Raw genomic sequence first — 121,896 nt, forward strand, 5'->3', positions numbered from 1 at the left:
TAATTGTGAGAAAGAATCCCGTTGAGGGAAAACAACTTAAAATCTGCTCAAACAATGTTGGGTGTAATTTTCAGACTTATATTTGAATAAACTCTGTATCTCTGTATTTTGTTCTTCCCTGGCCGGGATTCGAACTCATGCTTCTGAGATATCGTGGCACCTAGTCGCCTTGAACTATGCTCGACCACCTAGACTCTACAATTATAAAGCTTTTGGTGGCCAGGTGTTACCTTTCCTCGTCAGTTTTTATCTAGCGCCGTATCACAGTGCATGATATATAAGACATGAAGATGGAATTGTTACAGATCAGCTGAACTATCTATCGTATAGGATCTTGCAAGTTAATGTAGGATGCAGTCACATAAATTATTATATTATTAGTACGCCTGAACCAGTGACAACTCTACGACAGATTTTTATCCATCGGATCGCCAAGGCTGAAAACACATTCTGTATATATAATTCGTCTAAATATCATTCAGTTCAAAACAAAAAATGCAGACAAAAGTTTGTCAAGTGCTTATATTAAAGCCAACTCTGACAACGAACTTTGACTTATCGTATCAACGCTAAGTTTTTGTAAGAGAAATATCTGTAATTCTGTTTTCACTTTCTTTCTTTCTTCGTATTCCATTTTAACCTTTAGTGTTCTTTTTCTCCTGGGTCAACTCATTCTGCACCATCATATTTCATCTTGAATGATTTTTTTTAGGCATTTCCCGCAGCTTCTGCATTGACTTGTGCTTTTGTAACTGCAGTGTTTTTCTCGTGCGTGAAGTTTGTCTGTAAATATTTTCTTATTGGCTTCATGATTTTTTTTATTAGTTGTTAGTGGCTTTGAACTAGCTGTCAGATAACTGCGAGTAGTCTCAGATCTGTTCATTGTGTCTTTTTGTTGTCGGGATGTACAAGTACCCAGCCACGTCCACTTGTATTTTTGTCCATCTGATGAGTTGAGCCTTTTTCTACTGATTTTTATAGTTCGTTCTTATGTTGTACTGTTATACCACTGTTCCAGGTTAGGGGGATGGTTGGGATCCCGCTAAAATGTTTAACCCCGCCACATTATTTAGGTATGTGCCTGTCCCAAGTCAGGAGCCTGTAATTCAGTGGTTGTCGTTTGTTTATGTGTTACATATTTGTTTTTCGTTCATTTTTTTTTTATATATAAATAAGGCCGTTAGTTTTCTCGTTTGAATTGTTTATCATGGTCATATGGGGGCCTTTTTTAGCTGACTATGCGGTATGGGCTTTGCTCTTTGTTGAGGGCCGTACGGTGACCTATAGTTGTTAATGTCTGTGTCATTTTGGTCTCTTGTGGACAGTTGTCTCATTGGCAATCATACCACATCTTTTTTATATTGTTGGAAACGCATAGGCAAAATGTGTTCAAAATTAATCATATTTGAATGTGTGCTGTTTTTTGTTGTAAAATCACATAATTGCATCAATTTTACCTTGTATCTATGATGAGTTTGTTTATGCTTTCAATGGTTGATTTAGATAAACAAATATGGTATTAAGTGATTTTTTTTCAATCTGGCAATATGCATTGTTCTGGAGTTATAGGAACTGGCCATTAAATAAAGAAGGGGAAAAGAGGTGCTCAGTTTTGTCTTAAAACAAAAATAATATGGCTTGAACAAAAATTGTAGATCCAGCATTTCATATTTGTAATAAGGGTTATATTTTTAGAGATATGTTGATGCCAGGCTCTATTGACAACCCCAAAACACTTAGACTTTTGGATGCAATACATAGTCCCCCTTCAAAAAGTAAACGAATGGTATGTACGGAAATGTGTTGACAGCATAAAAAAGATTGCAAGCTTTAGGCCTTCATGTTTCTGACAATTTAGTTCACACAGGTTTCACAGTTTTGTTATATTAAATATTGTTTGAAAGATAGAGAATAACAGCCCTCCTAATCTTAAAGGAGCTTCCTCATTGCATGCTAGCGAAAACAGATTTAAAAGAAGAGCGAAAGGTACCAGAGGGACAGTCAAACTCATAGCTTCAAAATAAACTGACAACGCCATGGCTAAAAACTAAAAAAGACAAACAGACAAATAATAGTACACAAGACACAACATAGAAAACTAAAGACTAAGCAACAAGTACCCCACCAAAACCAAAGGGTGATCTCAAGTGCTCCGGAAAGGTAAGCATCATATTTATAATGTTACACTCCTCCTTCATCGCTCATAGATATATATAGATGAAGATGTGGTGTGAGTGCCAATGAGACAACTCTCCATCCAAATAACAATTTATAAAAGTCCGGTGTGTAGTTTTTTTTGTCCAGTGTTAGTTATTGTTTTTTCTACCATTTTCGTTCGTTCTTTAATGCTATTACTTCTAATTTATTAAACAACTGTTTAAACTGATGGTCTTCAACTAATTATGATTTATGGAACTTACGGATGGGTTTTAAAGGATGGTGTATACCATTTTGTTATCATGAAATATAAGTATAAACTTTGTACTTGAAAACTTTGGTATTAAATATTCATGATCCAATACAAAGTGTTGTCAAAAGCTGCCGAATTTTAATCATGTGAAGGAAATTGACTACATATATCTTTATTTACATCTTGATCTAGTCAATATTTTAAAGTATGTGTGTTGATGGTGTAAATAGTACTCCCAGACGTATGTGTGTTGATGGTGTACATACTAAGTCATTTCTCTTTGTACCAGTCGTTCAAGTTGAAGTTTAAGTAAAAGATATGTGTTAAGGATTATTTACACATATAATAAAAATAATTTTGTTATGGTGTATAAATATAATAGTTAAAATATTTGAGAAATTATGTTTTTTTAACTCCTGAATTGTTGTTAAACAGCTATCACGAATTTTTAAATATGTATCGTTAGAAGTTACCGTGTGTGCTATTATGAATATTTCACATAGTTTTATAGTAATATCTGATAAAACTTTTTAAATAATTCTGATTCCCTTTTTGTAACTTATTTTTTAATGTTTTAAAGGTTGACGGGGAACAGAAACAACAACACAATACACATATCACAGAAAACCTGACCGTACCAGCTTTGTTTCGTATGTTATTTGTTACAAGGGAGATAAGCGTTATAAGTGGAGAAAATTGCAGGATCATAAATTTAGGGCTATTGTAGACTTTGATATATTGTCATATGATCCTATTCTAAGTGATGTGCATAAACCTGTATGTTTAAAATTATGTTCAAATATTAGATCTGACTGTGTTCAGTGTGGCGTCACTGGTAGTTCTAGCTCTGACTGTGCTCAGTGTGCTGATACTACCAGTAGATCTGACTGTGTTCAGTGTGGAGAAAAAAGTGATAATGAATCACATATCAAACCTAAATGGTTTAGAGACCGGGCTGCAGTATTCCAAGACAACCTAGATGTTAACAAAATAGATGAACTTTCAGTTAGACTGGGAGACATTGATCCCAAAAATACAAACATTGTAACAATTAATGATATAGTTGAAAATTGTAATAGTATTATTAAGAATGCTGCTGAATGTGCTGATATGTTGATTAAAACTACTAGCAATGTCAAGAAACATGGTTGTAAAAAATATAATCATTGTAAAAAATATTTTAACAGTGAATGTTATACAAAACGCAAAGCTTATCGTAAAGCAAAAAAATACCATTATAGAGTACGTTCTGTTGTTAATCACAATGATTTGGTACGTAAAAGCAAGGAATATAAGAATATACTGAAAAAAAACAATTTTGTGAATTTCAAAAGGCGTTTATAGGTAAACTCAGAGGTCTGCGTACCTCAGATCCTAAATCATATTGGTCACTACTAAATAAAGGTTGTGAAAAAGGTAAAGCTACTCAGCAAAAAGTAGCTATGAATGTATTTTTTGATCATTTTAAAAATTTAAACAATGTTGTAAATGATATTGATATTGTTTTACCAGATAATGTTACAGAATATAATACTGTTATTAATGAGCCTATAAGTGAAAAAGATGTGTTAGATGCTATAAAAACATTAAAGAACGATAAAGCTTGTAGTAATGATATGATATTAAATGAATTTTTGAAACATGGAGCTGTCAAATTATTGCCTGTTTATGTCAAGATTTTTAATATTATTTTTGAAAGTGGTATTGTACCAGATTCTTGGTCTCAAGGTTTTATATGTCCAATATACAAAAGCAAAGGTGACCCCGCAAGTGCGGACAATTATAGAGGTATTACTATACTTAGTTGTTATGGAAAACTATTTACATGTATTCTTAATAACAGATTATTCAATTACCTTGAATGTTTGGGTTTATTATGTGAAGAGCAAGCTGGTTTTCGGAAAGGCTATGGTACTGTTGACCATATTTTTAACTTAAAATGTCTTATTGATATGTATTTATTTAGAAGGAAAAAACTGTACTGTGCTTTTGTAGATTATCGAAAAGCTTTTGATTCTGTAAACAGGGTATTATTATGGCAAAAACTGTTACGTAATGGTATTGACGGTAAAATGCTTATTATTGTACAAAACTTGTATAAAAATGCTAAGTCTTGTGTTAGATCTGGTAGCAACTTTTCAGAATTTTTTGCCTCCAATGTAGGAGTTAGACAAGGTGAGAATCTCTCACCTTTATTGTTCTCAATTTTTCTAAATGATTTGACAGATTTTTTGTCACATGCTTATAATGGTCTCTCTGATATATGTAATATGTCTCATTTATTATTTGATAATGATGATATTGAAGTTTTCTTTAAATTGTATTTGTTATTATATGCTGATGATACTGTTATATTTGCTGAGTCTGCTACTGAATTACAATCTGCATTAAATGCCATGTACTTGTATTGTGAAACATGGAAGCTTAGTGTTAATGTAGCCAAAACCAATATTGTGATATTTTCAAAAAACAGACAGGGTGAAAACACTCAATTTTTCTATAACAATGAACCAATAGCTGTGTTAGATGATTTTCTATATTTGGGTACAGTTTTTTCTAGAAAAGGTACTTTTCACAATAATAAGGCTAGACTTGTACAACAAGCTAGAAAAGCTATGTTCTATGTTTTATGTAAAGCGAGAAAGCTTAGTTTGCCAATAGATATTTTGTTACAATTATTTGATGCAATGGTGGCACCTATTTTGTTATATGGTGCAGAAGTATGGGGTTATGAAAATAATGACATTATTGAGTCTTTGCATTTAGAATTTTGCAAGTATATATTAAAGGTTAAAAAATGTACGCCAAATTATATTGTATATGGCGAACTTGGTAGAACACCCATGTCTATATGTATTAAAGCTAGAATGGTTGGTTTTTGGCAGCGAATTTTAAATGGCAAGAAAGAGAAAATATCTCGAACATTGTATGATATGTTGCATAAACTGAATGAAGGTGATGTGTACCATTCTAAATGGTTATTATATATAAAGGATATTTTAATTGAATGTGGTTATGGAAATTATTGGTATGACCAATCTGTATTAAGAAATATAAACCTGTCTAAAAATGTAAAGCAAGTTCTTCATGAAAAATTTGTAGAAGGTTGGAAATTACAAGTATATGACTCACCGAAGTGTATAAATTACCGTATTTATAAATCTGATTTTAAATTTGAGAATTATCTCACTGTACTTCCACCTGATTTAATGTATAATCTTACTAAGTTTAGATGCGGTAGCCACAAATTGCCAATTGAAGCTGGTAGATTTTTTAGTATCAATAGAGCTGAAAGAATTTGTGATCTTTGTAATAAGCAAGAACTGGGTGATGAATTTCATTATATATTTAATTGTAACTTTTTTACGCAAGAAAGACTAAAGTTTATACCTGATCATATATATAAAAACAAAAATACTGTAAGCTTGTCAAATTTAATGAGTAGTCAAGATAAATATGTACTTGTTGGATTGGCAAAATTTTGCAAAATTGTTATGTCTGTATTTAAATGATAATATATGGATATTACTCTTTCATCTGCATACACCTACTTCATATGTATATATGTTAGTTCATGCATTACTGTTGTTTGTTAAATTTATTGTTTGTTAAATTCATTGTACTATTATGCCTCATGTGAGGCCTTTAGTGAAAATAAAAGTTTCAAAAGTTTCAAGTTTCAACAAAAAAAAAGGGATTTCACACCTGTAAAATTGCTGAAATGGCATGACTTCTGGAGGTTGGACTCTCTATATCTTTTCTAATTAAATCAACAGCTTCCAATATCATAATTCTTGGCATTCTGTATCGCTCTATCAGCTCTATATCTGCCATAGATCTCTTTACGGATAAAACGCGCATAGCAGTTCGCGCATAACAAAGCGTTGCATTGTGGGATTGTTTGCGTCCTTAGTTTCCCGCTGTACAATACATTAAGAAAGATGACTTAGAATCCTACCAATACAAGAAACTCTTAATATGAATTCATTGTACAAATTTATTTTTGAATATATGACTGAAAATAAATTAAAAATATTTAGATGGAAATTATTACATTATATTGTTCCAACTAAAAAACTGTTATTGCAGTGGAAAGTAACTAAGACAGATAAATGTAATTTTTGTAAGCAAGAAGAAGATTATGCTCACTATTTTTTGAAGTGTAGATATTTGAATAAATTTTGGCAAAAAATCTATGAACTCTTTAGAAGAAGTAAAATAGATTTTGATATTAAATTGCAACATCTGGTATTTGGATATAAAATCACAGATAGTAATTATTATTTTCTGAATTATATACTAACAGTATTAAGTTTTTCTATATATAAGTCATACTATGTATCCGAGCAGAGAACAAAAACTGTTGATGTCTTTAGCATTTTTGAAAATGAATTTAATAAAAGAATAGATGCATATAAATCAAGATGTCCAATATTATTGTCAATTAGAAAGAATTTTTAGCATTGATAAATCTCTGCATAAGACAACTATACAACTTTATATTATTTTTTATAACTTAATAAGTTTGATCAGCTGTTTATTTCCCTGGATAATCAGTGGAGTGTAACAGGGTAAATCAAGAGAAGCTTGGACTCTTGGTGAAACTTGTAACAAGCAAGATTAGATGAATAAATATTATTATGTAGTTAAAAAAAAAAAAAAAGAATTTTGAAACAAAAATATCATTTCAGCGATACAGGCCTAATTTATATGTATGTTTATGTGCTTCGTGTCAACCTCATTTAAAAAGTTTTCAAATAATACACTTCCGCCCGCCATGATCCAGTAAATATATATTTTGTTATAAGTGTAGTTAATTAACTATTATATATGAGTATAACGTTGACTTGTCACTATATTGTATTTGTTATGTAACTTAATTTGTTAATGTTGTCAATGTAAAAAAAAACACACCATCAACATTTCCTGTTGTTAAAAGTAATCATGTTCATATAAAGTTAAATTGTGTTTGATAATGATAAGAAATATGAATAAGATCCATTTTCATTATGGTGTATGTGTAATAGGGTTCTTGGACAGAATAAAATGATTCGTCAAGTTTGTCATACGACATAAATAAATCAACCCTGAAAGTACACAAATAACAAAACGTAAATACATAGACAGTACAGTGTACAAAGGGATATAACTCTAAATCATAAAACGGAAAGTACATGTATAAAATACTATAAACTAGCTCTTTTCTGTAAGAAAACAATCAATACTGTTTAAATGTATATATTATAAATATATGAATTCAATCAAACTTAATTATAAACCAAGTCAGGATTAATTACTACATATGTCCAATTATATTACGCTACTCATTCATAGATTTATGAATGAACTACAATTTCTTACTATAATGTTTACATGTAATAATTGACATACAGGTAACTACTATTCACAAGACACAAACAATACATATACTGAACTAAAATTAAATAGACAAACACAGACAATACAGTAAACTAAAAATACATGTAACACTGATATTACCATGTATATGGTACAAAGGTCTATCTCCTGTTTGGAAACATCACCAGATTAATATAATATGAAGATATTCTGGTCCTGTTAAAATACAAATATAACCTACATAAGTCTAATGAACTAACTATATCAGCTAGCATTTATATAAACAATAAGTTTAATGTTCAGCAAACATTACTTTGGACCTTTTATAATAATAAAATAACTGTACCAATACATGTATCATTAATATATCTATGATTTATTATTGCTCTGAGTTCATGAAAATACTTCTTTAAAATAAAATATATATCATCCATGCACAATCAAAAAAAAAAAAAAAAAAAGAAAGATGAGTGAGAATAAAAACGTTAAAGATTTAAAACGGGACGAGTTGGGAGTTTTTTTGCGGGACCGCAGAATTCCATACGCAAGTAGGAACAAGGAGGACAGACTGGTGTTGGCATCAATTGCTGAAAAGAGAAATGTACCCCTGAAAACTTCTGTTGATGACGACCTCAAGACAATCATTGAGGAACGGAAGAAGAAGATGGTATTAGAAGATGGGCTCATAAAGCTTCCCGATCCTGTGAAGATGTTAGCTGGGTGGGAGAAAACATTTATCAACTTCCCGAATACATCAGCGACAGATGTGGAAGACTACATAAAGTTGTGTAAGAACAATATTATAAAACTATACCCCCCCCCCCCTATATTCACTTATAAATATAAAGACATATAAAAGGCACGGACATTTTTTTTCTAATGGGCAAAACTTGATGTAGGTGCTGTCAAGATTGTTTTTTAACAACAATGAGAGCCAGAATAAAACCTAGTTTTCCCCAGAAAATCAAATGGTATATGCCAAAGTGTCAAAGTCATTTAAAAAAAAATAATAAAAAAATACACCATCAATTTCCTATTATATCTTATATATATATAAGGCTTATATTTTTTTCTACATCAGATGCGCATTTTGTCTATACAAGACTCATCAGTGATGACCAAATCACAATGATTATAAGGTCTAATAAAGTGAAAAGTTGAAGAAATAAAGAAAAAAAAATCCTACAAAATGGAGTTGAAATACACTGTTAATTATTTGATTTTCTTATTAGATAAGTGGTGCCCCTAAATCACTATAACTGTAAATTCCAGTAAATTCCAGAAAGTAAATTATCACTATAGTAAAAGAATCTTCGACTTGTTGAAGGAGGCTATTATTCGGCAGATGCAGATGCAGAATGGTGCCAAAAAAAATCCTGTTACCATACTAAGGGAGCTACCATTTGATTTTTATGGGTGTAAGGGCTCTTAGAGATGAAATTAAAAAAAAAAAAACAGGACAAACTTGTAAAAAAAAATTCATCCTAGCCCCCCCCCCCCCCCTCCCCATTAAAATCAAATGGTAGCTCCCTAATGTTGGAGCAGACAATTTTATGTTGGTATCATATGAAGGAATTTTTCCTTTACCAAATAAAGTTTAGGCTGTCTTTGGGTAATATTTGGTAATTTATATCATATTAATGTGAGACTTCATTCCTCCAGAGTTCAAATGACAAAGAGACATTAATACCGGTAAGCAAAAGGTCTCTATACAACCTTCAACAATGAAAAAAAACATACCACATAATCAGGTATAATTTTCATTCTCAATTTTATAAAAATGTGTGACATGACAAATCCAAAACAAGAAAATAAACAACTAAATTAATAACAATACAGTTTCTTTATGAATAAATCTGAGAGACTTGAACAAATGACAATAAGTGAATTACAGGATCCTGACGTACAATATAAGACAGTCAAACTGTTTTATTCGTATAAAAATGTGCATTAAGTTAAATCAGAACAAGGCACTGGGTAACTTGTTTGTTTACATGTACTTTGATTACAACATCCTACAAAAATGAGAAGAAAACTACATGTATTTATGTAACAAGTATATGTGTAATAATTTTTACAGGTGCTGAGAACCATAATGTTCAAACAAAAGGAATTAAATCAACAAAAGAAGGAGAAAGTCTATACTTGTCTGGACACGTCACTGGAGTTGAATACCACCGCATCAGTCCTAATATTTCTTACTGCTACATAAAGGCTATTGTTGCAAGGCAAAAGGCACAGACACAAGCGCCATATAGTGTTTGGATTATCCTGCATAAGAGAACAGGTAAAGTCGAAAATGCATATTGCAATTGCCCTGCAGGTTTGCGAGGACATTGTAAACATTGTGATTCTTTGTTTCATTTTATAGTTCGGCAAATAGAGGCAGGATGCAACAAAGCATGTACATCCAAACAACAGGAGTGGAACAAACCGCATGCTCAAGGGAAAAGGGTTACTCAACCTGACTTCGTACGCAATCTTGTTGTGAAAAAAGTAACTGGTAGATTTGATACTACTCCAGAAGATTTGAAAAAAAAGGGAAATAAATCAAGATTGGCATTTGACCCTAGAGCAGTTTGCTACAGAAAAGAAAAAACATTGTTAGATTTTGATTTGAAAAAGCTAGAAGACATTACAAATGGAAATGGTGGTGTTCTACTTTATTCACCAAGAAGTAATATTGAAAAAAATGCTGGGCATCCTGATATCGAAAATATACAAATTGAAGAGGAAGTAGAAACTATTTCAAAAACAATACCTGTTCTTGCTAACGAAATTATTGAAGCAAAACAAAACATTAATCAATGTGACTTTGGGGAGGAACTCCTGTTAAATCTTGATAATTCAATAACAGATGAAACGGTTGACTATGTTGTCCGCAAAACCTGCAAACAAAGCAGTTCAAAAATATGGTTTGATCACAGGATTGGACGCATAACTGCATCAGTGGCAAATAAATGTTCAAAAAAAGTTAATGAAAAAGATGAAGTATCAGAAAAAAATAACTCTGTTGTTGCGAAAATTTTCAATTATAAAAGTGCACCGGCTTATGTTAAATCCTTGAAATGGGGAAGAGAAAGAGAATTACCAGCAATAAAAGAATATGAAAAAAATGCAAAAGGCAAACACAAAGATTTCAATGTACAAAGCACAGGGCTTCACATTTGCAAAGAAAATCCTTGGTTGGCAGCCACACCAGACAGTTTAATAATATGTGATTGTTGTGGTCTTGGATGTTTAGAAATTAAAAATCCTGAAAAATATAAAAATGACACAATTCAACAAATGGCAACCTCAGACCAATCTTATTTAAATTATTCTGACAATAAACAAATCAGTCTTGACAAAAAACATCAATATTATACTCAAGTACAAATTCAGATGTATGCTACAAATACTAAATATGCTGATTTTGTGGTAAAAACAGTTGCAGCAGATGACAACATTTTTATTCAAAGGATTGCCTATGATGAAATTTTTACCATGAATGTAATACATAAATGCCAAGTTTTTTTCACCAAAGTTATCGTTCAGGAATTGTTAACACATAAAGTAAAATTGTACTATGAAAAACTTCAAAATAATGAACAAAACAGCGATCAAGTTTTCACAAATTCTAATTTAGAAATTAATGAAGTTTTCCAAGAAGTTGACACTGGCAGTGCTACTACATGTATGAATGAAGATAATACTGACATACATGTACCTTCTTCTAATCCAGCTGTTGTACAAAATGTATGTCCAATCTGCAGCTGTGAATGTAAAGACGAGCCTTTGACTTTAAATGAAGAAAGTATTTGTTGCTCAAAATGTGACTTTTGGTTTCATTACCCATGTGTTGGAATAAAAGGGAATGAAAATGTTGTGAGGTCAAAATATAGAAATTGGTTTTGTAAGAGTTGCAAAGGCAAAAAATGATTTTTCTAAATATAAAGAATTTATATATTTAATTATATATATTAATTTGTTACAGGTTTACTGTACATTGTACACACTTTAATAATACAATGTAACACATGCAGGACTTTCAACAATATTTTTAGAAGGTAAAATGATAGGTGTACAAGTCAAAATACAAACAATTATATACAACTTCATGTATTTCTATCAATACATCATCCTTGTAAATTGTGTTAGTATTGAAAAAATAATTGAAAATGTGGGGAAAGGGAGATAATCTGAATTCACAATAAAAGTCATATTACTTCACACAGATTTTTTCAACTGGCTTTTCCAAACTTCTGTAAATTTGATTTTTTTTTAAATTTAAGACTTTTATTTTGTCTTGAAAAAATGTTCATTTCATTGAATATTTTCAAATTAAAAATTTGTGAAAGAACAATATGCTTTAAAAAAAATTGATCATTGTTTTGTATTTCTTATTTTACACATTAAATTAGACATGTATTTGTTGCTGTCATATATAAACTGTACAGTGAATTAATAAAATTTTGCAGTAGTACATGAGCATGAATGCAAATTATGGATAAAAATAACATGTGGTATGAGTGCCAAAGGCAATGAGACAACATCAAAGTCAAAATGCATTTAAATTTAGCAATTATAGCTCACAGTACGGCCTTCAACACAGAGCATTGGGCTGGCATGACTGATCATATAGATGTACTTCATAGCTATTCATTACTCTGACTTATTATTTGTGTGTAGTGGTACCAACACACCAGACAGGTTTACCAGACAACCACATACAAAAACAATATTGTCAACTACATCACTTAAAATCAATAGAATTGGTCCTTGCAAGATTTTAAAATCTTTCATTCGTCCAATAACACGCTCAACATGAATCCGAGCATTTGAAATTTCAGTATTGCTGATATTTTTGGATTCCCTAAACTGAATTTTTTTTCTTGCAAATGCTGGAATTATTAGTTCAACATCTCCTAGTAGAAAGTCATCTTTATTATTAAAGCCCTTATCTGCCATAACTTTATCACCTTCTTCAAATAAATCTAAAATGCCACATCTTTTAACAAGTTCAACATCTGACATGTCACCACCTGTTGCATGAGATACAAATGAGACTGTACCCCCTGGAGTACATGCAACTAAAACTTTGTATGTGTGTCTGGACTTGTAGTTAGAATATAAAGCAGAATTAGTGCTGTCCAAGGATGGCCTCTCTGTCTGTACCTCTGTGCAATCAATAATTGCCGTTACTTTTCCGTATTTAGAATAACAATCAGGATAATATTGATCCAATTGATCCCGTGTTGGCCAATGAATAAGCGGTCTTAACTCTAGGGCAAGAAGAGAAATCCAAGTAGTGATAATTGATGAAACTAGAAACATTAAACAAAGAGGCCATAAATTCCTGGTTCAAATTTAACCTTAATTTCATAAGAGTCATCAACAGTTCATCTTCTAAGGATAATTTGCGCTTTGGTCCAGGCTTTTTAGCATTATTTTCTTGGTAACTTGTTGTCTCATGAGAATCCTCACCTTTGTAATACTTCATATTTGAAGCTGGTACACTAACTTCATCAAGTAACCAACAAAATAAAGAATATGACACTAATCCTGTATGTAGCCTTATAAGATTATCCGAATGTTTAATGCTGATTATACCAAATGAATTTTTTTTTTCAAGATCCTTAATTTTTTCTTTTGCACTGGAAAGCTAATGGTCTTTTTCAGCCAGCTGGATTTTCAGGAATTGTATTTCTGCACTCAGACTTTCTTTTGATATTTCATTCTCATCAATTATATCATCAGATATATTACATGTACTTGAATCCGTACATATATGTGTTGTCAGACTAACATTTTCCGAGTCTACAAGTTCTGAAAGTTTTTTCCTGCTTTTTGAAGCCACAGGTTTTGAATGCACTTCAGTGTTTCTCATTAAAAGCCGTCTAGGAGTTGTCATTTCATACCCTTTCATATGAAGTTTGGGATGTGGTGCTAACTCACGTGGCTGACCATATTCAAAATGATTTGAACACACTCGTGTATTTTTGTTCACTTCATAGTTGTCCCTGTTAAGTAATTTTTTCCACTTTTTGTACCATTCTTCTTTTGGACATTTGTGTAGCTTTAATTTTATTGATGCGTTTGAACCGAGATGTTCTTTCACATGGGGCATTACCAAAAACCTGAAAAAAGAAGGCTAAGTCAGGGTGGGGCCACTAAGCAATCTGCCCTCTTTGCAACCAGCTGATATTGATTAAAGCCTAGAGAAGGAATCGAACCTTCGTACCCTGACCAAGCCCTCTTATTTTTCAGAAATTGACAAATAATTTTAGATACAAATGTAAATATAGTTTATTTTTAAGGAAGAAACATGGGGATCCACGGTAACACATATAAAGAAACACTGAAATAAGTAAAAAAACGTTAGTTTTGATGAATCTGTAAAATAATTTTCAGTCTGTGATTCCTTTACTAGCCACCGAAAAAGAACTATCAGCCAGAGTTATTCAGATCTATAGAAAACACAACCTCGAATCACACTGTTGAATTTCTTCTCATTTTTAAATGAAATTAAGTGTAATTTGCAACTCAATCTATCTCTAAATGTTTAATTACTTGAAATTAAAATATCATGCTTTATTATATTACCTGTCCTGCTGATCGTAATCATTATTGCATCCGTAAACTGCACACCTATGCGACATAGTTTTAGGCAAAATGGCGCTAAAGTAAACAACGCAAACTGTCCCACAATGCATTTCGGCGTCAGCCATCAATGATCCGTGAAGAGATCTATATTATAGTCAATTGGGTTGTTCCGATCACGGAAAATACGCGGCATCCTCTCTTTCCTCTCTTCTTGTTCCAGTAAAACCATGAACGCAGCCATAATTGCTAAAAATGACACGTATTATTTCCCGTTTTATTAAATTTACCGATCTACGACTGCTTAGACCCAGTCGGGAATTTGCGACCAATATTTCTCGCAAGTCGTAAATCGTTAATCTTTGTGAAACGGTCGCATATCGTCAAGATGGTCGTACGACCTTTTTCACGATTTTCGACCTTTTGTGAAACGGTGGCCTGCTCCACATAATATAGCGATATTTATTTCTATGCCAACCATTCATTTTCTCTACATCTGTTACATTTTGTGTGGGGTCCTATTGATTTGGCATTGTCGTTCCATGAGCTATTCAAATGCATCCTTCCTTGGTTCAGGCGTGTCAGTTTCATCGTTTTTGTTTTAGCAACGATTGATTGTAAAACCTACATACTTCAGACTGCTATCAAATTGTTTGACAACCTATATTGGTTCATTTAAGTCGGTTTCAAAACACTCTGCACCAGATTTGTTCGAAACTGACACGGTTATCCCCAGTTTTTGGTGGAGTTCGTGTTGCTTATTCTTTAGTTTTATATTTTGTGTAATGTATACTATTGTTTATCTGTTTGTCTTTTACATTTTTAGCCATGGCTTTGTCGGTTTATTTTCGATTTATGAGTTTGACTGTCCCTCTGGTGTTTGACATATGGTTTCTTTAAAAATATCATTTGCTTGATTATTAGTAATGATAATTCATTAAATAATACAAATAAACAATTAAATTCAATGGACATCATGTACATTAATATTTTTTTCTACTTTAAAAAAAAATTAATTAAAGTCTGATGCCCTTCAAATGCTAGTCAATAACTTTATCTTTGACATTTTTGTCTTTTTGCGTCTCAAGATTCTCACTAAGAAGACATTAAAAGAAAAAGAAACACAATCATACAAAAATGAATATAAAAAAATAAAAAAAATAAATTTGAATAAATTCAAAAGACAGAAAAATTAAAATTAATATTAATTAATAAAGACTAAAACAATGTCTTATTCTACATTTTCAAAAAAAGGTGAAATGTCAATTTTGAAAGAAACCTAACTTACCTATACAGGTAAATTTTAAAGAAACATACAAGTTCAAAACTTCAACCCTGATTGATTACAACAGGTAACCATATAAGATAAAACATCAATCTATGTTTTATGACCCCAATAAATGGCCAACATCTCAAGATTGAATACCCGAATAAATGGCCACCATTGGATGTTGACCATGCAAGAGGGTGGACATAATTAAGAGAATGTCACAGGCTGTACTGTACATCTCTATTTGTGGTATTTAACCTTTTTAATTGGATTTTAAACTTTTGATATAGAATCTGATTTTCGAAGGGACAAATCGGTATGATTCCATAGGTTAATAGTTGATGGTATAATAAACTCATCGTAGATACCAGGATTAAAATTTAATATGTACGCCAGACGCGCGTTTCTTTAAACGATAAAAGATTCTTTAGTAAGAGATAATCTACAAAAAGGAAGAATGATGTCATTGACATTTCTCAAGGGATATGCAGTTGTGCTCTGTACACTAGGTGGAACAAGTTTGCATAGATAATCCGGAGCTTGGTTATGTTGAATGTTATAAAACATTTGTAATGTTCGTCTTTTCCTCCTGTCAGCTAAAGTTTCCCACCCAATTTCTTCATACAGATTTTCAGATTTTGTAAATAAAGGCAAACCAGTAACTATTCTAGCAGCTTCTAGCTGCAAACTTTCAAGTTTATTAGCATATCCTATCCCGCATTTATCCCAAACTTCAGTTACATATTCAAAAATTGGTCTTATAAATACTAAATAGAGTTTTTCTAAGTTTTTCCTACAAAGTTGATACTTGAGCTTTCTCAGGATATTTAAATGTTTCGTAACACTGATAATCAGATTGTCTATATGACTATTCCACCGAGCATCAGAGCAAAACGTTACACCAAGGTGTTTGTGACATTTTGTTATAGGGATTTCTTTATCATTTAAGCAGAATTTTAGAACGGGAGCATCTTTATTTAAAAAAATCATTATTTCTGTTTTGTCTGGATTAAAAGACAAAAGCCACCTCCGTGACCATTCGTTTAAATTAGCTCTTTGAGGTCACGACCAATAACAGTTTTTATATGTTCTTGGTCGTTCCCCGAGTAATTAAACGAAGTGTCATCCGCATAGAGTCTAGTTAGAGGTGTGAGTTTATCTGCAATGTTATTTATATATATTATAAATAATAAGGGACCAAGTACTGAGCTTTGAGGTACTCCAGCTGAAAGATTGCAAAATGAGGATGATGATTTATTAATAACAACTTTTTGTTGCCTATCACTAAGATAACTCTCAAACCAGTTAAGTAAATTACCATGTAGTCCGTAAGCTTTCATTTTATGCAAGAGTCCTCTATGCCAAACCTTGTCAAAAACTCTCGAAAAATCACAAAAGACAAAACAATTTATTTCCTTCTTTTCTAGTGAGTTAAGAATACAATAATACATTTCTAGTAGCTGATGTACAGTTGAATTTTTTTGTAAAAATCCAGACTGATATTCATAAATTAGTTTATTCATATGTAAATGATTATATACATGTTTAAAAACAATTCGTTCAATGATTTTACCTACTCAGCTTATTAAAGAAATTGGTCTGATAGTTTGAAGGTAATGACGAATCACCTTTTTTAAAAATAGCAATAACATTTGCAATCTTCCAGCTAGAAGGATAATTACATTGTTGAAGAGATTTATTTAATATTATTTTTAAAGGAATCGCCACCTTTCTTAGTGCAAATTTTCAGCATTCTGTGACTTATCAAATCTGGTCCCGATGCCTTATTCGGATCAATAGTTTTGATAATATCAATTATTTCATTTTGATGTATGTATATATCTTGAATATAAGTATTAGTTTTTTCTTTAACACTGTGTCTAAACCACACCGGCAAAATTTGTTCGGACTCGATGGTATCTAACATCCGGCACAATGACGGAACATTAATAGACAGAAGAAAGCTAGGTTTCTCCTTATTTTCTTATTTGTTTTATGATATCGAAGAATATATATACATATACAACTATTTTCTATTGTGATATGCAATATTTTCTACAACCGTTCTATATTAACGAAGAAATAAGTCAAAATGCATGTCAAAATGACGAATTGAGTGAACCATGCCTCGAAATTGTTTAACAGGTCGGGACCACTACCTTATATGGAAATGCATAAATTAGCATACTTATGTTCCCGCACATGTAATTGTTTATTTACATGTGACGCAATTTATTTTTACCTAGGTTTTTGACCAATCCACTAAATTAGTCACAATGCATGATGGACTACTACGTGTTTACAATCAACCAAGAACACGTGTTATTTACTGAAATACAACACATTTTTTCGTGCAATGCGGGATTCACAATTTCGCTTAGTTTTTCATTTTGTGTATCCTCATTTATAGTTCGTGATATAAAGTATTACTTCCATGCTCAGATTAACGAAGAGTTAATTCTATGCGAAGAAAAAAGTGTTTGAATTACCCGATATATAGTCATTAACATGTTTGATGATGGCACAGAGATTTCATGTATTTGTCCACCAGAAGCTACGAAACAACAGCGAAAAAACACAATTACCCATGAGACAAACTTACTGGTGTAAAGTAAGCCGTCGATAACAGCCGGTGCTGATATTCAAGAGTACAGCAATGTTCGTATAGATATTTAAAGACAAATGTGGGATCATTGAATTTTGTGATCGTAAAAAAGGCGAAGAAATATTTACATACATGGCAGTGTTAACAAAATCTATAAGTATGTTTGTTGGTCACATTTCAGTATATGGGACTTTCAAACTGTTCCCTTTTTTATTAAGGTAGTGAAGTCAGCAACTGTAGTTTCAGTTTGTTCGTTTTTTAACGGACTCGGACATTTGCCAAACTGAATAAAATCATTACAGCTGATTTCTTAAACCTGCAAAGTAAAACTTTGGTTGGCTTGCTTGCTTTGTTTGTATAGTTATTTGTACAAGCTTTGAAAATAAGATTGACATCTTTAAATAATATATATATATAGTCAGTTTAACTTGTATATTTTATATTTTGTACAATATACAAACAAAGCAAGCAAGCTAACCAAAGTATGATATGTTTTGTGAAAATTGCAGCGTTGGATCTATAATAAAAAAAAAAAAAGAATATGCGGTATGATTGCCAATGAGACAGCTGTCCATAAGTGACCAACATGACACAGAAATTAACATTTATAGATCACCGTACGGCCTTCAACAATGAGCAAAGCCCATACCGCATAGTCAGCTATAAAAGTCCCCGATATGACAATGTTAAACAATTCAAACGAGAAAACTAACGGTCAACCACTGAAATACAGGCTCCTATACAACATATTTTTTTTTGATGGGATAGATTTCTTGTCCTTTTATATATTTAATTGGGCCGGGTTTTTTTGGTGTTTTTTTTTTGGATAGTTTTACACAAGTAATTTTTGGGTCATTAACAGCTTACCTTTCAGCATTGGACCTATGACTGCTTACTTTACTAAATTATGTCTTTGTTGGAAAGATGTCTCATTTGGCACTCATACCTCATCTTCTTATTTCTATATACAAAGCACGTTTTAGAAGAAAAAAAATAATAGGTAATGTGGCACCCACTATGATCCAGAGACTTTTAATATTGGAGATATTGGAGATATTTTACATATGTCAACAGGACATGTAGCAGCCGAACGATAAAAAAACCCTCTGAGGTATATGTTGTGATAAAATTAGCAACAAACGGATATTATCGATGGATGAAACTATAAAAAATGTATTGAGCTATATACCGTACCCGCTCAGTGGCGGATCCAGGGGGCGGGGTTCCGGGGGATGGACCCCCTTTTTTTGGACGATCAGTGCATTTGGATGGGGACATGTAGTTGGAACCCCCTCCCCTTTTGTCCAGGGTTAGGGCCCCCCTTTTTAAAATGGCTGGACCCGCCCCTGCCGCTTTCATAACACTTCTTTTTAGCATACTGAATATTATGATGTTCAGGTCCTGATAAAAAAAATACACATTCAGTACAGAAAGAAGTGTTTCAATGAAAGTTTCGTGTTTTTCTAGGCAGAAATGATTTTGCAATGACATTATACAGGTTTAAAAGAGCTCAAATGATTTTCTTACTGGACAGTGGTCACTTCATTGGATATTTCACTGTGTCATGTCGTGAAATTAATGCAGGTTCAATTCATAACAATGCACAAAACCGGTTCTCAACTACTTTTGCAAGGCGAAAAAGAAAGTCGAATCGTGAAGCCAATAAACAATATTTTTTTAATCTGAGCATGCAAATTGAAGATTACGTTATATATTTTACACTAAATATATTTGCAGAATAAAAACTTTGGTAATGGGAGTCCCAGACAATATATTAATTGACTGTTTTCCCACTAATTCCACGTGTTTTAAGTAGTAGTTTACTCGTAGTAGCCCACAATGCATTGTAGTTCATTGAGTCGATTGGTCAGTTTTTCAAGGCCATATTGGCCTTGTGTTTTGGAAATTACTATGCAAATATATTCTGACGTCAGAAAATCTAGAGTTCTCGACCTGTTTAATTTTTCGTTAAATTGTTCACATTGTACGGAAAGAAAGGTACGGGAAGATAGATACTGACACGGAGATTGCAAATTTAGTTATTATGAGCATCTCAATACTTGTATTTCTGTGTATGGAACGAAAGAAAAGGGTCATGTCAAATTAAAATAAACCGGTTTCGTCAATGTTGTTACTACACAATCACCCGGTTTCGTCGATATATATCACCCGGTTTTTTTGGGGTTTTTTTTAACAAACAATTTATGAAAAGAAACTTTGGCACAGATCTGAACATTGTCTTTCAAGAATTTAAATATATATTTATTGTAAAGTAAACTTGGCGTGTTAAAATCTATTTTAAACGGGCACTTTTGGACATAGTTAATTATGATAATACACATTTTCCTAATGAAAGGCGTATCCCTTATTTCACTTAACTTCAAACTAATTTTAAATGGAATATAAATACTGAATAGCAAACACTGGTAACTAACTATTTTGTAACATTATTATATTTTCTTTGTTTATAATATTATTATGTAAAGATGAAAAATAAAAGGATGTGTTTTGATTGTGCCATAATTTTAATTTACTATACTATATTAAATACACTTAGTTTACAATATTTACTATCAATTATTAATACATTTATGCATTCAATCATTGACGAACAGTCCCAAACCGACTATAGTCTATACTGTTCTGCACAAATTAATCATGCATGCAGTCCTGCCAGATTTTCTGGTACTATATATACTGTGTTACTTGCGCACTAAAGAGAGTTTTCACACTTAAGCATCCATAACATAGCAGTGAGATTTGTAACTTTCTCCCCGTTTCTGGTAGGCATGTTTTCCACATTATTTTTACAGTTCAAATTCATTTTTTGTACAGTTCAAATTCAATTGAAACTTCAAGATAACTTTCGAAAACAATATCTGACAGTTTTGTATTTTCAATGTGAATAAAAGTTGGTTTGCAGAAACACGACCGTCATTTATATCTAGGTCTTATTAAGAAGAAGTGATGGTAACCACTTATCCCATAGACATTGACAATGAGACAACTTTCTTTTAGACACAACAATTATGTTGAATTAATCAAGTTTAGGTCAGCGTATGCCTTAAACAATGAGAAAAACACACAAACTGCATGAAAGCAAGCTATAACAGGGCCCTAAATCATAAATGTAAAACAATTCAAACAAGAAAACAACCTGCCTATTTTATGTTCAAAACGCATATGGTATAAAGCAACCAAAGACAACCATGGAATTACAAGCGTCGGGTTGTTGTCGCTTGGAATTTGTATGAACTTTTCATGTTGATAGACATTTTTAAATAATCTGTTGTTTTTTTATTAAGATAAGCTGTCCTGAAGTTACGGTGCGACATGTTTATGCTGGACAGACGGATAGATAGACGGACAGACGGACGGACCGAATGACTGATAGATGGAAGAACGGACGGATGGAAGGACGGACGGACGGACAGACGGGTGTATACAATAATACGTCCTGTCAAAATTGGGCGTGTAAAAACGCAAAGAAATGAGAAAAAAAAACTCGTTATTAAAGGTCAATAAGTTTTATTAGGATATCGGCCAAGTCGATTTATTTGTATATTTGTCTGCCTTATTATTTTTGCTATATAACTTTTATATATATTTGAAAAAAAAATGTATAGAAATCGGTAAAAAGAACTTGATATTCGGCATTTATTATAATTAACATAATCCAACTCACATAATCCGATTTCCCGGGTGTCCCTGTTTTCTCATTTCTTACAATATTTTAATTCGGTATACACTTTATAAGATAAGTGGCGAATCTAGATGACGTATAGGTTGCACGCCTCGACCCCACCTTTGGTTGCCAAAACTATATTGATTCCTGTATTTAACGATTTTGTAAAGCAATAATATTGTTCGACTCGCTACGCTCGGCGGTATGTAAAAGTTGTTCGAATTACGTCCACTTTGAAATAAACTGAATCCGTCTGTCCATATATATAGTCAAAACATATTGACCAACGTCAGTGTACGATCATCATAACACAACGGCGACAGTACAGACTCGTTTTTTTTAGTAATGTTAACAAAATAATTATTGTTGAATTTTGTCGATGACCTGAGACTATTATACTAATTTGGACATAGCAGTATAGTTACAATAAGGGATAAAAAAAAATATTTTAATGCATGGTAGTTGTAATCCTACATTCATTTTCTATGTCGATTATGCATGCATATACAGTTGTCTTATTATCAACGTTTATCCTTATGCGCGCGTCACACTGTCCCGATTTCAATATACGATGGACACCCGAATGCGAAAATTGTAAGTTCGTACGAAGTTGGTCCCGATCTCGTTAAAATACCAAAAAGTGACCGAAGCAAGTACGATGAATAACGAAGTCTATACGATGGTGCCGAAATTATATACGATAGCAAAAGATGGACATACGAAGGTTAACCGAAGACGGGTATTTAAGCTTCATATCTCAGCCGAAGCCTACACGATGGATCACGAAGGCTACACGATGGATTACGAAGGCTACACGATGGTTTACGATGATGGCGCGATGGCCATACGATGTCTAAAAGATACGAACAGAATTTCGACAACATATCGTTTCTGTACAAGTCTGCCATGCATGGCGGGAAATCGATCTTTTTGTCTAATTCTTATAAAACTTAGTTTATTATCCCCTCGCCTACTACATGTAATTTGTGTGTAGATAAAATTGTTATGGACACTCTAGAACCAAAACTCAAAACTTGGTACGGTGTTACTCGTTAAGAATATCTTAAGCGCTATTGACTTTAAAGTTCAAAGGTCAAGGTCACAGTGGCAGTTGTAATACAAGGCAATATCACCCTTGTTGACACTCTAAAACCAATATGCTTCAAAAGATTTTAACTACATTTGGTATATTGTTCCTCCTTGTAATGATCTGACATTTTTTACGTTCAAGGCCAAAGGTCAAGGTCATGCAGATGGACTTGTTTTTTCTCCTTGAAATAGCATAATACACAGGAAATTGGTTGCTCATATTTTTACCTGCTGGTTCTATGAAGACAATATTAAAGGTATTTCCAGTTACTGAATGTTTTGGTTGATTTCTAAAAAAATAGTTAATGTATCAAATGTGCATATTCAATTTACCATTTTCTGCATGTGTCATTATATTACATATACAAATATAGTGTCCATATTTGTCCCCAATATGTTACATACGAGAGGATGCCACGCTCGGCATTGCCTTGTTTGAACTGTAAAAAGTGTGCACTAGTCTGAATAATCACCCATAATTATGCCCAAGTTTACTGATCTATCTTAAAGGTAAGGTAATGGGTTCGTTGATCCCTTTTATTCAAAAAGAGCTTTTTCCAGGAGAATATCATAACAATATATAGACAAAAGGAAGGATGTGGGGAAAGCAACAAATGCGTCAAAATATGACATATAGAAAACAAAATGGTTATGGAGTAAACATTCGTGTGACAACAACTCCGACGATACATAAAAAAATCAGAATAATGAAGAAAAAGTTGGTTTCCCTATATACGTGTACCTGCAGTGTTGGTGTACGAGGCGCGTTTATGATTTTCATTATGTTACTTGATATGAACAATTGACAAAAAATAATATTTTACTTGTAAAAGTAAATTCTGAGTCTGTAATAGCTGCTCTTCTTGTTCCATTTGAATTAATAGAAACAACGCTGTCGCCTTTCTTGTTTTCATAGAATCATATGATATGAGCTCCATGTTTTGTGAACGTCTTTCTTAACTGTCGTATTAGACTGACCAGTGCATATCGCGCATGGCACTTTAAATGTATTTTAGCGCGAAAATTAACTTACATTAAGCTGGATTTATTGCCGTCGTAGTTCCATCTTGTCGCCTTCGTACTTTTATTCGATGGCAACACGACGGGATTACGAGGTCTTCACGAAGTCGTGTTGCCATCGTAAGACTTTCGGGTATCTTCGTGATTCATTCGTGTAGACATCATAATGTCAAAACTGCCCGATGGAAACGATGGAAACACGAATGCAATACGATGTGCAAAGATGCATTCCCGGTGACATTACGATGGTGAGGATGGTGATACGAACTCAATACGAACCATCAACATCGGACGCACCTTCGGGGATTTTTTAACATGTTAAAAAATTTAGAACCCTTCCCGAAGTTGTCCCCGAAGGCTAAAAAAAGTGGCCGATGGTTCTACGATGGTTAAAGATGGCACTACGAATAGCCCGATCTGGATACGATCGGTCCCGATTTTGAAAATTTCCATTATCGTGTTGCCATCGGCGAAAAAATCGGGACAGTGTGACGCGGGCATTAAGAAGATTTATTTTTAACGATTGTAGAAAAGATTACATACATAGAATGATTAGATTACTTATAAAGGTGTCCATCCTTTTGTGCGAGAAAATCACATATCAATTGTGTGTTTCGATTTTTAAGACCGTAAACTTTAATTTCAAGTTTAAACATGTTCAACATATTTTCCCATAACTCATATAGAAAACGCATATTTAGAGAGCTTTAATCTCAATATGCTGTTAAAAAATTTCGGAATGCAAAGTAAATTAAAATATTTGTGTTCTATAAGAGTAGGAATTCAAGTTTTTGCTTATTATTTATTTGAATCTGAGACTCATATAAATAATAAGACGTTGTCCGGTGAACGAACTTGTTTTCCAACGACCCACAAAACTCCTTTTGAACGCTGAAGTTAAATAATCAATTATAATGTAATGCGATTATGATTTTTTTTATTTGACCAAACCGGGTTATGCATTTTGAAATCTATGACGAAACCGGGTTGTATACATTGACGAAACCGGCCAGTTCCATTTTGACATGACCCATTTCTTTCGTTCCATACACAGAGATACAATTATGGAGATGCTCATAATAACTAAATTTGCAATCTCCGTGTCAATATCTATCTTCCCGTACCTTTCTTTCCGTACAATGTGAACAATTTAACGAGAAATTAAACAATTTCGAGGCAAGGTTCACTCAATTCGTCATTTTGACATACATTTTGACTTATTTCTCCGTTAATATAGAACAGTTGTAGAAAATATTGCATCTCACAATAGAAAATAGTTGTATATGTATATATATTCTTCGATATCATAAAAAAAATAAAAAAATAAGGAGAAACCTAGCTTTCTTCTGTCTATTAATGTTCCGTCATTGTGCCGGATGTTAGATACCATCGAGTCCGAACAAATTTTGCCGGTGTGGTTTAGACACAGTGTTTAAACTCTGGAATAGAAACATTTTCTTCCTCCAGTTTGGATATCGAACCAAAGTATTTGTTCAACAAGTTGAAAATGAGGTCAAGGACATTGGACATGTAACTGACGGAAACTTCGTAACATGAGGCATATAAATACAAAGTATGAAGCATCCAGGTCTTCCACCTTCTAAAATATAAAGCTTTTAAGAAGTTAGCTAACGCCGCCGCCGCCGGATCACTATCCATATGTCGAGCTTTCTTTTGTCGCAGGCTCGACAAAAAAGGGTCGAATAAAAACTAAGTATAGTTTTTCTAAATTGTTTCGAGATAATCGGTATTTAAGTTTACGTAAAACATTTAAGTGTTTCCTTACCCTTGTAATTATACTTTCAATATGATTGTTCCATTTTGCGTCACTACTAAAATTAACTCCCAGGTGCTTATGGTATATTTTTATCATTTAAGGAAAAGCTAAGGTCTGGAGTCTCAATATTTGAAAAAATCATAATTTCGGTTTTATCTGGGTTAAATGACATAAGCTCTTTCAGGTCGCGACCGATAACAGATTTAATCTGTTCTCCGTCGTTACCAGAATAATTGAATGATGTGTCGTCAGCAAATAGCCGACACAGTCAAGTAAGCTTATCAGCAATATCATTAATATACATAAGACAAAGAGGAGAGGGCCCAGAACCGATCCCTGGCGAACACCAGCTGAAACATTACAGAAGGAAGAAGACGAGTTATGTAATACTACTCTCTGTTTTCTGTCGTGTAGATAATCCTGAAACAAATTCAACACGTTTCCGTCGATACCATAAGCTTTCATTTTACATATAAGGCCTCTATGCCAAACTTTGTCGAAAGCTTTAAAGAAGTCACAGAAAACAAAACAATTTATATCTTTTTTTTCCAGGGAGTTTAATATGCCATTATATATTTCTGAGAGTTGAACAGTTGAATTTTTAGGGAGAAATCCTGATTGATACTCATAAATTAATTTTAACACTCTGGTATCAAATATTATCGTCGACAATAGTGTTGACAAATTACGTCACAAATTGAACCATGGGAAAGTGCAGGTGGCATGACGTCACACAAGTGAACGTCAATTCTACTATATTCTTACACAAAATGTGTGTCGCGGTGTGTCTTAGTGTGTCGTCCTATAATACCTATGTAATGAATCGCAAAATCAGAGTAGGTGTGTTCGAATAGCTATTTTGTTTTACTAAAAGTACTTGACGACAGTCTTTCAAGGTTTATGTACCCTTCTGTAGCCATTTTTGTACGAACTTTTCAAACTTCAATTGTATCAAAACTACAGATATTATGAATAATAGAGATAGGCCATTTTTTACATATTCCAAGGGGAAACTTGATGCAAAGCATTATTTTTTACTGTTCCATTACGTTTAATAGAAAAAGAGGACTTTATGGCAAATAAATCAAGATTTTTATAGAAAATCCACAGCCTTTATCCTTGTACCCTCATATTTGGCAAATTGATGACTGATAGATATAGGATTATTGCATGCAGTGCTAGCATTGATTTCCTTAAAACAAGTTTATAAATGTAGTTATTGGTTAAGACAAGTATAAATATGGCCAAAATCAAGTACACCTTTAAGGGTGCGCTCGACTTTAGTGACTCAGCACGAGGTGTTTTGGAATTTACAGGTTACTTAGAACTTTTTGTAAAAAATAAACACTAGCACATCATAGAAAATCAAGTGAGTAATTTATGTTTCAAATTTTATAACAAAAATCTCTGTATTAAAGGCTGTGGATTTTCTATAAAATTCTTGATTTATTTGCCACAAAGTCCTCTTTTTCTATCAAATGCAATGAAACAGTAAAAAATAATGCTTTGCATCAAGTTTCCCCTTGGAACATGTACTAAATGGCCTATTTCTATTATTTATTATACCTTTAGTTTTGATACAACTGAGGTTTGAAAAATTCGTACAAAAATGGCTACAGAAGGGTACATAAACCTTAAGTTGGATGATGAAAATGCATATCTTCGAAAAAAAAATACAATTTTTTTTACTTCCATTTCTACGATTGCGCTTTATATTTGTCATCCTGTGATGTTTTAAAATTTAGTGTCCTTAACCTCCTACATAACGTCCAATAAAATTTAAGTATGATGTATACAAGCTGAAGCCCCGCCTATCTTAATTGCCATGCTTGAGCAAACATTGATACAAGCAAAGCAAGCAAGCCAAACAAAGATTTGTCTTGCTAGCATTAATGTAAAAGCTGTAACTATATGTAATGATTTGACTCTATTGTCTTAACAGCACATGCTTTGAAACTCCGAAGGTTTATAGTATATGACTTATTTTCGTGGTACTTTTCAAACGTAAATATAAAAATTCACTCTTTACAATGATCTGGCAAAATAACTAACTTACTATATTGCCGGCTCCGGCAAAATAGCAATAATTAAGATAATTTAATCTGAGCCGGCAAAATAGCAAATCAAGCACACATCTATAAAATAGCCACTGTCAAATCAAACTAGATATCATTGAGATGGGAGCCATCTCTGTGGGCCCCCCTGTGAATAATGTGCATTAAAAAATTGTATCTTTACCATAGGACATGGGTTTGTCAACTGAAATCAAAGTGTTTGACCTTGACCTTTGACCTATGAAGTTGTAAATAAATTATGACACACCCTTTGGTGTTGGTTTATAAACATGTCAAGTATAAACTTTGAAATGATAAAGGTTCTCAAGATATAGAGCGGACACGATCTTTACCATAGGACATGGGGTTGTCAACTGAAACCAAAGTTTTTGACCTTGACCTTTGACCTAGGAAGTTGCACATAAATTATGACACACCCTTTGGTGTTGGTTTATATACATGTCAAGTATAAACTTTGAAATGATAAGGGTTGTCAAGATATAGAGCGGACACAATCTTTACCATAGGACATGGGGTTGTCAACTGAAACCAAAGTTGTTGACCTTGAACTTTGCCCTAGGCAGTCGTTCATAAATTATGACACACCCTCTGGTGTTGGTTCATATACATGTCAAGTATAAACTTTGAAATCATAACGGTTCTCAAGATATAGAGCAGACACGATCTTCACCACAGGACACAGGGTTGTCAACTGAAACCAAAGTTTTTTTTACCTTGACCTTTGACCTAGGAAGTTGTACATACATAATGACAGGCCCTCTGGTGGTGGTTAATAAACATGTAAAGTATAAAGTATGAAATCATAATGGTTCTCTAGATATGGAGCGGACACAAAGTGTTACGGACGGACGGATGGACGGACGGACAGAGTGATCACTATAGGGGACCGCCTTTGGCGGGACCCTAATTATTAATATTGTGTAACAACGATCGTTAAGATCAAGGTTTTAGTACATTTCTCTGTTCATCCTAACATTTAAAAACGTCCACGAAAATAAGGTCCAGGTCAGACGAACCATGTCAGACGAAAATGCACCTTACAAACATTGTATACACCAAATATAATTGACTTAATGCATGGAGAATCTGAAAAATTGACAAAACCACGAACATTTACGTTGATTTATGAACCATTTAAATGAGGCCAAAGGTCAGATGAACCCTACCAGACAGATATATTCACTTTCCAATTATTCGGTACATCGAACTATTGTTGACTCAATCATTGCTTATGATAAACGGGACTAACAACGATAACTTTGGGTTGACTTTTACAATGCTTACTAAATCATTGGTACGAGTTGGTAAAAATAAGGTAAGAGTAGTTGTGTACCCATTACAATAGGTTCAAGGTCAGAAGAAAAACTATGTACATCAAATATAGTTGAATTTGGCTAGGGGGGTTAGGCAAGGGGATCCTTTATCCCCTTATCTCTTCATCCTTGTGTTGGAACTACTTAGTGCAGCTTTAAAATATGACCCAATTGTTTCTGGTGTCACAGTAAACGACTCTGAGTTTTTACTAAGTCAATATGCAGATGACTCCTCTCTGATTCTGGATGAAAATGAGGAATCTCTTAAACAAGCATTGCACATTTTTGATAGTTTTGCTGCCTGTGCTGGTTTGAGGGTAAATGTAGATAAAACTGAAGCCATATGGGTTGGCTCAAGATTAGGCAGTAACGAAAAACTGTTACCAAATAGGAAATTATCTTGGAATACTTCAGGAAAGTTTAAACTGTTGGGAATTCGTTTCAATCTCTTAAATGAGGATAAAACTTTAGAAAACTATACAGAAAAAATTAAAAGCATGAAAAGCCTTCTCAATTTATGGTCATACAGAAACTTGACATATATTGGCAAAACCATTGTTATAAAAACTTTGGCTCTCCCACTTTTGGTACAGGTTCTGACAGTCCTTCCAAATCCACCAGTTCAGGTTATACAAGAAATACAAGGAATTTTCATTAAATTTTTATGGGATGGAAAACCAGACAAAATAAAAAGGAAAGTTATTGTTAATAATTATGATGAGGGAGGTTTAAAGTTCCCACATATAGAAAGTTTTTGTATGTCCCTTAAAATGTCATGGCTTTATAAATTGCTAGATCCTTTGAATATTTCTCCCTGGAAAATTCTATTATTGAGTTATATAGAAAAATATGGAGGGGATAAAATATTGTACCTGACAAAAGAGGGTCTGGAAAAAATTGCAAAAAAGTTAAATCCTTTTTGGAGGGACATTTTTCTAAATCTGGCTAAATTGAAGCCAGAAAAGGTGAAAGATGAAAACAATCCCATTAATATCCTGAGTCAACCCATTTGGCTGAATATTAATATTAAAAGATGTGGAAAGCCATTTATTTTTGAAAATTATTGTAATGATGGTATATTTTTTATAAATGATTTAATCTCAGATGGGAAAAACATATTGACATTTGAGCAGCTTAAAACTCAGTATGCAGTTAAAACCAATTTTGTTGAATATTATGGTCTTGTTAGTGCAATCCCAGATATCTGGAAGAAAACAATTTCAGATCATGGTAGATTAGATATTATTGAAAATGATATTGTAGAAAAACTCAAAAATGATAAAAAAACCATGTAAATATTTTTATCAATTATTTCTAGAAAAAATTAAAGAAAATCCTTTAAGATCACAAAATAAATGGTCTGATGCTTTATGTGTTAAGATTGATGATTGGGGCAAAATCTATTCGATGGCATTTCAAGCAACAAAAAACACTAAACTTCAAAATTTTCAATTCAAGTTATTACATAGAATTGTATACACAAACTCTTTTCTTTATAAATGTGGTTTAATAGAAACAGAACTGTGCACTTTTTGCACTGAAACCAAAGAAAGCTTATTGCATATTTTTTGGGAATGTATATATAGCAAAAATATTTGGATAGCACTTCAAGATTTATTATTAAAATGTGGATTTAGCCTTAAACATATAGAGGCAAAAGATGTTATTTTTGGTATTGGGGAAATTTTTGACCCATATAATGTAGTACAACATATAATGTTGATTTTAAAATTTTATATTTATAGCTGTAAAAACTCAGGAGAAAAACCTTCTGTGAAAGGTAGTATTGCATATTTAAAATACTGTATAAGAATAGAACAACATACAGTAAATTTCTTATCTCCTACACAAAAAGAATATATAGATAAAAAATGGTTGCCATTACAATCTGTCGTAGGTGATTTAAATATTTTATAACTGGTACGAAAATTATAGTTATATTTTGTTGTATGTCTTGCTATTTAGAGTTGTCATATAATAATAATATCTTTAAGACCATACTTGAAACTGTACATGTGTGTAATCCTGCTTGATTGTTTTCTGTCTTTATGTCAAAAATAAACAAATTACAAAAAAAAAAAAAAAAAAAAAAAAATATAGTTGACCTAATGCTTATAGTATCATAGAAACAGACATAACCACAAAAACCTAACACTAATCAAACAACCAAGAAAATGAGGCCAAAGTCAGGCAAGAGTGCCCACAGTGAAAGGTCTGGCCTGCTTTACAGACCATGATTAAAATAATATTGAGTCTAAAAGATAACGGTTTTGCTACACATATCATATAAACTTTTAATACACAATCAATGACCTATTACAATAAGGTCAAGGTCAGATAAACCTTGTCAGATAGACATGTACACCTTTATATTAGCATTCAATACACTGAATATAGTTGACCTATTGATTATAAAATCTAAGAAACATAATACCAGGAAACTTAACATTAACAAATGAACTTTTAAGATGGAGTCAAGGTCAGATTAACCCTGCCATACAACAATTGTTGCAGTAGTATATTGAGGTCAATAAGTGCAAAGGAGCAGAACTCCTAGAAAATTAAATTCTATTGTGTGGTTTTAGTTGTTATGACAAGAACAGGACTGACGGACGGACAGACAGAGAGATTAAAAACATAATACTCAACGCAAAAAGTGTGGGGGTATAAATAAGAAGACATATTACTTATAGAATCTGAGAAGAGAGCAAAACTACAGAAACCTTATGAGGATCAGTGAATTATGGAGATGAGGTAAAGGACAGTTGATATCTGCCAGACAGACATGTACACCTTCTAATCATTTCTTACACCAAGTAGGGTTAACCAATTACTGAAAATATTTCAGAAACTGACCGAAACATAATGCATGACAATTACTAATGAGCCTTGAAATTAAGGCCGTGGTCAGATGAAACCTACCAGACTAACATGTACACCATACAATCATTCAAAACACCATAATAAATTGACCTGACCTAAATAAATCATCTCACATTAACCTTAGTCACTGATCCATTAAATGTCATGTGAATCCTGTCTAAGAAAACCATATACCAAATATAATTATTTCATTACTCATAAGTGAGAAATTCACATGCATTGCTTATAGAATCTGAAAACATACCATCCATGTCAATCACTCATCAATAAAATGAGGTCAAAGTCTGGTGAACCCTGTCTGACAGACATTTTTACCTTGATTCTATTTACTAAATGTAGTATAACAGTCGCTGAAACACAAAAGTGTGTTCAAGGCAACAAACATTACAATCAGAAACTTCACAACCTAAGGAATCTATAAAAAAAGAAATATGAAATATCCAGGAAATTCATTAAGTTAACTTTACTAACTCATGGAAATTTGTGCTCAAAACACAAATCCAGTTTTTTTACTGGTAAATTTTTGATAATCACGCATTAAAGTTTAAATGATTTCAAGAACAGGCACTCATCTCTGAAATTTTAAATTCAGAGGCGCATCTCAGAGGAATATGCTGACAATGTTGCTATCTTATGTCAATGTATATGGAAAATGTCTAAGCATTATATAGAAAATGTCAAATCATACACTGATACTAAGATAACCATTAATAATGTTGTATATTTTAGAAAAAATGCTCAAGACATACTTGAGTTAGTGTGTGAAAAGGTATACCGTAATATGTCTTTTAAGTGCCCAGCTTAAAAACAAATTCTTCATGGGATAAATAATAAAAACATACAAAATGACCAACAGTTTATTTTAATTGTACAACCAGGTCTAAGGATAACATAATAGTTGCATGCACTGTCATGCTGAGAAATTATCTCCCCTTAAAAGTTTTACAAAATAACAAGTGAGTATTTCTGAAATAGAAAAATCGTAAAGTAACTACGTATTTTCTTATTTTCCTGTAAGTTTCCGTAATTGGCAATAAAGGCTCTCAATGGTAATACAATGTTATTTCTTTTCACATAATCAACTTTTCGTCCCTGAATTACTTACAATAATACTGTAATAGTATATGAAAAAAAAATGTAGCTTAAAATAAGCCAGGCAACATGATCCCCTCCCTTTTAAAAATGTATAAAACATCATGAAATAAACAACATTTTGGTGAAACATAAAACTGATATTGTTTTAATTTACTCACCTCTATTTTTAGTCTGTTTAAATGCAGTAGCTTTTTTCAACTATTTTTTTCTCCTTAAAATAACATTCTGGGGCTATTTTCACAAAAAAATCTTCTGACTAAAAGTGATTGCAAGTTATATTGAAATGTTCATAACTTACAAGTAATTTTTTTTGAAAATGCTACAAACAGGCACTTTTCAAAAATATAATAAGGCATTTATTTTACTTTATTTCCCCAAATAAATTATGTGATTATGCATAAAAACAGATCAACTATCATGTATAAACAAACAAAAACACTACAAACAAAGGTAAATATATACACAACCTGATATGTCATAAAATTGCAAAATTTTCCAGCCATTGATTACATGAAGTGTCTATAGTATTTAAACACTTATTCTACCTTGAATACATTAGTAAAAATTATTAGATTCTGATAAGTTACTTTTTAAAAGCTTAACTTTTCATGTATTTTTTGTGTTAAAAATATTTCCCATTTCTGATCATGAAAAAGCACTAGAACAAAATTGTGATTCTGGGATGTAATAAAAAAATACATCAAATAATAAGCAAGATCAATTGTAAACAAATGATCTTAGAGAAACAGCACCATTTAAACATCATAAGAAGCACCAATAATGAGATTTCAAAATATTTCAAAATATTTATGCACCTAATACTGCACTTTATAATTGTTTTCAATAAAAGAATGGACAGACCCCTTTCTACTGACTAGATAACATATCTACAAAAAAATATACATAAAAGAATCTCGTTTTGTGGCAAAATGTTTCATTTACATGACATTGTTTGAGACAGGATCAAAAACAATTTTTAAACTACACTATATTCAGATATTATGTGTCTGTAAGATGCAGATCCACCCAATTAAAAGGACTATGTCAAAAAGATACAAATATGGAACTAGATGAACCAGTCAAGCATAAAATGTATGTCATGATGATAAAATTGTTGAAGAAAAACATTTTTACAAAAAAATGAAATGAAAGAAGTGACAAAATCAACCATTACAAATATACATAGAGCAGATATAAAAAGGCTTCATAACAGAAGTTACTCAAGCATGATATATAGTTCATAGTTACCAAAAAATTCTGCTTCAATTAAATCTAATTGATTAAATTTCTTCTATAACAGTTATCTGTTGCATTGTAATATCAAAACAAGCTGTTTTGAGGCATTGACCTTTACGCAAAATTTTTGAATACTTAATTCCGGTTATCCGAATGTTTTTGAATTGTATAACATTGTGTAAGAGCATTGTGACCTCATTGTTAACCTTTTCCTCCATGGATTTATTTTTCTTTCACATACTTGATTCGCATAGGATTTTTTTCAATAAAAATAATTCTCATGTTGAAAGCATTAATGCATTGTGAAAAACAAATATTTCATCAATGAAATTAAAAGTCAAATATCCTCATAAATATTCTTTTCATATTGGATACAAACTTTTTTAAGTCTGATGCAGACATTTTGTAGTCAAAGTATTTCAACTGAGGTGCTACACAGGCGTCGAAAGGCATCTTTATGGGGTAAAGGGGGTGGCATCAAAAAGCATCATTATGGAGGAAAGGGTTAAGGAATTGTATATGGAGCATACAATATTATATTACAGATCAACAAATGCATGTTCATCATCATTGAACACATTAACAAACACACATACATTATCACTGAACATGTCAACTAAAACATGTTAATCATCACTGAAATTGTCAACGAACACATATACATCATTGAACATGTAAAAAATACCACACAAACATCAATGAACATCTCACTTAACACGTCATCAAAACCAATTAACGTCACAGTACCCAATTTCATTGGTGTCAACATGATGATCGTAACTGCAGTTACGATCATCCCAATATGGCGGACACAAATATAGGGAAATTTCATAAGGCTGATTTCTCCACTTTAACAGCTTATTTTCAGATTTGTATTATGTCAAGAAACATCTGTATAAGCATTGCCATTGAAATATTTTTTCGGACAGGATGGAAAAGCAACAAGAAGAATGAAAATCGAGATACAAACAATGACGATGATAATCATATCTTTTATTTATTTTTATCAACAATGATCGTAACTTTTACTTAAGATGATCGTAACTGTCTGTTCCAACGAAGCATTTTCTGATAAATAAGGACAAATAAAGCTGTATAGTATTCGAAAAATGTATGTTATCAGCTGATATTGTGATAATAATGAGAAGCAATCACTGAGTGGAGGGTAACGTCCTATTGGTAAGTGCAGAAAAGGTTATGACTTCCCGAGATTTGGTATTTATATTAAATTCAATATTAAAATGCATTTGGGGTTAACAACTTTATATTGATTTCATATGTTTTATATATAAATAAGGTATTGGACAGTTCATATAAATGACCAGTTTGTTAAAATTGGGAGATTTTTTAATTTTTTTTCCTACACTTTTTAGGGACAACAGATTTACGATTTTTAAAAGGAGAGGTTGAAAAATAAAGCATTAAGAAGTGTAATCATATCTGTCGAATGAAAAAAAAAAATTGAAACCGTCAATAAAGGGACGTACTATTTGATTTTTGTTTGGGGGAGGGGCTAGGATGAATAATTTCGTTCTGCATTTTTATCCTGATTTTTTTACATAAATTGTTATCCTGCCTTTTTGTTTGGCCAAGATGTTCATTTGGCCTTTTTTTACTCAAATCTCCTGTCTTGCCTTTTTCCAAATTTCATCCCCTTTATAAAAATCAAATGGTAGATCCCTTATTGATATGTTTGGCTTAACACAACTTCTTCGACTAACTTTAATATTACATGTCATATACCATATGAATGTAAGGATTTGTAGCTTGAAAAATCTAATATGAACGTGTATACTTTCTATTTCAACTTTTCCTTCTTTACATAAATAGCAAACCTATAATAAATATATCAAACAGTAGTCCAGTTGCGTATCCAGAGGTTTTCATAAAGGGATGGGGACTGGCTGCTTAAGAGTAGGCCTGCACAGTCATGCTTCTTTGATTCCTTATACAATCAACCAAATTTCCCCCACAAAAGGTGATGCGAGCACCTTGAACCTCCCTCTTAGTCCGCCTCTGTAGTTTCCAATGTTTAATAGTCATAGATTGATTAAGAAAAAAACAAGACCAGGCGACAAAACCGATATATAAAAAGTCATCAAAATAATGTAACTTCATGCCCTCTCTACTTTATTCAGTGAAAGTTTTGGCCTGTATTCTTAAACTGTATCATGAGAAAGATCTTAATGTCAACTTCATATCAACATAAAATCCATTTTAAATGTTAACTAAATTACTCATAAGAAAATGATATCGAGGATTTTTGCATTTAAGTCTACTCAACCCTCTTATGTCATTTCTTTTTAGAATAGCAGTTTTCATTTTATTCTTTGTTTAATTTAAAAAAAAAATTTTTTTTATTGAAACTGCTAAATATGGTGTTCATTTAGTGAAAAAAAAACATTCATAAATTTTGAGTTACGATCATCTTTTTATAAAAACAAGTTACGATCATCTTTTTATAAAAACAAGTCTAAGTTACGATCATCTACAGACGAAGTTACGATCATCATCGTGATTTTTTTAATCTCGATTTTCGTTCTTCTGGTAGTTTTTCTATAATTTATGAAAAACACATTCAATGGCAATGCTTATAAAGATTTTTCTTGATATAAAACAAATCTTAAAATAAGCTGTTACAGTGGAGAAATCAGCCTTCTAAAATATCCCTATATTTGTGTTCGCCATGTTGGGATGATCGTAATTGTAGTTACGATCATCACGTTGACGCCAGTGCAATTTGCACCTATTCAACAAAAATGTCACTAAACACGTCATCAAAACCAATTAACATCACAGTACCCAATTTGCACCTATTCAACAAAAATGTCATTAAACACGTCATCAAAACCAATTAACGTCACAGTACCCAAATTGCACCTATTCAACAACAATAGCTGTAAAATCTTACAAGTTTTCTTTGAGACTAAACAATTTGCATTTTCAAAGTTGACATTATACATGTCTTTCAACATAGCTGAATATATCTAAATAGTATACAAAATGTTCCCACTAAATATAAATAGATGAAACACTCACTTGAAAAATTAAATCTACGAAAAGTTGCATGGCTACGTTCCATGCTACGTTCTCAAAAAGTCATCTTTTAAAAATGAGCAAATAAAATATGTAACAAGCATCCATTTCTTTAAAAATGAATAGTAAGCATGGACTTGTGTCAAGTTGTTCTAAATATTTGAAGAAATGGAACAAAACATCTGTTACTCAATTTTTAAGGATGTGAATTTAAGCATGGATGCAATTTGGGTACTCCTCAAAATGAAATCACGAATTGTTTGGAAGTCTGTTCAAACACATTTTTCTATGATTCAATATGGATTCAAAATCAAATTGGCTTTACTATATAGTAAATAAAGATACATCTTCAAAATAAACACAGAATGGATCCTAAAACAAGAGGCTCTCAAGAGCCTGAATCGCTCACCTTAATTCTTTTGGTTAAATCTCTCATCAATGATTATTTTGGCTTTTCAATTTATTTAAATGTTTTTTGGATCGTCCTATTTTCTTCAAAAGCCAAAAAAAATAATCATTTTCTCCTATGTTCTATTTTAGCCATAGGAGCTATGTTTCTTGACATACAAGGAAATAAAATATAAAATTTATACTAGATACTCTGAAACTCATTTAGCCTAAGTTTGGCTGAAATTGATACAGCAGTTTCAAAGGAGAAGATTTTTTAAAGTAAGTCAACATGATGAACAAATTGTGAAAAAAGTCTTTAAAGGGCAATAACTCCTTAAGTGGTCAATTGACAATTTTGGTCAATTTGACTTAATTGAAGATCTTACTTTGCTGAACATTATTGCTGTTTACAGTTTATTTCTATCTATAATTATATTCAAGATAATAAACAAAAACAGCAAAATTTCCTTAAAATTATCAATTCAGGGGCAGCAACCCAACAACAGGTTGTCTGATTCATCTGAAAATTTCAGGGCAGATAGATCTTGACCTGATAAACAATATTACCCCATGTCAGATTTGCTCTAAATGCTTTGGTTTTTGAGTTATAAGCCAAAAACTGCATTTGACCCCTATGTTCTATTTTTAGCAATGGCGACCATGTTTGTTGATAGATCATAACTTCGGATACAATTTACAAACTAGATACCCTAAGGAACATTCAATTAAAGTTTAGAAGTATTTGGCCCAGTAGTTTCAGAGGAGAAGATTTTTGTAAAAGATTACTAAGATTTACGAAAAATGGTTAAAAATTGACTATAAAGGGCAATAACTCCTAAAGGGGTCAACTGACCATTTCCGTCATGTTGGCTTATTTGTAAATCTTACTTTGCTGAACATTATTCCTGTTTACAGTTTATCTCTATCTATAATAATATTCAAGATAATAACCAAAAACAGCAAAATTTCCTTAAAATTACCAATTCAGGGGCAGTAACCCAACAACAGGTTGTCTGATTCATCTGAAAATTTCAGGGCAGATAGATCTTGACCTGATAAACAATATTACCCCATGTCAGATTTGCTCTAAATGCTTTGGTTTTTGAGTTATAAGCCAAAAACTGCATTTGACCCCTATGTTCTATTTTTAGCAATGGCGACCATGTTTGTTGATAGATCATAACTTCGGATACAATTTACAAACTAGATACCCTAAGGAACATTCAATTAAAGTTTGGAAGTATTTATCCCAGTAGTTTCAGAGGAGAAGATTTTTGTAAAAGATTACTAAGATTTACGAAAAATGGTTAAAAATTGACTATAAAGGGCAATAACTCCTAAAGGGGTCAAATGACCATTTCCGTCATGTTGACTTATTTGTAAATCTTACTTTGCTGAACATTATTCCTGTTTACAGTTTATCTCTATCTATAATAATATTCAAGATAATAACCAAAAACAGCAAAATTTCCTTAAAATTACCAATTCAGGGGCAGCAACCCAACAACAGGTTGTCTGATTCATCTGAAAATTTCAGGGCAGATAGATCTTGACCTGATAAACAATATTACCCCATGTCAGATTTGCTCTAAATGCTTTGGTTTTTGAGTTATAAGCCAAAAACTGCATTTGACCCCTATGTTCTATTTTTAGCAATGGCGACCATGTTTGTTGATAGATCAAAACTTCGGATACAATTTATAAATTAGATACCCTAAGGAACATTCAGTTAAAGTTTGAAAGTATTTGGCTCAGTAGTTTCAGAGGAGAAGATTCTTGAAATAGTTTACGACGACAGACGACGACAGACGACGGACGACGACGGACGCCAAGTGATGGCATAAGCTCACTTGTCCCTTCGGGACAGGTGAGCTAAAAACGTAGGGGAAAAAACTGTCAAAATAGATGCAATTTGGGTACACTCCCTTTGCATCATCATTAGAAAATTTCAACAAAAACAATTTACATTATCCCTAAAACAGGTCTACAAACACACATACATCATCAAGGAACATTTAAAAAAACAAATGTACATCATCAGAACACATTATTACATGACAATAGTTAAAAAATAAATCAAAAACTTTTTTTCATATATATAAATTATATTTTTGTGTATCAAATGAGAAATTTTGAGAAAAAAAGGAGACTTAGCATGTGTAATTTGACAAGCAATAAGATTGATATAATAGTCTGTTTGCCAATTCCCTGTAATAGATCCTGTAATTAGAGATCCCTTTTTTGGTTGTCTCCCTTAGAAGGAACATTAACTTTAAATGAAAATGGAGAGCTAGCAGAAAGTGCAAATGTATAAGTGCGTAATGTGTGTAACCTTTAAATTTTTCAAATCATTAAGTAATATTTAATTTGTTTTATTTTATTGTAGTATAATAAACCAATCTTTTATAGAGATTGAATCTTATTTGTTGTTAAATACTTTTGATACCAGAATTAATTTTCAATAAAAATTTGTTAAAAGGCCTATATATCACTTTGAACTTATGCTTTGAGTGGGCAAAAGCCAATTTTCTCCAGCAGAGAAACAGTCTACGATTGACATTGAGTGGGCAAAAGTAAATTTTGTCCAGCATATAAACAGTCTACAATAAACAAAGGGAAGTAATTTCTTTACAAGAGGCTGTCACAACGACAGCAAACCGGATTTATTTACATTTATTTGTGTCCTGGCAATATCACAAGAACCATTACTGATGAATGGTGAAAGTGAAAATCATCAATATCAAATTTGACCTCCATTTTGTCATCAGTATCAACATATTAAAATTTGAAAAGCTTAGATTGAATGGTTCATGAGTAAATGCAACAACGTGAATTGAAACGCCATTTTACGATCTTCAAGAACCATAACTCCTGAACAGTAAAATTCAAAATCGTCATTATGGAACTTGACCTCTATTTTGTCATCAGTAACAACATATTAAAATTTCAAAAGCTTTGGTTGAATGGTTCATGAGAAAATGCACGGACACGACGGAAAACACCATTTTTCAATCTTTCAAGAACCATAACTCCTGAACGGTAAAAGTCAAAATCGTCATTATTGAACTTGACCTCCATTCTGTCATTAGTAACACATATTAAAATTTGGGAAGCTTTGGTAGAACAGTTCATGTGTAAATGCACGGACACGACTGAAAACTCCATTTTTCAATCTTTCAAGAACCATAACTCCTGAACGGTAAAAGTCAAAATCGCCATTATTGAACTTGACCTCCATTTTGTCATCAGTAACAACATATTAAAATTTGGGAAGCTTTGGTAGAACAGTTCATGATTAAATGCACGGACACGACTGGAAACTCCATTTTTCAATCTTTCAAGAACCATAACTCCTGAACGGTAAAAGTCAAAATCCCCATTATTGAACTTGACCTTCATTTAGTTGTCAGTAACAACATATTAAAATTTTAAAAGCTTTGGTTGAACGGTTCATGAGTTAATGCACGGACAACATTTGATTGCCGCCCGCCCGGCCGCCCGACCGCCCGACTGCCCGACCGCCCGGCCGCCCGGCCGCCCGGCCGCCCGCCGTACATCCCCAAATCAATAACCGACATTTTTGTCACAAAAATCCGGTTAAAAATTGTGTAATAACAGAATTAAATCAGTAATTGGCAAATGGACTATTTGAACACAACTTTTCCAAAGACATCTTTAATATCCTAACATATGAAAACCTTGCGAGGTGATTGATAATATTAAAAGAAGGCAAAGAATAAATGTTCAGATTAAGGACAGTTATTTATGACTAGACAAAAATTAAAGAAGCCAAATAAAGCAAATATAGATCATGCCGACTCATTTCGTTTTTGTTACAGGTATGTATTATGCATGTATTGTGGGGAAAAAAAAATCATTGAACCTGAACACAAAAATTGTACATGAAGATTGTAATGATCAAATATCATATATATTTAGACACAGGTGCTTGAGAAAAATATTTAAGATACATAACAAGACCAGACCAACATATGAAAACAAAGCTAAATCTATGTTTGTAACATATTTATATGTGATCAAAATAACGACACCCAAACTTTTTCTTTATCTATCAGATTATAAAAATTCTAGCACCTATGCACATAATTAAACAATAAAACAATATAACATATGTATAAAACAACAAAATAGCAAAACATTTTTTTTCAATATTGCACTTTTATGAGTTTTTTTTTTTTTTATATTTTACAATCTTAATATTACAAACAATATATCTAATCATATTCACAGATACTACATGTATCTTTGGGATTTCGTTAATATTAAATGTTTCAATGATATTTAATTCTATAGCTGACAATTCATACTTCTTCTTTTATTAGAATATATAATTAATGCTTACTTGTATTTTGTATAACAATGTGTAATCTTCCCTCACACAGAAAATACATAAAAAAACATCCTTGAAAAAATGATAAAAAATCCACAGTATGCTCATTTTGAAATAAAATGCTTTAATATCAGATATATAGCATCAAGACAACACACATTGAAATTTTGATATGAAACAGCTCTGTATATTCAGAATATAGTACAAAAATGAACTGTAAATTCAGAAATTATTGCAATGGTTTTTTCATGTTTTTTGTGACAAATGCAACAGGATTATAAATTTATAATTGCAATAACTTAAACTCTCATCTTGAAATGTTTTACAAGAATTAAACAGTATTTTTCTCAATATCGCAAACATTAAAATCGCATTTTTGTCTAAATTGACAAAATTGCAAAACTAAATGCACACAAAAATATCTGAATTTGCAGTATAAGAAAGGGTCATAAATCAGAATGACGTCAACCCAAAACATCTTTTTTACAGCAATTCATTCAACAACTACAAGATGTATTTTTAACTTGATCAGAATGTGTGAACTGTAGCTCATTTTTACCTTATACAAATATAAATGTTAATATCGCATGTATATTTCACAAACTGTGAAATATCCAAATGTCATAATTAGCGGAATGGAATGGTGTAAATTTACTGTCAAGCAGTGGAATGAATCATACATGTACATTTATATAATTAATTTTTCATTGTATTAAATACATGCTTTTTCAATTTTCTCAGAAATTTTCAAAAATATAAGAAAATACAGTATGAGAATTTTACATGTAACATTTTGAAAGCATAAATAAACTGTTGATACCAACATTTGACCAGATAAAACAAAAAATGAAAATAAAGTTATCTTCAGTGTGTAAACAATGAACTGAGAATATAATGATTTAATATAAATAAATGAAATGATTAATTTTGGCTGAATAAATGATCTGATATGAACTATAAGGAAATGAAAACGTTTGGCACTTTGGTTTTCCATACACTGTATGATTGAAAGACATATTTATATTTTAAGATTACCCCTGATATCAAATCGTTGATTTAAATTTTAAACCAGAAAGGAGTAGGTCCGGTAAGACCCATTTTTGGCCCCAAAATATAACAGTTTTACAAAATTGTTAAAATGTAAACTTTTAGTTATTTATTGGACAGTTGAATGCTTCTGCTACATAAATATGGGCTGTTTTTGACAATACAATGCACATATATCGGGTTGTAGCACCATTAAGTCATGCTAAATTACTGAAACCTTCAAAATTCTATCATTTTAGTTAAATTTTAGACGGTTTCCTTGTAAAACGAAAGTGGCCGCATTCGTGTTCATCCTTAATATTGAAATGTAAGTTGTATTTTATGATAATACATAACATATATAAAGGTTGTGGATGAACACGGATGCGGCCAAAAAACCATCTGAAAAGTGACGTTTTTTGACATATTTGAGAGATTTTTCATATTTGAGCTTGAATCGGATCGTTTTTAATGACTAAATCAGTTAAAATCTTTCACTTATACTAATTAAATCAAGTGAAATAGGCACTTAAGTCTTTAAAAAGTGGTCAAAATCTTTCGTCAGATGAAACTGAAATTTGAGGCCAAAATGAGTCCTTACCGGACCTACTCCTTTGTCAAAAACTGCAATGACATTTACGCAATGGTAATCAAAACGTAAATTCACTGGAATCTTGCTTGTTCTGACGTAATAAATGACTGACTTTCGTCATCAAGGAATGATGTTTCCATGACGTCAACGTGTACATCTTCTGAAGCCAGCATTGAATTCATACTAAGCACAGGAGACTTCAACTTTTCATGACTGATTTCTTTGTTTAACTTTAAGATGTTTGTAAACTGACATGACGTTGATGTCTGTCTTATGATATTCGGTGCCATGCTGACATGTTTAATTGCTGGTTCTTTCTTTAAGACCCTTGGTGCAAATATCTGTGTTGCTATCAGCATGTCCTTTGTTTTTGTCAATGTTACAGATTTCATTGTTAATGAATCACAGGAGTGTAAATTTGAGTTGTGGTTTTTCAGCCCATGTAATGTCTTGTAGTTTTTACCACATTCACATTTATATGCCTTCTGAATAAATCTGAAAAAAAGATGAAATAACTTTTAAAAGACACACTAACATATGATATCAATTTATTATTCTTATGTATGAATATTTACTGTGAACTGTGCATCTCAAATATTTCACATTTCTATTCATATTTTTTTATAAATTAGGCCTAAAAAAAATAATGTTGTGTTTCCGATCACCCACTTGAAATTTTGAAGGGACGGTAGGTACGGATTTTTTTTTTTTTTTTTTTTTTTTTTTTTTTATAATATTAATATATAAAACTCAATTTCCAGTTACCAGACACATTGGGATTTATTAGAAAGAGATTGATTACCCACTTTAAAAATCTCTCTGAGATAATTTTTAGTTTACCCCTTTTAAAATCCCCCTGAAATAACTTTTAGTTTACCCCCTTTTAAAATACCCCTGAAAAAAAACTAAGTCCAAACCTAAAAAAAAATTTGGGCAGCACTTCCCCTAGGAAATTAGCTTTTTAAACCCAATTCCCCCATTTCAGGACCAAAAGTTTGGGATTGTCAGAGAAAGAAATTGAGAAGATGTGGGGCAGATTCATTTATAGGAACATGAACCAAACATCATCCCAAACCTACAGTTTTTCATCAGAATGTCTAAAGCGTTGACCAGTTTCAGATGGATTAATATCAGGTTCATTTTGAAGAAGGGTCTGGCATGAAAATTTGATAAATATAATTCCAAAAGATTGCATTGTTCAAACAGTTGTGTTATTGTCATCAATCTCGGTCCAGTCATTTTTGCCGGTGGCCGAGCACAAAATTTGTGTTGTGTATTTTTTTTCATCGATGTTAGACATTGGATGAATTTCATTGCTAATGTCAAAAAAGATGTTACTTTCTGTAAAATTTAGAAATATTTTTTTCTCCGCGAAATGGTCACACTTTCCGTGTTGAACATTGAATAGGACGCGTTTTGTTGCCATGTTCAAACACTGACAAATGAAAATAACTACTGCGCATGCTCCCGCATATATAATTAGCCAAGACGATTCCACTTTCCAGTACATTCTAAAAATAAGCCTCGAGTTTAAAATTAGCGTTGTTTTCTTTTGGGGCGATAAAAAGATCGAGGGACTTAGAATTTTTTATTTTCTTTCAGAAAAAACGGTTTTTGTTTTTAAGAGTTTATTATGACATCCATTTTCACTGAACTAGTGAACTACTGCGAGTACTCTCAGATCTGTTCTTTGTGTCTTTTTGTGATGGGATGTATAAGTAGCCGGCCAGGTCCACTTGTATTTTTGTCCATCTGATGAGTTAAGCCAATTCAACCGATTTTTATAGTTTGTTCTTATGTTGTACTGTTATACCACTGTCCCAGGTTAGGGAGAGGGAGGGTTGGGATCCCGCTAACATGTTTAACCCCGCCACATTATTTATGTATGTGCCTGTCCAAAGTCAGGAGCCTGAAATTCAGTGGTTGTTGTTTGTTTATGTGTTACATATTTGTTTTACGTTCATTTTTTTTATATAAATAAGGCCGTTAGTTTTCTCGTTTGAATTGTTTTACATTTTCTTATCTGGGCCTTTTATAGCTGACTATGCTGTATGGGCTTTGCTCATTGTTGAAGGCCGTACGGTGACCTATAGTTGTTAATGTCTGTGTCATTTTGGTCTCTTGTGGACAGTTGTCTTATTGGCAATCATACCACATCTTCTTTTTTTATAGTACATATTTTTGTTTAGGCGCCAGCTGAAGTCCGCCTCTAGTAGGTGGAATTCTCTCACTATGTTGAAGACCCATTGGTGACCTTCAACTATTTCTTCTCTTTGGTCAGGTTGTTGTCTCTTTGACACATTGCCTGTTTCCATTCTCTTCACTATTTGTAGTGGTATCCATAAAAATACATCTGTTTTGACAATTTATTAATTTGGACATACCCTATATCTTTTTTATGGCCATTCCTTGCATGGTACTTCATTCCATTTATATTTTTGTAGCTCTTTTTACAACCTGGTATCGGACAGACAATAGGTTTATCACATTCTCCTGGATTTCTGGTCAACATACTGAAATACAACAATAAATCGTTGTCACATAGATATGTCTGCCTGTCAGCAGAAAATCCAGAAAAAGACATTCTGATAGACAGCAATGCTGTTTATTAATTCAAAATTGCTGGACCATGAACTAGGGTAAAGGGCCTTGAACTGGTCAACAAACTTAGAAGTACTGATAGTTATGCAACGTTATAGAAAATATCATTGATACTTCACAAGTAGTTCCTATCAAACTGACTTGTTTTACTTTTGTCATTTCAGGGCCTTTTATAGCTGCATGACTATGCGGTATTGGTTTTGTTCTTTGTTGAAGGCCGTTCAGTGACCTATAGTTGTTAATAACTGTCATTTGGTCTCTTGTATAGAGTTGCTTCATTATCAATCATACCACATCTTCTTATTTATATAAAGTAGAAAACTCAACATTGAAAATTTCTAATTAATTCAGTCATTTAACAATGACCATGGGGGCATGGCCTTGAAAAAGTTGTCAAACTGGTTATACTGATAGTAATGCAATTTTATAGAAAATATTCTTGATCTATCACAAGTTGTTCCAATTAAACTGACTAGAACAGAAAACAATTGTTGACACCTAAAACAATGAAGAAGTTTTGTCATCAGAAAAGCAACACCTATATCTGGCCTTCTGCAAAGTTCAGCAAGGTGGTGATATTTATGTCTAATTTTTACCTTAGTATAAGTGGAGCCGTCAGCTCCTGACTTGATGACACAGAAACTGAATCATCACTTTCATACCCGTCCGTCTGCAAATCTTCTTCATCAAGTTCACTTCCTGAAACAGATTTGTCAATCTTATTTTATTTCACAGCATTCACAACAAGATTTAACAAGAACATGACTTACACATAACAATTCTCACCTGTACTATGATAAAATGTGACTACTTAATAAGCTTTTCATTACTTTTAAGACTCTTTAGAACTTCAATTGACATTTATCTATATGCAGATGTGGCTTAAGGTGGAGGTCACTTTTATAATTTCTTATCAATTGTGATTACTGTAGCCCTCACCTTATGATTCACAGAAAGTTTTCGAATTATGAACTAGTGTTAGCCTAGATTTTATTTCAATCCATGTAAATCAATTTTTGAATGCAAGTTTACACCAAAATAAACGTTTATTCATTAACTAAATTTTTAATATGGATGAATGTATGTGTTTATACAATCTGCATTTATCAGTCATGATTTTCAACAAGATAATTGTACAAAAACCAATAATTAAAGTCATACCGTAGTCAAACATTTTTGTTTCCTTTACAATGCAAAATTAATACTCTGGTAGTATTGGTCTTTACATGTACTTACCTATAGGTGTACTACTCCTGAGAGAAGAAGATGGAGATACTGGCCTCACTTTGAACTTTAAATCAGCATCTGTGTAAAATCTGTCAATATACAAATATACATGTTCATGTATGTATAAAAATTCTCGATAAAATAAATTTATTTCTTTTATTACAGCTATAAGTAAATATCGGTATACACTTTTTCAAAATTACTGTTACAATTAGTTTTTTCTTGATCTAGTCATAGCTACATTGTACTTCTGGGAATTCCTAATCAATAACCAAAATTGAGTATAATTTCTGCAATTCAATAAAATTTGTTTTGATTTAGATGATTTTTACAGACAGATATACATATATTCATATATTATTTTAACAATTAAACAATGTTGGTATATTGTTTTTATCCAATACAACTGGTAGTGTCTTACATGGTCCTGTAAACACCTGACTACTGCTTTTGGGAAATACTGTAAGATGATCACTTTCACAGGGGTTTATTGTTTTCTTGTAAATGAATTGTAACAGAATAAACATACATTGTATTTTAATTTTCACAGTTCATCTTGTATCCAGTAGAGGGAATGTGCTTTTAAACTTTAAACTTCTGCTTCAATTTGAAAAAGGGGACATGTAGAAATATGTTGCCTGCCAACTAGATATAGATAGGTCTCGATTCACACAATTTGAGCAAGAAGTCCTTCCCTTTTGTTGTCATGTTAACAGTAACACATTTCTTCATAAATCTACCAATTTCAACTTATTATACCGACGGCTTGACCTTAGAAAAAGTTCCTTTCTGAACAATTTTTTTGCCTTTTAGTCTTGCTTGATTTATCACAATGATCTTAAATCAGACGTGTTAGTATCACATAATTCTATTTACAGTCAGATATAAACATGACCTTGTAAAATGCCAACATACAGGTATTGAGAGTTTGCAGATCTGTAAAAATGCATATGCTTATAATAATATCAATATTTATTATATTGATTGCAATGAATTACATTGATCATGTTGATTTCCCAGTTAAATAAAAACCTATAGTTTCACATGTGAAACAAACATGGTTATTTCACTCTCTGACGTCATACAACAATATACAATTATGGCCCGTTGAAAAGGTGAATATCCAAAATTGTCAACACGAGAAGGTTATTTCAATGAGGGTTGACAATTTTGGATATTCATCGATTGAAAGGGGCCACAATTGTTTTATAATAAATATACCGAACTAACAGTGGAAGGGCCTTTTGAACACTTACTATATTTTGTACAAAACAAACACAAGCTGACGTTTGAAAATAGCTCAGGAAAATGCATTTGTGTTCTAGAATTTTTTCTGATGTACAACAAAGGTAGAATCTTTTTGTAAAATAAAAAAGGCCCTGAAAAGGACCGTTTATAAGAGATATCTTCGGCTGCTGGCACTCTATTCATTGCCAAAGCCTTCTTTCCTCGTCTATCTAGGCCAAAATAAAAAGATTTTATGTTTGCCCAAACGGACCGACCCAAAATAAACCCGCCGACTCAAATTCTTTTTTTGACGTTTTTTAGAAGAATTTTTTTTTTTGCGGATTCTTTTTCGTGTCTGCTCCGTCATAGTATAAAACTTAATGTTTGTCGTCTTTGCGTTTGAAAGTAACTGTGAATAAGAATAAAAGAAAGCGCATAAGAGACACAGTTAATTGATCTTCGATGTTCTCTGTTTTTATCTTCTGATTTAACGAACGTAAAGAAGTGAAACATGTGAAGTGGCACAGTTTTTTTTACGCAGTAGTTGTCTGTACTACCAAACCCTTACCTATATGCTCAATTTTAATTTCATCCTGTAATCGAATATCTGATAAGAATATTCAGGTAGATTTGTTCAAAACCATGTGCAATCGAAAATTTTCAATGTTACTCTGACAGGAAATGGATCCGGAAGTTGCGAATTTACAATCTTGCAAGAAGATTTTGTTTTTATTGAATAAAAAGGGATTACTTCTTGATAAATTGTTGTCTTTAATCATAATCTTCCTTTATCATGTGAATTAGATGACCTTTTATTCAAATAGTTCGAATTTACAAGTCTCAGTTGACAAGATCAATACTTTGCTGTTTGGGAGAATTTGATTAAACTATAATTGCTCACAGAATCAGAAATATAATCTTAACTGAATGTAACTCTTTCTGAATAATTTAGTGCAATATAAATCCCCTTTGACAAGAAAAATCTGGCTTTTGTCAGAAATATTTTATTCACATGTGCAAAAGTAAACACATGATATGGTTGGATTTTAATACAAATTTGTGAGGAAGCCTCTAGAACCATGACCTAAAAATAAATAGTCTTCAGAAAACGTTAACTTTATGCAATTATATTTTATCAATAATGATTATTTTCAAAAATTTAAACTTGATTATATATTTAAAGAAATAAAATTATAACAAATACGTTTTAACTTTTTAGTTTGGAGATTCTACAGAACATGTTTTGATCTATTTATAGCCAAATTAGTTTACCTGTCTGATAATGTAAAAATATAAATTTGTCTTCAAAACATAAAAAGACAGAAACTATGGATGGTAGATAATAATTCATATAAAATATTTTAGGACATTTAATCTATTTTAAAAGATATAGGATTTAAAAACTGCAAACAAATTAAATCATTACATAGTCAGCTGATATTTTTTTTTTCACAAACATCTTGTTGATGTAACTGTTGAAAATCACTTCATAAATCCACCAGCCCTTTCACACATTTAGCAATTGTCAGGGTTATAAACATCTCAGGATACAAATCATAAAGTAGACTAATTTATTTATAGAGGTTTTAAATTCATGGCTTTTGGTTGACTCTACAAAGGTTTGACGGAAAAAAAAGATGTAAGTACTGTTTTAAGACCTTTTAATATTTTCATGCAAATTCTGAAAAAAAAAAAGAATTTGCCTACCTACCTACCCACACCCAGTCATCATGGGTCGGGTTTGGGCAAACTGAAATATTTTTAATTGTGGCCCTATGGGCTGTTAGTGAAACGTGAACGCTGCTATCTTTTTTATTTGTGTCTGTGACGTCATTTTCATGGGAGGTAACTCGAGTGCAAATCTTGACACTAAAAAGGTTATTCGCCGGTGAATAATAGGGTTATTCACCGCTGATGTAAATTTTAAGGGTTATTCGTCCTCCCTTGCAATTAAATGAAAATTAAACGAATTATTCCATGTCACGTGATTAGTTGTTATCCAATAAAACTGTTTATAATATATGTAAGGTATAATAATAGGCGTTGTTAAGACGTCAATAACAGCGGATCAAAACATATTGTGAATGCGTAGGAAAAAGATATATATAGTCCCTTACATGTTTTACATTAGTTTCTTAAAAAAGCCATTTGTCAATGTAATAAAAAGAATAACTAATTAAAGAATTTAACTTTCAAAAAATATTCAACTCGTGACCAAACAACACTGATAATTAACTCACGCACTACACGCATTCGTGAATTAATGTGTTGTTTGGTCACTCGTTAAATGTTTTTTTCTATTTTAATTCTTCGATTAGTTATTCTATAATCAATATAGTTTTAATTTATTATAACAATATCAATATTTATACCAATAAGAACAATGTTTATTCAAATATTCTATCAAACCTACCTAAGTATATAACTAGGAGCTAATGATTGAGGCTGTTCCTGTTCTTGATTCTCTAATTGTGAGGGGTCTGTTTCTAAAAATTAAAAACAACTTAATTAATTACTGTGTGATGTTAGATATCAAAAATTTCAAAAATGTAAAGGTTATGGGAATGATAAAAGTTTGTTTGAGTTGCTTATCGTCCAGTGGCAATTGTTTCATGAATAAGAGTTCTTTTTTTTTTTATGTTAAAACATATTTTTTTGTCCAGAAACACAACAACTTACATGTACATGTAGTAATGTCTTCCAGAAGGAAAAATGTTGAGCTAATCCAAGGTATACAGAATTTTAAAAACCAAATTTACGAATTGTCACCTAAGACAGCTATCCTAGAGTAAATCGGTTTTCGGACTGTATACAAAGAATTACCAATTATGACCCCCCAATTTTTCTTTGGAAAACTGCAATTTCTTAAATCTTGAAGAAAAAAATTGACCCCCAAGTATATTTTTTTTACCACTTCCCCTTTTTCCAACAAAAAAAATATTTGAAGATTCTTTAAAAATATTGAGGATAAAAAATTGTCCCCCCTCCTGCCAATTTTAACCTCCTCTATCCCTTTTTCAAAATAAAAGAACATTTGAAGAAAACTTTCATTTTACATACTGACATATAAGACCCTTTTTGGCCCCTCATTCCAGAAAGGTATGGCAAAATACCCTCAATATGAATCCGAACCTTGGACTTGTGGTATTGAACCTTGTGGAATGATTCAGAGCAATCAAAATACTTTTACACAAGTCATTGTCCTGAAACTAGAAAAATGCTTGTTTTGGGCCCCTTTTAGGCCCTTAATTCCTAAACAGTTGGGACCATCACCCCCAAAAACAATCACAACCTTCCTTTAGTTGTTTGTATATTGAACCTTTTGATTAAATTTCAGAGATACATAATCATACACTTACATTATCTTTTTGTAAACTAAAGTTATTGTCCAGAAACCAAATGTCTTTGGATATTTATGTACATTGTACATCATGTACATGTAATGTGTAGTTCATGATGTTAAACGGTATGTTTACTAGACTATTTTTGTTTCTTTTTGTTATTGTCTTATATTGTACTATGCTCCTTGTGAAATAATCATCCTATTCAATTTGTAGCCTCTATGCTCCTTTAGTGTAGCAAATTTTGGGGAATCATCTTGATTTTGATGTTTTAAGACACATGAATGAAATGTTCGTTTTAAGTGACTTTGACATGTAAAATTCTTTCAAAAAATCATGGGAGTTCAGGATCACTGTAAAGCCTTGAATGCTGCATGTAGTTTCAAACTTGCTAGGCTGCCATTACACTAGAGGCTCTTTAGAGCTGGTGTCGCTCCCCTTGGTCTATGTGCATATTAAACAAAGGACACAGATGGATTCATGACAAAATTGTTTTTTGGTGACGGTGATGTGTTTGTAGATCTTACTTTACTGAACATTCTTGCTACTTACAATTTTCTCTATCTGTAATTTTATATAATGAACTTGGCCCTTTAGTTACAGAGGAAAATATTTTGTAAAAACTTACCAAATTAATGAAAATTGTTAAAAATTTACTATAAAGGGCAATACCCCCTTAAGGGGTCAACTGACCATTTTAGTCATGTTGACTTTGTGTAGATCTTACTTTGCTGAATATTATTGCTGTTTACAGTTTATCACTATCTATAATAGTATTCAAGATAATAACCAAAAACGGCCAAATTTCCTTAAAAATTACCAATTGGGTGGCAGCAACCCAACAACCAGTTGTCCAATTCATCTGAAAATGTCAGAGCAGATAGATATTAACTTGATAAACAATTTAAAACCTGAAAGATCTGCTCTAAATGCTTTGGTTTCAGAGTTATAAGCCCAAATCTGCATTTTACACCTAAGTAAATCTTACTTAACTGAACACTTAGTTGTTTACAGTTTATCTCTATCTATAACAATATTCAAGATAATAACTGAAAAAGGCAAAATTTCCTTAAAATTGCCAATTCAGGGGCAGCAACCCAACAACCAGTTGTCCAATTTATCTGAAAATTTCAGGGAAGATAGATCTTGACTTGATACTCAATGTTAACCCATGTCAAATATGCTCTAAATGCTTTGGTTTCAGAGTTATAAGCCAAAATCTATACCTGCCAACTTTTCAAAATGCCCATGGGGGTTTTACATTCACAATAACTTTCATATAGTCCTACAAAACCTTGAAGGGGGCCTTCAAATGTATTTTAATGTTGTTTTTTGGATTTTTCATACTTTTACAAGCCTTAACGTAGATACAAGTATCTTGTCTTAGGGAGGGATAAATCATACTTTGTAAAGAATCACTCTGATTCAAACAAAAAATTCTCTGAAACTGATATAATCAAGATGCTTGATTTCTTGATTGACAACATATTTGTAACGTTCGGAGGACGTGTTTTTCAACAGACTGTCGGCATCCCAATGGGAACAAACTGTGCCCCTCTACTTGCCGACTTGTTTCTTTATTATTATGAGGCTGACTTCATGCAGGAACTTCTTAGGAAGAAAGATAAGAAGTTAGCAATATCATTTAACTCTACTTTCTGCTATATAGATGATGTCCTTCACTAAACAATTCAAAATTTGGTGACTATGTGGAACTCATCTATCCCATTGAATTGGAGATAAAGGATACTACAGATACAGTTAAGTCTGCTTCATATCTTGACTTACATACATCTAGAAATTGACAATGAGGGTCGGTTGAAAACTAAACTTTACGACAAAAGAGATGATTTCAGCTTTCCAATTGTGAACTTTCCATTTCTAAGTAGCAACATTCCAGCAGCACCTGCATACGGGGTATATATCTCCCAATTGCTACGATATTCCCGTGCTTGCATTTCCTATCATGATTTTCTTGATAGAGGGTTACTGCTCACAAGGAAGCTACTAAACCAAGAGTTCCAAATGGTGAAGTTGAAATCATCCCTTCGTAAATTTTACGGACGCCATCACAAGTTGGTTGACCGTTATGGAATAACCGCTTCACAAATGATATCGGATATCAGAGCTCCAGATAAGAATTCACAAATTGGGTTTTTTACCCACCATTTTTTTACGTAATTGGGTGATAAAGATTTTTAATTGCATCATCAATTTCAGTTCACCCCTCAAGCAAATATCAAATTGGGTTTTTAACTACTAAGCTCCTTTATGTATTGGGTTTTTTCGTCAACACAATATTGAATATTCAGGCATGTTATAATCACATTATATCTGAGTTTTGTTATTATCATAACTTTCCCTAAGCTATCAAACAGAAAGAAGATGAAAACATGCGGACATTTACTTTCGTTTTAAATCATTGTATATTATGATAAGTCCTGAGCAATTCGAAAAAATATGACAACATGACACACGCTAATTGGATAAACGCTGAGAAGATCGAAATGTTTTCATATTCACGTGTACCTGTTGAGCAACGGAAAATTCCAACAGGGACCCATTTCAGCTACTTAATGCAGGGCTCTTTTTTTAGAACAATAGGACATTTCCAATTATAAATATTATAAAATAGATTTACGCTACGACTGAAATCAGATGAGGGTAAATAACGCAAACGATAGTGAGTAAAAGTGTTAAGAACTCATAGTTTTGGCATATAATTGGGTTTTCCTTTGAATTAATTGGGTTATTGAACCCTGCAATGGGCAATTGCATTGGGTTTTTAATTATTTTTATTGAGTGATCACGCAAATACGCAGCTTATCTGGAACTCTGGATATGTTCCTTACGTCGTAACTACAATCCCCTTCCTTTCATGAATGTGACCTACTGAATTAGACTATTTACCGGATTTGTAATCACATAAGCAACACGACGGGTGCCACATGTGGAGCAGGATCTGCTTACCCTTCCGGAGCACCTGAGATCACCCCTAGTTTTAGGTGGGGTTCGTATTGTTTATTCTTTAGTTTTCTATGTTGTGTCATGTGTACTATTGTTTTTCTGTTTGTCTTTTTCATTTTTAGCCATGGCGTTGTCAGTTTGTTTTAGATTTATGAGTTTGACTGTCCCTTTGGTATCTTTCGTCCCTCTTCTATGGGTGCTATAAACAGTTTCGTACTAAAAACTAGGGGTATTTCCCCAGTGAGATTTACATACTGATGGAATTCCCTGCTATTTATATACCACTAAATGAAAAAGTTGATTGTTTTTTATGTTCAATGTGAAAAACATATATTGAAGTTCAATTAAAATGCCACTTTTGTCAAGATTTAAAAAAAAAAAAATGTTTTTGTGACTTCCTACTATATGGGAGGCAACTCCATAAACAGCTGATTTTCACCTGTTGCAAAAAGCACTTTGATTTGTCAGGTAAGATAGCTCCTTTCGGAGCAGGCGAACGTAGGCTGAAACTACATTTTCTTAAATCAGCCGGATAAGCTCTTCGAAATGCATATTATAAGAAATCTCAAATATATGCACAGGTTACTGATCCGTGTGTCCAAAGGTGGTCTGTTTTTAAGGTTTTTTAGGGGGAAAATGCCTAATTTCCAGCTGATAACTTGTACCAATTTGCATGTTTAAACAAGAGATGTTGGATTTTTTTTTATTTATTCAGAAAGTTCATAGAATTATCTTTCCATTGATGTATAGATATCTATATAACTATGAATATTTGACTTCTGCATGATGGGTCCACTATTACATGCCCTGTTACAGAATGACGTCACGTAAAAAACTGTTGATTGCACCCTTAAGGGACAAATACAAAATATTAGTGATGTTTTAGCATAGAAATGTGTTTGCGAATGGAGTAAAATAATTCTGAAAAATATTGTACGGCATGTATACATTAATTTAAAAGCATCAGTTTGGTATATTTAATGCAAATATTACAGATTTGTACATAGCAACCAGATATAAGAAAACCAGACTCTGTGCGAATATTGAAGTTTTTTAATTTTTTGCGACGTCATGATATTTTTATTCAATCTCTCATATATTTGGAACCAAAAGTTGCATATGAAAAGTGTAGATTTTTTCTACTTTGACCTTTACTCCTGATCAGTGTTACATAAAGTTTTATTCATTATAATATATATTTGGTACTTTTTATAGTCAAAAAGGTACACATGCCATTCCTAAGAAAAACACTATTTCAATATTTTCTCAACTCAGCTATAACTTAGTTCATATAGTACTAGGAACAAAATCTATTTAAAGTAACTTTATTCATGCCTATTTCATAGTTTTTATTCTATTTATTTAAAAGAAACCCTATTTTATGATTTATTTTCTTTGTAAAACTGATGAAAATGTGATACAGGAAATGTTTGGGATTTGCCAGTTAAACTGTTTGCCACTGGCCAATATGCCACTACGGCGCAACATAAAAAAAGAGCTGTAGTTTCACTATTTGTGGTCACAATCCTTAAAGTAAGACATCATTTTAATCGGTATAGTGTACAGATTCAGAAAAGCTGAGAATTTTTTATATATCGCATACAAGGTTTTGCTTAAGGGTGCTATAAACAGTTTCGTACTAAAAACTAGGGGTATTTCCCCAGTGAGATTTACATACTGATGGAATTCCCTGCTATTTATATACCACTAAATGAAAAAGTTGATTGTTTTTTATGTTCAATGTGAAAAACATATATTGAAGTTCAATTAAAATGCCACTTTTGTCAAGATTTAAAAAAAAAAAAATGTTTTTGTGACTTCCTACTATATGGGAGGCAACTCCATAAACAGCTGATTTTCACCTGTTGCAAAAAGCACTTTGATTTGTCAGGTAAGATAGCTCCTTTCGGAGCAGGCGAACGTAGGCTGAAACTACATTTTCTTAAATCAGCCGGATAAGCTCTTCGAAATGCATATTATAAGAAATCTCAAATATATGCACAGGTTACTGATCCGTGTGTCCAAAGGTGGTCTGTTTTTAAGGTTTTTTAGGGGGAAAATGCCTAATTTCCAGCTGATAACTTGTACCAATTTGCATGTTTAAACAAGAGATGTTGGATTTTTTTTTATTTATTCAGAAAGTTCATAGAATTATCTTTCCATTGATGTATAGATATCTATATAACTATGAATATTTGACTTCTGCATGATGGGTCCACTATTACATGCCCTGTTACAGAATGACGTCACGTAAAAAACTGTTGATTGCACCCTATATTATCAAATACATTTTATAAGCATAAAAAATAAAAGTAATTTTAAAGTTTTTTAAAGGGAAACTTCGCAAAAAAATCAAAAATTGATATTATGTCCATTCTGTATAAAAATGCTCAAATTTATAGATATTAAAGTTTTATTCCGCTAAATAAGAGATCACCATCGATTTCAAATTTTGAGTATCAGTTCTCTACTCTCCGCCATCTTGTCACCTTCTCCGATGAAAAATCTCGATATGTCAATAAACCACAAAGGAACAAAACTACAGTAAACGATGTAGTCGTAATTGCGTGTCGATATCTTGTCAATCGTACGGTTGTTTTATCTGACTGACTAACTTGATACGGAAAATGGTCTTATATTTTTAAATAACCATATAGTCTGTTATTTTTAAACTGATAATATTGTAATTAGTTAAAAAGTCAAAGTTCAAATCATAAAATGATAAATAAGTGTTCCGTGGAAATTGTTTTCGAAAATCTAATTCGTTCATAATTCTTTCAAGTAATAAACTTTATTTAAATAAATTCGGATCTTCCCTTATCTGATCACCAGCATGGCTAAAGGTATTACTCCCAAAGGTATTGGAAGGGGTGTAAGGTGACACGTCCAGGTATTCAATCGATTTCCTGTCCGGCGGGCTTGCAAGTTCATGCATCGTTTCACTTCTGTAGGTATTGATCAGTGTACACGACCGTTACTTATAACTTTCCATTTTGAACTATCAGGTGCATGTATAATATACATTTTTGTCTTGCGTGTCCGAAAGTGATATAATATACTAGCCATTACTGAACTCATACGCTTGTTTATAAATAACATTTCTGGTGTAAAGAATATTATTTATAAAAAAAAAATAATACAAAAAAAATAATTGAAGAAATACAAATCTATTTACATATTTTTCCAAGGGTTAATTTGGGAAAATGTAATATATACTCGTTGTCAATAGTTTAGGACAGATTAGAACATACCAGAATTATTGATCTAAAAAAATGTGCGCACTTGTCGACGATTCGTGTATACATACGCCTGGTAGAAAGTTACGGAACTATAGTCAGTAGCGCAATTTAAAATATGTATACATGTATACATTGAACATAAGAAAGAAACATACATTTTGTGTAAATTGTGGTAAAAGTTTTGTAAATAGACTAGTCCACGTCTGCCAACAGTATCATCGGTAATCAACGAATTCGATAGACTATTGTATACCAAAAGAAGAAGAAGAAAAAAAAGAAACAATTTGATTTAAATACAGGTCAATTTATAACTTGCTTTGGTTCATCGAAGTTAAGAACATAGTAAACTCACAGATTTATATATCAATTAGATTGTTCTTGAATAAAGGACGAAATTCGTCATCATCACAATTGTTCCAACATTCATGTAAAATATATGCAACTGGACGTACACTAATAATCCCCAAGGAATGTGAATATTTTCTAGGAAAACTATTGAGTATCAATTTCGGGATTTATTTTCTTTCTTGATATTCAATGACAGCAATTTTAAGAATAAACTGCTTGTCGGATATTTGTCCGCTTTAGGGGTATTCTTGCAAGTTGAACAGACTTATAATAACATTCAAAAATAGGGAAAGATAACATTAAATTCGTTGTCTTTTAATTTTAAACATCGTTGATCAAATAGTTATTTAAGTATATATATACGTTTGGAGACGACGATTATTATAGTTGTCTCAGATTTTAATAAGGACGTTCCCGATTATGAATAAATTTGGTTGATGTTTATCACACTTGAAAAGAATATCTATTCGTAATTTTTCGATTCCATTACAAAAATATTTTTTTCTTTATTCGTACATATTATATTCCGCTTCGGTAGAGTTATCTTTAGATAGTTTCATATATTAATTAATACATGGCTTTCAAAAGTCTAAATGTAAGTGTTCTCGTACATTTTTTCACCTAATAAAGACAAATAAAAATGATTTAGTAAAGCTATTTCTAATTTCTAAGTCCCCCTTTTTTATGAGACATAAATCAAGGACAAGACTTGTATATCATTTCATTCTGACATATGAATTAAGTTTCCCGTCTTTAACCGAAAATTGTGTATTTCTTAGTAAATTAACTTATTTGAATTCAAATAAATAATAGCACCAAATATAATTAAATAATTCCACGGCGACCAATTTTTATTTGTCACCAACTTGAATATGTATTTTTAATGTGTGTATTAAATGCTACCACTGATCCGAATAGACAGTCACACCTGGCAAGGTGTGCCCTAGAGGCGTGGTTAAATACTGAAGTGCAAATAACAATTTACCTTTCAACAAGCCATCTACGAGTATTGCCACAGAACCGTGAATACACTCATCGTATAAACCTAGCCATAGCAGAGATAGTAAAAGGTCAATAATAGTACACCAACATATTGTCTTTACAGATTATTGTACTTTAATTTGTTCACCTTATCAGTCCGAAAATGCATTTATTAAAAATAAATTTATAACTTTTTGTGTTGTCTACAAAAATAATTCGAATTAATACGTTTAACATAGATAATTTATCTCACGAATGAGTAAAATTGAATGTCTGTGCGTTTTATCTTCTTATTATCGGATGGTTATTAGATAAAGCATAAGTCATCGGCGCGCTTACGATTACGTTAAAATATGATTAAAAACCAAGACTTTTAATGATTGTATTTTAAATCCCGGCATGCAAAAATCAGGAGAAAACGTCACGACCTACAGGAAGTAGTTGATATTTTTTCATTAATTATTGAATTTCTCCTTTATTACTGCACATATAGCGATAAAACTTTGTGAATATATATATTATGTCATAATGAACATATTTAAACCATAAGTAAAAAATCGTGAATTTTCCCTTTAATAGCTCAAATGGTTTGAACTCAATTCTGTAAAAATTTGAAACAAATCTTCCAAGCAACTTGGGACGAATTTGTTTAAACTAATTGGAGTTGGAACGAATCTTTCAAAAATACACTGATCAGCTGATAGAAGAGGGGATTTCCAGATTTAGAGTGACGTCACTGACATTTTCCCGCACTTCCAAGGTGTAAACAAATACCCAGGAATTTGGGTCTCTATCTATTTCATTTAGATCATGCATAAAAAACGTAGAACAAAAATATACCAATATGCGTGTCTTCTATATGTCGAATCAAGTCTCCTAACGACTGGAATTCCAGTCCACAGCCCAAATATTTACACTCGTTAATCAGGAAGACCGCCATCTGCGCAGTGGAGTGAAATGCGATCGGTTGACCTTAAATCTAATTTGCATAATCCGAAAATATCCGAATATTTCTTAACACTCAAGATATAATTATTAAAAAACGATTTTCATTTGAGTAAAAAGAAGGCAATATATGCCTAACAAAAACCCTAGCACCAATAAATAATTCAATAATTTGTTTTACCGGAAATTGCAAGGGTCATGCGCACTTGTAACCTCCTCTGCCGGACGACGGGTAAGCTATTGTAGAAATTTTACTGCTTATACAATCTATTTCATCCTACTGATGACAGCTCTTTAAATTTTCAAGTTGATAAATTATTAGAAGAAAAATATATTTTAAAATCTATGTAGCATTGTTTGAGAGTTGCAAAAAACGTACTTCATTTACTTATCGATACTTAAATTTGACATTGAAATATACCGGTTATCTTTTTGCAGATATTTATTAAGGTATACAGCCGAACAACAAACATGTACTGTACAAAGTTGATGACACCGGCCAGTAGATGCATGGTGAGTTTTGTAAAGCTTAAGGAGAATGAATTTGATGTATATACAAGGAAATATAGTGGTTATTTGTGTATATTTTCATGTTTTAACAAGCGTTTATACAGGTGTAAGACTGCAATTGATCCATATATATTTAGTAGTTTGTTTGATGTTACCAGTGAACTTTTGATTTTACAAATCAAGAGCAACATTTATTGAATTCGTAACTTATTAACCAACTTCAAATTTATCATATAACGCAACAAGGGAGTTGAGAAAAATGTATATTTATAATGTCATTGTGGCGACCTTTGACCTGTCATTTCCAAAAATGACTTGATTAATTACTGTTATTAATTAACATTTTTCAAAATTATGTATTATGCTTAACTGTCTTAACAAGTTTTGCAATTAAATCTCTGAAATTGTGAGAAAGTTGAGATTCTCCATAAACTTGTTTCACTGCAAATGATGCATCTGTCCTTCAAGGACATTGAATTGAGAGTTGTACACAATAATACAAGTATCAGTGTAATACATTGGTAGAATAGCATCCAGTGGCTAAATTACTGAAGGTTATTTCATTAAATTTAGTTGGGATGCTTTTAAAATTTTCAAGGTTGTTGTGAAGGACTCTTTGGCCAAACCAAATATTTTTGTTTATCACAAGTATATTTTTTCAACTGATGTACTGAAAGACGAGATACATAGACTGGTTTGATTAAAATTTACTCCTGGTCTCGTGTCCAAAAGAAATACTTTGCACACATGCAATATCGGCCAGTACTCTGAAAGTGTTCAACCTGAAATGAGTAATGAGTAGTACAACAGTCTCACTGTCTGCACCAAAACCTTTTTCAACTACTCTGAAGACCAATATTCTGACATTTTTCTTGTTGGTCAAATTTTGCAAAAAAAACTAGTCCAAATGAAATTTTACTAGTCTTGGGCATCGGACTAGAGGCTAATTTAACCTTGCAGACTGGTACAGATTATCGGTACGTTCATTGTAGAGAAGAAACATGACTATTCGTTCGTCAGATCTATTTGTTTAGTACATTGTAGGTGAGGAACAGTTCAGATTAAACTGCATAGAAATCATTAATGCGTTCTTGTGTTATTTCATTTTAAATGAAATGCATATTCATTTTTGATTTATAGTACATTTTTTAATTCATTGTAGTACCAAGTCTTCAAACTCTTCATAAGATATTTAAATGTGAAATTTTTCATTTTACAGGTTGCAGGTCGCGTTTTAGCCAGACCTTTAAGCAGCGCAGCCGTTTCACAAAACCAGGAGGTATGTTAAATGTAAATTTACAATAACTAATGATCTGATTTGTGTCCATGTCCCAGGACTACCTTTAAAAATAATATTAAATGATTAAAAACAGGAAATTTTGTGATGGATAGCAGTGATATTGTTTGCCTTAAATTACTGGAGAATAAAGGCTTTTTTCCCCTGGAGAGGAATCCCAATTTGAAAAAAAAAATGGCTTAAAATTATTCCCAAAAAGACAACTTTTTTCCCAAACAGTGCAGTCAAGTAGTTATTGTGCATGAATACAAACTATAAAACACTCATTTAAACATTTTTCATGCCTAAAAATGACTATGTACAGATTTGAGGGTCTATTTATGTATCATCACTGACAATAAGGGCTCTTATTTCAAATGAGGGTTTACCTCTTGAAAGGGGATCTGCATATTGAAGTTCCAGTCAAATTCATGGTTTATTATAAATTTCCCAATTTGAAAAAGGGTAGAGGTAGTTTTGAAAAAAGCCAACAATAACACAGGATAGTTAGACACATCAAAATAAAATATTGAGCAAGAAGATAAATATTATGCAAGATGTTATAAAATCTAAATCATCTAAAATGATTTTTTTTTTAATAATTTGATTTCCATATATTTCAAGAGCTTAGGCAGTGATTAATCTAGATAGTATTACAGTTGTTTATATACATTTACAACTTAGTTTATTTATTTTATTTTGTACATTTTTGTAGGTAGCACCAAGGAGTAGTCTATCTGCTTATAGTGGTTTGTCTGGTCAAAGTATTGTTCCAGTAAACTCAAATTTTTCACCAATCATTAATCAGGTAATTTGATATGTGTTATTGTAACGTGTACAAAAACAGTCTTTGTTTTACTCTAAATTTATAATAAGTCTTGTTCTTTTTACCCTGTAATGAGATTTTTTTCTTTTTTTTTTCTCGCGAAAACCTGGATAGAGGCTTTAATATATTGAGCTATACAAGATACACAAATTGTCAACCAGTTTGAGATCATCAAGGCCACTCATTATATGAGTTATTGTTCTTCAATGACAGTTTGTCTCCTATGAAGTGAAAGTGGCAAGACTTGAGCATGCTGTTTGCTGCATCTTTTACATCAACAATGTGAAAGTTTGTGATGGACTAGTTTCAGGGGATCCACTGATTGGAGAATAATATTTGATATGTGTTTATATTGTGCCTGTAGTTATATTCTATTGACAAATTTTTATAAGACCGCAAAAAAATTAAAAAAATTAGTCGTATATTGGTATCACGTTGTCGTCATTCAATGACGAATGGTTTCCGGACAATAACTTTAGTATAAGTAAAAAGAAATCAATAAAATTTTAACACAAAAGTAAGGTTGGGATTGATTTTTGGGGTTATGGTCCAAATGGTTTAGGATTAAGGGCCCCAAAACAAGCGTATATCTAGTTTCAGGACAATAAGTTGTGTATGAGTATTTCAATTGCTCTGAAATTATACCACAATGTTCATACCAATAAGTAGAAGGTTGGGATTTATATTAAGTGTTATGGGGCAAACAGTCTAGGAATTAATAGCCAAAAACGTTTTTTTGTAGTTTCGGGACAATAACTTGTGTATTACTGAATGGATAACTCTTGACTACACTGTTCCATATACATGTAATGTAGGGAAGGATTGGATTCAGTTTGGGAGTAATATCCCTGAACATTGAGCTATAAGGGGCCAAAAAGAAGCATTTTTCTAGTTAGCAGACAATTGTATAAATCTCTCTGAAATTATACCACAAGTTTCCATACTACAAAGGGATGGTTATGGGGGTTATGGATCAAATCATTAAGCAATTAGGGACAAATAGGGGGAAAACAAGGGTTTTTTTCTGGTTAAAGGATAAGTAGGACAATTTAAAAGCAGTGGAAGGGAGGTAAATCAATTGAAATTTAAATAATACAGTAATATATATGTTTGATTACTTGACTACCTCCCTTACACTGCTTTAAATGAGAAGTTATTGTTGCCAACTCCATTAGAAATTTGAATTGGGATTATTTTTGGATAAAGGGAACAGGGGAAGTGAAAAAAATGGGGAGGGGGGATAAAAAATTTCCGATTTCAGAAATTAAGAATTTTTCTTCAAAATTTTTTTTTTTTGAGAGGATTAATATTCAACTGCATAATGTATTGCTTAAAAGCAAAAAAAAAAAGTTAGGTTCATTAGACCACATTCATTCTGTGTCAGAAACTTTTGCTGTGTCAACTATTTAATCACAATCCAAATTTAGAGCTGTTTTAAGCTTGAATATTGTGTCCATACTTGCCCTAACTGTTCAGGGTTCTATCTCTGCAGTCGTTTAAAGCTGCTCCCTGCAGAGCATCTGGTTGTTTTATAGTTTAAAATAGTTTACACACTGGTTTGTGGTTATGCAGTTAAGGGGGAACCTCTAACTGTTGGTATGGTGTGTGTTTTGCAGTTGCATTTGCACATCTCTTATCCATGGTGATTATTTTGCCACCACTGACTTATATGTTATGTGATTTTACATGCAAGTAAACCATAAGGTGACTAAGGTCATGTCAAAATGAACCACTAATGGTAGCCAATGATATTTGGTATACGGTTAAATTAACATCTGCACTTTCCATTTCAATGGAGATTATATTGCCTAGACCCTCAATCATGGATAATTAATTTCGAAATGTTTACATGTTAAAAGGGTGAGCAAATAGTTTTATTTTTCTAGTCTAATTTAAATGAGCGAAAAGAGTCAACTTCGATAGTTCTTGTTGAGAAATGACAAAACAGTCAATGGGGTGGAAAATGCTAGTAGAAACACCAGTATTCTTTTAGGCCTAATCAAAGAAATTTTCATGGGGGTCAAAAACAAATTTATACAGTAACTTTTAGATCTTCAGATTTGTTTGAAAATGATTAAAAACAATATTTTTAAAACAGTGAAAATGCTTTGCAAGAATTTATGTTATTATGAATTGGTGTTTTTTAAATAAATTTCAGATTAGAAATTTCCAGACTAGTGCATCAAGAAAAGATATTGATCAGGCTGCCAAATATATTGGTGCTGGAGCTGCCACAGTAGGAGCAGCAGGCTCAGGTAATAATTGTATTCTGTAGTTTATGAAATTCTCTTTGATCACTATCCTAAAGATGAAATATAGGCCTAGACAGGTTTGGGCTTTGTAATATGGATAAGCATGTAGACTATAATGATATTAAACAACTCTTTCCTAACAAGATTCATGCCTAAGACTGCTGATGATGAGTCCTTGTTTACTGGAAGCTGCATACCTCTTTTATATTTCCTGTTGAAAAACATCGGAAACACAATTTATCTTTGTTTTTTTGCCTGGAAGAAAGTCCAAACACGAAACTTCTATTTGTTGAAAACTGTGTCAAAAATTTAAGTGTTGGGTGAAAGATGAATTTCGTGAATAGTATGTATTTCAATGCTGAAAATAGCAGCTTTTTTTGAATTTTTTTTTCACACAAAATATTCATTACAATATAATGAAGACATAAATAACTACAGTTAATTTTTTAATTATATTTGGGTTCAGAATTATAATCGATGAAATCACTAGCTACTGAAAATCTTGAGGTGGATCAATGGTGGAATTCTCAGTTTTAAGATTTCATTAAAATTGACGGAAGACGAAAACTGCTCATCACGTAAGGAATTACATAGTGGAATATAAACCTGCTCCAACATGTTGGACATAATTAAATATACTAACTTCCTATATACTAATAGATGGTATGCAAAATGCACATGAAATTAAGGGGTACTACAAACATGTTAAAATAAACGTGCAATTTTTGAGAGAGAGAAAATAGAAAGAAGTTAAACTTTGACCATCCCCCAACGTAATAATTAATCAATAGCTTTCTGCTCCCTAATGATGCTTTATTTCCTAGAATCACCTTAATTCATTTGAATACATGAATATTTTTATTTTGTAATTTCAGGGGCAGGAATTGGAAATGTATTTGGAGCATTGGTAGTAGGATATGCAAGAAACCCATCACTCAAACAAGCATTGTTTTCCTATGCTATTTTAGGATTTGCTTTGTCTGAAGCTATGGGACTTTTCTGTATTATGGTAGCCTTCATGATCTTGTTTGCTCTTTAATGTAGACTTTGGCATAAGAGTGTTTGTTGATATATAAAAAAATAGATTGAAAAAATATTGTTGAGTGCTATCAGTGATCTTTTGATCAAAACATCATGTACAAATGTACAAAAAGACCAATTACCACTCAGTGGAACAAGTTTTGTAAATTATTAAATCTTAAAACTTACATTTGATATTTTGTTAGTGGTTGTACTTGAATAAACTGTCAAGGATTTTGTAGTCATCAAACAGAAATGTTTTGATCAGTTGAATATTTTTGTTGCCTGAATCAGGTCCTAGTGAGACTTGATATTGTATTTATAATGACAATTGACTGCTTTCCATTGAACTTATTCATGAAAGTCAGCAGGGTTTCTGTGTATATTACTTGGTAATAGCCCTGTCCAATAACAAGTTTAAAATCTTCAGGTAAATCTGAGCTCCAAAAACTGTTCTTCGTATTCATTAATAAACCTCCTTATTTACTATTTAGGGCCAAAAAAATCAAAACTCAATTTCAGTCAATCCAGTTTTCTATCTGTTCGAATCTGTGCATTAACCTTTACAATTTGAATCCATATAATCTTGTATTATTGTTTGCCATATTGGGGGCATCAAGTTTCCCCTTGTCCTTCTGTAAGTTCCAAAATTGTTATGGAATACATTGAAAAGCTTTCAAAAGATGTCTTGCTTGCAAATGTTTTTAACTAGATTTTCAAAAATAAAATTGGTTAATGATTTTGGGATATACAGTCCGTTTCACTAAAAAACTTTAAATAAATCTTGTCAATTTTTTTGGTGAAACTAACTCCTGTTCTCCAACTTTAGTTTGCCTCAACCAAATGTTATGAAACTTAAACACAATGCTTATTACCACAAGACATGGACCGAGTTTGAATTTTGGTGGCGTAACTTTAACTGTTCGAGTTGTGCCCTATTCAAATTTGAAAATGGCTGAATTTCTCGTTTGTTCTCTTTCTTCGGTTTACCGCAACCAAAAGTTATGAAACTTGTACACAATGCTTATTAACACAAAACACAGATCAAGTTTGAATCTCAGTGGTGTCGCTTTTACAGTTAAAAGAGTGATGCCCCTTTACAAATGGAAAAATTGCTGAATTTTCCTTTCCTTTCGCCTATCTTGTTTGCCTCAAACAAATGTTATGAAACTTATACATAATGCTTATTACCACAAAACACAGATCAAGTTCGAAGTATGGTGGTGTTACATTTACTGTTCTAGAGTGATTTCACTTGACAAATGGGGAAAAAATACTGAATTTTTCATTTCTGTTCTCTTCAACTCTTACTGAGTTTGCCTCAATCAAATATGAAACGTATACACAAAACAGATTCAGTACAAATATGGGTAGCGTAGCTTTATAACATGGAAGAAGTGGCATCTTGTTCCCAATATATTTAATTTCTATATTGAGTTATTTCCCTTTGAACAGAATAGTGTTAAATAATCTGATGGGTGTTATTTTCTATGTCATTTGGACTTATTTATATTATGAGTAATTACCCTTTCTTATATATGTCCTTGGCTGATACTAACAATGAACTTTGATTTGTGAATAATGGTTCATGATGGGTAGATGTCCGATTTCCAATTTTTCAGTTCTATGACCACATTCACAAGTTTTGTGTCCCAAACTTGTGCTTTGTCAAATAAAAGTAAAATTGCAAAATAAAAAATACTGAACTCGGAGGAAAATTCAAAACGGAAATTTCCTCATCAAATTGCAAAATAAAAAACTGTTGCACATCAAACGAATGGATATCAAATGTCATATTCCTGACTTGGTACACAGGCATTTTCTAGTGTAGACAATGGTGGATTAAACCTGGAAAAGTGGTTTTAAAGCTCTGACAGTCGCATCAAATTCCAAGTTCAGAACTTTTGTGTTAATACTTATTAACCTGTTCAAGGTTCAACCTCTGCAGAGAAATCCTGCACTCCAAGATTCTCTACGTAGGCGGATCCAGGCCCCCCCCCCCCTTTTCGTGGGAAAAATTTGGTTGATAATATAGGGAATCGTTGAAGCATGACTGGAGCAGGCCCCCCTTAGGAAAAGTTCTGGATCCGCCACTGCTCTAGTTATTGTTGATTAAATTATTGTCAAGTGTCTGAAACATGAAATTCCTAATGATAGATATATATAAGAAGATGTGGTATGAATGATGGAAAATGTGAATTGACCACTTACAGGAGATAATGCCATTTGAAGATATTTTTGGCAAGAAATCTATAGATTTTAAAATGGTATATAAGATCTACATACAAACAAATATTGTATTGATAATTAAAACGCATACATGTCAACTGACTCGTAGGAGTTATTGCCCTTGAAAGATGATGTGTTTTCTCATGGTGCCGTTTCTGCACACAAACTAAAATAGATCGTGACGTGAGAAACTCGTTCAGCACAATCAAATCTTTAACACAACAAGGAACGAAAAGTAAACTTTATGTAAAGGGGGCGAACATGTTTCCAATAGGCATATTTTTTACTTGAACATTGGGACCCTCGTGTAACAATCCCAGCAAAAAATGTAAAGTTTTGACAAAATCAATCCAAGGTAGTGTCTTAAAATTCCATGACAATTGATTAAAGCAAATTTGATTTATTCTACGAAGTGTCTAAACAAACCAAGTTGACCTGAAAGTATGCATTGATTTTTGCCAAAACTGCGACTTCTGTTGTAGAAAGCTCGACATACTTTGTATATAGATAGATGCTTCATGTTATGAAGTTTCCGTCTGTCATATGTCAATTGACTTTTGTCCTTGACCTCATTGTGCATGGTACAGTGACCGACTCGACAAGATTTGTTTGTAATGACAAATACTCTGATTATAAATAATAGGATAGCTTAATTTAGTATATGCGTACCTTGCAAGGTCCTCGTGCCTGTTGGGCAGTTTTATTCATTTGACCTCGACCTCATTTAAAGGATCAGTGAACAAGGTTAAGTTTTCGTGGTCAAGTCCATATATCAGATACTATAAGCGGAGGGTCTACTGCATTTGGTATATGGATGATTGTGAGGTGTACATGTCAAACTGGCAGGTGTCACCTGATCTTGATCTCATTGGCATGGTTCATTGGTCAAATTTCAATTTTCGTATTTTTTGTCTGTTTCTTGAATATCATAAGCAGGTATAGACTTGCTATTTTTGGTGTATGGCATGCTAGTAAGTTGAACATGTCTGTCCGACAGGGTTTATCTGACCTTTACATAATTTATAATTAATATTGGTAAAGTTAATTGTATGTGAAAATTATAGTAGAATCTTCATATATTAGAGAGGTACCATTTGATTTGTAAAAGGGGGGGGGGGCTAGGATGAAAAATTTTGTCCTGCATTTTTATTTTTCACTCTTTTTCGGTCCTACCTTTTTTTCATAGTTTATCCTGACTTCTTTTACGGTACATAAATTGTCATCCTGCCTTTTTGTTTTGCCAAGTTGCCTATCCTGCCTTTTTTTTACTCAAAACTCCTGTCCTGTCTTTTTTTCTTCAAATTTCATCCTAGCCCCAAAAACACAGTGACATATGACCTTGGGTCAAATTGAAGGTCACATGAATTAAGGATTATTGGTGAAGGTTTCATGTCTCTATACGATTTCCGTGTCTCGAAATAGAATTTTTCAAAAATTGTTTACAATTTATAAAGTGAAATTACTCCCGTACACTTAAGACAGTGACACAACAAACCAAAATACACTTCGGACCTTTCTTTGTCCCTTAGGTCCTATGGCGCCTACCGTTTCTGCTTCAGAACACTTTATACATTCATGGCTTTCATTTGTTTGGTTTAGAGCGTTCATGATGAAGGTCAATTCAAACTGAATTTTCTGAACATGTCGACATGACAACATATATTTCATGATTTGTGAGATGTTATGAAATACATTTTTTAGGTGAAGATTGCATGGAATCAAAACCTTATGGGACTGACTTGATATCCAAATCTTCCAAGGCTTATCTCTAAAAAAAAAAATAGAGAAATATGACAAAACAAATTAGAGACTAAAGAAATGAAAACTAAACTTCATCAGCCATGCAGACTCTCATAAATGTAAAACACCAATTTCAGTTCCAAAAACATTGTTTCCTTGTGTTTCTCAATGTTTAAATTCTCTGGATGTTTTCCTTTGTATACTTTATTTTATCATATATATAAATCCATGTATATAGAAAAAAATCTTTATATCAATAATATAAATCATAAACCAAAAAAAAAAATTAAAAAAAAGCGCGTCATAATTATTCTGCCCTGTTTTGTGATAAATCAGTTTCCTCTCGGTTGGATTCTTCATCATATACTCTTTGGTCTTCAACTGAGCCTCGCTTATAACTTAGAATGGGTGGGAGTAGTGTATACCCAGATATTGATGACGTAGGACGACATATTTCTAATGGATTTCCATCTATAATTGGTGGAAGTTTTGGTGATCCACATACCGATAATGGTCGGTTTTCTGTATTCTCGAATGCGGTAAACACCGGTGATAACCTAGCAGACGACATTGGAGCATCCATTTCCATTGTTTTGCTTGTGCTTTTTATTGGAGGAAGTTTTGTGAATCCAGAGGCGGACAGGGGTCGGCTTGTATAAGTGTCATTCCTTTTGACTATTGGTGGTAACGTTGCCATAACAGAAGGCGACAATATTCTGTTTGCATCTAAGGATTCATTTCTTCCTTTTATCTGCGTGAGACGAGTTAATCCTGATGTTGATACGGGATAACTTGTTTTTACCATTGAATTCTTGGTAGTTATTGACGGTAACTGCAGGGATTCTGATGTTGACCCTGGTCCTTCGCCTTTCTTCCCTATGCTCACGGGATTAGGAGAAACATGATGTCGTTTTGCTTCGGGAATTTTAACTTGCTCTTCTCTCTCTAAAAAACCATGAACTATTTGGGGTAAATGTTCATTTGGATCGAGCCTTGGTATAATACAGTCACTAAGACGATGTATTTTATCTTTTGGAATTGGAATTCTGCTTAAAGGTGCAAGTAAGCGTCTACTTTCATCTATTTTTCGCTTGCTTTCACTCTCGTAAGTATTCCAAACATAGCCCTTTATTCGTACCGGTATTCTAGATTTTCTGGTGATTCTGGGCAATTTTGTACCTCTCTCTCTTTTTCTAGGCAACCCACTATCATCGTTTGGACTTTTAGCATTTCTTGTGCTATTGATTTTGAGATCAGTTCCTCGTCTTACTGATATGTTGCTCTCCGGGAACGATCTTACCGCTAAAGGACCAGTTAATGTTGTTTTGTTTGTGTTAGTAACCCTCAATACACGGACAGGAATGCGTCTGGCTGAATAAACGCGTGGCCTTTCATTTTTTGGTCTGGTTAAAGACGTGTTTTCTCCATTTAATCTCCTAACTATTATAGGGATCCTGCTTGGGATAGTAGTGGTACCATGAAGGAATGAGAATCTGAACCTTATTTCATTATTATCTTTCCTTTTAATCAAAACGTCATTTGTAAACTTTCCTCCGAGTTTTCCTCCATTTGAAAGTTTTAACTCAGACGGTTTACTAGATACTAAATGCGATTTCTTATGCTTCTGTTCTTTTTGGACTTCGTTCTCATAAATGTTGTGTTCTGTTTCGTTTTCTTGCTTTCTATTGATAAAGGTCAGCTTTGGTTTAGGTTTTAGTTTCTTGGGATTCTCGAAAAAGACATCGAAACTTACATTTTTCTTCAATTCCTGCTCTTCTTTGTATGCACCATCAATATTTTCAACAGCACTTTGACGGTCAGCAGTTGTTGCATCTTCTTTTTGTTTGTTATCATCCCTGTTATGTTTCTTTTCATCAATATGTTTAAATTGAAACTGTGCCTTTCTTCCACCAGAAGTGAGTTTTGGTTTAGTCCTTTGTTTCTTTTGACTGTCAAACATAATGTCAAAACTAGTATTGATTTTCTTTTCTTCCATCTTAACAACTTTATTTTCATTGCTCTTGATATTCTGGTCTGTGACGTTAGGTATCATATTGAAGGTTTTTCTTTTTTCCGAGGATAGTTTGGGTCTAGACATACGTTTCTTTGGTTTTTCAAAAAATATGTCAAAACTGGTATTAACTTTCTTTTCATAACCGACTGTACCGTCTATATTCTCATAACTACTTCCTGTTTGGTCTGGTGGCAAAACTGTCTTTCCCTCCTCGGCTCGTATTTTATCATTAAGGGTAACACCCATTACATGATCAGCATTCTCAGTGTGAACTTGCTTCAGAGCTGATTTAGCTTTTTCTTTTTCTTCTTCTTCTCTTATCAAACTATCCAAAATTCTTAAATTTGATTTAATTTTAGTTTTATCAATACCGATTAGACTAGCTTTGATTTCTTTATGATACAATACATTTTCCTCGTAGTCTTCTTCTTCCTCTTTTTCAATAGCCCGTTTTTTGACTGCTTCGTACAATTCTTCTGGATTTCTGGTGTACACATTTATATATTTTTCTAAGGAAACACATTCGTCGCCCATCCTCCATTTAAAATTTGGGCGCATTTTTGTACCATCTCCTTCGAAAACGGATTCCGTGCTAACAGATCTTTTGATAACACATTCTTTCAATGTTTCAGTTGGGATTTGTTTGGCTGTTCCACTCACAATATTGAATAGATTATTCCCATTGGTCAATACTTCGACATTAGCATGTTCTCTGATTGTTATCATCAGATGGCCGTGGTGATTTTGGGCGTGCAAGCTTTATTCTTGTCCTCCACATAGCAGAAGAACTGTTTCCATCTTGCCAGCATTTCTCAACTGTTTTGTTTGTTATCATTCCTGGTTTTGTAAGTGTTTTACCATTCTTCTTTTTCATCTGATTCTCATCAAAATGGACTTGCCTACCAAGTTTGAGTTCATATGCAATGTTTATCGATCTCATGTATTTCCAGTCGCAACCTTCATCATATTGGCTATTTTTTGTCCTGGTTAGATTTTCTATTGAAAATGAAACTTTTATATCATCCAACCCGGTTAAAGACTGGTTTGCAGGAATGTCGGAAAACCTTTCCAGATCCCATGCCTCTGTGACAGCTGGGAGTAGCTCTACCTCACCAAGATGACCGGAAACCAAGAATTTTCTGTTACCCTCTTGATTAATACATGTTGACTGTGATGGTCTCAGGTGTGTATGAGGGGATGGATCTGGTTTTATTGGAAAAGTCTTCTTTTTGTAATCAAAAGAAAAACACTCGCCAAATGCCTCTAAATATTTGTGTTTTAAAAATTCCGTTGCGATGGAAATTTCATTAAAATACGGGACATTATTTGGGTATTGGCCTCGTTTTCGGAATACTTCGATTTCTCTATGATAAACTGGCATGTACCTTGTACGGAATGTTTCTTCTCTCTCTTCTCGCTCCAGATCTTTAAATGTTTGTTCCAATGACTTGGGAACTAAGCTTGTCCCTTTGTCGTCAAAGGTAAAACGCTCCGGATGGCGTGCATGCACATGATTTAACTCTCCCTCAAGCTTCTTTACCATCTGTGACTTAAGATTGAACCAATCTTCTTTTTCTTCTAGCATTAATTCCAATTCTATGATTCTTTCATTCTTTTTTTTAATTTCTTCTTCAATCATATCAATGTCTGACTCAGGATCTTGGTCTTTCTGTGCCGACCTGAAAGAAAATTCAGTTATTTGTTCTATGTAATATTTGAATACATCTATACCCTTGTAAAATGATAGCTCAAATACTTTCAAATTTTTTCAATATTGTGTAATCCCTCTGCATTATTTTCTCAGACTCTATTTCTACACAGCAACTTCTATATGTGTCAATTTTTGTTTGAAAACATATTTATGGTAAACTATTCCAAATGCTTGTCCCTTTTAATGTATTCTTTATACAACTATTTATTGATTGACTTAGAAGTTCATACATTTTGTACGGAAATTTTAGAGACATTTATTTTTGGTTAAAATCACCAAAAAAAACCATGACTTGAATCCGGGACCCCGGACAATTTAAGCGCATGTATAGTACTACCAAGACAATGAAAGATGTTTCACAATCATATTTAATGAGTGGGGTCGAAATAAATCTACTAGATGGAAGCTAAACTCTCAAATCGTACAGTAAGATGATCTCTTTAGGTATTATGTCGGGAGGTTTCTGTCTAAAGACGTATATATATCTCATGTCTCCTTATGGTCTTATATTGGAGCATCAGATCGCATGATTGGAACCGTAAAGCAATATTTTCCTATACTCTACCATTGAATTACAGAAACTAGGAACTCCGAGGCAGAGGGCCATCGCTTGATACATTTGACACAGAGAGAAACCGCTTTATATCTTCGACATGCACAGAAAGGCACCTTTGTATACCCTTAACACAGACATTTTATAACTCTGGCCCAAAAAAAGTATATAAATTCAAAAAATGTCCCCAGATTTTTATTTTTTTGTTAAACACGTATAATATACAAATGTATGTAGCAAGATAATGATATATATCCCCAATAATATAGTAACAAAAATGTATTTAATATAAATTAGAATACAAATGAATTCGAGATTAAGCTATAAGCTCAGAGAACTTGTCTATAATTTATAATATTAACATGTAAAACTTCAAAAGTTTCCTCAGTATTTATACTTGTTTTAATAAATTTATAATATCCCTTAAATAAAATTTAACAATAATAACATCCCTACCATTGATATTTATGCCTATTTACAAGAAATGCACGATTCTGTTTTCTCCTTGGATGTTTGGCCATCTTCCACAATTCTCCGGTAATAAAGAGTGAACTAAATTCCGTAAACATCCTTTGAACAAATTGGCAAAAAAACATGCCTGTTCTTATTTATGTTTCATCTTGAATGATATATATACTTACTGAGAAAACATGTCTTCGTCCTTATGGTCTCGTACTGGTACCATATCATCAAACTCCCCATCAATCAAGTGGTCTGACATTCTAGACTTGTCAAGTGGTTTCTATATAAGAGAAAAAGGGGATACTAGTATTTTAAACAGGCATTGGTTGTTTCATTGGCAATCATACCACATCTCCTTATTTCAAAAATAGTATATTATAAACGAAAAAGAGATCAAACAACAAGGCAACAATAACAAAAATCAGACGTATAAGAGCAGTAGATATAAACATTAGACCCATGTATGAAATTCCGAATAATTTTATCATGTGAACTTAATTTCAGCAAGATGGAAACCAGAAAAAGGGGAACAAATATGAACATGAGCGAGTATTTACGCGAAGATTATGCATGTCTTTTATGTTTCTTTGTTTTTCGTCTTCTTACTATTTTTTTTTTTTCAGAAGTTGTTTATTTGTAGAATTTCCTTCTTGTGGTGGCAGAATATGAACAATATTATCTCCTCGCTTTCAATCCCAGCGTTAAAAGTTAGATTTGACTTTTTTTTTTGCAATACCAACAACTAAGCCAGAATTACTTCACTAAAATATACTCCCTTTTACTTTACTAGATGCTCTTACAGTTCAAAATGTTGGTAAGCTTTAATGTATAGAATTCGATTGTTTTATCATTGACCTCATTTGTCACATTTATCTAAAACAAACAAAAAGGTCTTCTTTGACATCGGCCATACCAAATATAATGCCCGCATCACTCATTTAGTTCTTAAATATTTCGAAAACAACGACCAAACATAACCGCTAACAATCTATATCAGGACTTTTACTCTAATCGAGTGGATCTTTATCGAAGTATATTTTCTATCTATTCTTATAAATATAACTTGAGTAACTTACCTTCGTCCTTGAAAAAAAATCTTCTAAAAATTAAATCTCAAGATCTTCAAAGACTATTCTGTTGTATCATATACGCTAATGTTTGTGGTCGTGAAGTAAAAGCTCCTTTCGTTAACAGAGAAGTAGGTTTCTGCTGGGCGCTATTGTGACGTTACAAACAAAAAGTCATAGACGTTACCATTAGACCTGTGCATGTTCTGTTGACGTGATCTGAAGACGTGCACACAAGTTGCGTTTCGATAACGCGTTGAATGCACATAAATTTGGTTATATTTGGCTTTGTTCACACAATTGTAATAACCAAAAAAAAAAAAAAAATGCGTTGAAATACTTTTTATCAAGACAATTATGTACACTTTTTGATTATTTTTTTTAATCATTATTCTTAATTCAGATATGACTTTAAAATCTTGCATTTCATCTCGTGATAAAACCATAGAAAGTTTTCGCAACTTTGGCGAACGGATTATGGTTAACAATGGATGGATGAAAGAATATTCAACGGACAGTGACAAATGTTACATGCATATTCATATTAATAACATGTAATATGTTGATTGTATTATACTCCAATCTGTAGTTATCAGACCTACAACTGAAATCAATGGGATTTGCTCATTGTTGAAGGCCGTACGGTGACCGATAGGCTTGCTGTTAACTTATGTGTCATTTGGTCTCTTGTGGAGAGTTGTCTCATTGGCTATCATACCACATCTTTTTTATATTAACATATGGAAAATTAAAGATAACCGTATAATATAGCTATAAGAAAACGTGATATGAGTGCCTATGAGACAACTCTCCATATATAAACTTGAATAACACTATGTATTGTAAAAGTTGTTGAAGAATTTTTTTAAAACATAGTAATACACAAAAGAGAACACGTACTAAACCATATGGTTGGTTCAAAGGATGATACAATGAAATCTGTATAGAGAAAAAAAAGATTTGTTCTCTATGTATACCAAATGAGATGGATGAGTATCATTTCACACTAAAATATTCAGATTAATTGATCCTGAGATTGATCCGCATACAAAGAATTTTTTTTTAAAAAGTTTTCCTGATGTCAAAAAGCTTTTTAGAACTATTATATGTGTGCAGTTTTTTAACAGGGAAATGAGGAACTAATATTTTCAACTGAACGATGTCAATATCCTGAAAAGTATAACAGTTAAAATCTCAGTTTAAAATTTTCGTTTTAAAAAGAGTCGATAATTAAAGTTAATCATGTTAATTGAAGTGACTATTTGCCGACACTAGCTAGCTGATTAAAATATCTTAATTATAGCCGGCATAGTAAGCATATTTCTATATGCAAGTTTCTATTTTACCTGCACCAGCAATATAGTGAACTTTATATTTTGCCAATGACTTTCTTTGTAAAAGAGGGAAATTTTACTTTTGTAATATCTATATGAAAATGAGCACTGTCAACAAAGAAGAATCAGATTTACCAGTATGATAAGAACACAGCTTGCATATATATTATGATATTATATTGTTTAAAAATATTTATCAGTCAAATTAAAAATAATTAAGACTTTATAAAGAGAAAAGAAATATATATATATATACTGAGAATCCATTTGTTGCAAAGAAATCATATCAAACGTGACATGTAGCTGAAATTATTTTTAAAATCAGTCAGTCCTGCGAGTACAGTATTAGTTATAGACTATTAGTAGTAATTAAGGTCAGTCTAATGTGCCGCTACATGTTTGAGGCCATATGCCATATGTGTGAATGTTTATAAAATCTCAGATTTTAACTATATATGTTTTATAAAAAATGCACGTTAAAAATCTCACTGCATCAAAAATTAGATAAAACGTCATTATACATTTTTAAAAATCTTCTGTCAATCCCATACATACACACACTGACATATACACATGTAGCATCAAAAAAATCAAAAATGTTTAAATGTCTTAAATTAAACATTCTTTTTGTTTTTGTTTAATTGCATGCATACATGTGTAAACAAAAAAATAGCCATTTCTATAGAAGAGGGGGAGGACAGGGGGTACCCTTATCCCTTCTCCCACCCCTCTTCTCCTTTCTCCTACCCCCGTTCTCCTTTCTTCCATTAGAATAAAACATCTCCTTTCGAGATATTTTTTCTTGAAATATTAGAAAATTTTTTAAAAGGAGAGATATTTTATTTTTTCTCCTTTCTCCCACCCCTTTCTCCTACCTCCTTTCTCCCTGTCTCCCTTACCCATGTCCTCCCCCTCATAGAAATATGCTATAGTATTTTGCCGGCTTGAATAACATTAATTAGTTTATTAGCATAGGTAACAAAAGGCAATTAATTCAGAAATTTGAGGGGATTGACATTTCAGTTTGATAAGGGTCACTGGACTTTCCCCTTTATATCATGACTGATCGTTCCAGTATCTTTTTGGGAAGGTCGAATGAAGTTTAAAATACGAGAAAAAACAAATCAAAACCATTTCATATGACCCGGAAGTAAACACTGATATATTGACCTTTTGTGTGTATTCCGCCATAGCTGTCATCAAAAAATTAACCTGACGAAAGAAACCGATAAATATCAGTATTTGTAAGTTATAGTCGGAAAAAATATTACACGAAATGAAATCTGTAACACATTGATGTAAATTTTTGTCATTTATTATATAATAATTAGATAGATATTTGTTAAACACTTCATTTAAACGGAACAGGTGCCCGCTGGTGCTGTCGGTTGTTTATCAAAACGAAAATGAAAGAGAACCGAATGTTAAATATATAATTTATTTGTGTATATGCACAATGGTTACATGTCGAAAACACGATTGCCGAGATTATAAACGCCCTTTACATGTTTGCTACAACTTCAAAACAGGTTTGGGCTAGTCAACATCATGCAACATGATCGAATGTAAATTACTGGACTTCATATAAAAGAGACCATATATAAAAGAGTTAAATGATATTTATGTTTAATCAAATTAATTAGAAATAACATACACAACATAACGTATTAAGAACAAATACACTCACAGTTATAAATTACTATAAGAAATAGGTGTTTAATACCTTTTGAGCAATCAATATTTCTTTATTGAATTACACATAGATTGTAGCGAAGATGTATATAATTATTTAGAAAATCTGATGATATAAGGGAGAAAAATGAATAATTCACAAAGTATTCCTCTACTAGTTATACAAATCAAAATTAAATCAAATCAAATCAAATAATTTTATTGGTGTAAATTCCTATACAGAAATGATACCAGCCGACATTTACAAAATACAAATACAAAAATAAACAAACAAACAAACAAACAAAAAAACCAAAAAAAACCAACCAAACATATTTTCTCAATGATCATGATAAGAGATACATATTTTTATATTTACATTGCGTGGAGGTGTTATTCATACAATATTATTAATCCAAGCTATTACAATCAGCTTTAATAAGTACTATAAAAGCTCCTAACAACATTATGTTTGCTTTAAATGAATGTTCAAATCATACATATCGCTTATTCCAGCTACACTTACAGTACTAATGTCCATATCATTACTTTTCAAAATGAAACTAAACTTGTCTTGTTCACACATATTAACAAAAGATGGAACTATATCACTTAAATTACTAAATTGTACATTGCTATTAAGTTCTAACGCTTTACATTGAATGAGAAAATGGAACTCATACATTTATACAATTATACATTTTGAATACTACCATTGAACACAATTACATATATTAAAATACAAAAATTGATGTATTGATCAACAAAATTAAAATTGATCTAACAAACAACTTACAAGTCATTTGTATTTGTACAAGTTTGATATTAAGAAAAGTTGATTTACTGTCATTATAATGATTGTCAGATGAAAATCCTATCTGAAAAGCTGGAAATGTCATATGCCCATATATTCCATTGTGTGACATAATTAATGATGAAAGAGGGTCAAAAGATACCAAAGGGACAGTCAAACTCATAAAAATAAACTGAAAACGCCATGGCTAAAAATGAAAAAGACAAACAGTAGTACACATGACACAACATAGAAAACTAAAGAATAAACAACACAAACCCCACCAAAAACTAGGGGTGATCTAAGGTGCTCCGGAAGGGTAAGCAGATCCCGCTCCACATGTGGCACCGTGGTGTTGCTTATGTGATAACAAATCCGGTAAATGGTCTAATTTGGTAGGTCACATTCATGAAAGGAAAGGGGATTGTAGTTAAGACGTAAGGAAAATATCCGATATCATTTGTGAAACGGTTATTCCGTAACGGTCAACCAACATGACCAACTCATGATGGCATCCGTAAAATTTATGAAGGGATGATTTCAACTGCACCATTTGGAACTCTTGGTTTAATAGCTTCCTTGTGAGTAGCAACCCTCTATCAAGAAAATCATGATAGGAAATGCAAGCACGAGAATATCGTATCAATTGGGAGATATATACCCCGTATGCAGGTGCTGCTGGAATGTTGCTACTTAGAAAAGGAAAGTTCACAAATAGAAAGCTGAAATAATCTCTTTTTTCGTAAAGTTTGGTTTTCAATCGACCCTCATTTTCAATTTCTAGATGTAAGTCAAGATATGAGGCTGACTTAACTGTATCTGTATCCTTTATCTCTAGTTCGATGGGATACATGTAGATGCGCTCCACATAGTCACCAAATTTTGAATTATTTAGTGAAAGAACATCATCTATATAGCGAAAAGTAGAGTTAAAGGATATCACTAACTTCTTATCTTTCTTCCTAAGAAGTTCCTGCATGAAGTCAGCCTCATAATAATAAAGAAACAAGTCGGCAAGTAGAGGGGCACAATTTGTTCCCATTGGAATGCCGACAGTCTGTTAAAAAATACATCCTCCGAACGTAACAAATATGTTGTCAATTGAGAAATCAAGTATCTTGATAAAAAATTACAGTTTTAGAGAATTTTATTGAATCAGAGTGATCCTTTACAAAGTAGGATTTATCCCTCCCTAAGACAAGATATTTGTATCTACGTTGGCCATTCTTTTTTATGAAGCAAAGCAATACTAACTCTTTCAATTTGTCTTTTAGTTTGGAAAGTGGAATACTTGTGTAAAGAGTAGAAAAGTCTGTTAAATAGTTACTGTAGTTTAATGTATTGTAATGATTTATTGTTTAATTATTATACGACCGCAAAATTTGAAAAATTTTTCGTCGTATATTGCTATCACGTTGGCGTCGGCGTCGTCGTCGTCGTCGTCCGGCGTCCGAATACTTTTAGTTTTCGCACTCTAACTTTAGTAAAAGTGAATGGAAATCTATGAAATTTTAACACAAGGTTTATGACCACAAAAGGAAGGTTGGTATTGATTTTGGGAGTTTTGGTCCGAACATTTTAGGAATTAAGGGCCAAAAAGGGCCCAAATAAGCATTTTCTTGGTTTTCGCACTATAACTTTAGTTTAAGTTAATAGAAATCTATGAAATTTTGACACAAGGTTTATGACCACAAAAGAACGGTTGGGATTGATTTTGGGAGTTTAGGTTTCAACAGTTTAGGAATTAGGGGCCAAAAAAGGGCCCAAATAAGCATTATTCTTGGTTTTCGCACAATAACTTTAGTTTAAGTAAATAGAAATCAATGAAATTTAAACACAATGCTAATGACTACAAAAGGAAGGTTGGTATTGATTTTGGGAGTTTAGGTCCCAACAGTTTAGGAATTAGGGGCCAAAAAGGGACCCAAATAAGCATTTTTCTTGGTTTTCGCACCATAACGTTAGTATAAGTAAATAGAAATCTATGAAATTTAAACAAAAGGTTTATGACCATAAAAGGAAGGTTGGTATTGATTTTGGGAGTTTTGGTCCCAACAGAATAAGGGGCCCAAAGGGTCCAAAATTAAACTTTGTTTGATTTCATCAAAATTGAATAATTGGGGTTCTTTGATATGCCGAATCTAACTGTCATGACTGTGTATGTAGATTCTTAACTTTTGGTCCCGTTTTCAAATTGGTCTACATTAAGGTCCAAAGGGTCCAAAATTAAACTTAGTTTGATTTTGACAAAAAATGAATCAGTTAGGTTCTTTGATATGCTGAATCTAAAAATGTACTTAGATTCTTGATTATTGGCCCAGTTTTCAAGTTGGTCCAAATGGGTTTGATTTCATCAAAAATTGAATAAATGGGGTTCTTTGATATACCAAATCTAACTGTGTATGTAGATTCTTCATTTTTGGTCCTGTTTTCAAATTGGTCTACACTAAAGTCCAAAGGGTCCAAAATTAAACTTAGTCTGATTTCAACAAAAATTGAAATCTTGGGGTTCTTTGATATGCTGAATCCAAAAATGTACTTAGATTTTTTATTATGGGCCCAGTTTTCAAGTTGGTCCAAATCAGGATCTAAAATTATTATATTAAGTATTGTGCAATAGCAAGTTTTTTCAATTGCACAGTATTGCGCAATGGCAAGAAATATCTAATTGCACAATATTGTGAAATTGCCAATTTTTTTTTAATTAGAGTTATCTTTCTTTGTCCAGAATAGTAAGCAAGAAATATCTAATTGCAAAATATTGTGCAATAGCAAGATTTTTTTTTAATTGGAGTTATCTTTCTTTGTCCAGAATCAACTTAAATCTTTGTTATATACAATATACAATGTATATTCACTTTTTACTACCAACTGATAAATTATAATAAATAACATTCAGTGATAACAAGCAGTTTTTTTTACATCTTAATATTTTATGATGTATTTAAATGAGTAGTTATTGTTGCAAACTCCATTAGAAATTTTAATTGAGATTAGTTTTGGAATAAGGGAAAGGGGGATGTGATTAAAAAAATTGGGTTCAATTTTTCTCATTTGAAATTTCATAAATAAAAAAGAAAATTTCTTCAAACATTTTTATGCCCCACCTACGATAGTAGAGGGGCATTATGTTTTCTGGTCTGTGCGTCCGTCCGTCCGTCCGTCTGTCCGTTCGTTCGTCCGTCCGTTCGTCTGTCCGTCTGTCCCGCTTCAGGTTAAAGTTTTTGGTCAAGGTAGTTTTTGATGAAGTTTAAGTCCAATCGACTTCAAACTTAGTACACATGTCCCCTATGATATGATCTTTCTAATTTTAATGCCAAATTAGAGTTTTTACCCAAATTTCACGGTCCACTGAACATGGAAAATGATAGTGCGAGTGGGGCATTCGTGTACTGAGGACACATTCTTGTTTTGAGAGGATTAATATTCAACAGCATAGTGAATTGCTCTAAGAGAAAACAAAAATTTTAAGTTCATTAGAACACATTCATTCTGTGTCAGAAACCTATGCTGTGTCAACTATTTAATCACAATCCAAATTTAGAGCTGAATCCAGCTTGCATGTTGTGTCCATACTTGCCCCAACCGTTCAGGGTTCAACTTCTGCGGTCGTATAAAGCTACGCCCTGCGGAGCATCTGGTTTAATCTATATTGTTGAACTGGAAACATTGCTCTCACATACCACGCATACACTGTACTTTTGAGTGCTGAACAATTAGCATTGGAATTTGCTTTGTGTTATTTTCTTTGTTACATGAATAAAGTGATTTGCATTCAATCAAAGGTATTCAACACATCTTACTCCCCCTCTCTCTCCGAAACAGTAGTAACATAAAAATTGATATTGATGATGATGATGATGATGACTTAACTGTACCGCAAATACACTTTTTCTACATAACAATGAATCTCTCAGACCTTTCAATAAACTTGATACATGTTTAAATATATTGACATTTTGTTCACACGAGAGTTTCAGATTACCAGATGTTAGTAACTTAACATTCAGTATAAAGTCATCAGGAAGCCATCTTAAGATTGTTCATTGACTTTCTCTCTGGTGTGGTTATAAAGAAGGGTCGAAAAGGAAATGGTGTACATTCTCAATGTTGCATCCACAAAAACAAGATGGGTCAGCAATTATATTGACTAAACAAGTCATAGTTCAAGAAAGATGAGGAGCATCTCGATTGTGTTAGAATCATATTTAGTTTCCTCCGTCCATATAGATAGTGCTTAGGTACATCTTTATTTGTGGTATTTAACCTTTTTAATTGGGTTTAAAACTTTGATATAGAGTCTGATTTTCAAAGGGACAAACTGGTATTTCCCCTATTTCCATTCTCAATTTTATGATTCCATAGTCTAATAGTTGATGGTATAAGAGATTCTTTAGTAAAAGATAATCTACGAAAAGGAACAATGATATCATTGCCATTTCTCAAGGGATATACAGTTGTGCTCTGTTCATGAAATGGTACAAATGAAAGTTTTTTTTCTGACTGTCTAACAGAGTGTATGCCGTCCTAGTCCGATTATTGAACTTGAAACCTCCACTTTATATGTTTAAAAAGCAACAAACTTACCACTTCTTTGGATACATTATTTCATTCATTTTGATATGGGTACCTGGCCTTTGGCCTTTTAAACCAACTAATTTTTGCAAGCGATTTATTTTTTGTGACTTTGACGAGTAGAAAAATAACACAGATATAAATTGTCACAAAAATTTCAAACTTACATCTTTCTCACTTCATCAAAGATTCATGTGAATTTGAAAATCACTAAATTAAATTGCTGCTAAGTGGGCTTTAAAGGGCTAAATGCAAAAAAATGAAATGTCTGTAAAAAAATAAGTATGTTTACAGTATGGAACTGATACATAAATGATTATTTTCTTACAGGTTTTTCCCATAGAGGGAGAAATGGATGATGACAAACCATTCGTTTGTATTGAACATGGATGTGGTCAGGTATAGTAATTTGTTTTATATCTACAATGTAGTTTATTTAAACTTCAACTGTTGTATGAGTTTTGTCAAGCCTTTGACTTAAGTCAAAAAATCATAACTAATCCATACTACATTCCATTGGCGTCGTTGTTTGCTTCAGCGTCCACAAATATTGTGTGTTAATGTGGTTAAAGTTTTTGAAATTTTTCTTGAACTATACTGGATTTCTACCAAACTTGTACATTTTTTCCGTATTTTACTTTTAAATGGACTTAGATTTTCTGCAAGAAAACAACACATACACTCTGTGTTTAAATTTAAAAAAATTTTAATGACTTTCTTATTTTATTTTTAATTTGTACCATCTTGGACAAAAGCTTGTTTATGACCAAAAGTTCGTATCTAAAAGGATTTTTTTTTTTAATATTTTGTACCTGTATATCTGTATTTTACTTATAAATGGACAGATAAGCTTCTTACAATCAAAAGAAAGTATCAAGAGGAATATTTTTATTGATATTTTCCCTCATTTTTGTTGAGCCTGCGATTAACAGCAAAAGTAGGTGAGACACTGGGTTCCGCCGAACCTTTACGAATTTTTGTACACAATAATTCAAAAATTAAATCTATCAAACAATAACCTTAAGATGGATATTTTGTCTTGCATATTTTAATGTTGATGAATTAGTATTTAGCATTATAGTCCTTGTCTCATATTAAATTTTGAAAAAAAAGTATGTCAGAGTAAAATGGCTGTCTTGGGTTAAACATGTCAATTTTTACATATATTGGTGAAATCATTGTGGCATCACAAAGACAATTGCCATTTTCTGCACTTTAAAAGTGTTCAGATTATATCATCTTTTTTATATGATTATTTAACATTGAGCAATTAAAATTTTATTTGGAACAGTTATGTATATCTTATTGTATCAGCAGCCTTTTGTAAAATTGTTTCAGTTGGATACATTTTATCTACCAAACATACATGTATATATATAATACTGTGGATTCATTAATATTCGTTGGATATCAATTTTCGTGGGATTTGTGGGTACAGGTGAACCATGATTTTAAATGTTCAACGAATAACATATTTTCAATAGGCTATGTATACAGAGATTGGCAAAACCACGAAATCAAATATCCACGAAAATGCAAGTTTCCAGCAATCACCGAAAATTGATACCCACGAAAATAAATGAATCCACAATATAGTTCAATTCGTGATTGTGCGTAATCATAGATGGATGCATTTCTATATTTTGAATCTTATTTGCAGAGGTTCACTAATGAAGACCATCTTTCAGTTCATATGAGAAAACATGAAATGTCACTGGCATTGAATCCTGGAATCAGTTTATCTTCTACTGGTATATCTCCCTCCAGAATGGGAGGGTTAATATTAGGTAAGTTTGGTATGTTCTGACATTGAATCCGGGTATCAGTTTATCATCTACTGGTATATCTCCCTCCAGAATGGGAGGGTTAATATTAGTTTAAGTTTGGTATGTTCTGGCATTGAATACTGGAATCAGTTTATCATTTACTGGTATATCTCCCTCCAGAATGGGAGGGTTAATATTAGTTTAAGTTTGGTATGTTCTGGCATTGAATACTGGAATCAGTTTATCATTTACTGGTATATCTCCCTCCAGAATGGGAGGGTTAATATTAGGTAAGTTTGATATGTGCTGGCATTGAATCCTTGAATCAGTTTATCATCTACTGGTATATCTCCCTCCAGAATGGGAGGGTTAATTTTAGGTAAGTTTGGTATGTGCTGGCTTTCAAACCAAATATGAGGGGCCTTGGTGGCTTAGTGGTCTAAGTAGTTACGACTGTAATCACTAGCCAGTCAACACTGAGGCTGTGTGTGCAAACCCTGCTTGTGAGGGTGCACTCAACTCGAATCTTAATTGATTAGGATTGTCAGTTTTCCTATCGAAGGTCAGTGGTTTTCTCTGGGCACTCTGGCATCCGCCACCAATAAAAACTGACACCAAAAAATCAAACCAAACCAAACCAAATATGCTTCATTAAATTTTCATTCTAAATTGATGAAGGAAAGGAAATGAGTAGTATATCAATGAGACAGCAGCCGTATCTGTTATTTCGTCAATTGTTTAAACCACATTGAGTTTAAATTAAATGCCAATTACACATTATTTCTTACATATTTTATATAATATATAAAAAAGAAGATGTGGTATGATTGCCAATTAGACACTTCTCCACATAAGACCAAATGACAGAAATTATCAACTATAGGTAACCAAATCTTTTTTTGGTGAATGGAAGAAAATCATATAAATGTGTATTTTTTTTTGTAAATTTTCCTTTCTTTTTTAAATTGTAGATCAAACACCGACTCCTACAAAGTTTCTGAAAAATTGTGAAGAGATTGGACTGTTCCAGGAATTAAACAAAAATCCATTTGAGGAAGCATTCAAAAAGGCACTCGATTGTGATGGGGACCAAGGTGTTCCTGTGAGTATTGTAACTTTTACATTTTTGTTTACTTTACAATTTGCTTTTGTACTATTGTTTGTGTAAGTTTTAATTCATTCATACAGAAATTTGAAATTAAGAAATATGATTGCTTGAATAGACCACTTTCGAGTTCATCCGTCACCGGCAAAAACTCGTCAATTATGCGCGCCTTTATGACGTCATTTACCAGATAGAGGGGATCGCCTGTATCCCTGCACTATTTACGTTCATCAAGCGTCTTAGTGATCGTCGTTGTGCAGGTTAAACTAGAAATAATGGTTGTTCTGTAGGTACTTAATGACAATTCCCTAATGACATCAGTGCTGATTGTCAATTTTGAGAATTTAATTTGCTGAATAATTCGTACAATATAGAATTATAGTTTTCCAACCACTCGCTCAACATTGAAACGGAAGTGACGACGCCCCTAAACGCACAAATGACGTTCACTAAAACCAGAGTTTTTGACGGAAATGCATCAAACTCGAAAGTTGTCTATTGAAGAATGCTCAGTACTTACTGATCAAGCAGGATAAGGAATAAACAACAGCAGAAGGTCACCAACAGGTCTTCAATGTAGAGAGAAATTCCCGCACCCGGAGGCGTCCCTCAGCTGGCTCCTAAACAAATATATACTAGTTCAGTGATAATGAAGGCCATACTAATTTCCAAATTGTACACAAGAAACTAAAATTAAAATAATACAAGACTAACAAAGGCCAGAGGCTCCTGACTTGGGACAGGCGCAAAAATGTGGCAGGGTTAAACATGTTTATGAGATCTGAACCCTCCCCCTATATCTCTAGCCAATGTAGAAAAGTAAAACATGCATTGAATTTTGGAAAAAAGTATCATTTAGTTGACCTTTAAAAGTATTGAGAGCCAAATAACAGTGGTCTGGGTAAGCTTTTTATATGACGGTCACTGCATGGTATGGGTTAATTCAGTATGATAAAATATTTAGAAATGTATTTTAAACATGAATTTTATTAAGAAGCAAATATTTAAAGAGGACTGCTGGAATATCTGGATTGATAGGAATAAGTCAGCTTTATGAAATTGTTTTTATTTTATAAATCAAATGAAATTATTGAATTTTGTAGGGGATACCTTTACCAGGACCTTCTGGAAATGATACTGAATTGAACACCCCTGTACCACATATTCCAAGGTCATTGTCAGAGGTCAGCCCTTTAACAAAGATCAGACGTAGCACAACCGAGAAGCTTTTACTAAAACCTGAACCTAAAACACCAGACGAAGATCAAGAAATAATTGTGACAGACAAAGACGTCTGCTTTGTAACACCATTTTCAAGGTCACAGGTTGTCATGTCAACCACAACATTGATCACTGCTGCACATTCCACTACTCAGTCTCCGTAAGTTTTCTTAGAAGTTTAGACTATTTTCATATAACCGACTTTTGACTCTGGAGAGTTTATATTTATTCGACAGGCAATCTTCTCTCTGGGTGGACAGCCTTTTAATCTGTACATTTTTTTGAGAAATAACTGTTTTATATTTTCATTATGCCACAAAATAATCGGAAAACAATATTATAGTAAATTTAATTGAACTGATCTATGTGATTTATTACACAGTATAAAAGTATAAATTCAAGTATCATGTTTGTTAGAAATTTTAAAAAAAGTGTTTTGAAAAATTCAATGAATTAAGATTTAAAAAAAAAAAAGAAAAAAAGTGAAGTCGACAATTAAACACAATATAGAAAAAACTTGAAATTTTATACAAATAAATATTCTTATAGATAAAATTGATTATTGCTTCATCTACATTACTTGTATTTTCAGACCCAAAACCACAGTTGCCCAACTACCAATATCGGTGATGCCAGTTGTACAACAGTCCCAATGTACCATGCAGATCTTTTTACAGCTTCCAAATGGTACAACAGTCCCAGTTCAGATACCAGCATCCATTCCAAGCGTACCTGTGATCCAGGCTGCACAGCAGCAGGCAAAATCAAATGTGATTAGTCAGACGAGTCTTCTGCAATCTGCTCCACAACAGTCTACAGCATCTCCACAAAAATCTCAAACATCACTCACCAAACAGGCAAGAATATTTTTAGCTTATCAGTCAAATGAGATTTACAGTTTAATTTGTGGAACTTATAAGTCTTGCAAAACAAAAGGGATAATGGCAATTTTTTGAATTAAATAAAAAGTGATATACCTTGCATTGAATTTGAAACAGCAATTTTATAATCCTATCTCTAATTTGTTATTGTCAAATGTCACAGAGTGCTACTCTAATTGTATAAAACTTTATATTTTAGAAGGTAAATGTCTGTGATACTTCATATTTGGTATACAGCCTTATGCTTAAGTATTGATTTTTGGGATATGATTGCTTTCAAGCAATCTGTAGACTTATACCATTGGCTCAGGACAATGCCCTCACGTCAACCGTTTTATTCTAAACATTAAGGACCATCTCAGATTTTTATGATTGTCTTTGTTTAAAAGGTAAAAATAAACAAAGGGATTGAACTTATACAACTGTCCTATAATGTTCTTTTCATAATCTTCATGTTTGATATTTCCCTTGATTTACATGCGTGTTTTTAACAACACGGAAAATCAGAATTAAGCAATATTTATATTTAGTGTTTTTATAAATTTAGAAACACGTGAGAGGGAATTCCCCAGTTGTGATTAAAATACAGGAGTTCTCTGAATTCCGTTAAATCTATTTCTGTCATATATATACGTTAATATACGTTCTTACTACAGGGTTTGTTTAGGTAATTATGAGCATGCATATAGTTTTCTTGACTTCAAGGGGTATTAGATTAAATGGTTGCTCTGAATTCCCCACTCAATTGATTAATCTATAACTCAAGGGATCCTTTCTATGTATGTCTGCTATTGAGGGTTATTGTTGTTGTATAATTTTAAATCATATGCATCATTTAAATTAAAATAAATGTAGTCCACATCGTAAAGGTTTAACTTAAACACCCCTTCAGGCGAAATGGAGTCTTCCATATTATCGTTTCGAGTTGTCTCCCTTCCGGAAGTCACTTCCATGAATCCTGAATCAAAACAACATGTTGAGAGAAATTAACTCGTTCTGTCGATAAACGTCGTATTATATTAAAAACAATCGCAATTTAAACAGAGGAATGTGTACGGAAAGGAGTCTTGATCACTGAGGAAATTAAATATTTAAAGAGTTAGGAATGGGGTTCCTCCTAGAATTTACGTAGGAAAATAGGAGATAAGATACGAAGTGAAATACTTCTCTCACTCTGAGTCTCAGTGACTGCTGTGGAAAGTAAACTTGGAATTGATAGTACAAAAATAAAACACAATAGGCCTAAGTATATTGTTCATACACTTTAACCGGGATTGGCTATTTTGTAACTATTCAGATTACGTAAATTTCATTTAACATGTGCAGTTGAATTAGTTTTGAAAATAATATTATCCAGCTACATGTATACATGTGTCAATGAAAACATTGGCAATCGTATCCCTCAGAGCAATCTGCTCTTTGATTTTCCAGTTTACCTTACATAGCAGGAAGGCAAGTGAAGGGTGTCTGCCAACAGTTTCCATGCAATTATTTATGAACTATTCAACCATTACTTTTCAAATTTAAATATGTTGTTACTGATGGCAAAGTTCGATATTACCAATTTTCAACTTGTGCGGTTCTGGAGTTATGATTGACTATTTACACTTTTCACTTTCATGATCCTTGATAGATTGGAAAATGGGCACATAACATGGCAAGTCTTACAAGCCTGAAAGTCTAAATTCACTAGAATACATGAATTTTGTTCCCTACTAGCTGACCTCAAATTCTGCAATGGCTACAGTAAAAAAATACAAAAAACCTGACAGCACATTTCTTGTTTTATACGCCCGTCAAAATTTTGACGGGACGTATTATGGTATACAAATGTCCGGTGTCCGTCCGTCTATCCGTCTGTCTGTCCGTCTGTCCGGCGTAAACATGTCGCACCGTAACTTGAGAACGACTTATCCAAATCCCATGAAACTTAATATAGTTGTTTCTTATGATGGTCAAATGATCTGTATACTTTTTGGTGAAAATAAGATTTAAACTTTTTGAGTTACGGCACTTTGTAACTAAAACAGGGGTGTGTTTTTTTTCACATGTCGCACCGTATCTCAAAAACGATTCTTGATTATTGCTTAAAACTTTACACACTTCTTAGTTATATTAATCTCTATATCTGTATACCTTTTGGTGATGATTAAAAATTTCATTTTTGTGTTATTGAGTATTTTGTAAAAAAGGGGGAGGGTTTTTTTACATGTCGCGCTGTATCTCAAAAACGATTTATGATTATTGCTTAAAACTTTACACACTTCTTAGTTATATTAATCTCTATATCTGTATACCTTTTGGTGATGATTAAAAATTTCATTTTTGTGTTATTGAGTATTTTGTAAAAAAGGGGGAGGGTTTTTTTACATGTCGCGCTGTATCTCAAAAACGATTTATGATTATGGCTTAAAACTTTACACACTTCTTAGTTATATTAATCTAAAGATCTGTATACTTTTTGGTGATGAATCGAAATTTTATTTTTGAGTTATTGAGTATTGTTGTAAAAAAGGGAATGTTTTTTTTTTTACATGTCATGCCATATCTCAAAAACAATTTATGTTTATTGCTTGAAACTGTACACACTTCTTTGTTATATTAATCTAAAGATCTGTATACTTTTTGGTTTGATTCAAAATTTTATTTTAGTGATATTTAGTTTTTTGTAAAAAAAAAAACAGGGTGGGGGGGGGTTTCACATGTCCCGCTGTGTCTCAAAAACAATAAATGGCTATTGCTTAAAACTTTCTCAGAAACTATTTATGATTATTGCATAAAACTTCCACACAAGACGTCGGGCGTATCATGCACTCATGGCGCAGCTGTTTATTGATTTAAAAATTATTTTATAATTTTGATTGTAGAAATTGAAACAAGCCATACAGCAACAGACATTACCATCACCAAGTTCACGATCAAACACACAGATAATACAAGTTTCACCCGATGGGTCCATTAGTAGTAGTTCATCTTTTGCGGCTAATATATCCCATAGTTCACCATTATCTATGGAACAGTCATATTTTTCTGATACTGCATCATCACCAGATACTGTGGATTCCACACAAGGAACCTCATTGTAAGTGTATATTGAATCTTTAAACGCAACAAGGGAAATTAAGGCAAAGATTTTGCTTATCTGATACTATTTGCATCAAAAGTATCCTTGCTTATAGATGTTGTGTTTTGAATTTTTAAAGTACTGGTATGGCCTTATGAATTAAAGGCATTTAAACAGCCTTTTCCACAGTTGATCCATGCATGGTTTATTGCTTGTTCGTGAAACTAGGTAAACTTAATGCGTATTAAACAGATGTTAATGTTCAGTTCTGTCGATGGTTTTCTAAAAGGGTGGATATAGTCACACATATTTTTAATATTAATTGTTGATTTTTAAAGGCAGTGGAGACGTACCTGAATTGTTCAAATAAATTAACACGAACAGGTACAATTGGATGAAGACAATAACAATCAAAACCATGGAGTAAACAAAGACTCAAAAAACCAAAGGACATTTACATCAACAGTTATAAATAATACATAAGAAACAACACAAACTCCACTAAAAACCGGGAGTGAAATCAGGTGCTCCGGAAGGGTAAGCATTTCCTGCACCGTATATGGCACCCATCGTGTTATTTCTTTGTTCAGTTCGGTAATGATGGAAGGTTATTATGACTGAGGAAGAATGTCAGATATGATTTCTGACACACTTTTGTCATAATGGTCAATCAGCTCATGATAACGACCGTAAAATTTCTTGAGTGATAACTTTAATTTGATTGATTCATAGCCCTGTCTTAGCAACTTTTGAGAAAGCAGTATTCCTCGTTCAACAAAATCAATGTACTTTGAGCTAGCTCTAGAGTAACGTTTCAATTGAGACACTTATACTCCATATGCTGGTGCCGCTGGATTCATAAAAGTTGTTATTTACACCAGAAAGTAAATTCAAATTGTTATTTACCTCAGAGAGTAAAATTCAAGTTTTTATTACCTCAGAAAGTAAAATTTTGATAAATGCTGCATGTCATGGTAATTTACTGGTCACAAAAGTGAGAATTAGGTGTCAGAAGATAATAGTGAATGGTCTTTAAAATTGATAGGTCATGGTAGCAGATACAAGATTTCTGGAATAATGTAAAGAAAAGATTAGGAACCAGCTGATTATGAAACAAATGCATCATTTATCAGACATTTGAGTAATTAAATATGACATACTTGTAAGCAAAACTAAAATAAAACATGTTGATAAGCAAGACGTCAAAGTCAAACATTTGTCAAGACAATAGAATTTACACTACACACTTAAATCTTCGAAACTAGTGTGATTCAATTCATGTTTTTTTTAGGATGGCTGGATTTCTTTTTTTTTTTTTCATATTATCTTTTATTTATAAATTCCTTGTATAATTTTTTATAAGTTCAAGCAAAAGAATGAGAGGAGATGACGATGACGACCCAATGGATGGAAGACGAAAGAAATTCTTGGAAAGGAATAGGTAATTTTAGCCTTTGACATATCCAATAATTTAATTTGGATGTAAGACGTCGTTTGATTGGTAGAAAGTTTTTTTGTCTGTCAGTTCATAGACATTATTTTTTTTCATGTGACCTAAGATGACCTCATCAATGTATACTCCTTCAAAATGGAATTTATGATTAAATATAATGAATTACTTTAATATTTGTGCCCCTGCCCTTATACTGGGGTATAGAAATATGGTCACTTGGTCTTCTCCCGACCGGCAGTAAAACGCTTGCCGAAGTAGGGGCATCCGTTTGGCTGTGCGGGATGTATCAAGTTCGCAGTCACGTTTGGTCAGAAGGGGGACGTTAAATCCGATGCCTCGTGTGAAGAGAATGCCACGCTCTTTGCACGTTAAGAACCCTTGCAATAACTCTTTGAGGGGTCCATAGGTGGCCTGTTGCAAGGCAAAATTTCTGTCCCTATCCAATATACCCTCATTTTCCAGTGGCAGTCCAAATTTCCCCGACCATCATCCCAGATGGCCTTCTATTGAATCAACCTACCTATTGTATTTATTGTGAACTTGTTCTCGTCCTGAATATGCATGAAATATTTGCCACTGGACATTAAGCAACCAACAATCAATCAATATGTCTGTATGTAGGTTGGTCTGTTAGTATGTCTGTACACCCTATAGATGGTTTTTGTTCTCTCACTTCAGTTGGCCTCAACCAAGTGTTATGAAATTGATACACAATACTTATTATCACAAAACACAGATGAAGTTGGAAACTGGGGGACATAACTTTAACTGTTCTTTAGTTATGCCCTTTATAAACATAAAAATCGATGAATTTTCTGTGGTTTCTGTTCTCTAAATTATTTTAACTTCAACCAAATGTTATGAGACTTATACACATTGCTTATTACCATATAATTCAAATCAAGTTGGAAATTGGGGGACATAACTTTTACTATTCTTGAGTATTGCCCCTAATAATCATAAAAATTGCTGATTTTTTTTGGCATGTTTCTCTTCTCTAAATTAAGTTAGCCTCAACCAAATTTTATGAGACTTATACACAATACTTATATCAACAAAACTCAGAAGTAAAAACTTGGGTAGCATCACTTTTAACAGTTCTTCAGTTATGTCCCTTTATAACTATATGATATGGAAGCAGGGGCATCATCTGTGTCCCATGGACACATTCCCCATTTATTTTTTTAATCCTTTCCATTACCCTTAGTAAAAAGGTTTAATGTTTACTGTTTTTTTTATATATTTTTTAAAATGTTTATTAAAAGCTATGATTAAATGATTTTTAATTTCACTCTTAATCAGAGCTGCAGCAGCAAGATGTCGTATGAAAAGGAAGAACTGGATAATGAACTTAGAGAAAAGGGGTTCAGATTTACAACAAAACAACAACAAATTGCAGGTTGGTATAGATCATATTCTTTTAAAATATTATTATTTTTATTCCAAAAAATCTTGTAGCTCATTTATTTTTTTTAAACCCATTTTTCTGGAAAATACAAAATCAAAATTTAATAAAATTATTAGTAAACCATCATTTAAAAAAACAATTTTTAATCCATATCAAAATAATTAATGCACTTTCATTTTTAAAAAAAGAAATCTAAAAAAAAACTGTACAGCTTCTTAAAAACAAGACATTTTGAGGTTGTTTTACTTTCCATGACATTTTATTTTGAAAAAATCTTGAAAAAATGGTAAATTATCAATTTTTGTTTCCTGTGGTTAACACACGTGGCAATTTCCTCCAAGATTGTATTGTATATACATCATATTAAAACTTAGATTTTTCTCCTAATTTGAAACTATAATGTCCTATTCCATTATGGATGCATAAGTTTGGTTTACATCCTTAAATATTGTCTGAATAGGGTATTCCTAACAGCTGTTTGATTCTATCATGTTTTTAGTGGTCAGGTAAGGGAAACATAAATTCTTATTTGATGTACTTTAAACACTTTGAGAACACATCTGTTGTATATTACGAATACCATGTATATCAGCTGATTGTCAACAGATTGATTTGTTTTGGCTGTTCTAATAATACTCCTAAGTATTATATTTGTTATGAATGAGTTACACATTTGAAGTTAAAAGAATATTGCCCTAGTAGAGTGCTGTTAAACATTATATAGAAAAACTGTGAATTTCTGACAGTAACTGGTACTTTACCAGTACTGATATAAACTGATCACAATATATAACTATGGATACTGATGTTTTAGGGGGAGATAACTTCTTTAAGAACAGAAGTAGCACAGCTGAAAACCTTATTGTTGGCTCACAAAGATTGTCCTGTCACACATGCCATGCAGAAACAAGGATTACAATTTGGTAAGATATAATAGAACAGAAATCTAGTCTAAATTAATCAATAGAAAATAATTCTCATTACTAACAAATGTTTGTTCATGTAGTAATCAGAGCAATAAAAAAAAATTACAGAATACAATATAAAAATAATTTGTAACAAATTGATTTAGAATTATATGAATTCACTAGTATATCAGCCAATTAGTGATGTGATACTTGTAGCGCCGACCGTTTATTAAGTTTACCAATTTCAAAGCAATGAATGAAAAACTGGTGTAAAATATATTCCGTTTATTATAACAGAAATAAATGTGAAATGTATTGCAATTTACAATAAATAGTATTTAAATATTCTCTACATATTCAATTACCTATAAAATAACTAATCTGTGAAGTTATATCTGAAGTTCGTTTCTAAAAGCAGCTGATCGTTGGCAATCCAAATTTGAAACTGACTATAGTCGACCTAGTTTACAAAGTGAATACACAAAAATAGATATTCCCTACTTCCGGTTAACGGTTACAATGTAAACATGAACGCTGTGTAGCAAAAGACTACAATTATGAAAGATTATCGTTATAAATGAATGTGTAAAAGGTAATTCCATACAACTTTAACATATATAAAGGATTTGTTATGCAGTTCCTATGAAAATTACTCCGCATAACATCTGAGTCGTGAATGACAACCTAAAATGTGCTACGAACTCCCGGTAAAATCATTACCAAAATATTGCGGGAATTATGAAATATAAAAATGAACTACACAAACTATTTGCATTAAACAACGTAATAACTTCTATCACGAAAGTAAATTCAGTTAAATAGCTTTGGCACAACACTGCCTCCCGTCAAATAAAGAATTCTGTCCGCAGAATTAAAAATGATCAATTTAATATTAATCAAGCTTTTTGAAAAAGTTATTCATAAAATTCAATCAATATTAGCACTAACCAAAAAGGAATCATTAAAATGAAAAATTTAATTTACCTCTTTCTTAAAAATTTTAAGAAACTTTTCTTATTCATACAAATATACAAATATATACATGCGCAATAAAACAATATTCAATATTTAACAACAATGTTTATGAAAATAAAATGTTTATCTGAAGTTAAGTTTTCTTTTTATTGGATGTGTCACTACACTCTTAATTTTCTTTATGCAAATGTTTTCATTTTCTAATTTCTTTTCCGCTGACTTCAGCTCTTTCTTTAGGTCTTCTTTTCTCTTTTCCAGTCTTTGAATAAAATTTCCGAATCTTAGACATTCAAATTTGTGTTTTTCCTCCAATTCTTTAATTTGCTTCTTTTGGGTTTCTTCCATACTTCTGTTCAGATAAATAGCTTTGGCACAACAATACTGATACTGATTTGATACTGTTATCACACACTTCAAAAACAAGTTGTTATGATTGCCAAAGAGACAACTCTCCACTAGAGACAAAATGATTTAGAAAATAACAACTATAAGTCACCATACAATATGAACTTTCTGATTCATTATATTTTTTTGCAGTGCAAATGTTTTTCATAAAAATTACAAAATTCTGTGACAAGCAATAGTCTATTTGCTAATTTCATAACTGACTCTGTAATCTGAGATCCACATTAAATGTTTTTTCCCCTCAGGAGGGACATATATCTCAGTGTCAATGTAGAATAAGCATATGGGTTTTGCTCATTGCTTAAGTCTATACGATGACCTTATCAGAAGTGAAATTAGTGTTATCAAGATACAAGATTTGGTAGTCTGTCACTTGATAACTGTGCATAAAAAGTTGTAACTTGTACATATCTTGTTTGACTTTAGTATCAGCATCTGAAATTTATTTTGTTACATTTTGTCTCTGATATTTTTCATCTTTATTATTACAGTGACAGAATCTGAAGTCATGGATGACACACCCATAAACCTTAAACAGGAAAACAATACTGCAGTAACATCATTTACTCACATTTTACCCGATCAATCTTATTCAACTTTATCAACCGTAGCTTCTTCCTCAGGGGAGCGAACTATAACCATACCTACCATCATAGGAAACACCGTGGAACATAAGACAATTAGAATAGTTCCTGCCGTTATGAGTCAAGACAATTTAAAACCAGTCAGGAAGAAATGACCAGAAAAGATTTTAGTTAGATATTATTTAAATCACTTATTTTTAATTGTGGCAGCCATTTTTTGTTAAACTTGTTAATTTATGATATTTTTGCTTCGTTAGATATTTTTAGGTGTTTTAAGAAAATTAACTTCTGCTATTGGTAATTAAATATTTTTTTTTTATCATGGTTGATTTATATTTTGAGTTTATTTATAACAAATTTTATAGAAAAATTAAGTTCATATTATATATGATTTATGTACTGTAAAATCGGTCAGATTTGTTTCCTTAATGTCAGTCTGGTATCCCCCCTTTCCCTCATGTACAATAAAATTCACACTAAATGTATTTGAATAATGTTGTCTGTAAAACATGGCAGTTTGCATATTATTCACAACACATTAATCTCTGTATTTCATCAAAACATATTCTTTTTTCTGAATTAGATACATTATTTAAATTATTTGAACAAATCAGCCAAAAAATATCAAATGTCATGTAACAAGCAGGGTTTAAAATTACAAGTGTTGACAGGCTAGTGTAGATGAACTTTACCCCTCAATCAATTTAAAGAAGTAAATGGGACCATTGGCTTTAAACATGAAATACATTTATTCAAAACGATAAACACCCATAATTATTTTGTAAGTGCTGCTAATTCATGTATGTTAAAAATTTGATTAGAATAACGCAAAATCTTAATTAGATTAATGAAAAAATGATTATTCACTTTTCTGGTCTGTGCGTCCGTCTGTTTGTTCGTCTGTTCGTCCGTCTGTCCCGTTTCAGGTTAAAGTTTTTGGTCAAGGTAGTTTTTGATGAAGTTGAAGTTCAATCAACTTGAAACTTAGTACACATGTTCCCTATGATATGATCTTTCAAATTTTAATGCCAAATTAGAGTTTTGACCCCAGTTTCATGGTCCACTGAACATAGAAAATGATAGTTCAAGTTTCAGGTTAAAGTTTTTGGTCAAGGTAGTTTTTGATGAAGTTGAAGTCCAATTAACTTGAAGCTTAGAACATGTTCCCTGTGATATGATCTTTCTAATTTTAATGCCAAATTAGAGTTTTGACCTCAATTCCACGGTCCACTTAACATAGAAGATGATAGTGCGAGTGGGGCATCCGTGTACTCTGGACACATTCTTGTTTTCTAATATTTCAGTGTTAAGTTTTAAAATCATGCAGGTTTTATAAATTCAGGTATACATTTTTAGAATTTAAGAAAAGCTATGTTATTTATTTTAAGGCATTATTTATATTCTCATGAAGAAGCCTTAAACATTGGTTGTGTGACCCTAGACAATTTCATTCTAACAACTCAATAAATATTTTCATTTGAATATTTATAATGCTTATTTTTTTTTTACTTTTTTCCCTGCCAATTTCCCAAAATTGATACACAAAAACACTTTACGATACTTCAAAATAGTCATCCATTTGAATAATTGCTTCATTCTAGGTTTTGAAAGCTACATGATATGATATTTTTTGTACAATATAGTATGTAATACACTGTTTACACTGAAAAAAAGGTATAAAAATTTCAGATTATCATAGATTTTTTGTTATATTAAAGTGAAAGTGTATTTTTTTTTTTTTTTTTCAAAGTTAGTTTTGCACATTGTTGTGAAAATTATGTGTTTGAAATTAATGAAGAATAAAATATATGATAGAAATATGATTGAAACTGTATAATTGTACACAAGAATTAATTTCTCTAATTTTGGTAGAAATGGAATATTGTGTTGATATCATATGTGTATGTATCCTGATAGTCTTGTGATATGAAAGAAAAGATTAAATTGTTTTTGTTAAAAAGTCACAATAAATATAGCTTATTTTAAGATTTAACAAATTTCACATAGATTGTGAAAAATTGAACAAGCTTCATACTCATAAAATTACGCAAATTTTCAAATTCACAAGTTATACTGAAACATGAGCTCTAACAAGTTTTATGACATTGTATCAACCAAAGAAAAAAGACAAACCAAATATGTTTACATTTTCTGAGATGTCAACGCCTTCATATTCTTTACATCTTGATTGTGAAATGGTGCATGAGGGTAGTAATGCCCTTTACTGTCAGGCGTCAAACAGCCATTTTCGGCTACTGTTAGCGTCAAATTGATTAAAGTTTTACCGTGACTCGTCAAAATATCCTTACCGTAATTTGTCAGAGGTCTCAAATAATTATCGTTACCGTTATTTTTGGAAAAAAATTAACGTGATTCGTCAAAATCATTCGATTTTATTATCGTCTAAAAGAGCGTGCATATTTTGTCGTCATGCACCAAAAATTACAGTTAACGTCATTTGGCAAGAATTTTTACTGTTATTCGTCATGAAGGTACCCCCATTACCATCCTCGTGCATTCTTCTTTACCTCTTGCCAGAAAGCCTGTACACATATAATTTCCAATGCAATGGAAGTAACATTTTCTTAGGGCAATTAATATGTTTTTTTTTATGACAGGTATTACTCCTATAGTTGATGTGTTTCCCTCTGTTTTAGTTTGTAATCTGTTTTGTCTCAATCGATTTATGACTTTGGAACAGCGAGATACATATGTTACTTTAAAAAAAGGGGAAAAACATCAACTATACAGTAGGTTATGAGAAAAATGTTGATATTAAAAAAATACAGCAATGTAAACCAAAAAGAACTTTTCTGGAATTTTAATTAATTTGTTTGAAAAAGATTAGTTTTAAGTTAAAGTCCTAACATATTCTGAAATATTTTTGACTATTTTGTGTTTCATGGAGCAACAACAATTAGTCTAAGTAGACAAATTAACCATGTTGTCAGACTATCTGAATACATATATAATAACCTCAGGAAAGATGGTTTACAGAGAAAGAAGAAAAATATGTGATTCTGTAAATGCATTTATTGTGACTTGGTGTTTGAATGACTCTTGTTGTGTTATATATTAAAAGCATTAAGTGCAATCTTTGTTCATCCATTGCTTATAAGATATATATGTGTACTATAATTGTTATTCATATTTGTTAATTTATTGTGTTTTTGTATGTTTAATTGTTAAAGTTGTGTAAAATGATTATGTTTTTCTTGTTAGATTATATCTTTGGAATTGACTTTTGAAGAAAACTAGTCAAAATAGAAATAATTGAACAATTTTTAATTTATTTTGAATAAGTTTTTTGTTCTGTTTATGCACTTAACATTTTATACCCCATGACACTTACTGAGTAGAATAGTATATGTCTGGTTGTTTTGATTTTAGCTCATCTGGCCCAAAGGGCCATTGTTAGCTTTTGCCATCTCTTGGAGTCTGTAGCCTGTTGTCAGCATTGTCAGTTATTTTTTATGAAGACCATCTCCTCTGAAACTTCAGGGCATAATTTAACCAAAGTTGGCCACAATCATCATTTGGGTATCTTGGTTTTTTTTTAAACCAACATATCTGACATGGGTTCAAATAAAATATAAGGGTAAAAGGCAAGCCACACATACTCTTTAGAGCCTGTAGTTTTTTATTTTATACACTGTAGTTTTTTGGCGTATAGAAAAGTCCCCAGATAAAGGAAAAGCAACAAATAGAATTGTTTTTTAAACATCAGATTTAAATCCAAGTTAAGATTTAACAAATTATGATAGTTGCAAATAGGGCTGGCAAATGGATCCTTCTTGGATCTCTTCTTATATAGATACATCAACAAAGATTCATTTTTTTTAGTTAAAGTTAAACATGCAGATGAATATTTTGCAATTACTCTACAATTTGATGCAGAAAAAAAGTTCTAAATTGAAAAATACATAAATAATTAAAGATACAGGTATTTAGAGGTATCCATTCTACATCTATTTTTACACGGAAAATATTTTCTAATGAACTAAAAATTTATTCAAAAGAAATTCATTGTTTGTGATGTAGATTATATAAACTATTTATATGGCTTTTCAAATATATATCTTATTTTGTATTGTTAGATTTATAATTTTTCTACTAATGAAATCATGGCATTTTTCATCCATACATTTACTTCATACAATGCTTTATATGACTGGTTCTAATATGTAAAATGGGCATCAGTTTACTTTTGAGTGTTGTGATACCATTTATGATAACAAAACAGAAATGTAAATTACACATTCATTAAAAAAGAAACCTAAGTACACAAAAACAGAAAGAACAAAAATGTTTAAGAAAATAAGGAAATTCGCAATAATTATTGCAGTAGGAAGATTGTGGATTGTGTGATATTTTAAAGGTTTGACTTTTGATAGTTTATATGTAAATTTTATTGTCAAATTGAGATATTTGTTATTTTTCAGTTTTGTAAAATTTTAAAGCATTGTCTTTGATTATTTTAGTAGATAACCAACCAAATTATTTTAAAAAGTGAAATTTCATTATAATGGCACCTTGAAAGAGGATATTTTGTTATATTGCACGACTGTTAAGCAAAATTGCTTACTCAACTTAAAGTTTAAACATTCTCAATAATGATTTTTGCTTCATATGTTTTCTTAAATATGCGTTAACCAGACTACACCTTATTGTTTTAAAATGATGAAATCTTATATATATATGCACAACTTTATTTCAAAGATCTGTAAAAATTAATTTTTCCAAAAAATGTCTGTCAGTTATTACTGCAAGAACAAAAACACCTAAATAACCTCAAATTGGATAAGATAACAAATAGGGTGAGACAAATAATTCATTTAAGGTAGATAGGGTGTCTTCCTCCATCTTGGATTTGGAGATACCAGAAAACAAGGTCTAGATCTTTAATAGAATGTGCAAATTTTTAGAGAAGTAGATAATTCATGTGTAAGAAATTCCACTTCTACATAGAAAATGACATGTTTTATCATATTTATGATTGTATTTTACAAAAAAACAGAAATGTTTTGTTTGAACAATTTTTTTCCAACTTTGCCACATAAGGGGAGGCAACTCAAATGCAAGGGCAGATAATTCAGATTAAGGTATTTTTACAATAGAATGTGTTAGGAATTTCTCTATTTTATTATGTAACAAGAAAACAGGTCAGGTGACCCCATTTTTTCTTTTTCTTAACTGAAAGCAAACTATCAAAGCTATCTTCTCATATGTTATCTCAAAATTCTATGGTGTAGTTTACGCTTTATTGCAGAAAATTGGGGTTTCCATGCATAATCTATACAAAATTTGACAATTTTGAACACCGTGTAGCATGAAAAAAAGCCCGGTGACCCATTCTTTTTATTACTTTTTTTTAAAAAGCATAATATAAACTTCATTTTGGCAAATTATTAAAAAATTCTATGGATTATAATTTAGACACCCCATCTACCTTAACACAGAAAAAATAATATAACAAATCAACAAACATTTTTATTCACACAACAAATTCCCTGCTTTGCTTAAACTGCTGATATTCAATTGATGAAATTTTACTGTATATGAATATTGTTTAATTTTTCACATATTATTCCCCGGTTTTCAGCAAGTTCATGTAGAGTAGTTATTTTAAGAAAAGAAAAATTTGTATCATTCATCAATTTATATGTTTAAATGATGTCATTTTATACTTGTCATTTAATATGTAAACTGTGGCACAATCTACAAAGACATAAAAATTCAAACTCTATTCTTAGCTTTTCTTCTTTTTATACGTCCGTCAAAATTTTGACGGGATGAATTATGTTATACAAATGTCCGGTGTCCGTCCGCCTGTCCGTCTTTCCGTCGTAAACATTTCGCACCGTAACTTGAGAACGACTTATCCAAATTTCAAGAAACTTATTATAGTTGTTTTTTATGATGGTCAAATGATCTGTATACTTTTTGGTGAAGATAAGATTAAAACTTTTTGAGTTACGGCACTTTGTAACTAAAACAGGGGGTGTTTTTTTTCACATGTCGTTCCGTATATCAAAAACAATTTTTGATTATTGCTTAAAACTTTACACAATTCTTAGTTATATTAATCTTAAGATCTGTATACTTTTTGGTGATGATTAAAAATTTCATTTTTGAGTAATTGAGTATTTTGTAGAAAAGGGGGAGGGGTTTTTACATGTCGCGCCATATCTCAAAAACGATTTATGATTATTGCTTAAAACTTTACACACTTCTTTGTTATATTAATCTTAACATCTGTATACTTTTTGGTGATGATTCAAAATTTTATTTTTCAGTTATTTAGTATATTTTAAAAAAGGGGAGGGTTTTTTTACATGTCACGCCGTATCTCAAAAACAATTTATGATAATTGCTTAAAACTTTACACATTTTTTTGTTATATTAATCTAAAGATCTGTATACTTTTTGGTTTTGATTCAAAATTTTATTTTAGTGATATTTAGTTTTTTTGAAGAAAGGTTATTGTTCATGATTGGTAAAATCCAATCATGCCTAAATATCTCATAAGTTGTTTTCTATTTGTAGGAGGAGGAAATTTGGAAATGGCTTCCACTTTAGCCATAATAGGTTTCACTTGACCTTGGCCAACTGTATGCCCTAAATAATCAACAGTGGCCTGACAAAATTCACTTTTACCAAGATTAATAGTCAAATTTGATTGTGACAGTCTATCAAAAGTATCATACAAATGTGTTAAATACTGTTCCCAGCTATCACTACATACAATTAGATCATCAATATAAGCATAACAACAGTTTAAATCTTTTATAACATTATTGATCATTCTTTGAAATGTAGCTGGTGCACTTTTCATGCCAAATGGCATTACAGTATATTGAAATAAGCCATCTGGTGTAACAAAAGCTGATATTTCACGAGCTCTCTGTGTCAATGGAACTTGCCAATAACCTTTCAACAAATCAAATTTGCTCACAAATTTTGCTTGACCAATGTTGTCAATACAATCATCTATCCTTGGAATAGGATAGGAATCAGATTTTGAGACTGAATTTACTTTTCTGAAATCAGTCACAAAACAAAAGGTTTTATCTGGTTTTGGCACAAGGAGACAAGGAGAGCTCCATTCACTGCTACTCGGCTCAATAATATCATTGTCAACCATATATTTAATTTCTTTTCTCATAGCTTCAAGTTTGAGTGGATTGAGCCGGTAAGGATGTTGCTTAATTGGAGAAGCATCTCCTACATCAACATCATGACAAACAGCAGTGGTTTTGTTTGGCAAATCTGGAAAAAGATTTTTAAAAGAAAATACCAAAGTTTTTATTTCTTCTCTACGATCAAAAGACAGATGTGCAAGTTTTGAGTCTAAATTTGACAAAATTTCTGAATTTTTCAATCTAACTGTCTCTTCCAGAGTTTAAGAACTAAAAGGTGGTTCAATTACATCTGGTTTGTCATGATTGTTCTCAAATTTAACCATGCCTAAAGTGGCAACAGGTTTACTCTCACATTCATTAGTACGCTCAAAATATGGTTTTAACATATTAATATGACACACTCTGTTTTGTTTGCGCCGACCTGGAGTTTTTACAATATAATTCAAATCATTGATTTTACTCTCTATTGTATAAGCACCACAATATTTAGCCTGTAAAGGATGTCCAGGGACTGGCAAAAATACAAGTACCCTATCACCAGGCTCAAAAACTCTGTCCCTGGCATCTTTATCATACCATATTTTCATCTTGTTCTGTACATTTTTTAAGTTTTTCTGAGCAATTTGACAAGCAGTATACAATTTTTCTTTAAATCAAGATACATAGTCTAAAAGATTCAAGTCAGTATGTTCAGTAAGCCATTTTTCCTTAATCAATTTTAACGGTCCCCTTACAGTATGGCCAAATACCAACTCAAAGGGACTAAATCCAAGGGATTCTTGAACAGCCTCTCGGACTGCAAAAAGTAGAAAGTGAACTCCATCATCCCAGTCTCTGTCAAATTGAAGACAAAACGTTCTAATCATGTTCTTCAATGTTTGATGAAAACGTTCTAAGGCACCTTGAGATTCTGGATGGTACGCACTTGAGCTATTCTGAGCAATCCCTAACTGGTACACGACTCGCTGAAATAAACCTGACATGAAATTTGATCCCTGGTCGGACTGTATAGACTTAGGAAGTCCTACTAATGTGAAAAATTTGATAAGTGCTTTGACAATAGTAGGTGTCTTGATATTTCTTAGCGGAATAGCCTCAGGAAAGCGAGTGGATGTACACATGATTGTCAATAAATACGCATTTCCAGTCTTGGTCTTTGGTAAAGGTCCAACGCAGTCAATTAGAACTCTGCTAAAAGGTTCGTCAAAAGCTGGAATAGGCAGAAGTGGTGCTGGTGGTATTGTCTGGTTAGGCTACCAACAACCTGGCATATATGGCATGATTTGCAGTATTCTGGGACATCATTTTGAAGTCTGGGCCAGTAGAAATGCTGCAATATCTTAAGGCAAGTCTTTCTTATACCTAAGTGTCCAGCCAAGGGGGTGTCATGGGCAAGACCAATAATTTCTTGTCTATAAACTTTAGGCACCACCACTTGGTATACCACTCTCCATTCCTCCTCTGGGGTAGCATCAGGAGGCCTCCACTTCCTCATTAAAATGCCGTCTTGATGGTAATAGCATTCGGCCACTTTGTCTGCTTCCTCCTGTGGTTGAGCCCTCTTGCAGAGCTGAAGAACCTCAGGGTCTTTATTTTGTTCTTCCAAAAAGTTCTTTCTGTTTAATGAATGGCTGTTTACATCTGGCCATGGCAGAATTACATTCTTGTTAACATTAGGTGGTCTTATTATGGCCTTTTCTGAGCTACCAGGACCTTCAATGTCGGCTAGGAAAGTGTCATAAAGGTCCATGTAATCAAACTGGTTTTCTTGCAAATCCTCATCTTGTTGTTTTCTAGCCATCGCTCTAGTGACAACACAAGCTGGATAGAATTCAGCATCATCTTCAGGTGATTTAACATCCACCACCGGTTCACTGGTAACAATTGGTTCAGCAACCACTTTGTTCCTAGCTAGATCATTTCCTAGCAATAATGTAACACCCTCAACAGGGAGATTAGGACGAACACCCACAATAACTGGTCCAGTTATCAAATCTGACGTCAGATAAATACGATGGAGAGGAACATCTATACAACCTAACTCTACACCTTGTAACAAAACGGAGGCACCAACAGAAGTCTTCTCGGACAAAGGCAACACACCTTCTAACAATAAAGACTGAGAAGCTCCAGTGTCCCGTAAAATCTTAATAGGCTGAAGAGTGGTATCATCAACAATAGAAATAAACCCATCAGACATAAAGGGTTTATATTCCTCCATGTAATCACAAAAACTGGACTTAAAAGCCTGACTCGCAGGACATTCCAACGTACTGGTAATATAATGTGTCGTACAAGCACTGGACTTCGGCTTATTATCTCGTTCATTCTTCTTCTGGAGTCTAAAACAATCAGCCATCAGGTGACCAATTTTCTTACAATAAGCAAAAATCAGTGACTTCTTCTCAAAAGTATCAAATTTTGGACTAGACATATTATAATTGGACTGACTCTTATTCTGTGCAACAGGCTTACTATCAGTACGCTCAGTGCTTTGATTTTTGTAATTTCCACTTGAAGTATTAACATTTTGACCCTTGAAACTTCTTTTATGTGAAAGGGTATAATTATCTGAAATTACAGCTGCATCATGTATTGTCCCAACAGTTTTGTCGTCTAAATGTGTTTTTAAGTCTAAATGAACACATTGTTTGAACTCTTCTAATAACATCAATTGTCTTAGGTTATCAAAATTGTTATCTGTTTTCTTTGAAGTAAGCCATTTATCAAATAGATCTTCTTTTCCCGAGCAAATGCCACATAGGTTTGCGAATCAAACTTTTTATAAGATCTAAATTTCTGTCTATATGCTTCTGGTACTAGCTCATAAGCTTTCAAAACTTCCTGTTTCACCGTGTCATAATCGGAACTTTTTTCTGATGGAAGTGCGGAGTATATTTCAGCGGCCTTACCCTCAAAAACACTTTGTAGCATTGTAGTCCAATATGGCTTTGGCCAATTCAAATTATGAGCAATTTTCTCAAACTGTGGAAAATATTTATCGACTGTTTTTTCACAAAATTTGGGAACCAAACGTATATTTTTTGCTGCATCAAAATATTCTGATTTCGACTGGACTTTGGTGTTGCTTTCTTCTTTGACCATTTCAATTTTCATTTTCTCCATCTCTAGCCTTTCCCTCATTTCAAGTTCTTTTAATTTAAATTCATCTTCTTTTTCCTTTTTATCCATTTCCAATCTTTCCTTCATTTCAAGTTCTTTTATTTTCTCCGTCTCCTTCATTTCCAGTTTTTTTAATTTAAGTTTATGTTCTAATTCAAGCTGTTTTAATTTAAAGCGTCAACGTTTTCGACCTTAAGATCAAGAGCCTCTTCACCTAAAATTTCTGCGTCCACTAATTTGTCTATAACCAAATTTTTTATAATTTGTTTTCTCATAGATACTGTAAAATCTAATTTCAGATGTTTAGCAAGCAACACTAATTCCTCTTTCTTTAAATTATCAAAACTCTCCAGGTCTGTCGTTTTCAAAAAATTACCGGCATCAAATGCCATTTTGTAGAATTTTGTTGGCTAGTTATAATAAAAATTACTAAAAAAATTTTGAATAAGATATTTTCAGTCTCCCGGACGAGCCCCCAATTTCTGTTACGGCCAGAAATCACCTTTAAATTGTAGCCAACAAAAGACACAAATCAATAATAAAATTTAACAATATTTATTATACAAAAGTTTACAAGAAGTAATACACAAATATTACTGTCAACTTCAAAATATGAGTCCAATCTTTTATCTTTATCTGTATCCGGATATCTTTCAGAATCCAATCTGAATATTACGGTCACAATCCAGTATGATGTTGTTTGTAGAATAAAAGTGTCAATCCAAATGTTTTTAATATAAATGTCTATCAATGTCTAAGTCTAAGTCCAAGAGTGAGTGTTTAACTTTAGTGTCTGTATATATATAGTTGTCATGGAAGATTCTAGAACAGTCTATAATGGAACATCCTAGAAAGTTACAACAGAAGTTTCTAGTAAAATGTAGAAGTTTATATAACGCATCTTTTATTAGGATCATTCTGGAAAGTTCCAATCATTCTGTAATTGTTCCAGAGATTTCTAAACTGCACAGTTCTAAGATTATTCTGTAAACAACTATCAGGCCACACAACACAAATCAGGCCAACATAAATAAATACAATAATGACAATATCATAACAGTATCATGCGCTCATGGCGCAGCTGTTTATTAAGTATAGTTGAAACAGCCTAAATAAACTTCAGTATTTGTGTGAAATATGTAAGTATATATTGTAAATTCAGAAATTAGTGTGATGATTTTATTATTGTGAAAAATGCAACAGGGTTATAATCGCAATAATTTAAACTTGCATTTCATTTTTAATGGCCCTGCAAAGAAGTTGTCGGTGCCATGTAGTTTTACCCTTGTCCGTCATTCTGTAATTCCGTCATTCCGCAACAAATCATTATAGAGTTTTTTTCTTAACGCCTTCAGATGTTGGGCTGATTTTTGGTATGTGAGTTAACCATGATGAGTTACAGATCAAGTTTAAGTTTCGTTTGCTGATTTTTGATATGTGAGACTACCATCATTTTTGTGTTCACATGTGTTATTGAAATTGCAGATTTTTTAACTTTTTGGGACGGGCCATTTGTGTCACTTTGACACATCTAGTTTAATATGAATTAAACATGTTTTTTTTGTTCTTTTGCAAAACTAAAATCGCACTTGATTCTAAATTGACAAAATCGCAATAATAACTGCACGCAATAATTTCTGAATTTACAGTAACTTAAATGAAAAGTACATTTCCTTTTTGTCTTTTGCAGTGCAAATGATATGAAAACTAATTACCAGTATCTGGATGTTTTATGTGTGATTGGAATTAAGAGGAACATTATTCATTTTTGTTTTGTCTGAAGTAGCAGAATGCTTATCAGGATTCAACATTGAAAGTGTTCACTATTTGTATGTAAAAGATGGTATTTTAGAAAGTAGAAGACCAGGAAGCTTCATTTCTTATATTAAGATGTCTTTTGTAGCAAATTTTCCATGTCATATGTCCATTGTACTTGACCTTGTTATCATAGTTCTTTAACTGTGAAAATAAGCTGTATAGCTCTTTTTTATTTATTATGAGTAAAAGGATAAGTCTATTCAGTATAAGTGGATTACTGCATATCTGTTAGAAATGAGAGTTTAGCTGGCCTTGACGATGGCCTTATTTTAAAGGTTGGTTGTTTAATGTTAAATTTTCTGTTTCAGTCTGTTTCTCAGATTCTGTAAGCAATAAGTCAACCACATTTGGGATATGGTCTACCTTTAAAACAATTTCATTTTACCTTGACCTCATTTTAAAGGTTCATTAATAAACTTTTGTGTTGAGAGTTTTTGAATTTGTTGGTTTACAGATTTTTTGCTCACTTAGCCCATCTGTTTACTTTTACAAAGATATCTCCTCTGAAACTACTGGGCAAAAAAAATAAACCAGTATCCGATGACCCTGCCAGCCGACAACTTTTTCTATTATCTTCATAACCACTATAGATAAAGAAAATCTGCTGGTGCAAACATGTTTAGAATGATGAGACTATTGACATCAACAATCAGACAACTTCTTATTAGAGTTACATGTATTGCCCTTAACATTTTTTTCTTTTTTTTCTTCTTAAACCTGCTGCTGCTTTTGCCCAACAGTTAGCTTTAAATCGCCCAAAAAAAACTACTAGTATAAAACCATTCAAACAGGAAAACCAACGGTCTATTTATGAACCACATCAACAAACAACAAGAGTGCACACGCTGAAATGTCTCGCCTTCTTTACTAATCATTGATATTATGTTGATAGTCCTAAGTATAAAGCTAAGCTTTATTACAACTATCACATAAACAGAACATTAACCAAGATAACTAAACATAGACCAATGAACCTTGAAAATGAGGTCAAGGTCAGATGAACCATGCCAGGCAGACATGTACAGCTAACAATGCTTCTCTACAACATATATAGTTGACCTATTACTTATAGTTTAAGAAAAATAGACCAAAACACAAAAACTTAACACTGTGCAATGAACCGTGAAAATGAGGTCACGGTCAAATAAAACCTGCACAACTGACATAAAGATCATAAAATATTTCCATTCACCAAATATAGTTGACCTATGGCATATAGAATTAGATAAAAAGACCAAAACTCAAAAACTTAACTTTGACCACTGAACCATGAAAATGAGGTCAAGGTCACATGACATCTGCCCGCTAGACATGTACACCTTACAATCATTCCATACAACAAATATAGTAGACCTATTGCATATAGTATGAGAAAAACAGACCAAAACACAAAAATTTAACTATAACCACTGAACCATGAAAATGAGGTCAAGGTCAGATGACACCTGCCAGTTGGACATGTACACCTTACAGTCCTTCCATACAAATGAAAACTGTCTGACAGACATGAGGACCTTGCAAGGTACGCACATATCAAATATAGTTATCCTATTACTTATAATAAGAGAGAATTCAACATTACAAAAAATCTGAACTTTTTTTTCAAGTGGACACTGAACCATGAAAATGAGGTCAAGGTCATTGGACATGTGACTGACGGAAACTTCGTAACATGAGGCATCTATATACAAAGTATGAAGCATCCAGGTCTTCCACCTTCTAAAATATAAAGCTTTTAAGAAGTTAGCTAACGCCGCCGCCGCCGCCGAAAGGATCACTATCCCTATGTCGAGCTTTCTGCAACAAAAGTTGCAGGCTCGACAACAAACCACTGATTATCAGGTTTCTGACTTTTGGACAGGTGCAAACAAATGCATAAGACCACCAATGCAGTTGATGGAAAATTTATGTCTGTTAAAAGTAATCTGTTTTTTGGAATATTTTGTGAAAAGGTGAAAAATACACACAAAACACAGAACCACATATATATTTATTTATTGCTACATCACATTTACAAAGTTCAATCAAACTTAATGGAATGACATTCTTTGACTAGAAAGAAATAAGTATATAAATATAAGATTAACATGTACATGAAAAAATAAATGATTAAAAATGCTGGATATACTGTTTTTGTTACTTTTCATACACTGGATTCATTATTATTTGTTGGATACCACTTTTTGTGGGTTTCCTGGGTACGGTGAACCACCAATCTAAATGTACATTGAAATTGAAATTTCTGTCAGGTTGTTTGCTATAAATATACTATTTATTTTTTTATTCATGTGAAAAGTCAAATTTACCAATTTTTTCATTCATGCTTTTTATTCAAATTGCTTTCATTTCATATATATTTTCAGTATAAATAACCATTTTGCCAGTGCATAACAAAAAAAAGTTAACATTAATTGAGTCCAGCTACAATTGGTCAAGCCTAATCTACTGTCCTGATTACATTCACAAGTAATACTAATGTCCATCAGATCTCATCTAAAGTCCTCTGCTGAAAACATACCCTGAAATAAAATAAAGATTCTTTTGTAATCATCAATGGAAATTGAATTATTTAACTGTTTAATCATGATTTGAAATATATTCATATGCCAAAATAGTAATGTAAAATTGGTTCCCTCATTCATTTAAAATATTGTTTAGAGGGAGAATGTAATGTAAAAATTGCAGGATTCCTAGCTTTTCTTATTCTTTAATTTACAATTACTGCTTTCATCAAAAGTTATAATCATACATTATCAAATCCAGAAAAGGTCATTTTTCGAAGGGCCTGCATTTAATTTTCCTGTGGAAAAACAAGGTATTTTGGTGATTATTTTCTATAAGTGGCTACTATAGTTAAGTGTAATAATAAAGATTATTATACTTTACTAAAGTAGTAATGATAAAATAACAAAAATTAAATGAGAATTTTTTGTGCATGGGACATGATGTAGCATGTAACGTTAAAAAGGGACATAACTCAAGAACTGTAAAAGTGATCGGAGTTTTGTGGTAACAAGCATTGTGTATACATTTCATAACATTTCATTGGCTATTTGAGGCAAACTTAAGTTAGAGAACGAAAACTTCAGGGGCAAAACTCAATAGTAAATGTTACACCACCAAAATTAAAACTTGATCTGTGTATTGTGGTAATGAGCATTGTGTTTCATAACATTTAGTTGAGACAAACTAACATGACCTGTAGAAAACGGAAACGAAAAAAGAAAAGCATTTTTTCCCTTTGAAATGGAAAATAACTCTTAGAATGGTAAAAGTGATGCAACCAAAATTTAAACTTGACCTGTGTTTTGTGCTTATAAGCATTATGTATAATTTTCATAACAATTGGTTGAGGTAAACTAAAGTAAGAGAAAGGAAACCATTTTGGGACTTTAATCCAGATGGACAAGGGTAAAACTTAATGCCACCTTAGCCGTGACAGGGCCATAAAAATACCCTTTTTACCACTTGGAGAAAGTACAGGTAGGAAAAATAACTGTTTGGGAATGTGCATGCAGTAAAAATATTGCGTCAAAATATCAACTAGTGGATGCCTAGTGAAAATGGCAGGCCCACAAGATTTATTTGCAGTTTTGATTTCAGAATCTTGAAAAGGTTATTTTCCCTCGATTCTGCAGACCTCATGAAAAATGATTTTTTTCTCTGTTTCAAATCTTAGATATTAATTTTTGATTAAGGTCATAAATGTATTAAATCACTGTAAATTCAGAATTGTTGCAGTATTTTTATCGCAACAGACATAGTTAAGCATGGATTTTCAAATTTGATAGCATTAATTGTATGCAGCATTTCCTAAAATTATTATCTGGCTATTTTTTTATTGGTTCAACAAAAGCAGTAATATTTACTTGTAAAATTCCCGATTTTACAATATTCCAAAAGGGAACAACTTGTTTAATTTGTATAAGAAAATCACTGTGGATGCATGGACCTAACTAATGAAAATAGGCCATTTCAGAATTTACAGAGTTCCAAAAGGCAACGACTTGAATGATCTTGTATAAGATAACCAGATGCTCCGCAGGGCGCAGCTTTATACGACTGCATAGGTTGAACCCTGAACGGTTGGGGCACGTATGGACACAACATTCAAGCTGGATTCAGCTCTAAATTTGGATTGTGATTAAATAGTTTACACAGCATAGGTTTTGGACACAGAATGAATGTGGTCTAATGAACTTAAAATATTTTTTTTGTCTTTGAGCAATCACTATGCTGTTGAATATTAATCCTCTCAAAAAAATGTTTGAAGAAATTTTCTTTTTATTTATGAAATCTGAAATGAGAAAAATTACCCCCCCCCCCCCCCATTTTTTTTTCACATCCCCCTTTCCCTTTTTTCAAAACTGATCTCAATTCAAATTTCTAATGGAGTTTGCAACAATAACTACTCATTTAAATACATCATAAAATATTAAAATGTAACAAAAAGTGCTCGTTATCACTGAATGGTAAAGAGTGTTTTAATTTATCAGTTGGTAGTAAAAGTGAATATACATTGTGCATTGTATAAAACAATGATTTAAGTTGATTCAACTACTATTCTGGACAAAGAAAGATAACTCCAATCAATTGAAAATTTCTTGCTATTGCACAATATTGTGCAATTAGATATTTCTTGCTATTGCGCAATACTGTGCAATTGAAAATATTTGCTATTGCACAATACTGTGCAATTGAAGATTTCTTGCTTTTGCACAATACTGTGCAATTGAACATTTTTTGCTATTGCACAATACTGTGCAATTGAAGATTTCTTGCTATTGCTGAATACTGTGCAATTGAAAATTTCTTGCTATTGCACAATACTTAATATAATAATTTTGGATCCTGATTTGAACCAACTTGAAACTGGGCCCATAATCAAAAATCTAAGTACATGATTAAATTCAGCATATCAAAAAAGCCAAAGAATTCAATTTTTATTAAAATCAAACTTAGTTTAATTTTGGACCCTTTGGTATTTAATGTAGACCAATTTGAAAACGGGACTAAAAATTAAGAATCTACATACACAGTTAGATTTGGCATATCAAAGAACCCCAATTATTCAATTTTTGATGAAATCAAACAAAGTTTAATTTTGGACCCCGATTTGGACCAACTTGAAAACTGGGCCAATAATCAAAAATCTAAGTACATTTTTAGATTCAGCATATCAAAGAACCCCAAGGATTCAATTTTTGTTAAAATCAAACTAAGTTTAATTTTGGACCCTTTGGACCTTAATGTAGACCAATTGGAAAACGGGACCAAAAATTAAGAATCTACATACACAGTTAGATCCGGCATATCAAAGAACCCCAATTATTCAATTTTTGATGAAATCAAACAAAGTTCAATTTTGGACCCTTTGGGCCCCTTATTCCTAAAAACCTGTTGGGACCAAAACTCCCAAAATCAAACCCAACCTTCCTTTTATGGTCATAAACCTTGTGTTTAAATTTCAAAGATTTCTATTTACTTATACTAAAGTTATGGTGCGAAAACCAAGAATAATGCTTACTTGGGCCCCTTTTTGGCCCCTAATTCCTAAACTGTTCAGACCTCAACTCCCAAAATCAATCCCAACCTTCCTTTTGTGGTCATAAACCTTGTGTTTAAATTTCATTGATTTCTATTTACTTATACTAAAGTTATTGTGCGAAAACCAAGAATAATGCTTATTTGGGCCCTTTTTTGGCCCCTAATTCCTAAACTGTTTGAACTAAAACTCCCAAAATCAATCCCAACCTTCCTTTTGTGGTCATAAACCTTGTGTCAAAATTGCATAGATTTCTATTTACTTAAACTAAAGTTATAGTGCGAAAACCAAGAAAATTCTTATTTGGGCCCTTTTTGGCCCCTAATTCCTAAAATTTTGGGACCAAAACTCCCAAAATCAATCCCAACCTTCCTTTTGAGGTTATAAACCTTGTGTTAAAATTTCATAGATTTCTATTCACTTTTACTAAAGTAAGAGTGCAAAAACTAAAAGTATTCGGACGACGACGACGCAAGACGCAAGACGACGACGCCAACGTGATAGCAATATACGACGAAAAATTAAAATTTTTGCGGTCGTATAAAAACTGTAGATCCACAGCCTAACTAATAAAAATAATAGTCCTCAGAATAAATCTTATATTCAACATACCTTTGCTCTTCTCAATATAGAATCTTTGCTAGCATCATATGGTGCATCTTTACTAGGGATTTCTATCACTGCTGGAATTGGCTGGTCATGTGAATCTATTGCATATCTTATTTCTTCTGCTATCTGAAAGAAAACATTAAAAAATCTCGATGTTATACTTGAAAAAAAACAAGACTGTAATTACTAAATGTAATATTTTATAAATAGTTCTATTATTTTAAAGGATTCATTGGACAAAATGAAAGTTACTGTAAATTATTGCGTGCATTTATTATTGTGATTTTGTCATTTTAGACTTAAATGCGAATTCTGAGGCAATTCATGCTTAATTCATATAAAATATTTCAAAATGCAAGTTAAAATTAATGCTTTTACAACTATGTCGCATTTTTCGCAATAGTAAAAACCTCACAATAATTTCAGAATCTACAGTATTGCTAACCTAATGAAAGTTTTCCACAGTGCTATCTCTATCTGGACAAGGTATTTAAACCTTTGTAAGTTCACGTCCTTATTGAAATACGATAGCTATTGTTCTTTGTGTAGTTTTTTTCACTGGGATCTTTAAATTTCTTCTTAGAGACTTATTGATTAAACTACCTGAGTAAAGAAAAATCTTGTAAATAGAGGGAAATACATGTTTTATACTCAAAACTGCTTGACCTGAAGGTGACCTTTTATCACAGGTTTGACTGTACCCTTACATTTGACTTGAGGTGACCTTTATAACAGGTTTGACTGTACCCTTACATTTGACTTGAGGTGACCTTTATCACAGGTTTGACTGTATCCTTACATTTGACTTGAGGTGACCTTTATAACAGGTTTGACTGTACCCTTACATTTGACTTGAGGTGACCTTTATCACAGATTGACTGTATCCTTACATTTGACTTGAGGTGACCTTTATAACAGGTTTGACTGTACCCTTACATTTGACTTGAGGTGACCTTTATCACAGGTTTGACTGCATCCTTACATTTGACTTGAGGTGACCTTTATAACAGGTTTGACTGTACCCTTACATTTGACTTGAGGTGACCTTTATCACAGGTTTGACTGTATCCTTACATTTGACTTGAGGTGACCTTTATAACAGGTTAGACTGTACCCTTACATTTGACTTGAGGTGACCTTTATCACAGGTTTGACTGTATCCTTACATTTGACTTGAGGTGACCTTTATCACAGGTTTGACTGTACCCTTATATTTGACTTGAGGTGACCTTTATAACAGGTTTGACTGTACTATATAATTTGACTTTGATACTCACTGTTTGATTTATTAATACAATAGCTATATCATCTCTCTTCAGAAATCCTCTAAATGCTTCTTCTATGTCATGACGAGGAGTGTCTAAAATTAAAAGATACACTTGCATTTATTTTAAAGAATTGAAAGAGAAATTTAAACAGAATGAGTGTAAAACTTTTTCTATGTATAAAGCAGGATCATCTTTTAACATCTTAGATTGGGTTACTGATCAGGAGCTAATGTGTATATATAGATCTAACAATTTTTTTCAGAAGATCAAAAAAATAGCTGATAGATATAGGGGGATAGATGTTCAAATTATTCTTTTTAGCCATTTCTTACTTTTAAGTTTTGATTTAACAATTAACAATTTAAACCAATGTTTTGAAAAGTGGAGGAAATGAAAAGACAGAACATCCAGTTACAATATTTTGGAATATTTATTTTAACACCAAAAAAAAAAGGCAGATTGGAAACAAGTTCATCTTTTGATAAACTTGGTTTGGTTACTAGAAAAGTGAGAGAAAAACAAGGACATATAGTCTCCCTTAGTTATCATTATTTTAGGTATGTGCGACAAATTTACCTTAATTTAGGTTTTGGTATTTCTAGAAATTTAAAAGTAGTTGATATCATTATAACCTCAAGGTATCCTTCTTCTATCAGTATTGTGACTGAATGGTTATATTCATTTTCAGTAGTGAATCCAGGGTGGAGGTGCATGGGTTGGACCTCCCCTTTTTTTGGACGATCAATGCATTTGAATGGGGCGATATTAATATAGTTGGAACTCCCCTTTTCAAAATGGCTGGATCCAACCCTGCTTTTTATAGCTCCCCTCTGGCATTAACTTTTCAGGAGTGAAAAAAATATATGTTAAATCTAGGATAAGGTTTAGAAATTTAACCAATGTTAAAGTAAGGCATAGTAAGGAATGGGTTAGCATGGTTAGACCTCAAGATATTTAAAAGATTCATGTAACTTATAAGTATGCCAAGGCTCTATGTTGGGGGTCTCATTGGGGGGGGGGGGGAATCCTGCTTACTGCATTGTCAGATTCCTGTATGCTGCTTACACTATGTACGTATGCAATTCTCATTTTTTTGTAATTTCTCATGTCCTGCTAGACTTTATCACAATAATTTGACTTTCACATGTCACACTTACAAAAAAGTCGTCAATCCTGCGTCACGCTTAGACCCAAATGAGACCCACTATGTAAAAGACTGTACTTTAACCTATAACGGTTTACTTTTACAAATTATGACTTGCATGTATAGTTGTCTCATTTGCAGTCATACCATGGCCACATCTTCTTATATCTACATACAATATACCGGTAATAAAACTTGTTAAAAAAAAATTAAAAGTAAATCAAATTTCTAAAATACTTACTTTTATTAACAACAAGAAAATTTGGCTCTCTTTTTTTATTCAACTCTCCAATTCCACCCAGCAAAAACCCAGTACAGGTATCCTGTAAAAAAAATATCTGATTAGAAGCTCTGGACAAAATTACATGAAGCAGCTTAAATAACATTGAATACATTAAACATTGTACATGTACATTGTATTTTCTACAACCAGTTGTCATCAAGCTTTCATGAGCATGATGAGTGTAACAAAACATGGAGATGGAGTTTAAGTTCCAGTTTGTGATATAAAGTTCCAGTTATGGTCAGAAGTCTAGTTAGCCTTAATGTGGTATTGGCCTGTTGTTTCAGGGGCGAATCCAGCCATTTTAAAAAGGGGTTCCCAACCAAGAGTAAAGGGGGGGGGGGGGGGGTTTCCAGCTATATGTTCCCATTCAAATGCATTGATCACCCAAAAAAAAAGGGGTGTTCCAACTCCCGGAACCCCCCTGGATCCGCCAATGTGTTTTGCTATCACTATGTCATCAATAATAGGTCTTGGACTTAACTGTCTTTACAGGTTAAAAAAAGATCCTCATATGATATATTGATATTGGGTAACCTGTACAAACTCACCTCAGATCAATTGGGCAGATTTTTATATCTGTACAAAGATTGGTAATAAGTCAATTTAGTATAGTACATGTAGTAGTAGTTATTTTAAGAAACAAATGATTGTTTTAATAAAACTATATCATGTATATCTTAAAAAGCGAAGAAAAGAAATTTACATTGAAAATGACTTCATATATTAAATTCCTAACGACCATGACAATCATGACAATAGGAAAAGGAATAAAAAATTTCCGTAATTAAGTTATTTTTTTTAACAGACATAAGATCACATAACATGGATGTTGAGTTTTTTTTACAATAAATGTTTATATACTTTTTTTTAACAAATCTATTCTGTTTGGATAATAATGTAATAATTCAATAGACAACTTTCGAGTTTGATGCATTTCCGTCAAAAAGTCTGGTTTTAGTGAACATCATTTGTGCGTTTAGGGGCATCATCACTTCCATTCCAATGTTGAGCAAGTGGTTGAGAAACTATAATGTTATATTGTATGAATGATTAGGCAAATTAAATTATTATAATTTATAGACAATCAGCACTGCTGTCATTTGGGAATTGTAATTAATAAAATTGAGAATGGAAATGGGGAATGTGCCAAAGAGACAACAATCCTACCATAGAAAAAAACAACAGCAGAAGGTCACCAACAGGTCTTCAATGTAGCGAGAAATTCCCGCATACTTACAAAACAAATATTATTTGTAGTTTATCCTGCACAATGACAATCACTGAGATGATTGATGAAGGTTAATAGTGCAGGGATACAGGCGACCCCCTCTATCTGGTAAATGACGTCATAAAAGCGTGCATAATTGACTAGTTTTTTCTGGTGACAGATGAACTCGAAATTGGTCTATTATGACATCATAAACATGATAAAGTATTCTAAATTTTTGCTTCAACTTCTTCCCCTTTTTAAGGTACAAAGTAACACGTCCAAATAATAATGATGTCTTGAAAAGCTATTAAATTTTTAGATATGATGCCTACCTGGTCATAATGACTTGGACTAACTTAACACCTGCCTCATACATGTACATTGTATCACTAAATGCACTAGGTGACAATCTGTGAGGCTCTTATATTTTATTTAGAGTCAGCATATATATACATAATAACAGACAAAACATGAGCTCTGGTGAGCTCTTTGACTGACTATCACATAAAAAATCATGCAGCAACATGCAAATATTAACAAATAAAAATGAAAAAGCATGCAAATATAATGAAAGCAAAATTAAACATCATACAGAAAGGGCAACAATTACAAAACTAACAGTCCAAAATAATACTTTGATACTGTAAGATTAAGAGAGCATTACATATTTTGACAGAGATAAATATACAGATATGCCATGGGTAACCATAATATCCAGATGGGGTTGGACATGGGCTACTCTATTTGGATATTAAGTAAGGAGAGTTTTTTGCGAACTGTATACTACCTCGCGGAACTACTTGTGTAATATTAAATGTTTTTATATACATAAAATAAAGTTTCTAATCTTACTTCATCCCCAATTACTGCAATTAATCTTCCTTTTTGAGCAGAATGAGCCATTTTCACATCATATGATACGATTTTGCAAGGAGTGAATACTATCAAAACCAATTCCCGGATCAGGTTATGTTACTTAGTCCGATATTGTTACGCATTGGGTGATAACATCGTGACTAGCTCAAGGCATAGATATAATTATATCGGCTATGTCTGCTCAGGCAGGAACAGATATATAGTTAGATTAACTGTTCCCAGCAACACAGTCAAACATACAAGATTAATTATAAAATAAATTTCATATTGAAATCTGTGGTTGCTTCATTCAGTACTGATACTATTATAATAACTGTGTTATAGTAGTCTCAGTCCAGTACAAGAAACCATATAGAAACTCAAGTGTTACAAATGCCTCATGTTTACAAGTATTTCTGTTAGT

The 121,896-nt window shown here is 32.3% G+C and overlaps 6 protein-coding genes across 7 annotated transcripts; 2 read left to right on the forward strand and 4 right to left on the reverse strand.

The window, feature by feature from the left end:
* Nucleotides 1-12,144: 12,144 nt before the first annotated feature.
* Nucleotides 12,145-13,084, reverse strand: LOC143062517 (uncharacterized). Its single transcript, XM_076234185.1, has one exon. It carries the CDS (start codon nt 13,082-13,084, stop codon nt 12,413-12,415), a length of 672 nt encoding a protein of 223 aa, XP_076090300.1. The 3' UTR covers nt 12,145-12,412.
* A 30,736-nt stretch (nt 13,085-43,820) lies between these two features.
* On the reverse strand, nt 43,821-60,752 carry LOC143063967 (juxtaposed with another zinc finger protein 1-like). The gene is made up of 6 exons (XM_076236439.1): nt 60,565-60,752; nt 51,262-51,334; nt 47,631-47,710; nt 46,991-47,093; nt 46,178-46,306; nt 43,821-44,288 (listed from the first exon to the last, which is right to left on the reverse strand). The coding sequence occupies exons 1-6, from the start codon at nt 60,662-60,664 to the stop codon at nt 43,865-43,867; spliced, it is 909 nt and encodes a 302-aa protein (XP_076092554.1). The 5' UTR covers nt 60,665-60,752; the 3' UTR covers nt 43,821-43,864.
* A 115-nt stretch (nt 60,753-60,867) lies between these two features.
* LOC143063968 (ATP synthase lipid-binding protein, mitochondrial-like) lies at nt 60,868-66,741 on the forward strand. Its single transcript, XM_076236440.1, has 6 exons — nt 60,868-60,901; nt 61,108-61,182; nt 62,399-62,458; nt 63,171-63,263; nt 65,440-65,536; nt 66,409-66,741. Exons 2-6 carry the CDS (start codon nt 61,141-61,143, stop codon nt 66,570-66,572), a joined length of 456 nt encoding a protein of 151 aa, XP_076092555.1. The 5' UTR covers nt 60,868-60,901; nt 61,108-61,140; the 3' UTR covers nt 66,573-66,741.
* A 6,353-nt stretch (nt 66,742-73,094) lies between these two features.
* On the reverse strand, nt 73,095-76,468 carry LOC143063969 (uncharacterized). The gene is made up of 3 exons (XM_076236441.1): nt 76,339-76,468; nt 75,442-75,542; nt 73,095-74,215 (listed from the first exon to the last, which is right to left on the reverse strand). The coding sequence occupies exons 2-3, from the start codon at nt 75,519-75,521 to the stop codon at nt 73,237-73,239; spliced, it is 1,059 nt and encodes a 352-aa protein (XP_076092556.1). The 5' UTR covers nt 75,522-75,542; nt 76,339-76,468; the 3' UTR covers nt 73,095-73,236.
* A 2,291-nt stretch (nt 76,469-78,759) lies between these two features.
* Nucleotides 78,760-104,218, forward strand: LOC143063970 (cyclic AMP-dependent transcription factor ATF-2-like). Of its 2 annotated transcripts, XM_076236442.1 has the most exons (11): nt 78,760-78,907; nt 85,033-85,101; nt 86,363-86,489; nt 87,440-87,570; nt 88,677-88,954; nt 89,387-89,651; nt 92,543-92,757; nt 94,103-94,180; nt 95,495-95,591; nt 96,415-96,523; nt 98,380-104,218. In XM_076236442.1, exons 2-11 carry the CDS (start codon nt 85,054-85,056, stop codon nt 98,625-98,627), a joined length of 1,596 nt encoding a protein of 531 aa, XP_076092557.1. In that variant the 5' UTR covers nt 78,760-78,907; nt 85,033-85,053; the 3' UTR covers nt 98,628-104,218. The 2 variants fall into 2 exon arrangements, with proteins under 2 accessions (XP_076092557.1, XP_076092558.1); XM_076236443.1 differs by lacking the exons at nt 78,760-78,907; nt 85,033-85,101; nt 86,363-86,489 and adding an exon at nt 86,692-86,758.
* Nucleotides 104,219-112,532: 8,314 nt separating this feature from the next.
* Nucleotides 112,533-121,594, reverse strand: LOC143063971 (V-type proton ATPase subunit F-like). Its single transcript, XM_076236444.1, has 5 exons — nt 121,470-121,594; nt 119,363-119,444; nt 117,987-118,069; nt 116,713-116,835; nt 112,533-113,074 (listed from the first exon to the last, which is right to left on the reverse strand). Exons 1-5 carry the CDS (start codon nt 121,518-121,520, stop codon nt 113,045-113,047), a joined length of 369 nt encoding a protein of 122 aa, XP_076092559.1. The 5' UTR covers nt 121,521-121,594; the 3' UTR covers nt 112,533-113,044.
* Between the last annotated feature and the right edge of the window lie 302 nt (nt 121,595-121,896).

The sequence above is a fragment of the Mytilus galloprovincialis genome, chromosome 2 (assembly GCF_965363235.1).
Source record: "Mytilus galloprovincialis chromosome 2, xbMytGall1.hap1.1, whole genome shotgun sequence".
In the NCBI taxonomy this organism is placed as follows: domain Eukaryota; kingdom Metazoa; phylum Mollusca; class Bivalvia; order Mytilida; family Mytilidae; genus Mytilus; species Mytilus galloprovincialis.

Bases quoted from the DNA above. Each gene is read 5' to 3' on its own strand.
- LOC143063968 (XM_076236440.1), top strand. From the start codon at position 61,141: ATGTACTGTACAAAGTTGATGACACCGGCCAGTAGATGCATG. The intron at 61,183-62,398 runs GTGAGTTTTGTA...TTCATTTTACAG, and splicing joins CACCGGCCAGTAGATGCATG to GTTGCAGGTCGCGTTTTAGC. The intron at 63,264-65,439 runs GTAATTTGATAT...AATAAATTTCAG, and splicing joins TTTCACCAATCATTAATCAG to ATTAGAAATTTCCAGACTAG.
- LOC143063967 (XM_076236439.1), bottom strand. From the start codon at position 60,664: ATGGCGGTCTTCCTGATTAACGAGTGTAAATATTTGGGCTGTGGACTG. The intron at 51,335-60,564 runs GTATATTTTTGT...TTTAATTTTTAG, and splicing joins TATAGAAGACACGCATATTG to AAACAGACCCCTCACAATTA. The intron at 46,307-46,990 runs GTAAAAATTAGA...GTTGTATTTCAG, and splicing joins ACGGCTCCACTTATACTAAG to TATGTTGACCAGAAATCCAG.
- LOC143062517 (XM_076234185.1), bottom strand. From the start codon at position 13,084: ATGTTTCTAGTTTCATCAATTATCACTACTTGGATTTCTCTTCTTGCC.
- LOC143063970 (XM_076236442.1), top strand. From the start codon at position 85,054: ATGGATGATGACAAACCATTCGTTTGTATTGAACATGGATGTGGTCAG. The intron at 87,571-88,676 runs GTGAGTATTGTA...TGAATTTTGTAG, and splicing joins ATGGGGACCAAGGTGTTCCT to GGGATACCTTTACCAGGACC. The intron at 94,181-95,494 runs GTAATTTTAGCC...ACTCTTAATCAG, and splicing joins AAATTCTTGGAAAGGAATAG to AGCTGCAGCAGCAAGATGTC.
- LOC143063971 (XM_076236444.1), bottom strand. From the start codon at position 121,520: ATGGCTCATTCTGCTCAAAAAGGAAGATTAATTGCAGTAATTGGGGAT. The intron at 119,445-121,469 runs GTAAGATTAGAA...TTTTTTTTACAG, and splicing joins TTGCAGTAATTGGGGATGAA to GATACCTGTACTGGGTTTTT. The intron at 113,075-116,712 runs GTATGTTGAATA...ATTTTATTTCAG, and splicing joins CTATATTGAGAAGAGCAAAG to GGTATGTTTTCAGCAGAGGA.
- LOC143063969 (XM_076236441.1), bottom strand. From the start codon at position 75,521: ATGTCAGACCACTTGATTGATGGGGAGTTTGATGATATGGTACCAGTA. The intron at 74,216-75,441 runs GTAAGTATATAT...ATTTTCTTTCAG, and splicing joins GACGAAGACATGTTTTCTCA to GTCGGCACAGAAAGACCAAG.